This window comes from Natrix helvetica, assembly GCF_964273705.1.
Source record: "Natrix helvetica genome assembly, chromosome: W".
NCBI lineage: Eukaryota > Metazoa > Chordata > Lepidosauria > Squamata > Natricidae > Natrix > Natrix helvetica.
This window is the reverse complement of record NC_138555.1, coordinates 35,270,339-35,414,517: the sequence shown is the minus strand read 5'-3', so window position 1 is coordinate 35,414,517 and position 144,179 is coordinate 35,270,339.

Below are 144,179 nucleotides of genomic sequence, written 5' to 3'. Positions count from 1 at the left end.
TCCTTCTTCCTGGATTCAATAAGATGTTTTTAAGATTCACAGCCTGTGCACACACACTTCAGGCCCCTCTACCTCTTCCTTCTTCCTGGATTCAATAAGATGTTTTTAAGATTCACAGCCTGTGCACACACACTTCCAGCCCCTCTGCCTCTTCCTTCTTCCTGGATTCAATAAGATGTTTTTAAGATTCACAGCCTGTGCACACACACACTCTTTCATCCCCTCTGCCTCTTCCCTCTTCCTGGATTCACTCAGACGGTTTTAAAACTCACAGCCTGTGCACACACACACACTTCCAGCCCCTCTGCCTCTTCCCTATTCCTGGATTCACTCAGACGGTTTTAAGACTCACAGACGGTGCACACGCACACACTTCAACCCCCTCTGCCTCTTCCTTCTTCCTCGATTCAATAAGATGTTTTTAAGATTCACAGCCTGTGCACACACACTTCCAGCCCCTCTGCCTCTTCCTTCTTCCTGGATTCAATAAGATGTTTTTAAGATTCACAGCGTGTGCACACACACACTCTTTCATCCCCTCTGCCTCTTCCCTCTTCCTGGATTCACTCAGACGGTTTTAAAACTCACAGCCTGTGCAAACACACACACTTCCAGCCCCTCTGCCTCTTCACTCTTCCCAGATTCACTCAGACTGTTTTCAGACTTACAGCCTGTGCACACACACACACACTTCCAGCCCCTCTGCCTCTTCACTCTTCTCGTATTCACTCAGACGGTTTTAAGACTCACAGACGGTGCACACACACACACCTCCAGCCCCTCTGCCTCTTCCCTATTCCTGGATTCACTCAGACGGTTTTAAAACACACAGCCGGTGCACATGCACACACTTCCAGCCCCTCTGCCTCTTCACTCTTCCCAGATTCACTCAGACTGTTTTCAGACTTACAGCCTGTGCACACGCACACACACTTCCAGCCCCTCTGCCTCTTCCATCTTACTGGGTTCACTCAGATGTTTTTGAGACTCACAGCCTGTGCACATCCACACACTTCCAGCCCCTCTGCCTCTTCCCTATTCCTGGATTCACTTAGACGGTTTTAAGACTGACAGACGGTGCACACGCACACACTTCAACCCCCTCTGCCTCTTCCTTCTTCCTCGATTCAATAAGATGTTTTTAAGATTCACAGCCTGTGCACACACACTTCCAGCCCCTCTGCCTCTTCCTTCTTCCTGGATTCAATAAGATGTTTTTAAGATTCACAGCGTGTGCACACACACACTCTTTCATCCCCTCTGCCTCTTCCCTCTTCCTGGATTCACTCAGACGGTTTTAAAACTCACAGCCTGTGCAAACACACACACTTCCAGCCCCTCTGCCTCTTCACTCTTCCCAGATTCACTCAGACTGTTTTCAGACTTACAGCCTGTGCACACACACACACACACTTCCAGCCCCTCTGCCTCTTCACTCTTCTCGTATTCACTCAGACGGTTTTAAGACTCACAGACGGTGCACACACACACACCTCCAGCCCCTCTGCCTCTTCCCTATTCCTGGATTCACTCAGAAGGTTTTAAAACACACAGCCGGTGCACATGCACACACTTCCAGCCCCTCTGCCTCTTCACTCTTCCCAGATTCACTCAGACTGTTTTCAGACTTACAGCCTGTGCACACGCACACACACTTCCAGCCCCTCTGCCTCTTCCATCTTACTGGGTTCACTCAGATGTTTTTGAGACTCACAGCCTGTGCACATCCACACACTTCCAGCCCCTCTGCCTCTTCCCTATTCCTGGATTCACTTAGACGGTTTTAAGACTGACAGACGGTGCACACGCACACACTTCAACCCCCTCTGCCTCTTCCTTCTTCCTCGATTCAATAAGATGTTTTTAAGATTCACAGCCTGTGCATACACACTTTAACCCCCTCTGCCTCTTCCTTCTTCCTGGATTCAATAAGCTATTTTTAAGATTCACAGCCTGTGCACACACACACTCTTTCATCCCCTCTGCCTCTTCTCTCTTCCTGCATTCACTCAGACGGTTTTAAAACTCACAGCCTGTGCACACACACACACCTCCAGCCCCTCTGCCTCTTCCCTATTCCTGGATTCACTCAGACAGTTTTAAAACACACAGCCGGTGCACACGCACACACTTCCAGCCCCTCTGCCTCTTCACTCTTCGCGGATTCACTCAGACTGTTTTCAGACTTACAGCCTGTGCACACGGACACACTGCTTCAGCAGCTCTGTCTCTTCCCTCTTGCTGGATTCACTCAGACGGTTTTCAGACTCACAGCCGGTGCACATCCACACACTTCCAGCCCCTCTGCCTCTTCCATCTTACTGGGTTCACTCAGATGTTTTTGAGACTCACAGCCTGTGCACATCCACACACTTCCAGCCCCTCTGCCTCTTCCCTATTCCTGGATTCACTCAGACGGTTTTATCACAGACGGTGCACACGCACACACTTCAACCCCCTCTGCCTCTTCCTTCTTCCTCGATTCAATAAGATGTTTTTAAGATTCACAGCCTGTGCATACACACTTTAACCCCCTCTGCCTCTTCCTTCTTCTTGGATTCAATAAGCTATTTTTAAGATTCACAGCCTGTGCACACACACACTCTTTCATCCCCTCTGCCTCTTCTCTCTTCCTGCATTCACTCAGACGGTTTTAAAACTCACAGCCTGTGCACACACACACACCTCCAGCCCCTCTGCCTCTTCCCTATTCCTGGATTCACTCAGACAGTTTTAAAACACACAGCCGGTGCACACGCGCACACTTCCAGCCCCTCTGCCTCTTCACTCTTCGCGGATTCACTCAGACTGTTTTCAGACTTACAGCCTGTGCACACGGACACACTGCTTCAGCAGCTCTGTCTCTTCCCTCTTGCTGGATTCACTCAGACGGTTTTCAGACTCACAGCCGGTGCACATCCACACACTTCCAGCCCCTCTGCCTCTTCCATCTTACTGGGTTCACTCAGATATTTTTGAGACTCACAGCCTGTGCACATCCACACACTTCCAGCCCCTCTGCCTCTTCCCTATTCCTGGATTCACTCAGACGGTTTTATCACAGACGGTGCACACGCACACACTTCAACCCCCTCTGCCTCTTCCTTCTTCCTCGATTCAATAAGATGTTTTTAAGATTCACAGCCTGTGCACACACACTTCCAGCCCCTCTACCTCTTCTTTCTTCCTGGATTCAATAAGATGTTTTTAAGATTCACAGCCTGTGCACACACACTTCCAGCCCCTCTGCCTCTTCCTTCTTCCTGGATTCAATAAGATGTTTTTAAGATTCACAGCCTGTGCACACACACACTATTTCATCCCCTGTGCCTCTTCCCTCTTCCTGGATTCACTCAGACGGTTTTAAAACTCACAGCCTGTGCACACACACACACCTCCAGCCCCTCTGCCACTTTCCTATTCCCGGATTCACTCAGACTGTTTTCAGACTTACAGCCTGTGCACACGGACACACTGTTTCAGCAGCTCTGTCTCTTCCCTCTTGCTGGATTCACTCAGACGGTTTTCAGACTCACAGCCGGTGCACATCCACACACTTCCAGCCCCTCTGCCTCTTCCATCTTACTGGGTTCACTCAGATGTTTTTGAGACTCACAGCCTGTGCCCATCCACACACTTCCAGCCCCTCTGCCTCTTCCCTATTCCTGGATTCACTCAGACGGTTTTAAGACTCAGAGACGGTGCACACGCACACACTTCAACCCCCTCTGCCTCTTCCTTCTTCCTCGATTCAATAAGATGTTTTTAAGATTCACAGCCTGTGCACACACACTTCCAGCCCCTCTGCCTCTTCCTTCTTCCTGCATTCAATAAGATGTTTTTAAGATTCACAGCGTGTGCACACACACACTCTTTCATCCCCTCTGCCTCTTCCCTCTTCCTGGATTCACTCAGACGGTTTTAAAACTCACAGCCTGTGCAAACACACACACTTCCAGCCCCTCTGCCTCTTCCCTATTCCTGGATTCACTCAGATGGTTTTAAGACTCACAGACGGTGCACATGCACACACTTCCAGCCCCTCTGCCTCTTCACTCTTCCCAGATTCACTCAGACTGTTTTCAGACTTACAGCCTGTGCACACGCACACACACTTCCAGCCCCTCTGCCTCTTCACTCTTCTCGTATTCACTCAGACGGTTTTCCGACTCACAGCCTGTGCACATCCACACAATTCCAGCCCCTTTGCTTCTTTCCTATTCCTGGATTCACTCAGATGGTATCAAGACTCACAGCTGGTGCACATCTACACACTTCCAGCCCGTCTGCCTCTTCCCTCTTCCGGGATTCACTCAGACAGTTTTAAGACTTATAGCCGGTGCACATCCACACACTTAAAGCCGCTCTACCTCTTCCATCTTCCTGGGTTCACTGAGATCTTTTTAAGATTCACAGCCTGTGCACACACACTTCCAGCCCCTCTGCCTCTTCCTTCTTCCTGGATTCAATAAGATGTTTTTAAGATTCACAGCGTGTGCACACACACACTCTTTCATCCCCTCTGCCTCTTCCCTATTCCTGGATTCACTCAGACGGTTTTAAGACTGACAGACGGTGCACACGCACACACTTCAACCCCCTCTGCCTCTTCCTTCTTCCTCGATTCAATAAGATGTTTTTAAGATTCACAGCCTGTGCACACACACTTTAACCCCCTCTGCCTCTTCCTTCTTCCTGGATTCAATAAGATGTTTTTAAGATTCACAGCCTGTGCACACACACTTCCAGCCCCTCTACCTCTTCTTTCTTCCTGGATTCAATAAGATGTTTTTAAGATTCACAGCCTGTGCACACACACTTCCAGCCCCTCTGCCTCTTCCTTCTTCCTGGATTCAATAAGATGTTTTTAAGATTCACAGCCTGTGCACACACACACTATTTCATCCCCTGTGCCTCTTCCCTCTTCCTGGATTCACTCAGACGGTTTTAAAACTCACAGCCTGTGCACACACACACACCTCCAGCCCCTCTGCCACTTTCCTATTCCCGGATTCACTCAGACTGTTTTCAGACTTACAGCCTGTGCACACGGACACACTGTTTCAGCAGCTCTGTCTCTTCCCTCTTGCTGGATTCACTCAGACGGTTTTCAGACTCACAGCCGGTGCACATCCACACACTTCCAGCCCCTCTGCCTCTTCCATCTTACTGGGTTCACTCAGATGTTTTTGAGACTCACAGCCTGTGCCCATCCACACACTTCCAGCCCCTCTGCCTCTTCCCTATTCCTGGATTCACTCAGACGGTTTTAAGACTCAGAGACGGTGCACACGCACACACTTCAACCCCCTCTGCCTCTTCCTTCTTCCTCGATTCAATAAGATGTTTTTAAGATTCACAGCCTGTGCACACACACTTCCAGCCCCTCTGCCTCTTCCTTCTTCCTGCATTCAATAAGATGTTTTTAAGATTCACAGCGTGTGCACACACACACTCTTTCATCCCCTCTGCCTCTTCCCTCTTCCTGGATTCACTCAGACGGTTTTAAAACTCACAGCCTGTGCAAACACACACACTTCCAGCCCCTCTGCCTCTTCCCTATTCCTGGATTCACTCAGATGGTTTTAAGACTCACAGACGGTGCACATGCACACACTTCCAGCCCCTCTGCCTCTTCACTCTTCCCAGATTCACTCAGACTGTTTTCAGACTTACAGCCTGTGCACACGCACACACACTTCCAGCCCCTCTGCCTCTTCACTCTTCTCGTATTCACTCAGACGGTTTTCCGACTCACAGCCTGTGCACATCCACACAATTCCAGCCCCTTTGCTTCTTTCCTATTCCTGGATTCACTCAGATGGTATCAAGACTCACAGCTGGTGCACATCTACACACTTCCAGCCCGTCTGCCTCTTCCCTCTTCCGGGATTCACTCAGACAGTTTTAAGACTTATAGCCGGTGCACATCCACACACTTAAAGCCGCTCTACCTCTTCCATCTTCCTGGGTTCACTGAGATCTTTTTAAGATTCACAGCCTGTGCACACACACTTCCAGCCCCTCTGCCTCTTCCTTCTTCCTGGATTCAATAAGATGTTTTTAAGATTCACAGCGTGTGCACACACACACTCTTTCATCCCCTCTGCCTCTTCCCTATTCCTGGATTCACTCAGACGGTTTTAAGACTGACAGACGGTGCACACGCACACACTTCAACCCCCTCTGCCTCTTCCTTCTTCCTCGATTCAATAAGATGTTTTTAAGATTCACAGCCTGTGCACACACACTTTAACCCCCTCTGCCTCTTCCTTCTTCCTGGATTCAATAAGATGTTTTTAAGATTCACAGCCTGTGCACACACACACTCTTTCATCCCCTCTGCCTCTTCCCTCTTCCTGGATTCACTCAGACGGTTTTAAAACTCACAGCCTGTGCACACACACACACCTCCAACCCCTCTGCCTCTTCCCTATTCCTGGATTCACTCAGACGGTTTTAAGACTCACAGACGGTGCACATGCACACACTTCCAGCCCCTCTGCCTCTTCACTCTTCCCAGATTCACTCAGACTGTTTTCAGACTTACAGCCTGTGCACACGCACACACACTTCCAGCCCCTCTGCCTCTTCACTCTTCTCGTATTCACTCAGACGGTTTTCCGACTCACAGCCTGTGCACATCCACACAATTCCAGCCCCTTTGCTTCTTCCCTATTCCTGGATTCACTCAGATGGTATCAAGACTCACAGCTGGTGCACATCTACACACTTCCAGCCCGTCTGCCTCTTCCCTCTTCCGGGATTCACTCAGACAGTTTTAAGACTTATAGCCGGTGCACATCCACACACTTCCAGCCGCTCTACCTCTTCCATCTTCCTGGGTTCACTGAGATCTTTTTAAGATTCACAGCCTGTGCACACACACTTCCAGCCCCTCTGCCTCTTCCTTCTTCCTGGATTCAATAAGATGTTTTTAAGATTCACAGCGTGTGCACACACACACTCTTTCATCCCCTCTGCCTCTTCCCTATTCCTGGATTCACTCAGACGGTTTTAAGACTGACAGACGGTGCACACGCACACACTTCAACCCCCTCTGCCTCTTCCTTCTTCCTCGATTCAATAAGATGTTTTTAAGATTCACAACCTGTGCACACACACACTCTTTCATCCCCTCTGCCTCTTCCCTCTTCCTGCATTCACTCAGACTGTTTTAAAACTCACAGCCTGTGCACACACACACACCTCCAGCCCCTCTGCCTCTTCCCTATTCCTGGATTCACTCAGACAGTTTTAAAACACACAGCCGGTGCACACGCACACACTTCCAGCCCCTCTGCCCCTTCACTCTTCGCGGATTCACTCAGACTGTTTTCAGACTTACAGCCTGTGCACACGGACACACTGTTTCAGCAGCTCTGTCTCTTCCCTCTTGCTGGATTCACTCAGACGGTTTTAAGACTCAAAGCTGGTGCACATCCACATACTTCCAGCCCCTCTGCCTCTTCCATCTTACTGGGTTCACTCAGATGTTTTTGAGACTCACAGCCTGTGCACATCCACACACTTCCAGCCCCTCTGCCTCTTCCCTTTTCCTGGATTTACTCAGACGGTTTTAAGACTCACAGACGGTGCACACGCACACACTTCAACCCCCTCTGCCTCTTCCTTCTTCCTGGATTCAATAAGATGTTTTTAAGATTCACAGCGTGTGCACACACAAACTCTTTCACCCCCTCTGCCTCTTCCCTCTTCCTGGATTCACTCAGACGGTTTTAAAACTCACAGCCTGTGCACACACACAAACCTCCATCCCCTCTGCCTCTTCCCTATTCCTGGATTCACTCAGACGGTTTTAAAACACACAGCCGGTGCACACGCACACACTTCCAGCCCATATGCCTCTTCACTCTTCCCGGATTCACTCAGACTGTTTTCAGACTTACAGCCTGTGCACACGGACACACTGTTTCAGCAGCTCTGTCTCTTCCCTCTTGCTGGATTCACTCAGACAGTTTTCAGACTCACAGCCGGTGCACATCCACATACTTCCAGCCCCTCTGCCTCTTCCATCTTACTGGGTTCACTCAGACGGTTTTAAGACTCACAGACGGTGCACACGCACACACTTCAACCCCCTCTGCCTCTTCACTCTTCCCAGATTCACTCAGACTGTTTTCAGACTTACAGCCTGTGCACACGCACACACACTTCCAGCCCCTCTGCCTCTTCACTCTTCTCGTATTCACTCAGACGGTTTTCCGACTCACAGCCTGTGCACATCCACACAATTCCAGCCCCTTTGCTTCTTCCCTATTCCTGGATTCACTCAGATGGTATCAAGACTCACAGCTGGTGCACATCTACACACTTCCAGCCCGTCTGCCTCTTCCCTCTTCCGGGATTCACTCAGACAGTTTTAAGACTTATAGCCGGTGCACATCCACACACTTCCAGCCGCTCTACCTCTTCCATCTTCCTGGGTTCACTGAGATCTTTTTAAGATTCACAGCCTGTGCACACACACTTCCAGCCCCTCTGCCTCTTCCTTCTTCCTGGATTCAATAAGATGTTTTTAAGATTCACAGCGTGTGCACACACACACTCTTTCATCCCCTCTGCCTCTTCCCTATTCCTGGATTCACTCAGACGGTTTTAAGACTGACAGACGGTGCACACGCACAGACTTCAACCCCCTCTGCCTCTTCCTTCTTCCTCGATTCAATAAGATGTTTTTAAGATTCACAGCCTGTGCACACACACTTTAACCCCCTCTGCCTCTTCCTTCTTCCTGGATTCAATAAGATGTTTTTAAGATTCACAGCCTGTGCACACACACACTCTTTCATCCCCTCTGCCTCTTCCCTCTTCCTGGATTCACTCAGACAGTTTTAAAACACACAGCCGGTGCACACGCACACACTTCCAGCCCCTCTGCCTCTTCACTCTTCGCGGATTCACTCAGACTGTTTTCAGACTTACAGCCTGTGCACACGGACACACTGTTTCAGCAGCTCTGTCTCTTCCTTCTTGCTGGATTCACTCAGACGGTTTTCAGACTCACAGCCGGTGCACATCCACACACTTCCAGCCCCTCTGCCTCTTCCATCTTACTGGGTTCACTCAGATGTTTTTGAGACTCACAGCCTGTGCACATCCACACACTTCCAGCCCCTCTGCCTCTTCCCTTTTCCTGGATTCACTCAGACGGTTTTAAGACTCACAGACGGTGCACACGCACACACTTCAACCCCCTCTGCCTCTTCCCTCTTCCTGGATTCACTCAGACGGTTTTAAAACTCACAGCCTGTGCACACACACACACCTCCAGCCCCTCTGCCTCTTCCCTATTCCTGGATTCACTCAGACAGTTTTAAAACACACAGCCGGTGCACACGCACACACTTCCAGCCCCTCTGCCTCTTCACTCTTCGCGGATTCACTCAGACTGTTTTCAGACTTACAGCCTGTGCACACGGACACACTGTTTCAGCAGCTCTGTCTCTTCCCTCTTGCTGGATTCACTCAGACGGTTTTCAGACTCACAGCCGGTGCACATCCACACACTTCCAGCCCCTCTGCCTCTTCCATCTTACTGGGTTCACTCAGATGTTTTTGAGACTCACAGCCTGTGCACATCCACACACTTCCAGCCCCTCTGCCTCTTCCCTATTCCTGGATTCACTCAGACGGTTTTAAGACTGACAGACGGTGCACACGCACACACTTCAACCCCCTCTGCCTCTTCCTTCTTCCTCGATTCAATAAGATGTTTTTAAGATTCACAACCTGTGCACACACACACTCTTTCATCCCCTCTGCCTCTTCCCTCTTCCTGCATTCACTCAGACTGTTTTAAAACTCACAGCCTGTGCACACACACACACCTCCAGCCCCATTGCCTCTTCCCTATTCCTGGATTCACTCAGACAGTTTTAAAACACACAGCCGGTGCACACGCACACACTTCCAGCCCCTCTGCCCCTTCACTCTTCGCGGATTCACTCAGACTGTTTTCAGACTTACAGCCTGTGCACACGGACACACTGTTTCAGCAGCTCTGTCTCTTCCCTCTTGCTGGATTCACTCAGACGGTTTTCAGACTCAAAGCCGGTGCACATCCACACACTTCCAGACCCTCTGCCTCTTCCATCTTACGGGGTTCACTCAGATGTTTTTGAGACTCACAGCCTGTGCACATCCACACACTTCCAGCCCCTCTGCCTCTTCCCTTTTCCTGGATTTACTCAGACGGTTTTAAGACTCACAGACGGTGCACACGCACACACTTCAACCCCCTCTGCCTCTTCCTTCTTCCTGGATTCAATAAGATGTTTTTAAGATTCACAGCGTGTGCACACACAAACTCTTTCACCCCCTCTGCCTCTTCCCTCTTCCTGGATTCACTCAGACGGTTTTAAAACTCACAGCCTGTGCACACACACAAACCTCCAGCCCCTCTGCCTCTTCCCTATTCTTGTATTCACTCAGACGGTTTGAAGACTCACAGCCGGTGCACACGAACAAACTTCGAGCCCCTCTGCCTCTTCACCCTTCCCGGATTCACTTAGACGGTTTTCAGACACAGCCGGTGCATATCCACAAATTTCCAGCCCCTCTGCCTCTTCCATCTTACTGGATTCACTCAGACGGTTTTAAGACTCACAGACGGTGCACACACAAACAGACACACACTTCCAGCCCCTCTGCCTCTTCCTTCTTCCTGGATTCATTCAGACATTTTTAAGACTCACAGCCTGTACACAAACACACACCTCCAGCCCCTCTGCCTGTCCCCTCTTCCTGGATTCACTCAGACGTTTTTAAAACTCACAGCCTGTGCACACACACACACCTCCAGCCCCTCTGCCTCTTCCCTATTCCTGGATTCACTCAGACGGTTTTCAGACACAGCCGGTGCATATCCACAAATTTCCAGCCCCTCTGCCTCTTCCATCTTACTGGATTCACTCAGACGGTTTTAAGACTCACAGACGGTGCACACACACACAGACACACACTTCCAGCCCCTCTGCCTCTTCCTTCTTCCTGGATTCATTCAGACATTTTTAAGAGTCACAGCATGTGCACATCCACACACTTCCAACCACTCTGCCTGTCCCCTCTTCCTGGATTCACTCAGACGTTTTTAAAACTCACAGCCTGTGCACACGCACACACTTCCAGCCCCTCTGCCTCTTCACTCTTCCCGGATTCACTCAGACTGTTTTCAGACCTACAGCCTGTGCACACGGACTCACTGTTTCAGCAGCTCTGTCTCTTCCCTCTTGCTGGATTCACTCAGACGGTTTTCAGACTCACAGCCGGTGCACATCCACACACTTCCAGCCCCTCTGCCTCTTCCATCTTACTGGGTTCACTCAGATGTTTTTGAGACTCACAGCCTGTGCACATCCACACACTTCCAGCCCCTCTGCCTCTTCCCTTTTCCTGGATTCACTCAGACGGTTTTAAGACTCACAGCTGGTGCACATCTACACACTTCCAGCCCCTCTGCCTCTTCCCTCTTCCTGGATTCAATTGGACGTTTTTAAGATTCACAGCCTGTGCACACAAACACACCTCCAGCCCCTCTGCCTCTTCCCTATTCCTGTATTCACTCAGACGGTTTTAAGACTCACAGCCGGTGCACACGAACAAACTTCGAGCCCCTCTGCCTCTTCACCCTTCCCGGATTCACTTAGACGGTTTTCAGACACAGCCGGTGCATATCCAAAAATTTCCAGCCCCTCTGCCTCTTCCATCTTACTGGATTCACTCAGACGGTTTTAAGACTCACAGACGGTGCACACACACACAGACACACACTTCCAGCCCCTCTGCCTCTTCCTTCTTCCTGGATTCATTCAGACATTTTTAAGAGTCACAGCTTGTGCACATCCACACACTTCCAACCACTCTGCCTGTCCCCTCTTCCTGGATTCACTCAGATGTTTTTAAAACTCACAGCCTGTGCACACACACACACCTCCAGCCCCTCTGCCTCTTCCCTATTCCTGGATTCACTCAGACGGTTTTAAAACACACAGCCGGTGCACACGCACACACTTCCAGCCCCTCTGCCTCTTCACTCTTCCCGGATTCACTCAGACTGTTTTCAGACCTACAGCCTGTGCACACGGACTCACTGTTTCAGCAGCTCTGTCTCTTCCCTCTTGCTGGATTCACTCAGACGGTTTTCAGACTCACAGCCGGTGCACATCCACACACTTCCAGCCCCTCTGCCTCTTCCATCTTACTGGGTTCACTCAGATGTTTTTGAGACTCACAGCCTGTGCACATCCACACACTTCCAGCCCCTCTGCCTCTTCCCTTTTCCTGGATTCACTCAGACGGTTTTAAGACTCACAGACGGTGCACACGCACACACTTCAACCCCCTCTGCCTCTTCCCACTTCCTGGATTCACTCAGACGGTTTTAAAACTCACAGCCTGTGCACACACACACACCTCCAGCCCCTCTGCCTCTTCCCTATTCCAGGATTCACTCAGACAGTTTTAAAACACACAGCCGGTGCACACGCACACACTTCCAGCCCCTCTGCCTCTTCACTCTTCGCGGATTCACTCAGACTGTTTTCAAACTTACAGCCTGTGCACACGGACACACTGTTTCAGCAGCTCTGTCTCTTCCCTCTTGCTGGATTCACTCAGACGGTTTTCAGACTCACAGCCGGTGCACATCCACACACTTCCAGCCCCTCTGCCTCTTCCATCTTACTGGGTTCACTCAGATGTTTTTGAGACTCACAGACTGTGCACATCCACATACTTCCAGCCCCTCTGCCTCTTCCCTATTCCTGGATTCACTCAGACGGTTTTAAGACTGACAGACGGTGCACACGCACACACTTCAACCCCCTCTGCCTCTTCCTTCTTCCTCGATTCAATAAGATGTTTTTAAGATTCACAGCCTGTGCATACACACTTTATCCCCCTCTGCCTCTTCCTTCTTCCTGGATTCAATAAGATATTTTTAAGATTCACAGCCTGTGCACACACACACACTTCCAGCCCCTCTGCCTCTTCCCTATTCCTGGATTCAATTAGACGTTTTTAAGATTCACAGCCCGTACACAAACACACACCTCAAGCCCCTCTGCCTCTTCCCTATTCCTGGATTTAGTCAGACGGTTTTAAGACTCACAGACGGTGCACACGCACACACTTCAACCCCCTCTGCCTCTTCCTTCGACCTCGATTCAATAAGATGTTTTTAAGATTCACAGCCTGTGCACACACACTTCCAGCCCATCTGCCTCTTCCTTCTTCCTAGATTCAATAAGATGTTTTTAAGATTCACAGCCTGTGCACACACACACTCTTTCAGCCCCTCTGCCTCTTCCCTCTTCCTGGATTCACTCAGACGGTTTTAAAACGCACAGCCTGTGCACACACACACACCTCCAGCCCCTCTGCCTCTTCCCTATTCCTGGATTCACTCAGACGGTTTTAAAAAACACAGCCGGTGCACAAGCACACACTTCCAGCCCCTCTGCCTCTTCACTCTTCCCGGATTCACTCAGACTGTTTTCAGACTTACAGCCTGTGCACACGGACACACTGTTTCAGCAGCTCTGTCTCTTCCCTCTTGCTGGATTCACTCAGACGGTTTTCAGACTCATAGCCTGTGCACATCCACACAATTCCAGCCCCTTTGCTTCTTCCCTATTCCTGGATTCAGTCAGATGGTATCAAGACTCACAGCTGGTGCACATCTACACACTTCCAGCCCGTCTGCCTCTTCCCTCTTCCGGGATTCACTCAGACAGTTTTAAGACTTATAGCCGGTGCACATCCACACACTTCCAGCCGCTCTACCTCTTCCATCTTCCTGGGTTCACTGAGATCTTTTTAAGATTCACAGCCTGTGCACACACACTTCCAGCCCCTCTGCCTCTTCCTTCTTCCTGGATTCAATAAGATGTTTTTAAGATTCACAGCGTGTGCACACACACACTCTTTCATCCCCTCTGCCTCTTCCCTATTCCTGGATTCACTCAGACGGTTTTAAGACTGACAGACGGTGCACACGCACAGACTTCAACCCCCTCTGCCTCTTCCTTCTTCCTCGATTCAATAAGATGTTTTTAAGATTCACAGCCTGTGCACACACACTTTAACCCCCTCTGCCTCTTCCTTCTTCCTGGATTCAATAAGATGTTTTTAAGATTCACAGCCTGTGCACACACACACTCTTTCATCCCCTCTGCCTCTTCCCTCTTCCTGGATTCACTCAGACAGTTTTAAAACACACAGCCGGTGCACACGCACACACTTCCAGCCCCTCTGCCTCTTCACTCTTCGCGGATTCACTCAGACTGTTTTCAGACTTACAGCCTGTGCACACGGACACACTGTTTCAGCAGCTCTGTCTCTTCCTTCTTGCTGGATTCACTCAGACGGTTTTCAGACTCACAGCCGGTGCACATCCACACACTTCCAGCCCCTCTGCCTCTTCCATCTTACTGGGTTCACTCAGATGTTTTTGAGACTCACAGCCTGTGCACATCCACACACTTCCAGCCCCTCTGCCTCTTCCCTTTTCCTGGATTCACTCAGACGGTTTTAAGACTCACAGACGGTGCACACGCACACACTTCAACCCCCTCTGCCTCTTCCCTCTTCCTGGATTCACTCAGACGGTTTTAAAACTCACAGCCTGTGCACACACACACACCTCCAGCCCCTCTGCCTCTTCCCTATTCCTGGATTCACTCAGACAGTTTTAAAACACACAGCCGGTGCACACGCACACACTTCCAGCCCCTCTGCCTCTTCACTCTTCACGGATTCACTCAGACTATTTTCAGACTTACAGCCTGTGCACACGGACACACTGTTTCAGCAGCTCTGTCTCTTCCCTCTTGCTGGATTCACTCAGACGGTTTTCAGACTCACAGCCGGTGCACATCCACACACTTCCAGCCCCTCTGCCTCTTCCATCTTACTGGGTTCACTCAGATGTTTTTGAGACTCACAGCCTGTGCACATCCACACACTTCCAGCCCCTCTGCCTCTTCCCTATTCCTGGATTCACTCAGACGGTTTTAAGACTGACAGACGGTGCACACGCACACACTTCAACCCCCTCTGCCTCTTCCTTCTTCCTCGATTCAATAAGATGTTTTTAAGATTCACAACCTGTGCACACACACACTCTTTCATCCCCTCTGCCTCTTCCCTCTTCCTGCATTCACTCAGACTGTTTTAAAACTCACAGCCTGTGCACACACACACACCTCCAGCCCCATTGCCTCTTCCCTATTCCTGGATTCACTCAGACAGTTTTAAAACACACAGCCGGTGCACACGCACACACTTCCAGCCCCTCTGCCCCTTCACTCTTCGCGGATTCACTCAGACTGTTTTCAGACTTACAGCCTGTGCACACGGACACACTGTTTCAGCAGCTCTGTCTCTTCCCTCTTGCTGGATTCACTCAGACGGTTTTCAGACTCAAAGCCGGTGCACATCCACACACTTCCAGACCCTCTGCCTCTTCCATCTTACGGGGTTCACTCAGATGTTTTTGAGACTCACAGCCTGTGCACATCCACACACTTCCAGCCCCTCTGCCTCTTCCCTTTTCCTGGATTTACTCAGACGGTTTTAAGACTCACAGACGGTGCACACGCACACACTTCAACCCCCTCTGCCTCTTCCTTCTTCCTGGATTCAATAAGATGTTTTTAAGATTCACAGCGTGTGCACACACAAACTCTTTCACCCCCTCTGCCTCTTCCCTCTTCCTGGATTCACTCAGACGGTTTTAAAACTCACAGCCTGTGCACACACACAAACCTCCATCCCCTCTGCCTCTTCCCTATTCCTGGATTCACTCAGACGGTTTTAAAACACACAGCCGGTGCACACGCACACACTTCCAGCCCATATGCCTCTTCACTCTTCCCGGATTCACTCAGACTGTTTTCAGACTTACAGCCTGTGCACACGGACACACTGTTTCAGCAGCTCTGTCTCTTCCCTCTTGCTGGATTCACTCAGACAGTTTTCAGACTCACAGCCGGTGCACATCCACACACTTCCAGCCCCTCTGCCTCTTCCATCTTACTGGGTTCACTCAGACGGTTTTAAGACTCACAGACGGTGCACACGCACACACTTCAACCCCCTCTTCCTCTTCCTTCTTCCTCGATTCAATAAGATGTTTTTAAGATTCACAGCCTGTGCACACACACTTCCAGCCCCTCTGCCTCTTCCTTCTTCCTGGATTCAATAAGATGTTTTTAAGATTCACAGCCTGTGCACACACACTTCCAGCCCATCTGCCTCTTCCTTCTTCCTAGATTCAATAAGATGTTTTTAAGATTCACAGCCTGTGCACACACACACTCTTTCAGCCCCTCTGCCTCTTCCCTCTTCCTGGATTCACTCAGACGGTTTTAAAACGCACAGCCTGTGCACACACACACACCTCCAGCCCCTCTGCCTCTTCCCTATTCCTGGATTCACTCAGACGGTTTTAAAAAACACAGCCGGTGCACAAGCACACACTTCCAGCCCCTCTGCCTCTTCACTCTTCCCGGATTCACTCAGACTGTTTTCAGACTTACAGCCTGTGCACACGGACACACTGTTTCAGCAGCTCTGTCTCTTCCCTCTTGCTGGATTCACTCAGACGGTTTTCAGACTCATAGCCTGTGCACATCCACACAATTCCAGCACTTTGCCTCTTCCCTATTCCTGGGTTCACTCAGATGGTTTTCAGACTCACAGCCGGTGCACATCCACACACTTCCAGCCCCTCTGCCTCTTCCATCTTCCTGGGTTCACTCAGTTGTTTTTAAGACTCACAGCCTGTGCACATTAACACACTTCCAGCCCCTCTGCCTCTTCCCTCTTCGTGACTCACTCAGACATTTTTAAGAGTCACAGCATGTGCACATCCACACACTTCCAACCACTCTGCCTCTTCCATCTTCGTGGATTCACTCAGACGGTTTTAAAACTCACAGCCTGTGCACACACACAAACCTCAATCCCCTCTGCATCTCCCCTATTCGTGGATTCACTCAGACAGCTTTAAGACTCACAGCCGGTGCACACACACACACTTCCAACCACTCTGCCTCTTCCATCTTCCTGGGTTCACTCAGACGGTTTTAAAACCCACAGCCTGTGCACACACACACAGTTCCAGCCCCTCTGCCTCTTCCCACTTCGTGACTCACTCAGACATTTTTAAGAGTCACAGCATGTGCACATCCACACACTTCCAACCACTCTGCCTCTTCCCTCTTCCTGGATTCAATTAGGCGTTTTTAAGATTCACAGCCTGTGCACACACACACACCTCCAGCCTGTCTGCCTCTTCCCTATTCCAGGATTCACTCAGACGGTTTTAAGACTCACAGACGGTGCTCACACACACACTTCCAGCCCCTCTGCCTCTTCCTTCGTCCTCGATTCAATAAGATGTTTTTAAGATTCACAGCCTGTGCACACACACTTCCAGCCCGTCTGCCTCTTCCTTCTTCCTAGATTCAATAAGATGTTTTTAAGATTCACAGCCTGTGCACACACAGCCCCTCTGCCTCTTCCCTATTCCTGGATTCACTCAGATGGTTTTAAAAAACACATCCGGTGCACAAGCACACACTTCCAGCCCATCTGCCTCTTCACTCTTCCCGGATTCACTCAGACTGTTTTCAGACTTACAGTCTGTGCACACGGACACACTGTTTCAGCAGCTCTGTCTCTTCCCTCTTCCTGGATTCACTCAGACGGTTTTCAGACTCACAGCCGGTGCACATCCACACACTTCCAGCCCCTCTGCCTCTTCCATCTTCCTGGGTTCACTCAGTTGTTTTTAAGACTCACAGCCTGTGCACATTAACACACTTCCAGCCCCTCTGCCTCTTCCCTCTTCGTGACTCACTCAGACATTTTTAAGAGTCACAGCATGTGCACATCCACACACTTCCAACCACTCTGCCTCTTCCATCTTCGTGGATTCACTCAGACGGTTTTAAAACTCACAGCCTGTGCACACACACAAACCTCAATCCCCTCTGCATCTCCCCTATTCGTGGATTCACTCAGACAGCTTTAAGACTCACAGCCGGTGCACACACACACACTTCCAACCACTCTGCCTCTTCCATCTTCCTGGGTTCACTCAGACGGTTTTAAAACCCACAGCCTGTGCACACACACACAGTTCCAGCCCCTCTGCCTCTTCCTTTGTCCTCGATTCAATAAGATGTTTTTAAGATTCACAGCCTGTGCACACACACTTCCAGCCCATCTGCCTCTTCCTTCTTCCTAGATTCAATAAGATGTTTTTAAGATTCACAGCCTGTGCACACACACACTCTTTCAGCCCCTCTGCCTCTTCCCTCTTCCTGGATTCACCCAGACCGTTTTAAAACCCACAGCCTGTGCACACACACACACTTCCACCCTCTCTGCCTTTTCCCTCTTCCTGGATTCACTCAAACGGTTTTAAGACTCACAGGCTGTACACACGAGCAAACTCTTTCAGCACCTCTGTCTCTTCCCTCTTCCTGGATTCACTCAGACAGTTTTCAGACTCACAGCCTGTGCACGAACACACACTTCAAGCCCCTCTGCCACTACCCTATTACTGGATTCACTCAGACGGTTGTCAGACTCACAGCCGGTGCACAGACAAACACACTTCCAGCCCCTCTGCCTCTTCACCCTTCCCGGATTCACTTAGATGGTTTTCAGACACAGCCGGTGCATATCCACAAATTTCCAGCCCCTCTACCTCTTCCATCTTCCTGGGTTCCCTCTGATTTTTTTAAGACTCACAGCCTGTGCACACGCACACACTCTTTCATCCCCTCTGCCTCTTCCCTCTTCATGGATTCACTCAGACAGCTTTAAGACTCACAGCCGGTGCACAAACACACACTTCCAGCCCCTCTGCCTCTTCCTTCTTCCTGGATTCAATAAGATGTTTTTAAGATTCACAGCCTGTGCACACACACACTCTTTCAGCCCCTCTGCCACTTCCCTATTCCTGTGTTCAATCAGATATTTTTAAAACTCACAGCCTGTGCACACACACACTTCCAGCCCCTCTGCCTCTTCCCTATTACTGGATTCACTCAGACGGTTTTCAGAATTACAGCCTCTGCACACGGACACACTGTTTCAGCAGCTCTGTCTCTTCCCTCTTCCTGGATTCACTCAGACATTTTAAAACCCACAGCCTGTGCACACACACACACTTGCAGCCCCTCTGCCTTTTCCCTCTTCCTGGATTCACTCAGACATTTTAAAACTCACAGCCTGTGTACAAACATACACTTCCAGCCCCTCTGCCTTTTCCCTCTTCCTGGATTCACTCAAACGTTTTAAAACTCACAGCCTGTGCACAGACACAAACCTCTAGCCCCTCTACCTTTTCCCTCTTCCTGGATTCACTCAGACGTTTTAAAACTCACAGCCTGTGCACACACAAACACCTCCATCCCCTCTGCCACTTCCCTATTCCCGGACTAAATCAGATATTTTTAAAACTCACAGCTGGTGCATATCCACACATTTCCAGCCCCTCTTCCTCTTCCCTCTTACTGGATTCACTGAGACTTTTTTAAAACTCACACCCACTGCACAGTCACTCACTCTTTCAGCCCCTCTACCTCTTCCCACTTCCTGGATTCAATCAGATATGTTTAAAAATCACAGCCTGTGCACACGCACACACGTCCAGCCCCTCTGCCTCTCCCCTCTTCCTGGATATATTGAGACTGTTTTTAAGATTCACAGCCTGTGCACAAACACACACCTTCTGCCCCTCTGCCTGTCCCTTCTTCCTGGATATATTCAGACTGTTTTAAAACTCACAGCCTATGCACACACACACACACACCTCCAGTCCCTCTGCCTCCTCCATATTCCTGGATTCATTCAGACGGTTTTAAAACACACACCCGGTGCACACGCACACACTTCCAGCCCCTCTGCCTCTTCACTCTTCCCGGATTCACTCAGACTGTTTTCAGACTTACAGCCTGTGGACACGGACACACTGTTTCAGCAGCTCTGTCTCTTCCCTCTTCCTGGATTCACTCCGACGGTTTTCAGACTCACAGCATGTGCACACACAGACACTTCCAGCCCCTCTGCTTCTTCCCTGTTCCTAGATTCACTCAGACTGTTTTAAAACTCACAGCCTATGCACACACACGGACACACTTCCAGCCCCTCTGCCTCTTCCCTCTTCCTTGATTCACTCAGACGTTTTAAAACTCACAGCCTGTGCACACACACACACTTCCAGCCCCTCTGCCTTTTCCATCTTCCTGGATTCACTCGGACATTTTAAAACTCACTGTCAGCGTTCCAAATATCATGCAGAATTAAATCATTGTCCAAGGCAAAGTAGTCCTTAAAGCTCCAATTTAATAAGACAGGCATGTTGGCATTAAGCTGGTGAATTTCAACTCTAATGTACATCCGTTGAATTCACCCAGTTAAAAGTTGATCATCTATCCCCACACCTCATAATTCATCACATGGTCCAATCTTCATCTTCCACACTGGCATGTACATCTTCCGGCCAGGTGTCGAGGTGCGGAGACAAAAGACGACCTTGAGCTTCTAAGAAATTCATAACAATACATTCCACAATCCTACTCCTTTCTATTCCCCCCTCCCAACTACTATACCAATGAAACAGCATAATATATATATGTTTTAATTATGTGGCAGGCCAAAGATCCTAAAAGGAACAGAATTACAGGCCTGACAGGCGGCCTCTCCTCAAGAGAAAAACGTTTCCTGAAAAGAGAATAACATAAATGTTAACCATCAAAATTTAACCACCTCTTCCTCCCCCAGGGGGACCCTTTGGCTTATCAGGGAATTTCTCATGGAATTGCTTCACTAATTTATCTGCTTTCAGATCCCAACTTTTCACCCACGTAGCTTCTGACAACGGGTATCCCTTCCAATGCACTAAATATTGTAAACGACCTCTATACAGCCTGGAATCTAATATTTTTTTCACTTCATAATGTGTTTCCCCTTCTACCACTACGGGAGGAGGTGGAGTTTGGGTGGATGGTCTCGTGCTAGACTCCCTTACCGGCTTCAATAAGCTACAATGGAATACCGGGTAAATTTTCCCTAAGAGTCTGGGTAAGCTGAGTCGAACTGTAACTGGGTTAATTATCTTTTCTATTGGGAAAGGACCTAGAAATTTTGGACCTAATTTCTTACTAGGCATCTTTAATCTTATGTATTTAGTAGACAAAAAACTTTGTCCCCCACTCGAAAGGGGGGTTGTAGGGAACGATGTTTATCAGCTTGCTTCTTGTAGGCTTCTGCCGCATCTGTTAGCGCCTTTTTGGTATTCTCCCATCCCTTCTTTAGTGCCTCCAGCCATTCATTCAGGGACATGGATGAGGGAGGTTCCTTAGGTAGTTCAGGCATGGGAACGAATTCCATGCCACTGGTAATCTGGAAAGGAGTTAATCCGGTACTGCTGTGAACCGCATTATTATATGCTACTTCAGCGAAAGGTAGCAAGTCCGACCAATTGTCTTGCTGATAGTCCACATAACACCGGATATACTGTTCCACCATCGCATTGGCCCTCTCTGCTGCCCCATTTGTGCTGGGATGAAATGCTGAGCTGAGTCCCTGCGTGGACCCGATCGATTATAGGAATTCTCTCCAGAACTTGGCGGTGAATTGAACTCCGCGTTCTGAAATGATCCTTTTTGGAACTCCATGTAGGCAATAAATGTGTTTCACAAACATTTTCGCTAATTTCTTTGCGGATTGTAGGCTTGAACAAGCGATAAAGTGTGCTTGCTTGGAAAACAAATCAATAACTGTCCAGATTACTTTATTACCACTGCTATCTGGAAGTTCGACAATGAAGTCCATTGCTATCTCTTCCCATGGTCGGCTAGGGTTGGCCACTTGTTGTAGTAGTCCAGGGGGCTTTCCCGGACGGGTTTTCATTGTTGCACAAGTAGCACAGCTTCTTACATAATCTTCCACCTCCGACCTCATCTTTGGCCACCAAAATTGACGTCTAGCGAGGTGGAGAGTTTTCAGGAATCCGAAATGACCTCCTAGTTTCGCATCATGACTCCGCTGTAGCACTTGCAATCTCATTTCTGCAGGGACGTACAGTTTGGATCCCTTCCAGGCTACGCCATCATTAATCGTTAGGATGTCTTTGTTGTTGTTGAACCATGGGTCTGTCTGGAGGGCTGCTTTTGTCAGGGGAAAAAACACCTTGGAGAAAAAATGAGATCAATGGACCGGGCTGATTCCCTTCAGCATATCTTTTGAGATATTAAGAAAAATAAAATAAAAGTCTTTGAGAAGTATATTCTAATTAATAAACAAACTTTAATACGAAAATAATAAAAGTAAACAAAACAGAAGGTTAACTAAATTGTTACATTTTGATAATGAAAGCTCCGTCTGCCAAGTTCTGTTTGACAGCCGGACAAAGAACAAAGGAATGAGTTCTGGAATGTGTGAAGCATGCGCAATAAATCACTTTCAGATAACATTTTGCTTTATGACCTGCGCAATAAAGCTTTCTTAGTTTAACTCTTGAGTGTCAATTCAGTCAGCTCATGCCTAGCAAACTTTTTAACATCGTGACACCCCTTCTTTTGCTAGTCTGGGCTGACATCATCAAATCATCAATTAAGGCACATCTTCTTTCGCAGATACTCGTGTTGATTTGCGGCAAGTGGTTTGTTAAGCATGTCTGCCATCTGATCATGTGTAGAAACATATTGCAATTTAACAAAACCTTGCTTAACTAATTGCTTTGTGTTTTGATAAATAATGTCAATGTGTCTGGACCTAGAACCTGTAAAATGTGACTCAGAAATATAAACCACAGATACATTGTCTTCCATCACGGTGATTGGTCGAATCGGATATGTCCAGATATCTGTGATCAAAGCATCAAACCACGTTAGAGAATTACAAGCATCTGAAACACAAGCATATTCAGCTTCAGTAGATGAACATGAAACAAAACTCTGTTTTCTCACTTGCCAGTAAACAGGACAACCATTCAAGAACATCATGTAACCAGAAGTGCTTTTGCGTGACTTCTTGTCGCTCGCCCAGTCAGAATCAGCAAAACAAATTAACTGTGGATGATCAGTGTGTGTTGGTTCTAGCAATAATTTCATGTGTTTAGTGTGTTTCAGGTATTTCAACAACTTCTTAATGCATGACCAATGAAATTGTGTTGCCTTACCTACGTGTCGTGATAAAAGATTAACACTAAGTGCTATATCAGGTCTGGTCCAACTACTGATGTATAATAGTGAACCAATGACTGAACGATAAAGTGTTTGGTCCTCGAACTCAGAACTTGGTTCATGTGTTAAGTTGTGAAAATCTGTTTGCATGGGTGTCTTTGTTGTGCTAGCATCTTTCATGTTGCAATGATGTAGAATGTGGTCAATTTTCTCCTCTTGTGAAAGACTAAACCCCTTCTGTGTCTTTTCAATTTGAACACCTAAATAAGTGCTAATGTGTCCTAAAGATTTCAATGTGAAGTATCTCTGCAAACTTTTGGCAAAAATCTCACTCATTTTCTTATTTGGACCAATATAAACAATATCATCAACATAAACAAGAATTATCTCATATGCATTGTTAGATCTTTTTGTGAACACGCATTCATCAGTTTCGGACTTAATAAAGCCCATTGAATTTAGTTTTTCAGTAAGACATAAATACCACATTAAACCTGACTGTTTCAGACCATAAAGACTTTTGTTCAGGAACCAGGTATCCCCTTCTTGCTTTCGGAATCCTGGAGGGCTTCTTACGTAGATCTCTTCATCTAGGTCTGCATGTAGATAAGCTGTGTCCACATCAAATTGAAAAACTTCTAAACCAAGAATAGTTGCAGTGGTTAAAGCAATTTTTACACTTTCAGTTCTGACTGTTGGTGAGTAAGTGTTTGTGTAGTCCTCAGGATAACGTTGAGCGAAACCCTGAGCTACGAGTCTGGCTTTGTATAAAGACTCACCATTTGGTTTCTTCTTGATTCTGTAGACCCATCGAGTGCCAATGACTTTCTTGTTTGCTGGAGGTTTTGCAGGTGTGAATACATTAAGTTTCTTTAAACTGTCCATTTCATCCTGCATTGCATCATACCATTTGTCTTGTTCTGAATCAGGAAGCTGTTTGATTTGTGTGAATGTCTCTGGAGGAAGAGTAACGTTGCAAATCAAAGGTAATGGTGTTTTTGTCAGTTGCCATGAATAACGTTGTGGAGGGATTCCTTTTGTGGCCCTCTTGGAACGTCTAGGAGCAACAGAGCAGTCTTCTTCTTCTTCTTCATCATCATCCTCGTCCTCACGTTCGTCGCTAGCATCAGCATCCGCGGCTTGCGAAGACGGAACATCAGGTTGTGAAGAACTGGTAGAAGGAATATCTGCCTGCGAATTGTCATCAGGCTGCGTGGCATCTGGAACACCATCTCTAGGAAAATAAACTTCAGGATCATTGGAATGAATCCTGGACCAGTCAATATCTTCCTCAAAATTAGCAGATTGTGAAATGACAATCACATGTTTAGTATCAATGAATTTGTACCATTTTGAATTATCATCAATACCCATAAATCTCAGTCTCTTTGCTACTGTACCTCCCCTTCTTCTTTGACTTAAGGGAGTGTTCACCATAGCATATGAACCAAAAATTTGGAGGTTCTTGAGATCAGGCTTGTAGCCATATAGCATGTAGAAAGGAGTTTGATTGATTACGCTGCTCCAAGTACGGTTGACAATGTAATTTGCATATTTGATTGCTTCACCCCAGTATGTGTTACTGAGATTGGCATCTTCTAGAAGACAACGCATCATGGTTTGTAGAACCCCTTGTCTTCTTTCTACGACTCCGTTATGAGCCGGTGTATATGGAGCAGATGTCTGATGAAGAATTCCATTCTTACGCATCCAGTCCTGGAAACGCTGAGACATGAATTCTGCACCACGGTCACTCTGGATTCTGGCGATGCGAACTTGGTATTGTGTAGAAACAAAAGCTGCAAAGTCTTTAAAGATCTGAAAGGTCTCAGATTTCTCTCTCATAGGATATACAAATCCATATCTAGAATGATTATCTACTATTGTTAAAAAATACTTTCTGCCACCAAGTGTTGGTGGGAAAGGACCCACTATGTCAGTGTGTACCAAATCAAAAATGCGTGTTGACCGGCGTGTAGCGTGTTTTGGAACTGCAGCCGCCTTGGATTTAGCCTTTTTGCAAACCGCACAATCCAAAAACACCTTACACCCCTTTAGATCCAAACCTTTTGCGAACTCTGGCATCTTTCTAAGAACACGGAAACTGGCATGCCCCAATCTTCTGTGCCACTTGTGGATACACCTGGAATGCAAAGGTTTACCAGTTAGTGAATTCTCAACATTAACAGTTTCATGAGGAACCTCAGGCTTGCTCTGAGCAACCTGTTTCTGTTTTCTCTGTTTGTTGGCTTTAGGAGCCTTTGGCACAGTAATGTTTTCTCTCTCTGGGCCAACTCTCTCTGGGTCTACGTTGTGCCTTTTTGGAGTTTGCATACTTGCCTGTGCTTGCCCTTTAGGCTTTGGCTTTAAGTAATAAACACCACCAATCAGCATGGTTTCAGCAACAATATCTCCATCTTTAACTAAGTAACTTGCTTTTTCGAGGTGGTGAACCTGGAACTTTAAATCTCTAGACAAGTGACTTTGACTAAGCAAATTACTGGTTGCTGAAGGTATGTAATAAACATCAGGGATGTGTGTATCGAGCTCTTCAATGTAAACAGTTCCTTTTCCCATAACCTTGCAAGTGTGGTTGGTGAAGGAATACAGTTCTCGATACTCGGGCTCTGATTCGCCCATCTCTGTGAAAAGTTCCCTTCTGTGGGTAACGTGCACAGCTGCTCCACTGTCTAAAGTCCACAAAAGACGTCTGTCGAACTTTGGATCAGGTTGTGGAACGTTGGTTATGGCCAGTGTTACAAGTGGAGCTTGTGGATCACGCCTTGGACCACGACGACCTTGTCTTCCGCCTCTACCTCTGCCTCTGGAGTCTGTTCCTCTGGGCTGGTACGTGACGGGAGCTGGAACTCGTTGGGGACAATCCCGGGCGTCATGTCCCACACGGTTGCAGGTGTAGCATTTTGGCATCCTTGGAGCGTAGCCTCTTCCTCGGAAGGGACGTCTGGCTGGAGCCTTTTATGCTGGAGGTCGTTGCAGATGTGGTGTAGCTAACTTGATAGCTTCCTCTTCCACTAAAAGTCTGCAAACGTGGTTAACTGTGCGTTGAGCAATAGGCACGTAGTTAATCTTTGCAACAGCGTCTTTCCATTCATAATTCAATGAGTTAATGATGATGCTAATCATTTGGATATCATCGATTACATGGCCATTTTGTCTCAATTCACTTCTCATTCTTTTCAGTTTGGTCAAATGTCCACCAATTCATTCACCAGTTTTCAACTTCGAACCATGGAACTCAGACATGAGCAAACATGAAGATTCAATTGAAACGGGCCTGTAGCAATCTTCCAAAATAGCCCAAATTTGTTGGGCAGTTGCATCAGGCGGAAAGATACCGTGGATCTCAATTTTCATTGACATGAGCAAAGTCGTGATTGCTCTGTTTTCCAGGTCTCTCATCGCAGGTGTCCATGGCTGAGGAGGAGGGTTAAAAATCATGCAATGTGTGCCTTCTCTTCGAAGCAAGAGCGCAATTTCACTGACCCAGGCTTTATAATTCTCTCCTGACTCCTTTAATTTGGACTCACCAGTCAAGGGAGTGACTGGAAGTACCTGCTGAGGAATATGCATTGGAAAAATTTGTTGAACTGGTTGCAAAGCTGGTTGTTGAACCAGGGGATGCTGGGGTTGCATCATTGGCCTTTGGGTGGCAACATCAAATTGACTTCCTTGCATTCGCCTTTGGCTTTGCCTTTTTCCATCTAGGGAGGATTCAGCACCACCAGGGGGTGTTGAAGACTTAACCTTTGGAGGCAAAGTTTTGGCTTCTAAAGAACTCCTAGGTAAATCTTTAAAACTTTGATGAAACTGCATCATCTTTTGCTCTAATAATTTTTCTCCGCCAGCAGATGGCAGTGCAGCTTCACTTCTTGGCTGCAGCCCTCTATACATGGCCGGAAGTTCAATGGGCTCAAAGGGATCACGTGACCTCGGTGACGTGTACATATCTCTTTGTTCTAATTGACCAATGAACTATGTGGGGTGTGTCTTAGGCTGTTGTTTTGAAGACAAGATGGCGTCCTCAGACATTTTGGGAGTGGGGGAGCCTCTCCTGCTCCTCTTCATCTCCTCAAAGCACTCTCTCGCCTCCCTAGCATATTTTTCAAACAGCTCTAATCAATCAAATCAATCAATCAATCAAATTTTATTTGATTAGCCGCAACCCTCTCCCGAAGGACTCGGGGCGGCGTACAGTCAAAAAGATAAAATACACATAGGACACACATACATACGAAAAAACAAGGACAATTACATTTGTGCATGGAGGAGAGTAGACCTGCAAGTGAAAGACAATAAACACAGCTAAAAACACAGTTAAAACACAGTTTAAAATCCCCTAAATAAAATTGCTGAATTAAAAACCCCTCAGGAGCGTAACGAAGTTATGGTTGGGCCAGGCCAGATATTTGAAAAAGGTGGGTCTTGAGCTTAACACGGAAGGAGCGGAGGTCTGTAGTGGTCCTAATATCCGGGGGGAGGTCATTCCACAGGGCTGGGCCCGCCACAGAGAAGGCTCTGCTCCTAGGCGCCGCCCCATGACATTGTCTAGTGGACGGCACCTGGAGAAGTCCCTCTCTGTGCGAGCGAATAGGTCGTAGGGATGTATGGGGCAGAATACGGTCCCGGAGGTAACTAGGTCCTGAGCCATGGAGCGCTTTAAAGATCGTAATCAAAACCTTGAAACGCACTCGATAGACCACAGGAAGCCAGTGCAGCTCGCGCAGGTGTGGTGTCACATGGGAGTACCTGGTGCTCCCCATAATCACCCGCGCGGCCGCATTCTGGACCAACTGTAGTCTCCGAGTGCATTTCAAGGGAAGCCCCATGTAGAGAGCGTTACAGTAGTCCAGGCGAGACGTCACCAGCGCATGGGTGACTGTGCGTAAAGCGTCCCGGTCCAATAGGGGGCGCAATTGGCGCACCAGGCGAACCTGATGGAACGCCCCCCTGGCCACAGCTGTCACATGTTCATCCATGGACAGCTTGGCATCCAGGAGGACGCCCAAATTGCGCGCCCGCTCCACGGGGGCAAGTTGAATGCCCCCAATGGCCAGAGATGGAATTATCTGGTTGAACCGGGGAGCCGGAACCCACAGCCACTCCGTCTTGGAAGGGTTGAGCCTGAGTCGGTTGTCATCCATCCAGACCCGTACGGCTTCCACACACCAGGACATCACTTCGACGGCCTCGTTGGGGTGGTTCGGGGTGGAAATGTACAGCTGAGTATCATCAGCGTACAGGTGGTATCCCACCCCAAAACCACGGATGATCTCACCCAGCGGCTTCATGTATGTGTTGAACAGGAGTGGCGAGAGGACCGACCCCTGTGGCACCCCACAGATGAGGGGGCTTAGGGTCGACCTCTGCTCTCCTGCCAACACACGTTGCGTCCTGCCGGAGAGGTAGGAGCCGAACCACCGCAAGACGGTGCCCCGGATCCCCAACCCCTCCAGTCGGTGCAACAGGATACCATGGTCGATGGTATCAAAAGCCGCCGAGAGGTCTAATAGGACCAGGATAGAGGAACAGCCCCTATCTCTGGCCCTCCAGAGATCATCTACCAACGCGACCAAGGCCGTCTCAGTGCTGTGCCCAGGGCGAAAGCCGGACTGGCGCGGGTCTAGATAATCATTCTCCTCCAGATGTCGTGGAAACTGAGAAGCCACCACACTCTCCACAACCTTCGCCAAAAAGGGAAGGTTGGAGACAGGACGATAATTGACCAGCTCCATAGGGTCCAGGGAAGGCTTCTTGAGCAAGGGTCTCACCACCGCCTCTTTCAAGGCGGCCGGGAGAGACCCCTCACCCAACGAAGCGTTCACTAGGTCCAGGAGCCAGTCGCGTGTAACCTCCCAGGATGCCAGTACAAGCCAGGAGGGACACGGGTCCAACAAACATGTGGTAGGTCGCAGTCGCCCACGCAATCTGTCCAAATCCTCGATGACAACCAAGTCAAACTCCTCCCAAAAAGGTTTCTCAAGACTCGCCACTGGCGTCTCGACTGGGCCACTGAAGGGGACCCAATCCTTCCGGATTTGAGCGACTTTATCCTGCAGGTATTTCCCAATCGATTACGATAGCTTTGCATTTTTTCCCCCTTGCCTGGGAAGGACCCATAAACTTCGCTTTCTGCGTGGGAGTATTTTTTCTCTGCCGGCAGTTGTCGTTCAGACCTTTGCCGTTCATTAATTGTATCTTGATAAGGAGGAAGATTTACTGACCTCAGTCCGTAGATCTCGCCCTCTGTAGCTCCTTCCCCCACATCTGGCTCGGCACCTGGAGAAGTCTGTTGGTTTTGAAATAATTCTGAAGGATCTTGCTTCTCTGTGTCTGAGGAAATGAATTCTTTCAAGCGCTTTCCATGTCCGCGTTTTTTTCTTTTTTCTTTTCTCTTCGACATGGCTAATTAGCCTTAGTCGGTTATCTTAAGATAGCACGAAGGGAAAATACAGCCATAAATTGTAGCCATCTCAGCTTGTATCATCGACCAACCTCTGCATACCAAGTTGTCAGGGGAAAAAACACCCTGGAGAAAAAATGAGATCAATGGACAGGGCTGATTCCCTTCAGTATATCTTTTGAGATATTAAGAAAAATAAAATAAAAGTCTTTGAGAAGTATATTCTAATTAATAAACAAACTTTAATACGAAAATAATAAAAGTAAACAAAACAGAAAGTTAACTAAATTGTTACATTTTGATAATGAAAGCTCCGTCTGCCAAGTTCTGTTTGGCAGCCGGACAAAGAACAAAGGAATGAGTTCTGGAATGTGTGAAGCATGCGCAATAAATCACTTTCAGATAACATTTTGCTTTATGACCTGAGCAATAAAGCTTTCTTAGTTTAACTCTTGAGTGTCAATTCAGTCAGCTCATGCCTAGCAAACTTTTTAACATCGTGACAGCTTTCAGTTCGGTTCTCAGTTTATCTTGGCTTCGACTGGTGACTTGAGCTGCCTTTTGGTGAGAAGGAGATATGATGGGGTGGAAAATTTCTTCCTTCTTACTGTCAAACTGGGGTTTTCTCGACAGTGCATCTGCTAACAAGTTCTTCCCTGCGGGGATGTGTTTAATTTCAAATTTGAACCTTTGGAAATATTGGGCCCAACGGACCTGTTTGGGGGATAACTTTCGATGGGCAAGGAGAGTTTCGAGGTTTTTATGATCAGTCCATACCTCTAACGGTATATCCCCCCCTTCCAGGAGATGCCTCCAGGTGAGCATGCTCCACCTGATCGCGAATGCCTCCTTCTCCCAAATGGGCCACCTTCTTTCCGTAGGGGTGAGTTTCTTGGAGATGTAAGCGCATGGTAAGAGATGGCCTTCTTTATTCTTTTGTAGTAGCACCGCGGCTATCGCGACATCACTGGCATCCGTTTGGATTATGAAAGGTCGCTCTGGATCGGGGTGTTGCAATATGGGTTCTTGGGCAAAGAGCCGTTTTAATTTCTCAAAAGCCTTTTGACAGTCGATTGTCCATTTTAATGGTTGGTTTGCTTTTGGTTTAGTAGGAGAAGGCCCCGTTCTTAATAAGTCAGTCAATGGTAGGGCAATTTCAGCAAAGGTTGGAATAAACTGCCTATAAAAGTTTGCAAATCCAAGGAAGCTTTGTAATTGTTTGCGAGTGCTTGGAGGTTTCCAATCTAACACCGCTTTCACTTTTTCTGGGTCCATTTCTACTCCTTCATTGGAGATACGATATCCCAGATAATCCAGCGAGGTCTTGTGGAATTCACACTTTGACAATTTTGCATAAAGTTTGGCAGCTAGAAGTTTTTTCAGGACTTGCCGTACCAGTTTCACATGTTCTTCCATGGTCTCAGAGAAGATCAAGATGTCATCTAAATAAACGAGTACTCCGCGGTACAGGTGGTCGTGTAGCACTTCATTTATGTACTGCATGAATACTGCGGGTGCTCCTTGTAGTCCGAAAGGCATGACTTTATATTGGAAGCTGCCTAAGGGAGTATTAAAAGCGGTCTTCCACTCATCCCCTTTCCGGATTCGTATACGGTAATACGCCTCTCTCAAGTCCAGCTTGGTGAAAATCTTGCCCTTAGCCAAGTGGTTCAACATATCTTTCATGAGAGGGAGGGGATAGGTATTCTTTTCGCATACCGCATTCAAAGCTCGTAAGTCCACACAGAGGCGAACCCAACCATCTTTCTTTTCCCTGAAGAGCACTGGGGCCGCTACTTTTGATTTTGCTGGTTCAATAAACCCTCTTTTCAAATTGGTGTCGATGTACTTCCTCAATTCTATCATCTCTTTAGGCGTCATAGAGTACTTTTTGGGCTTTGGTAAGGTTACCCCAGGTTTCAACTCTATGGCACAATCTGTGGCGCGGTGAGGTGGAAGGTAGTTTCCGTCTTCCTCACTGAACACCTCCGCCAGATCCCAATAGATCTTTGGGACTCGTTGGATTCCCGGAAGTTTAGTGTCTGCTGCAGTTGCTGCAGGTTCTGGATGGGTTGTGCTGTTAGGTTCCAATGTTCCTGGGTGGCCTTTTGGTTCCACCGGTGGTAACGGCCCAAGTCCAATAGTCACCTTTCTAACGCCATCCTCCCACTTTATGGTAGGTTCCCACTTGTCCAACCATGCAAGCCCTAGGATAACTGACTCCTGCATTCCCGGGGCCACGATGAATCTGAGGAACTCATAGTGGCGGCCTATCACCAGTTTTACTAACTCAGTGATCTTTGTAGCCGGAGCTCCCCCAATTAGGGTTCCATCCACTTGCTCAAACGGAATGGGTTGTTTCAGGGGTCTGGTGCGTATACCTAGTTGCTCCACTATTGACATGCTGATTAAGCATCGGGTGCAGCCGGTATCTATAATCACCCCAACTTCCCCTTCTACCCCCGTTTTCGGTATTTGGAGTTTGGCTTTTATTTGGAAGGGGCGGATAGGTGCACTCACCATTGGGTCGTCTTCTGGGTTTCCTTCCTCTTCTTCCTCTGAGGTGGCCAGGGCGTTTTCAGTGGCTCCGCTCTCTGCCCCTGCTGGCTGTTGTGCCAGACGACTATTTTCTGGTGGTTTTCTGGGGGTTTTCTTGACTGTGCTGGCAGGTGGTTGGCGTGGTTGTGGAACTGGGGCTGGAGCCCAGCATGTAGATGCCCGGTGGCCAAGCTGACCACAACGGTAGCACTTTATTTTGAGGGCCCAGGAACGCGGGGTTGGCGGGAGCTTTTCAGTTTGCTGCCTCTGCGTTCGGTGGGCTAACGGTTTTTTTTCAGGGGTTCTGGTACCTGGCTTTGGATAGGTGTTAATCTCGTGGTCCAGTATGATTGCAGTGGTGTACCATTCTTGGATACGATCTGGGGTCCCCCTTACGGCACAAGCTTGTTTCAGTTTGGGATCTAAGGCCTTTTTGAACGTATAGACCAATAGTCTCTCTGGCCAGTAACGTAGTCTTCCAGCTATTCTCCGGAATTCCCAAACTAATTCTTTGACCGGCCGACCCCCCTGTCGTAATTCCTGGATCTGGTCTTCAGCATCTACCTGATGGGTCACATCGTAAAATCAGGCCCGCATCAGTTGGATGAACCCCGTTATGTCATCTAACTCAGGAGCTGCTTCTTCATGGAGTTCCGCTATCCATTGTGCTGCCTCTCCTTCATTCATCCCCTCTGCTATTTCTTGGATCAGTTCTCGATCCGTCAGGTATTGTGGGCCTACTTGGTCAACGTATGCCAACACTCGATTCATAAAGTAAGCTAGTTTGTCTCGGCTGCCATCATAGGTTGCACGGAACCTTGGGGGTGTGGGAGGAGGAGGGGGTGCTGGTGGTTGAACCGGAGCAACCTGTCGGCCTGCTGCTTGGGGTGGTAAGCTTCTTTGTGGGGCCACACCCATCGGTTGGGCAAAAGCCTGCTGAGGCATTGGTGGGGGGGCTGGGCCCTGTGGTGGTCCCAGTCCCTGGCTCTGCCTCTGAGCAGCTATTTGGGGTGGCGCCATTAGTTGGGAAGGGGCAGGCGTCCACTGGCATTGAGCCCATCCATGACCCGGGAAGAAAGCCCAACCTGAATTGGCTTGATTGATGGGTCCAGAGCCATCGCTTTGCAGAGGGGGGGGAGGTGAAAGTGTTCCAGGCCCCTTTCGGCTGGTTAAGTTTTACTTCCCAACTTTTTTTCACAACAGGAAGGGGGGGGGGTGCTGATTCGCTGATGGATGTGTGGAAAGACCCAAGGTCTCCGCTCCACTGCGCAGCAGTTTCTCTGCTGGGAAAGGATAATGTGGGCTTTGCTAGGCTCCACCTGGGTGGTTCTGGGGGCCCCAGGGGTTTTTGTTCACTCACATTTAGGCGTCGGAATTGGTCCGGAAGGCCCATCAAAGAGTGACGTCTCAGCGTTCCAAATATCATGCAGAATTAAATCATTGTCCAAGGCAAAGTAGTCCTTAAAACTCCAATTTAATAAGACAGGCATGTTGGCTGGTGAATTTCAACTCTAATGTACATCCGGTGAATTCACCCAGTTAAAAGTTCATCATTTTTCCCCACACCCCATAATTCATCACATGGTCCAATCTTCATCTTCCACGCTGGCATGTACACCCCTCTTCTTCCGGCCAGGTGTCGAGGTGCGGAGACAAAAGACGACCTTGAGCTTCTAAGAAATTCATAACAATATATTCCACAATCCTACTCCTTTCTATTCCCCCCTCCCAACTACTATACCAATGAAACAGCATAATATATATATGTTTTAATTATGTGGCAGGCCAAAGATCCTAAAAGGAACAGAATTACAGTCCTGACACTCACAGCCTGTGCACAGCACACACTTCTAGCCCCACTGCCTCGTCCCTCTTCCTGGATTAACTCAGAGGTTTTTTAAACTCACAGCCTGTGAACACATACAGACTTCCAGCCCCTCTGCCTTCTCCCTCTTCCTGGATTCAATCAGGGTTTTTAAAACTCACAGCCTCTGCACACACACACTTCCAGCCTCACTGCCTCTTCCCAATTCCTGGATTCACTCAGACGTTTTAAATCTCACAGCCTGTGCACACACACACACCTCCAGGCCCTCTGCCACTTCCCTATTCCTGGATTCAATGAGATATTTTTAAAACTCACAGCTCGTGCATATCCACACACTTCCAGCCCCTCTGCCTCTTCCCTCTTCCTGAATTCACTGAGACCTTTTTAAAACTCACACCCACTGCACAGGCACTCACTCTTTCAGCCCCTCTACCTCTTCCCTCATCCTGGGTTCAATCAGATATTTTTAAAACTCACATCCTGTGCACAGCACACACTTCCAGCCCCTCTGCTTCTTCCCTGCTCCTGGATATATTCAGACTGTTTCAAAACTCACAGCCTGTGCACACACACACACTTCCAGCCCCTCTGCCTCTCCCCTCTTCCTGGATATATTCAGACTGTTTCAAAACTCACAGCCTGTGCACACACACACACCTCCAGCCCCTCTGCCACTTCCCTATTCCTTGGTTCAATCAGATATTTTTAAAACACACAGCCTGTGCACACACACACACTTCCAGCCTCTCTGCCTTTTCCCTCTTCCTGGATTCACTCAGACATTTTGAAGCTCACAGCCTGTGCACACACACACACACTTCCAGCCCCACTGTCTCTTCCCTCTTCCTAGGTTCAATCAGACGTTTTTAAGATTCACAGCCTGTTCACATGCACACACACTTCCAGCCCCTCTGCCTCTCCCCTCTTCCTGGATATATTCAGACTGTTTTAAAACTCACAGCCTGTGCACACACACAAACCTCCAGCCCCTCTGCCACTTCCCTATTCCTGGATTCAATCAGATATTTTTAAAACTCACAGCCTATGCCCACACACGCACCTTCAGCCCCTCTGCCACTTCCCTATTCCTGGGTTCAATCAGATATTTTTAAAACTCACAGCCTGTGCACACACAGACTTCCAGCCCCTTTGCCTCTCCCCTCTTCCTGGATTCACTCAGACTGTTTTAAAACTCACAACCTGTGCACAAACACACACACACTTCCAGCCGCTCTGCCTCTTCCCTATTCCTCGATTCACACAGATCTTTTTAAGACTCACAGCCTGTACACATGCACACGCACTTTCAGCCCCTCTAGCTCTCCCCTCTTCCTGGATTCACTCAGACTGTTTGAAAACTCACAGCTTGTGCCCACACACAAACCTCAATCCCCTCTGCATCTCCCCTATTCGTGGATTCACTCAGACAGTTTTAAGACTCACAGCCTGTGCACATGCAAACACTCTTCCAGCCCCTCTGCCTCTTCCCTTCTCCTGGATTCACCCAGACTGTTTTAAAACTCACACCCTGTGCTGATGCACACACACTTCCAGCCCCTCTGCCTCTTCACTCTTCTTGGATTCACTCAGACGGTTTTCAGACTCACAGCTTGTGCACATCCACACAATTCCAGCCCCTTTGCCTCTTCAATCTTCTCGGATTCTATCAGACGGTTTTCAGACTCACAGCCTGTGCACATCCACACAATTCCAGCCCCTTTCCCTCTTCCCTATTCCTGGATTCACTCAGAGGGTTTCAAGACTCACAGCTGGTGCACAGCTACACACTTCCAGCCCCTCTGCCTCTTCCCTCTTCCTGGATTCAATAAGATGTTTTTAAGATTCACAGCCTGTGTACACACACACTCTTTCAGCCCCTCTGCCTCTTCCCAATTCCTGGATTCACTCAGACGGTTTTAAAACTCACAGCCTGTGCACACACACACACCTCCAGCCCCTCTGCCTCTTCCCTATTCCTGGATTCGCTCAGACGGTTTTAAAACACACAGCCGGTGCACAAGAACACACTTCCAGCCCCTCTGCCTCTTCACTCTTCCTTGATTCACTCAGACTGTTTTCAGACTTACAGCCTGTGCACACGCGCACACGCTTCCAGCCCCTCTGCGTCTTCACTCTTCTCGGATTCACTCAGACGGTTTTCAGACTCACAGCCGGTGCACATCCACACACCTCCAGCCCCTCTGCCTCTTCCCTATTCCTGGATTCACTCAGATGGAAGTGTGTGGATGTGCACCGGCTGTGAGTCTGAAAACCGTCTGAGTGAATCCAGGAAGAGGGAAGAGACAGAGGGGCTGGAGGTGTGTGTGTGTGTGTACAGGCTGTGAGTTTTAAAACCGTCTGAGTGAATCCAGGAATAGGGAAGAGGCAAACGGCTGGAAGTGTGTGGATGTGCACCGGCTGTGAGTCTTGAAACCGTCTGAGTGAATCCAGGAATAGGGAGAGGCAAAGGGGATGGAATTGTGTGGATGTGTACAAGCTTTGAGTCTGAAAACCGTCTGAGTGAATCCGAGAAGAGTGAAGAGGCACAGTGGCTGGAAGTGTGTGTCCGTGTGCACAGGCTGTTAAAACAGTGTGGGTGAATCCAGGAGAAGGGAAGAGGCAGAGGAGCTGGAAGAGTGTGTGCATGTGCACAGGCTGTGAGTCTTAAAAAAATCTGAGTGAACCCAGGAAGATGGAAGAGGTAGAGTGGCTGGAAATGTGTGGATGTGCACCGGCTATGAGTCTTGAAACCATCTGAGTGAATCCAGGAATAGGGAAGAGGCAAAGGGCTGGAAGTGTGTGGATGTGCACCGGCTGTGAGTCTGAATACCGTCTGAGTGAATCCAGGAAGAGGGAAGAGATAGAGCTGCTGAAACAGTGTGTCCGTGTGCACAGGCTGTAAGTCTGAAAACAGTCTGAGTGAATCCAGGAAGAGTGAAGAGGCAGAGGGGCTGGAAGTGTGTGCGTGTGCACCGTCTGTGAGTCTTAAAACCATCTGAGTGAATCCAGGAATAGGGAAGAGGCAGAGGGGCTGGAGGTGTGTGTTTGTGCACAGGCTGTGAATCTTAAAAATGTCTAATTGAATCCAGGAAGAGGGAAGAGGCAGAGGGGCTGGAGGTGTGTGTGTGTGCACAGGCTGTGAGTCTGAAAACCGTCTGAGTGAATCCGGGAAGAGTGAAGAGGCAGAGGGGCTGGAAGTGTGTGGATGTGCACCGGCTGTGAGTCTGAAAACCGTCTGAGTGAATCCAGCAAGAAGGAAGAGAGACAGCTGCTGAAACAGTGTGTCCGTGTGCACAGGCTGTAAGTCTGAAAACAGTCTGAGTGAATCCGGGAAGAGTGAAGAGGCAGAGGGGCTGGAAGTGTGTGCGTGTGCACTGGCTGTGTGTTTTAAAAATATCTGATTGAATCCAGTTATATGGAAGAGGCAGAGGGGCTGGAGGTGTATGTGTGTGCACAGGCTGTGAGTTTTAAAACAGTCTGAATATATCCAGGAAGAGGGAAGAGGCAGAGGGGCTGGACGTGTGTGCGTGTGCACAGGCTGTGAATCTTAAAAACGTCTAATTGAATCCAGGAAGAGGGAAGAGGCAGAGGGGCTGGAGGTGTGTGTGTGTGCACAGGCTGTGAGTCTGAAAACCGTCTGAGTGAATCCGGGAAGAGTGAAGAGGCAGAGGGGCTGGAAGTGTGTGGATGTGCACTGGCTGTGAGTCTGAAAACCGTCTGAGTGAATCCAGCAAGAAGGAAGAGAGACAGCTGCTGAAACAGTGTGTCCATGTGCACAGGCTGTAAGTCTGAAAACAGTCTGAGTGAATCCGGGAAGAGTGAAGAGGCAGAGGGGCTGGAAGTGTGTGCGTGTGCACTGGCTGTGTGTTTTAAAACCGTCTGAGTGAATCCAGAAATAGGGAAGAGGCAGAGGGGCTGGAGGTGTGTGTGTGTGTGCACAGGCTGTGAGTTTTAAAAATATCTGATTGAATCCAGTTATATGGAAGAGGCAGAGGGGCTGGAGGTGTGTGTGTGTGCACAGGCTGTGAGTTTTAAAACAGTCTGAATATATCCAGGAAGAGGGAAGAGGCAGAGGGGCTGGACGTGTGTGCGTGTGCACAGGCTGTGATTTTTAATCATATCTGATTGAATCCCGGAAGAGGGAAGAGGTAGAGGGGCTGAAAGAGTGATTCCCTGTGCATTGGCTATGAGTTTTAAAAAAGACTGAGTGAATCCAGTAAGAGGGAAGAGGCAGAGGGGCTGGAGGTGTGTGTGTGTGCACAGGATGTGAGTTTTAAAACAGTCTGAATATCTCCAGGAAGAGGGGAGAGGCAGAGGGGCTGGAAGTCTGTGTGCATGTGCACAGAGTGTGAATCATAAAAACGTCTGATTGAACGTAGGAAGAGGGAAAAGGCAGAGGGGCTGAAAGTGTATGTTTGTGCACAGGCTGTGAGTTTTAAAATGTCTGAGTGAATCCAGGAAGAGGGAAAAGGAAGAGGGGCTGGAAGTGTGTGTGTGTGTGTGCACAGGCTGTGTGTTTTAAAATTTCTGAGTGAATCCAGGAAGAGGGAAGAGACAAAGTTGCTGAAACAGTGTGTCCGTGTGCACAGGCTGTAATTCTGAAAACAGTCTGAGTGAATCCGGGAAGAGTGAAGAGGCAGAGGGGCTGGAAGTGTGTGCGTGTGCACCAACTGTGAGTCTTAAAACCGTCTGAGTGAATCCAGTAATAGTGAAGAGGCAGAGGGGCTGGAGGTGTGTGTGTGTGCACAGGCTGTGAGTTTTGAAACAGTCTGAATATATCCAGGGAGAGGGGAGAGGCAGAGGGGCTGGAAGTGTGTGTGTGCACAGGCTGTGAGTTTTAAAACCGTCTGAATATATCCAGGAAGAGGGGAGAGGCAGAGGGGCTGGAAGTGTGTGTGTGTGCACAGGCTGTGAGTTTTAAAACCGTCTGAGTGAATCCAGGAAGAGGGAAGAGGCAAAGGGGCTAAAAGAGTGTGTGTGTGCACAGGCTATGAATATTAAAAACATCTTATTGAATCCAGGAAGAAGGAAGAGGCAGAGGGGATGGAAGTGTGTGTGCGTGTGCACAGGCTGTGAGTTTTAAAACGGTCTGGGTGAATCCAGGAAGAGGGAAGAGGCAGAGGGGCTGGAAGTGTGTGCGTGTGCACTGGCTGTGAGTCTGAAAACCGTCTGAGTGAATCCAGGAATAGGGTAGTGGCAGAGGGGCTGGAGGTGTGTGTTTGTGTGCACAGGCTGTGAGTTTTAAAACGTCTGAGTGAATCCAGGGAGAGGGAAGAGACAGAGGGGCTGGAAGTGTATGTTTGTGCACAGGCTGTGAGTTTTAAAATGTCTGAGTGAATCCAGGAAGAGGGAAAAGGCAGAGGGGCTGGAAGTGTGTGTTTGTGCACAGGATGTGCGTTTTAAAAAGTCTGAGTGAATCCAGGAAGAGGGAAGAGGCACACGGGCTGGAAGTGTGTGCGTGTGCACCGCCTGTGAGTTTTAAAACCGTCTGAGTGAATCCAGGAATATGGAACAGGCAGAGGGGCTGGAGGTTTGTGTTTGTGCACAGACTGTGAGTTTTAAAACAGTGTGAATATATCCTGGAAGAGGGGACAGGGAGAGGGGCTGGAGGTGTGTGTTTGTGCACAGGCTGTGAGTCTTAAAAATGTCTGAATGAGTCCAGGAAGAGGGAAGAGGTAGAGGGGCTGAAAGAGTGAGTGCCTGTGCACAGGCTGTGAGTTTTAAAAAAGTCTGAGTGAGTCCAGGAAGAGGGAAGAGGCAGAGGGGCTGGAAGTGTGTGGATATGCACCATCTGTGAGTTTTAAAAATATCTGATTGAACCCAGGAATAGGGAAGTGGCAGAGGGGCTGGAGGTGTATGTGTGTGCACAGGCTGTGAGTTTTGAAACAGTCTGAATATATCCAGGGAGAGGGGAGAGGCAGAGGGGCTGGAAGTGTGTGTGTGAACAGGCTGTGAGTTTTAAAACCGTCTGAGTGAATCCAGGAAGAGGGAAGAGGCAGAGGGGCTGGAAGTCTGTGTGCATGCGCACAGTCTGTGAGTCTTTAAAAAATCTGAGGGAACCCAGGAAGATGGAAGAGGTAGAGGGGCTGGAAATTTGTGGATGTACACCGGCTGTGAGTCTGAAAACCGTCTAAGTGAATCCGGGTAGGGTGAAGAGGCAGAGGGGCTGGAAGTGTATTTGTGTGTGCACCGGCTGTGAGTCTGAAAACCGTCTGAGTGAATCCAGGAATAGAGAAGTGGCAGAGGGGCTGGAGGTTTGTGTTTGTGCACAGGCTGTGAATCATAAAAACGTCTGATTGAACCTAGGAAGAGGGAAGAGGCAGTGGGGCTGGAAGTGTGTGTGTGTGTGTGTGTGCACAGGCTGTGAGTTTTAAAACGTCTGAGTGAATCCTGGGAGAGGGAAGAGACAGAGGGGCGAGAAGTTTGTGTGTGTACACAGGCTGTGAGTTTTAAAACTTCTGAGTGAATCCAGGAAGAGGGAAAAGGCAGAGGGGCTGGAAGTGTATGTTTGTGCACAGGCTGTGAGTTTTAAAATGTCTGAGTGAATCCAGGAAGAGGGAAGAGACAGAGCTGCTGAAACAGTGTGTCCGTGTGCACAGCCTGGAATTCTGAAAACAGTCTGAGTGAATCCGGGAAGAGTGAAAAGGCAGAGGGGCTGGAGGTGTGTGTTTGTGCACAGGCTGTGAGTTTTGAAACACTCTGAATATATCCAGGAAGAGGGGAGAGGCAGAGGGGCTGGAAGTGTGTGTGTTCACTTGCTGTGAGTTTTAAAACCGTCTGAGTGAATCAGGGAAGAGGGAAGAGGCAGAGGGGCTGAAAGAGTGTGTGTGTGCACAGGCTGTGAATCTTAAAAACATCTTATTGAATCCAGGAAGAAGGAAGAGGCAGAGGGGCAGGAAGTGTGTGTGCACAGGCTGTGAATCTTAAAAACATCTTATTGAATCCAGGAAGAAGGAAGAGGCAGAGGGGCTGGAAGTGTGTGCGTGTGCACCGTCTGTGAGTCTTAAAACCGTCTGAGTGAATCCGAGAAGAGTGAAGAGGCAGAGGGGCTGGAAGTCTGTTTGCATGTGCACAGGCTGTGAGTCTTAAAAAAATCTGAGGGAACCCAGGAAGATGGAAGAGGTAGAGGGGCTGGAAATTTGTGGATGTGCACCGGATGGGAGTCTGAAAACCGTCTGAGTGAATCCAGGAATAGGGAAGAGGCAGAGGGGCTGGAAGTGTGTTTCTGTGTGCACTGGCTATGAGTCTGAAAACCGTCTGAGGTAATCCAGGAATTGGGTAGTTCGAGAGGGGCTGGAGGTGTGTGTTTGTGCACAGGATGTGAATCATAAAAACGTCTGATTGAACCTAGGAAGAGGGAAGAGGCAGTGGGGCTGGAAGTGTGTGTGTGTGTGTGTGCACAGGCTGTGAGTTTTAAAACGTCTGAGTGAATCCAGGGAGAGGGAAGAGACAAAGGGGCTGGAAGTGTATGTTTCTGCACAGGCTGTGAGCTTTAAAATGCCTGAGTGAATCCAGGAAGAGGGAAGAGGCATAGGGGCTGGAAGTGTGTGCGTGTGCACCGCCTGTGAGTTTTAAAACCGTCTGAGTGAATCCAGGAATATGGAACAGGCAGAGGGGCTGGAGGTTTGTGTTTGTGCACAGGCTGTGAGTTTTAAAACAGTCTGAATATAACCTGGAAGAGGGAACAGGCAGAGGGGCTGGAGGTGTGTGTTTGTGCACAGGCTGTGAGTCTTAAAAATGTCTAAATGACTCCAGGAAGAGGGAAGAGGTAGAGGGGCTGAAAGAGTGAGTGCCTGTGCACATGCTGTGAATTTTAAAAATATCTGATTGAATCCAGGAAGAGGTAAGAGGCAGAGGGGATGGAGGTGTGTGTGTGTGTGTGCACAGGCTGTGAGTTTTAAAACCGTCTGAGTGAATCCAGGAAGAGGGAAGAGGCAGAGGGGCTGGAAGTGTGTGGATGCGCTGAAGTTGTGGGTTTTAAAACCGTCTGAGTGAATCCAGGAATAGGGAAGAGGCAGAGGGGCTGGAGGTGTGTGTGTGTGTGCACAGGCTGTGAGTTTTCAAACAGTCTGAGTGAATCCAGGAATAGGGAAGAGGCAAAGGGGTTGAAGGAGGGTGTTTGAGCACAGGCTGTGAATCTTAAAAACGTCTAATTGAATCCAGGAAGAGGGAAGAGGCAGGGTGGCTGGAAGTGTGTGGATGTGCACCAGCTGTGAGTCTTAAAACCGTCTGAGTGAATCCAGGAAGAGGGAAGAGGCAGGGTGGCTGGAAGTGTGTGGATGTGCACCAGCTATGAGTTTTAAAACCATCTGAGTGAATTCAGGAAGACGGAAGAGACAGGGGGGCTGAAAGAGTGTGTGTGTGCACATGCTGTGAGTCTTAAAAATGTCTGAGTGAGTCACGAAGAGGGAAGAGGCAGAGGGGCTGGAAGTGTCTGTGTGTGCACATGCTGTGAGTCTTAAAAAAGTCTGAGTGAGTCACGAAGAAGGAAAAGGCAGAGGGGCTGGAAGTGTGTGTTTGTGCACAGGATGTGCATTTTAAAATGTCTGAGTGAATCCAAGAAGAGGGAAGAGGCATAGGGGCTGGAAGTGTGTGCGTGTGCACCGCCTGTGAGTTTTAAAACCGTCTGAGTGAATCCAGGAATATGGAACAGGCAGAGGGGCTGGAGGTTTGTGTTTGTGCACAGGCTGTGAGTTTTAAAACAGTCTGAATATAACCTGGAAGAGGGGACAGGCAGAGGGGCTGGAGGTGTGTGTTTGTGCACAGGCTGTGAGTCTTAAAAATGTCTAAATGACTCCAGGAAGAGGGAAGAGGTAGAGGGGCTGAAAGAGTGAGTGCCTGTGCACATGCTGTGAATTTTAAAAATATCTGATTGAATCCAGGAAGAGGGAAGAGGCAGAGGGGATGGAGGTGTGTGTGTGTGTGTGCACAGGCTGTGAGTTTTAAAACCGTCTGAGTGAATCCAGGAAGAGGGAAGAGGCAGAGGGGCTGGAAGTGTGTGGATGCGCTGAAGTTGTGGGTTTTAAAACCGTCTGAGTGAATCCAGGAATAGGGAAGAGGCAGAGGGGCTGGAGGTGTGTGTGTGTGTGCACAGGCTGTGAGTTTTCAAACAGTCTGAGTGAATCCAGGAATAGGGAAGAGGCAAAGGGGTTGAAAGAGGGTGTTTGAGCACAGGCTGTGAATCTTAAAAACGTCTAATTGAATCCAGGAAGAGGGAAGAGGCAGGGTGGATGGAAGTGTGTGGATGTGCACCAGCTGTGAGTCTTAAAACCGTCTGAGTGAATCCAGGAAGAGGGAAGAGGCAGGGTGGCTGGAAGTGTGTGGATGTGCACCAGCTGTGAGTTTTAAAACCATCTGAGTGAATTCAGGAAGACGGAAGAGACAGGGGGGCTGAAAGAGTGTGTGTGTGCACATGCTGTGAGTCTTAAAAATGTCTGAGTGAGTCACGAAGAGGGAAGAGGCAGAGGGGCTGGAAGTGTCTGTGTGTGCACATGCTGTGAGTCTTAAAAAAGTCTGAGTGAGTCACGAAGAAGGAAGAGGCAGAGGGGCTGGAAGTGTGTGGATGTGCACAGGCTGTGAGTGTTAAAAACATCTGAGTGAACCCAGGAAGATGGAAGAGGCAGAGGGGCTGGAAGTGTGTGGATGTGCACCGGTTGTGAGTCTGAAAACCGTCTGAGTGAATCCAGGAAGAGGGAATTGACAGAGCTGCTGAAACAGTGTGTCCGTGTGCACAGGGTGTAAGTCTGAAACAGTCTGAGTGAATCCGGGAAGAGTGAAGAGGCAGAGGGGCTGGAAGTGTGTGCGTGTGCACCAGCTGTGAGTCTTGAAACCGTCTGAGTGAAGCCAGGAATAGGGAAGAAGCAAAGGGGCTGGAATTGTGTGGATGTGCACAAGCTGTGAGTCTGAAAACCGTCTGAGTGAATCCGAGAAGAGTGAAGAGGCAGAGGGGCTGGAAGTGTGTGTGCGTGTGCACAGGCTGTGAGTTTTAAAACAGTCTGGGTGAATCCAGGAGAAGGGAAGAGGCAGAGGGGTTGGAAGTGTTTGGATGTGCACAGGCTGTGAGTCTGAAAACCGTCTGAGTGAATCCGGGAATATGGAACAGGCAGAGGGGCTGGAGGTTTGTGTTTGTGCACAGGCTGTGAGTTTTAAAACAGTCTGAATATAACCTGGAAGAGGGGACAGGCAGAGGGGCTGGAGGTGTGTGTTTGTGCACAGGCTGTGAGTCTTAAAAATGTCTAAATGACTCCAGGAAGAGGGAAGAGGTAGAGGGGCTGAAAGAGTGAGTGCCTGTGCACATGCTGTGAATTTTAAAAATATCTGATTGAATCCAGGAAGAGGGAAGAGGCAGAGGGGCTGGAAGTGTGTGGATGCGCTGAAGTTGTGGGTTTTAAAACCGTCTGAGTGAATCCAGGAATAGGGAAGAGGCAGAGGGGATGGAGGTGTGTGTGTGTGTGTGCACAGGCTGTGAGTTTTAAAACCGTCTGAGTGAATCCAGGAAGAGGGAAGAGGCAGAGGGGCTGGAAGTGTGTGGATGCGCTGAAGTTGTGGGTTTTAAAACCGTCTGAGTGAATCCAGGAATAGGGAAGAGGCAGAGGGGCTGGAGGTGTGTGCGTGTGCACAGGCTGTGAGTTTTAAAACAGTCTGAATATAACCTGGAAGAGGGGACAGGCAGAGGGGCTGGAGGTGTGTGTTTGTGCACAGGCTGTGAGTCTTAAAAATGTCTAAATGACTCCAGGAAGAGGGAAGAGGTAGAGGGGCTGAAAGAGTGAGTGCCTGTGCACATGCTGTGAATTTTAAAAATATCTGATTGAATCCAGGAAGAGGGAAGAGGCAGAGGGGATGGAGGTGTGTGTGTGTGTGTGCACAGGCTGTGAGTTTTAAAACCGTCTGAGTGAATCCAGGAAGAGGGAAGAGGCAGAGGGGCTGGAAGTGTGTGGATGCGCTGAAGTTGTGGGTTTTAAAACCGTCTGAGTGAATCCAGGAATAGGGAAGAGGCAGAGGGGCTGGAGGTGTGTGTGTGTGTGCACAGGCTGTGAGTTTTCAAACAGTCTGAGTGAATCCAGGAATAGGGAAGAGGCAAAGGGGTTGAAAGAGGGTGTTTGAGCACAGGCTGTGAATCTTAAAAACGTCTAATTGAATCCAGGAAGAGGGAAGAGGCAGGGTGGATGGAAGTGTGTGGATGTGCACCAGCTGTGAGTCTTAAAACCGTCTGAGTGAATCCAGGAAGAGGGAAGAGGCAGGGTGGCTGGAAGTGTGTGGATGTGCACCAGCTGTGAGTTTTAAAACCATCTGAGTGAATTCAGGAAGACGGAAGAGACAGGGGGGCTGAAAGAGTGTGTGTGTGCACATGCTGTGAGTCTTAAAAATGTCTGAGTGAGTCACGAAGAGGGAAGAGGCAGAGGGGCTGGAAGTGTCTGTGTGTGCACATGCTGTGAGTCTTAAAAAAGTCTGAGTGAGTCACGAAGAAGGAAGAGGCAGAGGGGCTGGAAGTGTGTGGATGTGCACAGGCTGTGAGTGTTAAAAACATCTGAGTGAACCCAGGAAGATGGAAGAGGCAGAGGGGCTGGAAGTGTGTGGATGTGCACCGGTTGTGAGTCTGAAAACCGTCTGAGTGAATCCAGGAAGAGGGAATTGACAGAGCTGCTGAAACAGTGTGTCCGTGTGCACAGGGTGTAAGTCTGAAACAGTCTGAGTGAATCCGGGAAGAGTGAAGAGGCAGAGGGGCTGGAAGTGTGTGCGTGTGCACCAGCTGTGAGTCTTGAAACCGTCTGAGTGAAGCCAGGAATAGGGAAGAAGCAAAGGGGCTGGAATTGTGTGGATGTGCACAAGCTGTGAGTCTGAAAACCGTCTGAGTGAATCCGAGAAGAGTGAAGAGGCAGAGGGGCTGGAAGTGTGTGTGCGTGTGCACAGGCTGTGAGTTTTAAAACAGTCTGGGTGAATCCAGGAGAAGGGAAGAGGCAGAGGGGTTGGAAGTGTTTGGATGTGCACAGGCTGTGAGTCTGAAAACCGTCTGAGTGAATCCGGGAATATGGAACAGGCAGAGGGGCTGGAGGTTTGTGTTTGTGCACAGGCTGTGAGTTTTAAAACAGTCTGAATATAACCTGGAAGAGGGGACAGGCAGAGGGGCTGGAGGTGTGTGTTTGTGCACAGGCTGTGAGTCTTAAAAATGTCTAAATGACTCCAGGAAGAGGGAAGAGGTAGAGGGGCTGAAAGAGTGAGTGCCTGTGCACATGCTGTGAATTTTAAAAATATCTGATTGAATCCAGGAAGAGGGAAGAGGCAGAGGGGCTGGAAGTGTGTGGATGCGCTGAAGTTGTGGGTTTTAAAACCGTCTGAGTGAATCCAGGAATAGGGAAGAGGCAGAGGGGCTGGAGGTGTGTGTGTGTGTGCACAGGCTGTGAGTTTTCAAACAGTCTGAGTGAATCCAGGAATAGGGAAGAGGCAAAGGGGTTGAAAGAGGGTGTTTGAGCACAGGCTGTGAATCTTAAAAACGTCTAATTGAATCCAGGAAGAGGGAAGAGGCAGGGTGGCTGGAAGTGTGTGGATGTGCACCAGCTGTGAGTCTTAAAACCGTCTGAGTGAATCCAGGAAGAGGGAAGAGGCAGGGTGGCTGGAAGTGTGTGGATGTGCACCAGCTGTGAGTTTTAAAACCATCTGAGTGAATTCAGGAAGACGGAAGAGACAGGGGGGCTGAAAGAGTGTGTGTGTGCACATGCTGTGAGTCTTAAAAATGTCTGAGTGAGTCACGAAGAGGGAAGAGGCAGAGGGGCTGGAAGTGTCTGTGTGTGCACATGCTGTGAGTCTTAAAAAAGTCTGAGTGAGTCACGAAGAAGGAAGAGGCAGAGGGGCTGGAAGTGTGTGGATGTGCACAGGCTGTGAGTGTTAAAAACATCTGAGTGAACCCAGGAAGATGGAAGAGGCAGAGGGGCTGGAAGTGTGTGGATGTGCACCGGTTGTGAGTCTGAAAACCGTCTGAGTGAATCCAGGAAGAGGGAAGAGACAGAGCTGCTGAAACAGTGTGTCCGTGTGCACAGGGTGTAAGTCTGAAACAGTCTGAGTGAATCCGGGAAGAGTGAAGAGGCAGAGGGGCTGGAAGTGTGTGCGTGTGCACCAGCTGTGAGTCTTGAAACCGTCTGAGTGAATCCAGGAATAGGGAAGAAGCAAAGGGGCTGGAATTGTGTGGATGTGCACAAGCTGTGAGTCTGAAAACCGTCTGAGTGAATCCGAGAAGAGTGAAGAGGCAGAGGGGCTGGAAGTGTGTGTGCGTGTGCACAGGCTGTGAGTTTTAAAACAGTCTGGGTGAATCCAGGAGAAGGGAAGAGGCAGAGGGGCTGGAAGAGTGTGTGCATGTGCACAGGCTGTGAGTCTTAAAAAAATCTGAGTGAACCCAGGAAGATGGAAGAGGTAGAGCGGCTGGAAGTGTGTGGATGTGCACCGGCTATGAGTCTGAAAACCGTCTGAGTGAATCCAGGAAGAGGGAAGAGACAGAGCTGCTGAAACAGTGTGTCCGTGTGCACAGGGTGTAAGTCTGAAACAGTCTGAGTGAATCCGGGAAGAGGGAAGAGGCAAAGGGCTGGAATTGTGTGGATGTGCACAAGCTGTGAGTCTGAAAACCTTCTGAGTGAATCCAGGAATAGGGAAGAAGCAGAGGGGATGGAGGTGTGTGTGTGTGTGTGCACAGGCTGTGAGTTTTAAAACCGTCTGAGTGAATCCAGGAAGAGGGAAGAGGCAGAGGGGATGAAAGAGTGTGTGTGTGCACAGGCTGTGAAACTTAAAAACATCTTATTGAATCCAGGAAGAAGGAAGAGGCAGAGGGGCTGGAAGTGTGTGTGCACAGGCTGTGAATCTTAAAAACATCTTATTGAATCGAGGAAGAAGGAAGAGGCAGAGGGGCTGGAAGTGTGTGGATGTGCACAGGCTGTGAGTCTTAAAAAAATCTGAGTGAACCCAGGAAGATGGAAGAGGTAGAGGGGCTGGAAGTGTGTGGATGTGCACCGGCTGTGAGTCTGAAAACCGTCTGAGTGAATCCAGGAAGAGGGAAGAGACAGAGCTGCTGAAACAGTGTGTCCGTGTGCACAGGGTTTAAGTCTGAAACAGTCTGAGTGAATCCGGGAAGAGTGAAGAGGCAGAGGGGCTGGAAGTGTTAGCGTGTGCACCGTCTGTGAGTCTTAAAACCGTCTGAGTGAATCTAGGAATAGGGAAGAGGCAGAGGGGCTGGAAGTGTGTAGATGTACACCAGCTGTGAGTCTTGAAACCGTCTGAGTGAATCCAGGAAGAGGGAAGAGGCAGGGTGGCTGGAAGTGTGTGGATGTGCACCAGCTGTGAGTCTTAAAACCGTCTGAGTGAATCCAGGAATAGGGAAGAGGCAAAGGGGTTGAAAGAGGGTGTTTGTGCACAGGCTGTGAATCTTAAAAACGTCTAATTGAATCCAGGAAGACGGAAGAGACAGGGGGGCTGAAAGAGTGTGTGTGTGCACATGCTGTGAGTCTTAAAAATGTCTGAGTGAGTCACGAAGAGGGAAGAGGCAGAGGGGCTGGAAGTGTCTGTGTGTGCACATGCTGTGAGTCTTAAAAATGTCTGAGTAAGTCACGAAGAGGGAAGAGGCAGAGGGGCTGGAAGTGTGTAGATGTACACCAGCTGTGAGTCTTGAAACCGTCTGAGTGAATCCAGGATTAGGGAAGAGGCAAAGGGGCTGGAATTGTGTGGATGTGCACAAGCTGTGAGTCTGAAAACCGTCTGAGTGAATCCGAGAAGAGTGAAGAGGCAGAGGGGCTGGAAGTGTGTGTGCGTGTGCACAGGCTGTGAGTTTTAAAACAGTCTGGGTGAATCCAGGAGAAGGGAAGAGGCAGAGGGGCTGGAAGAGTGTGTGCATGTGCACAGGCTGTGAGTCTTAAAAAAATCTGAGTGAACCCAGGAAGATGGAAGAGGTAGAGCGGCTGGAAGTGTGTGGATGTGCACCGGCTATGAGTCTTAAAACTGTCTGAGTGAATCCCGGAAGAGGGAAGAGGCAAAGGGCTGGAATTGTGTGGATGTGCACAGGCTGTGAGTCTGAAAACCGTCTGAGTGAATCCGAGAAGAGTGAAGAGGCAGAGGGGCTGGAAGTGTGTGTGTGCACAGGCTGTGAGTTTTAAAACAGTCTGAATATAACCTGGAAGAGGGGACAGGCAGAGGGGCTGGAGGTGTGTGTTTGTGCACAGGCTGTGAGTCTTAAAAATGTCTAAATGACTCCAGGAAGAGGGAAGAGGTAGAGGGGCTGAAAGAGTGAGTACCTGTGCACATGCTGTGAATTTTAAAAATATCTGATTGAATCCAGGAAGAGGGAAGAGGCAGAGGGGCTGGAAGTGTGTGGATGCGCTGAAGTTGTGGGTTTTAAAACCGTCTGAGTGAATCCAGGAATAGGGAAGAGGCAGAGGGGCTGGAGGTGTGTGTGTGTGTGCACAGGCTGTGAGTTTTCAAACAGTCTGAGTGAATCCAGGAATAGGGAAGAGGCAAAGGGGTTGAAAGAGGGTGTTTGAGCACAGGCTGTGAATCTTAAAAACGTCTAATTGAATCCAGGAAGATGGAAGAGGCAGAGGGGCTGGAAGTGTGTGGATGTGCACCGGCTGTGAGTCTGAAAACCGTCTGAGTGAATCCAGGAAGAGGGAAGAGACAGAGCTGCTGAAACAGTGTGTCCGTGTGCACAGGGTGTAAGTCTGAAACAGTCTGAGTGAATCCGGGAAGAGTGAAGAGGCAGAGGGGCTGGAAGTGTGTGCGTGTGCACCAGCTGTGAGTCTTGAAACCGTCTGAGTGAATCCAGGAATAGGGAAGAAGCAAAGGGGCTGGAATTGTGTGGATGTGCACAAGCTGTGAGTCTGAAAACCGTCTGAGTGAATCCGAGAAGAGTGATGAGGCAGAGGGGCTGGAAGTGTGTGTGCGTGTGCACAGGCTGTGAGTTTTAAAACTGTCTGGGTGAATCCAGGAGAAGGGAAGAGGTAGAGCGGCTGGAAGTGTGTGGATGTGCACCGGCTATGAGTCTTAAAACCGTCTGAGTGAATCCAGGAAGAGGGAAGAGACAGAGCTGCTGAAACAGTGTGTCCGTGTGCACAGGGTGTAAGTCTGAAACAGTCTGAGTGAATCCGGGAAGAGGGAAGAGGCAAAGGGCTGGAATTGTGTGGATGTGCACAAGCTGTGAGTCTGAAAACCTTCTGAGTGAATCCAGGAATAGGGAAGAAGCAGAGGGGATGGAGGTGTGTGCGTGTGTGTGCACAGGCTGTGAGTTTTAAAACCGTCTGAGTGAATCCAGGAAGAGGGAAGAGGCAGAGGGGATGAAAGAGTGTGTGTGTGCACAGGCTGTGAAACTTAAAAACATCTTATTGAATCCAGGAAGAAGGAAGAGGCAGAGGAGCTGGAAGTGTGTGTGCACAGGCTGTGAATCTTATTATTATTATTATTATTATTATTATTATTATTATTATTATTATTATTATTATTATTATTATTCACACTTATAGACCGCCCCCTCTCCCGGAAAGGACTCGGGGCGGTGTACAGTCACTAAAATACATTCTAAAATACATACATAAACAATTAAATTAATACTGGTGAAGGAGGTTATGAGACTGTAATCGAATAATAAATATAATACGTTAAAAGCCTATAAACCCTTAAAACCCGATTAAAATAAATAAATCCCGGGAGGTAAAACTAAGACGGTGCCAGGCCAGCTGATTGAAATAGGTGAGTCTTTAACTTTTGCCGGAAGGAGCGGAGGTCGGTGGTGGTTCGAATGTCTGGGGGGAGGTCGTTCCAGAGGGTTGGGCCCATCACAGAGAAGGATCTACTCCTAGGTGTCGCCCGCTGGCATTGCCTGGCAGACGGCACCAGGAGGAGCCCCTCCCTGTGTGAGCGGATAGGTCGCAGGGACGTGTGTGGTAGGATGCGATCCTGCAGATAACTAGGTCCTCTGCCATGGAGCGCTTTAAAGATGGTAATCAATACCTTGAAACGCACCCGAAAGGCTACAGGTAGCCAGTGCAGCTCGCGCAGGAGAGGTGTTACGTGGGAGTAACGAGTGCTTCCCATAATAACCCGCGCGGCTGCGTTCTGAACCAGCTGCAGTCTCCGGATGCGTCCCAAGGGAAGCCCCATGTAGAGAGCATTGCAGTAGTCCAGGCGAGATGTCACCAGTGCATGAGTGACCGTGCGCAGGGCACTCCGGTCCAGTAGGGGGCGCAATTGGCGCACCAGGCGAACCTGGTGGAATGCCCCCCTTGCCACGGCTGTCACATGGTCCTCCATTGACAGCCGGGCATCAAGGAGGACACCCAAATTGCGCGCCCGCTCCACAGGGGACAACTGTTCGCCCCCTATGGCCAGCGATGGAGTCAGCTGGCTGAACCGAGGTGCCGGCAACCACAGCCACTCGGTCTTGGAGGGGTTGAGTTTGAGTCTGTTGTCCCCCATCCAGACCCCGACGGCCTCCAAACACCGGGACATCACTTCGACAGCCTCGTTGGGGTGGTTTGGGGTTGAAATATACAGCTGGGTATCATCAGCGTAGAGGTGGTATTCAACCCCAAAACCACGGATGATCTCACCCAGCGGCTTCACATATGCGTTGAACAGGAGAGGCGAGAGGACCGACCCCTGTGGCACCCCACAAGTGAGTGGCCTCAGGGACGACCTCTGTCCCCCTGTCAACACACATTGCTTCCGGTCAGAGAGGTAGGAGCCGAACCACCGCAAAACGGTGCCTCCGACTCCCATCCCCTCCAACCGGCGCAATAGGATACCATGGTCGATGGTATCAAAAGCCGCCGAGAGGTCTAATAGGACCAGGATAGAGGAGCAACCCCTATCTCTGGCCCTCCAGAGATCATCGACCAACGCGACCAAGGCTGTCTCGGTGCTGTGCCCGGGTCGGAAGCCGGACTGGCGTGGGTCTAGATAATCGGATTCGTCTAGGTGTCGCGGGAGCTGCTGCGCCACCACATTCTCAACAACCTTCGCCACGAAGGGAAGGTTGGAGACTGGACGATAGTTAGCTAGCTCCATTGGGTCGAGTGAAGGCCTCTTGAGCAAGGGTCTCACCACCGCCTCTTTCAAGGCGGTTGGTAAGTAACCCTCACCCAATGATGCGCTCACCAGGCCCAGGAGCCAGCCTCGTGTCACCTCCCAGGCTGCCAGTACCAGCCAGGAGGGGCACGGGTCCGTTAAACAAGTGGTGGGTCGCAGCCGTCCACGCAACCTGTCCAAATCCTCGGGGGCAACAGAGTCAAACTCCTCCCAGAGTGGTCTCTCAAGACTCGCTGTTGGCGGCTCGTCTGGTCCACTGACGGAGGTCCACCCGCTCCGGATCTGATCGATTTTGTCCTGAAGATATTCCCCAAACTCCTCTGCTCTACCCTGTAAGGGTGTCTCCCGCACCCTCTGCGATAGAAGGGAGCGAGTCACCCTAAACAGGGCGGCAGGGCGGTTATCCGCGGACGCAATAAGAGCAGCACAATGTCTACGTTTGGCTGCTCTTATTGCCACAAGGTAAGTCCGCAAATAGGCTCTTACCTGTGTTCGGTCAGATTCGGAGCGTGAGGACCTCCACCTGCTCTCTAGACGTCTCCTGTGGCGCTTCATCACCCTAAGCTCCTCAGTGAACCAAGGAGCCCGGGTGGGTCGATGCCGCAGGAGAGGTCGCAAAGGCGCAACCCGGTCCAAGGCCCCAGTCGTCGCCCTATTCCAGGCAATCACTAGGTCCTCGGAGCGGGAGCGGGACAAGGCTACAGGAATTGGCCCAAGCTCCGTCTGGAATCTATCAGATTCCATCAGGTGCCTGGGGCGGTACCAGTTTATAGAGTCTGGTTCCGCCTCCTCGCGGTGGGGGATAGCGCCAGGGAAGTCCAGCCGGAGGGATGAGTGGTCTGACCATGACAGGGGCGTGATAACTAAATCCCCTATTCCCAGATCACTCGTCCACTGTTCAGATACAAAAATGAGGTCCAGTGTATGGCCCCCTTCGTGAGTGGGGCCCTGCACTAATTGGGTCAGGTCCATGGCCGTCATGGAAGCCATGAACTCCCGGGCCACCTCGGAAGCCGCTCCCATCGACGGCAAGTTAAAGTCCCCCATGACCAAAAGTCTGGGAGTCTCAACTGCCGTCGCTGAGATTAGCTCGAGGAGCTCGGGCAGGGCTGCTGATGCATAGCGAGGAGCCAAGTATACAATCAGCAAGCCCCACTGCCTCCCTGGGCCCCAGTTCACACCAAGGGACTCACACCCGGGTATCTGAGGAACAGTGAACTCCCTCGGCTCTAAACATTCCCGCATAACCACCGCCACCCCTCCACCCTTACCCAGGGCCCGAGGCTGATGAAATGCACGGAAACCCGGTGGGCACATTTCCACGAGGGGTAAACCACCCTCGTGGCCCAGCCAGGTCTCCGTTATCCCTGCAAGGTCTAGCTCCCCCTCTGAGATCAACTCATTAATGAGGGGGGCCTTGTTGGTGACAGACCTTGCGTTACAAAGCATCAGCCGCAGGCCCTGGCTCTGTATGACCTGTCCACCTAGACTGCAGGGGTTGGTACAAGCGACCGGGCGTAACCAACAGCCACGGTCTCCCAACCGACCTTGAGATCTTATCCTGTCCTCGCATCCCCTCCTCCCCGCGACCGTTGTAATAGGGCAACCCTCTGCTTTAGTGACCTTTATATTCCCCCCCTCCACCGCATCCCCGTCCTTCCTGGACTCACCTATATGTCCGGCACTGGCTCTCCTCCCGGTCTGAATAGCCCTCCCCCCCACCCTGGAACCCCCTAAAAAAGATAAAAAACATTTTACTAAAAATCCCCTTAGCTTCCGGTTCCTGCACCTCTCGGGGTCCACGAACCCGTCCTCGAGGCGGGCCCTTGAAAGAGCCAAGGGCCAAACCTGCGAGAGAGGGGCCTCCCGCAGGCGGAGCAAATCTAGCCTCGAGTAAGTTATTATCAAAGTTCCAATAGGGGTTAAGGTGCTGTAGGTGGTAAGAATAAGTCAGTATGGGGGGAAGGTTGAAGGCATTAGTCCCATAAATCAATGTGGGAGGTGAGAGGCATTGTCCTAGATGATTCTTCAGTAAAGAGTGGGGGGGAGCAAATGTCCAAATAATGGGATTAGACGGGTGCGACGATAATGGTAAAAATGATAGAAAAATGGGTGATAGCCCTGACTATAAGGTTAGTAAAAACCCTCCGTAGTCTTAGATGGTCCTGGGTGGGGATAAGCTCAGGAACAGAGGTTCAGGGTCCTTGGTGGGTGGGGGGGCAGTCTTGGCCCAGGTATCCAGATAGCCATACTCCCAGGCAGCCTTCCAGCCTCTCCATGGTCATAGGCCCGGTCCAGGGCTCTTGACCAGATCTCCCAGAGGCCTCAGATGATCCAAGCCCCACAACCACCATAACCACCATCTTCTCCCATTCTGTCCTGGCTCCCACCTGAAGGGTCCAATAGTCCAGGCTCACCCAGTGCTCACCCAGCGTTCCTAAATTCCGTGCGTTGGTCTTCCTGCGTCTTCCCAACAGTGCCGGCCTCCAGGAGTCACCAGGGGCCGACAGAGGATGATACGGCATTTTACAAGTAAAAATACAAGCAGGTCTTCTTTCAGCCTTTCCAAATCGGCTGTCTCGCCTCTCTACCGGCCGCTCTGTCGTCTCCACTTGTCTCCTCTGCCTCCTCTGTCTCATCTGCCAGCACGCACGCCCAGACGCCGAACGCTGCAGCGCCGCCGCCATTCCTCCCTTCTCGCACTCCCCGACCTCTTCCTGCCTCTTCCTGCCTTACGCCGATCTTCTGTGGCCTCCCCTCGACCACTGCGACCACCCTGGCGGACCAAAATACCTCCAAAACCAGCCTGGGTGGTCTACAAGTCCGACTCTCGGCCCTCCGATGGAACGAGGGCCGGAAACAGCACCCATTGCCCCGCTGGAGCTCCGCGGCGTCTCCCGGAGCTCAGGAGGCGATCGCCATTACCGGAAGCTCCTCCCCTCTTAAAAACATCTTATTGAATCGAGGAAGAAGGAAGAGGCAGAGGGGCTGGAAGTGTGTGGATGTGCACAGGCTGTGAGTCTTAAAAAAATCTGAGTGAACCCAGGAAGATGTAAGAGGTAGAGGGGCTGGAAGTGTGTGGATGTGCACCGGCTGTGAGTCTCAAAACCGTCTGAGTGAATCCAGGAAGAGGGAAGAGACAGAGCTGCTGAAACAGTGTGTCCGTGTGCACAGGGTTTAAGTCTGAAACAGTCTGAGTGAATCCGGGAAGAGTGAAGAGGCAGAGGGGCTGGAAGTGTTAGCGTGTGCACCGTCTGTGAGTCTTAAAACCGTCTGAGTGAATCTAGGAATAGGGAAGAGGCAGAGGGGCTGGAAGTGTGTAGATGTACACCAGCTGTGAGTCTTGAAACCGTCTGAGTGAATCCAGGAAGAGGGAAGAGGCAGGGTGGCTGGAAGTGTGTGGATGTGCACCAGCTGGGAGTCTTAAAACCGTCTGAGTGAATCCAGGAATAGGGAAGAGGCAGAGGGGCTGGAAGTGTGTGCGTGTGCACCGCCTGTGAGTTTTAAAACCGTCTGAGTGAATCCAGGAATATGGAACAGGCAGAGGGGCTGGAGGTTTGTGTTTGTGCACAGGCTGTGAGTTTTAAAACAGTCTGAATATAACCTGGAAGAGGGGACAGGCAGAGGGGCTGGAGGTGTGTGTTTGTGCACAGGCTGTGAGTCTTAAAAATGTCTAAATGACTCCAGGAAGAGGGAAGAGGTAGAGGGGCTGAAAGAGTGAGTGCCTGTGCACATGCTGTGAATTTTAAAAATATCTGATTGAATCCAGGAAGAGGGAAGAGGCAGAGGGGATGGAGGTGTGTGTGTGTGTGTGCACAGGCTGTGAGTTTTAAAACCGTCTGAGTGAATCCAGGAAGAGGGAAGAGGCAGAGGGGCTGGAAGTGTGTGGATGCGCTGAAGTTGTGGGTTTTAAAACCGTCTGAGTGAATCCAGGAATAGGGAAGAGGCAGAGGGGCTGGAGGTGTGTGTGTGTGTGCACAGGCTGTGAGTTTTCAAACAGTCTGAGTGAATCCAGGAATAGGGAAGAGGCAAAGGGGTTGAAAGAGGGTGTTTGAGCACAGGCTGTGAATCTTAAAAACGTCTAATTGAATCCAGGAAGAGGGAAGAGGCAGGGTGGCTGGAAGTGTGTGGATGTGCACCAGCTGTGAGTCTTAAAACCGTCTGAGTGAATCCAGGAAGAGGGAAGAGGCAGGGTGGCTGGAAGTGTGTGGATGTGCACCAGCTGTGAGTTTTAAAACCATCTGAGTGAATTCAGGAAGACGGAAGAGACAGGGGGGCTGAAAGAGTGTGTGTGTGCACATGCTGTGAGTCTTAAAAATGTCTGAGTGAGTCACGAAGAGGGAAGAGGCAGAGGGGCTGGAAGTGTCTGTGTGTGCACATGCTGTGAGTCTTAAAAAAGTGTGAGTGAGTCACGAAGAAGGAAAAGGCAGAGGGGCTGGAAGTGTGTGTTTGTGCACAGGATGTGCATTTTAAAATGTCTGAGTGAATCCAGGAAGAGGGAAGAGGCATAGGGGCTGGAAGTGTGTGCGTGTGCACCGCCTGTGAGTTTTAAAACCGTCTGAGTGAATCCAGGAATATGGAACAGGCAGAGGGGCTGGAGGTTTGTGTTTGTGCACAGGCTGTGAGTTTTAAAACAGTCTGAATATAACCTGGAAGAGGGGACAGGCAGAGGGGCTGGAGGTGTGTGTTTGTGCACAGGCTGTGAGTCTTAAAAATGTCTAAATGACTCCAGGAAGAGGGAAGAGGTAGAGGGGCTGAAAGAGTGAGTGCCTGTGCACATGCTGTGAATTTTAAAAATATCTGATTGAATCCAGGAAGAGGGAAGAGGCAGAGGGGATGGAGGTGTGTGTGTGTGTGTGCACAGGCTGTGAGTTTTAAAACCGTCTGAGTGAATCCAGGAAGAGGGAAGAGGCAGAGGGGCTGGAAGTGTGTGGATGCGCTGAAGTTGTGGGTTTTAAAACCGTCTGAGTGAATCCAGGAATAGGGAAGAGGCAGAGGGGCTGGAGGTGTGTGTGTGTGTGCACAGGCTGTGAGTTTTCAAACAGTCTGAGTGAATCCAGGAATAGGGAAGAGGCAAAGGGGTTGAAAGAGGGTGTTTGAGCACAGGCTGTGAATCTTAAAAACGTCTAATTGAATCCAGGAAGAGGGAAGAGGCAGGGTGGATGGAAGTGTGTGGATGTGCACCAGCTGTGAGTCTTAAAACCGTCTGAGTGAATCCAGGAAGAGGGAAGAGGCAGGGTGGCTGGAAGTGTGTGGATGTGCACCAGCTGTGAGTTTTAAAACCATCTGAGTGAATTCAGGAAGACGGAAGAGACAGGGGGGCTGAAAGAGTGTGTGTGTGCACATGCTGTGAGTCTTAAAAATGTCTGAGTGAGTCACAAAGAGGGAAGAGGCAGAGGGGCTGGAAGTGTCTGTGTGTGCACATGCTGTGAGTCTTAAAAAAGTCTGAGTGAGTCACGAAGAAGGAAGAGGCAGAGGGGCTGGAAGTGTGTGGATGTGCACAGGCTGTGAGTGTTAAAAACATCTGAGTGAACCCAGGAAGATGGAAGAGGCAGAGGGGCTGGAAGTGTGTGGATGTGCACCGGTTGTGAGTCTGAAAACCGTCTGAGTGAATCCAGGAAGAGGGAAGAGACAGAGCTGCTGAAACAGTGTGTCCGTGTGCATAGGGTGTAAGTCTGAAACAGTCTGAGTGAATCCGGGAAGAGTGAAGAGGCAGAGGGGCTGGAAGTGTGTGAGTGTGCACCAGATGTGCGTCTTGAAACCGTCTGAGTGAATCCAGGAATAGGGAAGAAGCAAAGGGGCTGGAATTGTGTGGATGTGCACAAGCTGTGAGTCTGAAAACCGTCTGAGTGAATCCGAGAAGAGTGAAGAGGCAGAGGGGCTGGAAGTGTGTGTGCGTGTGCACAGGCTGTGAGTTTTAAAACAGTCTGGGTGAATCCAGGAGAAGGGAAGAGGCAGAGGGGCTGGAAGAGTGTGTGCATGTGCACAGGCTGTGAGTCTTAAAAAAATCTGAGTGAACCCAGGAAGATGGAAGAGGTAGAGCGGCTGGAAGTGTGTGGATGTGCACCGGCTATGAGTCTGAAAACCATCTGAGTGAATCCAGGAAGAGGGAAGAGACAGAGCTGCTGAAACAGTGTGTCCGTGTGCACAGGGTGTAAGTCTGAAACAGTCTGAGTGAATCCGGGAAGAGGGAAGAGGCAAAGGGCTGGAATTGTGTGGATGTGCACAAGCTGTGAGTCTGAAAACCTTCTGAGTGAATCCAGGAATAGGGAAGAAGCAGAGGGGATGGAGGTGTGTGTGTGTGTGTGCACAGGCTGTGAGTTTTAAAACCGTCTGAGTGAATCCAGGAAGAGGGAAGAGGCAGAGGGGATGAAAGAGTGTGTGTGTGCACAGGCTGTGAAACTTAAAAACATCTTATTGAATCCAGGAAGAAGGAAGAGGCAGAGGGGCTGGAAGTGTGTGTGCACAGGCTGTGAATCTTAAAAACATCTTATTGAATCGAGGAAGAAGGAAGAGGCAGAGGGGCTGGAAGTGTGTGGATGTGCACAGGCTGTGAGTCTTAAAAAAATCTGAGTGAACCCAGGAAGATGGAAGAGGTAGAGGGGCTGGAAGTGTGTGGATGTGCACCGGCTGTGAGTCTGAAAACCGTCTGAGTGAATCCAGGAAGAGGGAAGAGACAGAGCTGCTGAAACAGTGTGTCCGTGTGCACAGGGTTTAAGTCTGAAACAGTCTGAGTGAATCCGGGAAGAGTGAAGAGGCAGAGGTGCTGGAAGTGTTAGCGTGTGCACCGTCTGTGAGTCTTAAAACCGTCTGAGTGAATCTAGGAATAGGGAAGAGGCAGAGGGGCTGGAAGTGTGTAGATGTACACCAGCTGTGAGTCTTGAAACCGTCTGAGTGAATCCAGGAAGAGGGAAGAGGCAGGGTGGCTGGAAGTGTGTGGATGTGCACCAGCTGTGAGTCTTAAAACCGTCTGAGTGAATCCAGGAATAGGGAAGAGGCAAAGGGGTTGAAAGAGGGTGTTTGTGCACAGGCTGTGAATCTTAAAAACGTCTAATTGAATCCAGGAAGACGGAAGAGACAGGGGGGCTGAAAGAGTGTGTGTGTGCACATGCTGTGAGTCTTAAAAATGTCTGAGTGAGTCACGAAGAGGGAAGAGGCAGAGGGGCTGGAAGTGTCTGTGTGTGCACATGCTGTGAGTCTTAAAAATGTCTGAGTAAGTCACGAAGAGGGAAGAGGCAGAGGGGCTGGAAGTGTGTAGATGTACACCAGCTGTGAGTCTTGAAACCGTCTGAGTGAATCCAGGATTAGGGAAGAGGCAAAGGGGCTGGAATTGTGTGGATGTGCACAAGCTGTGAGTCTGAAAACCGTCTGAGTGAATCCGAGAAGAGTGAAGAGGCAGAGGGGCTGGAAGTGTGTGTGCGTGTGCACAGGCTGTGAGTTTTAAAACAGTCTGGGTGAATCCAGGAGAAGGGAAGAGGCAGAGGGGCTGGAAGAGTGTGTGCATGTGCACAGGCTGTGAGTCTTAAAAAAATCTGAGTGAACCCAGGAAGATGGAAGAGGTAGAGCGGCTGGAAGTGTGTGGATGTGCACCGGCTATGAGTCTTAAAACTGTCTGAGTGAATCCCGGAAGAGGGAAGAGGCAAAGGGCTGGAATTGTGTGGATGTGCACAGGCTGTGAGTCTGAAAACCGTCTGAGTGAATCCGAGAAGAGTGAAGAGGCAGAGGGGCTGGAAGTGTGTGTGTGCACAGGCTGTGAGTTTTAAAACAGTCTGAATATAACCTGGAAGAGGGGACAGGCAGAGGGGCTGGAGGTGTGTGTTTGTGCACAGGCTGTGAGTCTTAAAAATGTCTAAATGACTCCAGGAAGAGGGAAGAGGTAGAGGGGCTGAAAGAGTGAGTGCCTGTGCACATGCTGTGAATTTTAAAAATATCTGATTGAATCCAGGAAGAGGGAAGAGGCAGAGGGGCTGGAAGTGTGTGGATGCACTGAAGTTGTGGGTTTTAAAACCGTCTGAGTGAATCCAGGAATAGGGAAGAGGCAGAGGGGCTGGAGGTGTGTGTGTGTGTGCACAGGCTGTGAGTTTTCAAACAGTCTGAGTGAATCCAGGAATAGGGAAGAGGCAAAGGGGTTGAAAGAGGGTGTTTGAGCACAGGCTGTGAATCTTAAAAACGTCTGAGTGAATCCGAGAAGAGTGATGAGGCAGAGGGGCTGGAAGTGTGTGGATGTGCACCGGCTGTGATTCTGAAAACCGTCTGAGTGAATCCAGGAAGAGGGAAGAGACAGAGCTGCTGAAACAGTGTGTCCGTGTGCACAGGGTGTAAGTCTGAAACAGTCTGAGTGAATCCGAGAAGAGTGATGAGGCAGAGGGGCTGGAAGTGTGTGTGCGTGTGCACAGGCTGTGAGTTTTAAAACTGTCTGGGTGAATCCAGGAGAAGGGAAGAGGTAGAGCGGCTGGAAGTGTGTGGATGTGCACCGGCTATGAGTCTTAAAACCGTCTGAGTGAATCCAGGAAGAGGGAAGAGACAGAGCTGCTGAAACAGTGTGTCCGTGTGCACAGGGTGTAAGTCTGAAACAGTCTGAGTGAATCCGGGAAGAGGGAAGAGGCAAAGGGCTGGAATTGTGTGGATGTGCACAAGCTGTGAGTCTGAAAACCTTCTGAGTGAATCCAGGAATAGGGAAGAAGCAGAGGGGATGGAGGTGTGTGTGTGTGTGTGCACAGGCTGTGAGTTTTAAAACCGTCTGAGTGAATCCAGGAAGAGGGAAGAGGCAGAGGGGATGAAAGAGTGTGTGTGTGCACAGGCTGTGAAACTTAAAAACATCTTATTGAATCCAGGAAGAAGGAAGAGGCAGAGGAGCTGGAAGTGTGTGTGCACAGGCTGTGAATCTTAAAAACATCTTATTGAATCGAGGAAGAAGGAAGAGGCAGAGGCGCTGGAAGTGTGTGGATGTGCACAGGCTGTGAGTCTTAAAAAAATCTGAGTGAACCCAGGAAGATGTAAGAGGTAGAGGGGCTGGAAGTGTGTGGATGTGCACCGGCTGTGAGTCTGAAAACCGTCTGAGTGAATCCAGGAAGAGGGAAGAGACAGAGCTGCTGAAACAGTGTGTCCGTGTGCACAGGGTTTAAGTCTGAAACAGTCTTAGTGAATCCGGGAAGAGTGAAGAGGCAGAGGGGCTGGAAGTGTTAGCGTGTGCACCGTCTGTGAGTCTTAAAACCGTCTGAGTGAATCTAGGAATAGGGAAGAGGCAGAGGGGCTAGAAGTGTGTAGATGTACACCAGCTGTGAGTCTTGAAACCGTCTGAGTGAATCTAGGAAGAGGGAAGAGGCAGGGTGGCTGGAAGTGTGTGGATGTGCACCAGCTGTGAGTCTTAAAACCGTCTGAGTGAATCCAGGAATAGGGAAGAGGCAAAGGGGTTGAAAGAGGGTGTTTGTGCACAGGCTGTGAATCTTAAAAACGTCTAATTGAATCCAGGAAGAGGGAAGAGGCAGGGTGGCTGGAAGTGTGTGGATGTGCACCAGCTGTGAGTCTTAAAACCGTCTGAGTGAATCCAGGAAGAGGGAAGAGGCAGGGTGGCTGGAAGTGTGTGGATGTGCACCAGCTGGGAGTCTTAAAACCGTCTGAGTGAATCCAGGAATAGGGAAGAGGCAAAGGGGCTGGAAGTGTGTGGATGTGCACCAGCTGTGAGTTTTAAAACCATCTGAGTGAATTCAGGAAGACGGAAGAGACAGGGGGGCTGAAAGAGTGTGTGTGTGCACATGCTGTGAGTCTTAAAAATGTCTGAGTGAGTCACGAAGAGGGAAGAGGCAGAGGGGCTGGAAGTGTCTGTGTGTGCACATGCTGTGAGTCTTAAAAATGTCTGAGTAACTCACGAAGAGGGAAGAGGCAGAAGGGCTGGAAGTGTCTGTGTGTGCACATGCTGTGAGTCTTAAAAATGTCTGAGTAAGTCACGAAGAGGGAAGAGGCAGAGGGGCTGGAAGTGTGTAGATGTACACCAGCTGTGAGTCTTGAAACCGTCTGAGTGAATCCAGGAATAGGGAAGAGGCAAAGGGGCTGGAATTGTGTGGATGTGCACAAGCTGTGAGTCTGAAAACCGTCTGAGTGAATCCGAGAAGAGTGAAGAGGCAGAGGGGCTGGAAGTGTGTGTGCGTGTGCACAGGCTGTGAGTTTTAAAACAGTCTGGGTGAATCCAGGAGAAGGGAAGAGGCAGAGGGGCTGGAAGAGTGTGTGCATGTGCACAGGCTGTGAGTCTTAAAAAAATCTGAGTGAACCCAGGAAGATGGAAGAGGTAGAGCGGCTGGAAGTGTGTGGATGTGCACCGGCTATGAGTCTTAAAACTATCTGAGTGAATCCCGGAAGAGGGAAGAGGCAAAGGGCTGGAATTGTGTGGATGTGCACAGGCTGTGAGTCTGAAAACCGTCTGAGTGAATCCGAGAAGAGTGAAGAGGCAGAGGGGCTGGAAGTGTGTGTGTGCACAGGCTGTGAGTTTTAAAACCGTCTGAATATAAACAGGAAGAGGGGAGAGGCAGAGGGGCTGGAAGTGTGTGTGTGCACAGGCTGTGAGTTTTAAAACCGTCTGAGTGAATCCAGGAAGAGGGAAGAGGCAAAGGGGCTAAAAGAGTGTGTGTGTGCACAGGCTGTGAATATTAAAAACATCTTATTGAATCCAGGAAGAAGGAAGAGGCAGAGGGGATGGAAGTGTGTGTGCGTGTGCACAGGCTGTGAGTTTTAAAACGGTCTGGGTGAATCCAGGAAGAGGGAAGAGGCAGAGGGGCTGGAAGTCTGTGTGCATGTGCACAGGCTGTGAGTCTTAAAAAAATCTGAGGGAACCCAGGAAGATGGAAGAGGTAGAGGGGCTGGAAATTTGTGGATGTGCACCGGCTGTGAGTCTGAAAACCGTCTAAGTGAATCCGGATAGGGTGAAGAGGCAGAGGGGCTGGAAGTGTGTTTGTGTGTGCACCGGCTGTGAGACTGAAAACCGTCTGAGTGAATCCAGGAATAGGGTAGTGGCAGAGGGGCTGGAGGTGTGTGTTTGTGTGCACAGGCTGTGAGTTTTAAAACGTCTGAGTGAATCCAGGGAGAGGGAAGAGACAGAGGGGCTGGAAGTGTATGTTTGTGCACAGGCTGTGAGTTTTAAAATGTCTGAGTGAATCCAGGAAGAGGGAAAAGGCAGAGGTGCTGGAAGTGTGTGTTTGTGCACAGGATGTGCGTTTTAAAATGTCTGAGTGAATCCAGGAAGAGGGAAGAGGCACACGGGCTGGAAGTGTGTGCGTGTGCACCGCCTGTGAGTTTTAAAACCGTCTGAGTGAATCCAGGAATATGGAACAGGCAGAGGGGCTGGAGGTTTGTGTTTGTGCACAGGCTGTGAGTTTAAAAACAGCGTGAATATATCCTGGAAGAGGGGACAGGCAGAGGGGCTGGAGGTGTGTGTTTGTGCACAGGCTGTGAGTCTTAAAATGTCTGAATGAGTCCAGGAAGAGTGAAGAGGTAGAGGGGCTGAAAGAGTGAGTGCCTGTGCACAGGCTGTGAGTTTTAAAAAAGTCTGAGTGAGTCCAGGAAGAGGGAAGAGGCAGAGGGGCTGGAAGTGTGTGGATATGCACCATCTGTGAGTTTTAAAAATATCTGATTGAACCCAGGAATAGGGAAGTGGCAGAGGGGCTGGAGGTGTGTGTGTGTGCACAGGCTGTGAGTCTTGAAACCGTCTAAGTGAATCCGGATAGGGTGAAGAGGCAGAGGGGCTGGAAGTGTGTTTGTGTGTGCACCGGCTGTGAGACTGAAAACCGTCTGAGTGAATCCAGGAATAGGGTAGTGGCAGAGGGGCTGGAGGTGTGTGTTTGTGTGCACAGGCTGTGAGTTTTAAAACATCTGAGTGAATCCAGGGAGAGGGAAGAGACAGAGGGGCTGGAAGTGTATGTTTGTGCACAGGCTGTGAGTTTTAAAATGTCTGAGTGAATCCAGGAAGAGGGAAAAGGCAGAGGGGCTGGAAGTGTGTGTTTGTGCACAGGATGTGCGTTTTAAAATGTCTGAGTGAACCCAGGAAGATGTAAGAGGTAGAGGGGCTGGAAGTGTGTGGATGTGCACCGGCTGTGAGTCTGAAAACCGTCTGAGTGAATCCAGGAAGAGGGAAGAGACAGAGCTGCTGAAACAGTGTGTCCGTGTGCACAGGGTGTAAGTCTGAAACAGTCTGAGTGAATCCAGGAAGAGTGAAGAGGCAGAGGGGCTGGAAGTGTGTGGATATGCACCATCTGTGAGTTTTAAAAATATCTGATTGAACCCAGGAATAGGGAAGTGGCAGAGGGGCTGGAGGTGTGTGTGTGTGCACAGGCTGTGAGTTTTGAAACAGTCTGAATATATCCAGGGAGAGGGGAGAGGCAGAGGGGCTGGAAGTGTGTGTGTGCACAGGCTGTGAGTTTTAAAACCGTCTGAGTGAATCCAGGAAGAGGGAAGAGGCAGAGGGGCTGGAAGTCTGTGTGCATGTGCACAGGCTGTGAGTCTTTAAAAAATCTGAGGGAACCAAGGAAGATGGAAGAGGTAGAGGGGCTGGAAATTTGTGGATGTGCACCGGCTGTGAGTCTGAAAACCGTCTAAGTGAATCCAGATAGGGTGAAGAGGCAGAGGGGCTGGAAGTGTGTGTGTGTGTGCACCGGCTGTGAGTCTGAAAACCGTCTGAGTGAATCCAGGAATAGGGTAGTGACAGAGGGGCTGGAGGTGTGTGTTTGTGCACAGGCTGTGAATCATAAAAACGTCTGATTGAACCTAGGAAGAGGGAAGAGGCAGTGGGGCTGGAAGTGTGTGTGTGTGTGCACAGGCTGTGAGTTTTAAAACGTCTGAGTGAATCCAGGGAGAGGGAAGAGACAGAGGGGCGAGAAGTTTGTGTGTGTACACAGGCTGTGAGTTTTAAAACTTCTGAGTGAATCCAGGAAGAGGGAAAAAGCAGAGGGGCTGGAAGTGTATGTTTGTGCACAGACTGTGAGTTTTAAAATGTCTGAGTGAATCCAGGAAGAGGGAAAAGGCAGAGGGGCTGGAAGTGTGTGTTTGTGCACAGGATGTGCGTTTTAAAATGTCTGAGTGAATCCAGGAAGAGGGAAGAGGCACACGGGCTGGAAGTGTGTGCGTGTGCACCGCCTGTGAGTTTTAAAACCGTCTGAGTGAATCCAGGAATATGGAACAGGCAGAGGGGCTGGAGGTTTGTGTTTGTGCACAGGCTGTGAGTTTAAAAACAGCGTGAATATATCCTGGAAGAGGGGACAGGCAGAGGGGCTGGAGGTGTGTGTTTGTGCACAGGCTGTGAGTCTTAAAATGTCTGAATGAGTCCAGGAAGAGTGAAGAGGTAGAGGGGCTGAAAGAGTGAGTGCCTGTGCACAGGCTGTGAGTTTTAAAAAAGTCTGAGTGAGTCCAGGAAGAGGGAAGAGGCAGAGGGGCTGGAAGTGTGTGGATATGCACCATCTGTGAGTTTTAAAAATATCTGATTGAACCCAGGAATAGGGAAGTGGCAGAGGGGCTGGAGGTGTGTGTGTGTGCACAGGCTGTGAGTCTTGAAACCGTCTGAGTGAATCCAGGAATAGGGAAGAAGCAAAGGGGCTGGAATTGTGTGGATGTGCACAAGCTGTGAGTCTGAAAACCGTCTGAGTGAATCCGAGAAGAGTGAAGAGGCAGAGGGGCTGGAAGTGTGTGTGCGTGTGCACAGGCTGTGAGTTTTAAAACAGTCTGGGTGAATCCAGGAGAAGGGAAGAGGCAGAGGGGCTGGAAGAGTGTGTGCATGTGCACAGGCTGTGAGTCTTAAAAAAATCTGAGTGAACCCAGGAAGATGGAAGAGGTAGAGCGGCTGGAAGTGTGTGGATGTGCACCGGCTATGAGTCTTAAAACCGTCTGAGTGAATCCAGGAAGAGGGAAGAGACAGAGCTGCTGAAACAGTGTGTCCGTGTGCACAGGGTGTAAGTCTGAAACAGTCTGAGTGAATCCGGGAAGAGGGAAGAGGCAAAGGGCTGGAATTGTGTGGATGTGCACAAGCTGTGAGTCTGAAAACCTTCTGAGTGAATCCAGGAATAGGGAAGAAGCAGAGGGGATGGAGGTGTGTGTGTGTGTGTGCACAGGCTGTGAGTTTTAAAACCGTCTGAGTGAATCCAGGAAGAGGGAAGAGGCAGAGGGGCTGGAAGTGTGTGGATGCGCTGAAGTTGTGGGTTTTAAAACCGTCTGAGTGAATCCAGGAATAGGGAAGAGGCAGAGGGGCTGGAGGTGTGTGTGTGTGTGCACAGGCTGTGAGTTTTCAAACAGTCTGAGTGAATCCAGGAATAGGGAAGAGGCAAAGGGGTTGAAAGAGGGTGTTTGAGCACAAGCTGTGAAACTTAAAAACATCTTATTGAATCCAGGAAGAAGGAAGAGGCAGAGGGGCTGGAAGTGTGTGTGCACAGGCTGTGAATCTTAAAAACATCTTATTGAATCGAGGAAGAAGGAAGAGGCAGAGGGGCTGGAAGTGTGTGGATGTGCACAGGCTGTGAGTCTTAAAAAAATCTGAGTGAACCCAGGAAGATGGAAGAGGTAGAGGGGCTGGAAGTGTGTGGATGTGCAACGGCTGTGAGTCTGAAAACCGTCTGAGTGAATCCAGGAAGAGGGAAGAGACAGAGCTGCTGAAACAGTGTGTCCGTGTGCACAGGGTTTAAGTCTGAAACAGTCTGAGTGAATCCGGGAAGAGTGAAGAGGCAGAGGGGCTGGAAGTGTGTGCGTGTCCACCGTCTGTGAGTCTTAAAACCGTCTGAGTGAATCCAGGAATAGGGAAGAGGCAGAGGGGCTGGAAGTGTGTAGATGTACACCAGCTGTGAGTCTTGAAACCGTCTGAGTGAATCCAGGAAGAGGGAAGAGGCAGGGTGGCTGGAAGTGTGTGGATGTGCACCAGCTGTGAGTCTTAAAACCGTCTGAGTGAATCCAGGAATAGGGAAGAGGCAAAGGGGTTGAAAGAGGGTGTTTGTGCACAGGCTGTGAATCTTAAAAACGTCTAATTGAATCCAGGAAGAGGGAAGAGGCAGGGTGGCTGGAAGTGTGTGGATGTGCACCAGCTGTGAGTCTTAAAACCGTCTGAGTGAATCCAGGAAGAGGGAAGAGGCAGGGTGGCTGGAAGTGTGTGGATGTGCACCAGCTGTGAGTCTTAAAACCGTCTGAGTGAATCCAGGAATAGGGAAGAGGCAAAGGGGCTGGAAGTGTGTGGATGTGCACCAGCTGTGAGTTTTAAAACCATCTGAGTGAATTCAGGAAGACGGAAGAGACAGGGGGGCTGAAAGAGTGTGTGTGTGCACATGCTGTGAGTCTTAAAAATGTCTGAGTGAGTCACGAAGAGGGAAGAGGCAGAGGGGCTGGAAGTGTCTGTGTGTGCACATGCTGTGAGTCTTAAAAATGTCTGAGTAAGTCACGAAGAGGGAAGAGGCAGAGGGGCTGGAAGTGTCTGTGTGTGCACATGCTGTGAGTCTTAAAAAAGTCTGAGTGAGTCACGAAGAAGGAAGAGGTAGAGGGGCTGGAAGTGTGTGGATGTGCACCGGCTGTGAGTCTGAAAACCGTCTGAGTGAATCCAGGAAGAGGGAAGAGACAGAGCTGCTGAAACAGTGTGTCCGTGTGCACAGGGTGTAAGTCTGAAACAGTCTGAGTGAATCCAGGAAGAGTGAAGAGGCAGAGGGGCTGGAAGTGTGTGCGTGTGCACCGTCTGTGAGTCTTAAAACCGTCTGAGTGAATCCAGGAATAGGGAAGAGGCAGAGGGGCTGGAAGTGTGTAGATGTACACCAGCTGTGAGTCTTGAAACCGTCTGAGTGAATCCAGGAAGAGGGAAGAGGCAGGGTGGCTGGAAGTGTGTGGATGTGCACCAGCTGTGAGTCTTAAAACCGTCTGAGTGAATCCAGGAATAGGGAAGAGGCAAAGGGGTTGAAAGAGTGTGTTTGTGCACAGGCTGTGAATCTTAAAAACGTCTAATTGAATCCAGGAAGAGGGAAGAGGCAGGGTGGCTGGAAGTGTGTGGATGTGCACCAGCTGTGAGTCTTAAAACCGTCTGAGTGAATCCAGGAAGAGGGAAGAGGCAGGGTGGCTGGAAGTGTGTGGATGTGCACCAGCTGTGAGTCTTAAAACCGTCTGAGTGAATCCAGGAATAGGGAAGAGGCAAAGGGGCTGGAAGTGTGTGGATGTGCACCAGCTGTGAGTTTTAAAACCATCTGAGTGAATTCAGGAAGACGGAAGAGACAGGGGGGCTGAAAGAGTGTGTGTGTGCACATGCTGTGAGTCTTAAAAATGTCTGAGTGAGTCACGAAGAGGGAAGAGGCAGAGGGGCTGGAAGTGTCTGTGTGTGCACATGCTGTGAGTCTTAAAAATGTCTGAGTAAGTCACGAAGAGGGAAGAGGCAGAGGGGCTGGAAGTGTCTGTGTGTGCACATGCTGTGAGTCTTAAAAAAGTCTGAGTGAGTCACGAAGAAGGAAGAGGCAGAGGGGCTGGAAGTGTGTGGATGTGCACAGGCTGTGAGTGTTAAAAACATCTGAGTGAACCCAGGAAGATGGAAGAGACAGAGCTGCTGAAACAGTGTGTCCGTGTGCACAGGTTGTAAGTCTGAAACAGTCTGAGTGAATCCGGGAAGAGGGAAGAGGCAAAGGGCTGGAAGTGTGTGCGTGTGCACCAGCTGTGAGTCTGAAAACCGTCTGAGTGAATCCGAGAAGAGTGAAGAGGCAGAGGGGCTGGAATTGTGTGGATGTGCACAAGCTGTGAGTCTGAAAACCGTCTGAGTGAATCCGAGAAGAGTGAAGAGGCAGAGGGGCTGGAAGTGTGTGTGCTTATGCACAGGCTGTGAGTTTTAAAACAGTCTGGGTGAATCCAGGAGAAGGGAAGAGGCAGGAGAAGGGAAGAGACCCTAACCCTAACCCTAACCCTAACCCTAACCCTAACCCTAACCCTAACCCTAACCTTAACCCTAACCCTAACCCTAACCCTAACCCTAACCCTAACCCTAACCCTAACCCTAACCCTAACCCTATTCCTGGATTCACTCAGACGGTTTCAAGACTCACAGCTGGTGCACATCTACACACTTCCAGCCCCTCTGCCTCTTCCCTCTTCCTGGATTCACTCAGACAGTTTTAAGACTCATAGCCGGTGCACATCCACACACTTCCAGCCACTCTACCTCTTCCATCTTCCTGGGTTCACTCAGATTTTTTTAAGACTCACAGCCTGTGCACATGCACATACACTTCCAGCACCTCTGCCTCTTCCCTATTCCTGGATTCACTCAGACGGTTTTAAGACTCACAGACGGTGCACACGCACACACTTCCAGCCCCTCTGCCTCTTCCTTCGTCCTCGATTCAATAAAATGTTTTTAAGATTCACAGCCTGTGCACACGAACTTCCAGCCCCTCTTCCTCTTCCTTCTTCCTGGATTCATTAAGATGTTTTTAAGATTCACAGCCTGTGCACACACACTCTCTCAGCCCTTTGCCTCTTCCCTATTCCTGGATTCACTCAGACGGTTTCAAGACTCACAGCTGGTGTACATCTACACACTTCCAGCCCCTCTGCCTCTTCCCCCTTCCGGGATTCACTCAGATAGTTTTAAGACTCATAGCCGGTGCACATCCACACACTTCCAGCCACTCTACCTCTTCCATCTTCCTGGGTTCACTCAGATTTTTTTAAGACTCACAGCCTGTGCACATGCACATACACTTCCAGCACCTCTGCCTCTTCCCTATTCCTGGATTCACTCAGACGGTTTTAAGACTCACAGACGGTGCACACGCACACACTTCCAGCCCCTCTGCCTTTTCCTTCGTCCTCGATTCAATAAAGTGTTTTTAAGATTCACAGCCTGTGCACACACACACTCTTCCAGCCCTTTGCCTCTTCCCTATTCCTGGATTCACTCAGACGGTTTCAAGACTCACAGCTGGTGCACATCTACACACTTCCAGCCCCTCTGCCTCTTCCCTCTTCCGGGATTCACTCAGACTGTTTTAAGACTCATAGCCGGTGCACATCCACACACTTCCAGCCACTCTACCTCTACCATCTTCCTGGGTTCACTCAGATTTTTTAAAGACTCACAGCCTGTGCACATGAACACACACTTCCAGCCCCTCTGCCTCTTCACCCTTCTCGGATTCACTCAGACGGTTTTCAGACTCACAGCTTGTGCACATCCACACAATTCCAGCCCCTTTGCCTCTTCCCTATTACTGGATTCAATTAGACGGTTTTAAGATTCACAGCCTGTGCACACACACACACACCTCCAGCCCCTCTGCCTCTTCCCTATTCCTGGATACACTCAGACGGTTTTAAGACTCACAGACGGTGCACACGCACACACTTCCAGCCCCTCTGCCTCTTCCTTCTTCCTGGGTTCACTCAGATTTTTTTATGACTCACAGCCTGTGCACACACACACTCTTTCAGCCCCTATAACTCTTCCCTCTTCCTGGATTCACTCAGACGGGTTTAAAACTCACAGCCTGTGCACACACACAGACCTCCATCCCCTCTGCCTCTTCCCTATTCTGGATTCACTCAGACCTTTTTAAAACACACAGCCGGTGCACATGCACACACCTCCAGCCCCTCTGTCTCTTCCCTCTTGCTGGATTCACTCAGACGGTTTTCAGACTCACACCCAGTGCACATCCACACACTTCCAGCCCCTCTGCCTCTTCCATCTTCCTAGGTTCACTCAGATGTTTTTAAGACTCACAGCCTGTGCACATCCACACACTTCCAGCCCCTCTGCCTCTTCCCTATTACTGGATTCACTCAGACGGTTTCAAGACTCACAGCTGGTGCACATCTACACACTTCCAGCCCCTCTGCCTCTTCCCTCTTCCTGGATTCAATTAAACGTTTTTAAGATTCACAGCCTGTGCACACACACACACCTCCAGCCCCTCTGCCTCTTCCCTATTCCTGGATTCACTCAGACGGTTTTAATACTCACAGACGGTGCACACGCACACACTTCCAGCCCCTCTGCCTCTTCCTTCTTCCTGGGTTCACTCAGATTTTTTTAAGACTCACAGCCTGTGCACACACACACTCTTTCAGCCCCTCTAACTCTTCCCTCTTCCTGGATTCACTCAGACGGTTTTAAAACTCACAGCCTGTGCACACAAACAGACCTCCATCCCCTCTGACTCTTCCCTATTCTGGATTCACTCAGACGTTTTTAAAACACACAGCCGGTGCACATCTACACACTTCCAGCCCCTCTGCCTCTTCCCTATTACTGGATTCACTCAGACGGTTTCAAGACTCACAGCTGGTGCACATCTACACACTTCCAGCCCCTCTGCCTCTTCCCTCTTCCTGGATTCAATTAGACGTTTTTAAGATTCACAGCCTGTGCACACACACACACCTCCAGCCCCTCTGCCTCTTCCCTATTCCTGGATTCACTCAGACGGTTTTAAGACTCACAGATGGTGCACATGAACACACACTTCCAGCCCCTCTGCCTCTTCACCCTTCTCGGATTCACTCAGACGGTTTTCAGACTCACAGCTTGTGCACATCCACACAATTCCAGCCCCTTTGCCTCTTCCCTATTACTGGATTCAATTAGACGGTTTTAAGATTCACAGCCTGTGCACACACACACACACCTCCAGCCCCTCTGCCTCTTCCCTATTCCTGGATACACTCAGACGGTTTTAAGACTCACAGACGGTGCACACGCACACACTTCCAGCCCCTCTGCCTCTTCCTTCTTCCTGGGTTCACTCAGATTTTTTTAAGACTCACAGCCTGTGCACACACACACTCTTTCAGCCCCTCTAACTCTTCCCTCTTCCTGGATTCACTCAGACGGGTTTAAAACTCACAGCCTGTGCACACACACAGACCTCCATCCCCTCTGACTCTTCCCTATTCTGGATTCACTCAGACCTTTTTAAAACACACAGCCGGTGCACACGCACACACTTCCAGCCCCTCTGTCTCTTCCCTCTTGCTGGATTCAATTAGACGTTTTTAAGATTCACAGCCTGTGCACACACACACACCTCCAGCCCCTCTGCCTCTTCCCTATTCCTGGATTCAATTAGACGTTTTTAAGATTCACAGCCTGTGCACACACACACACCTCCAGCCCCTCTGCCTCTTCCCTATTCCTGGATTCACTCAGACGGTTTTAAGACTCACAGACGGTGCACATCTACACACTTCCAGCCCCTCTGCCTCTTCCTTATTACTGGATTCACTCAGACGGTTTCAAGACTCACAGCTGGTGCACATCTACACACTTCCAGCCCCTCTGCCTGTTCCCTCTTCCTGGATTCAATTAGACGTTTTTAAGATTCACAGCCTGTGCACACACACACACCTCCAGCCCCTCTGCCTCTTCCCTATTCCTGGATTCACTCAGACGGTTTTAAGACTCACAGACGGTGCACACGCACACACTTCCAGCCTCTCTGCCTCTTCCTTCGTCCTCGATTCAATAAAATGTTTTTAAGATTCACAGCCTGTGCACACAAACTTCCAGCCCCTCTTCCTCTTCCTTCTTCCTGGATTCATTAAGATGTTTTTAAGATTCACAGCCTGTGCACACACACACTCTTCCAGCCCTTTGCCTCTTCCCTATTCCTGGATTCACTCAGACGGTTTCAAGACTCACAGCTGGTGCACATCTACACACTTCCAGCCCCTCTGCCTCTTCCCTCTTCCGTGATTCACTCAGACAGTTTTAAGACTCATAGCCGGTGCACATCCACACACTTCCAGCCACTCTACCTCTTCCATCTTCCTGGGTTCACTCAGATTTTTTTAAGACTCACAGCCTGTGCACATGAACACACACTTCCAGCCCCTCTGCCTCTTCACCCTTCTCGGATTCACTCAGACGGTTTTCAGACTCACAGCTTGTGCACATCCACACAATTCCAGCCCCTTTGCCTCTTCCCTATTACTGGATTCAATTAGACGTTTTTAAGATTCACAGCCTGTGCACACACACACTCTTCCAGCCCCTCTGCCTCTTCCCTATTCCTGGATTCACTCAGAAATTTTTTAAGACTCACAGACGGTGCACACGCACACACTTCCAGCCCCTCTGCCTCTTCCTTCTTCCTGGGTTCACTCAGACTGTTTTCAGACTTACATCCTGTGCACACGGACACACTGTTTCAGCAGATCTGTCTCTTCCCTCTTGCTGGATTCAGTCAGATGGTTTTCAGACTCACAGTCGGTGCACATCCACACACTTCCAGCCCCTCTGCCTCTTCCATCTTCCTAGGTTCACTCAGATGTTTTTAAGACTCACAGCCTGTGCACATCCACACACTTCCAGCCCCTCTGCCTCTTCCCTATTCCTGGATTCACTCAGACAGTTTTAAGACTCACAGACGGTGCACACGCACACACTTCCAGCCCCTCTGCCTCTTCCCTCTTCCGGGATTCACTCAGACAGCTTTAAGACTCATAGCCGGTGCACATCCACACACTTCCAGCCACTCTACCTCTTCCATCTTCCTGGGTTCACTCAGATTTTTTAAAGACTCACAGCCTGTGCACATGAACACACACTTCCAGCCCCTCTGCCTCTTCACCCTTCTCGGATTCACTCAGACGGTTTTCAGACTCACAGCTTGTGCACATCCACACACTTCCAGCCCGTGTGCCTCTTCCCTCTTCCTGGATTCAATAAGATGTTTTTAAGATTCACAGTCTGTGCACACACACACTCTTTCATCCCCTCTGCTTCTTCCCTATTCCTGGATTCACTCAGACGGTTTTAAAACACACAGCCGGTGCACACGCACACACTTCTAGCCCCTCTGCCTCTTCACTCTTCCCAGATTCACTCAGACTGTTTTCAGACTTACAGCCTGTGTACACACACACACACTTCCAGCCCCTCTGCCTCTTAACCCTTCTCGGATTCACTCAGACGGTTTTAAGACTCACAGACGGTGCACACGCACACACTTCCAGCCCCTCTGCCTCTTCCTTCTTCCTCGATTCAATAAGATGTTTTAAAGATTCACAGCCTGTGCACACACACTTCCAGCCCCTCTGCCTCTTCCTTCTTCCTGGATTCACTCAGACGGAAGTGTGTGGATGTGCACCGGCTGTGAGTCTGAAAACCGTCTGAGTGAATCCAGGAAGAAGGAAGAGACAGAGCTGCTGAAACAGTGTGTCCGTGTGCACAGGTTGTAAGTCTGAAAACAGTCTGAGTGAATCCGGGAGGAGTGAAGAGGCAGAGGGGCTGGAAGTGTGTGCGTGTGCACCCTCTGTGAGTCTTAAAACCGTCTGAGTGAATCCAGGAATAGGGAAGAGGCAGAGGGTCTGGAGGTGTGCGTCTGTGCACAGGCTGTGAGTCTGAAAACCGTCTGAGTGAATCCGAGAAGAGTGAAAAGGCAGAGGGGCTGGAAGTGTGTAGATGTGCACCAGCTGTGAGTCTTGAAACCGTCTGAGTGAATCCCGGAAGAGGGAAGAGGCAGAGGCGCTGGAAGTGTGTAGATGTGCACCAGCTGTGAGTCTTGAAACTGTCTGAGTGAATCCAGGAATAGGGACGAGGCAAAGGGCTGGAATTGTGTTGATGTGCACAGGCTGTGAGTCTGAAAACCGTCTGAGTGAATCCGAGAAGAGTGAAGAGGCAGAGGGGCTGGAGGTGTGTGTGTGTGTGCACAGGCTGTGAGTTTTAAAACCGTCTGAGTGAATCCAGGAATAGGGAAGAGGCAAAGGGCTGGAAGTGTGTGGATGTGCACCGGCTGTGAGTCTTGAAACCGTCTGAGGGAATCCAGGAATAGGGAGAGGCAAAGGGGATGGAATTGTGTGGATGTGTACAAACTGTGAGTCTGAAAACCGTCTGAGTGAATCCGAGAAGAGTGAAGAGGCAGAGTGGCTGGAAGTGTGTTAGGGTTCTAAATACCATGCAGAAATAAATCATTGTCCAAGGCAAAACATCCTTAATGGTGCTATTTATTCCACAGGCATGTTAGTACAGCTATGGAAATTTCAACTCTGAATTACATCCTGTAAGTTCACCCAGTTTAAAGTTCATGATCTCTCCCCCACACCCACAAATCCATCACATGTTCCAATCATCATCTTCCACGCTGGCATGTACACCCATCTTCTTCCGGCCAGGTGTTGAGGTGCTGAGACAAAAGATGACCTTGGCTTCTACAAAAGAATGTCAACAATCCATTCTACAATCCTACTCCTTTCTATTCCCCCCTCCCAACTACTACACTATTGAAACAGCATAGAAAATTATAAGAAAGCGTGGCAGGCCAAAGATCCTAAAAAGAACATAACTACAGGCCTGACAGGCGGCCTCTCCTCAAAAGAAAAACGTTTCCTGCAAAGAGAATAACATAAAAGTTAATATAACAAAATTAACCACCTCTTCTCCACCCAGGGGAACCCCTTGACTTTTCGGGAAACTTCCCATTGAATTGCTTTACTAACTTCTCCACTTTCAGGTTCCCACTGTTCACCCAATTAGCTTCAGACCAAGGGTAACCCTTCCAATGCACTAAGTACTGTAAGCAACCCCTATTCAGCCTGAAATCTACAATTTTTTCCACCTCAGATTGTGTTTCTCCTTCCTTCACTAAAGGAGGAGATTGAGCTTGGGTGGATGCTCTTCTGTTAGACCCAATTACTGGTTTCAACAAGCTACAATGAAATTCTGGGTCAATTTCCCCTAGACTTCTGGGTAGACTGAGTTGAACTGTAACTGAGTTAACTATCTTCACTATTGGGAATGGACCTAGAAATTTTGGACCCAATTCCTTGCTAAGCATTTCTAATCTTATGTATTTGGTAGATACAAAAACATTGTCCCCCACACGGTAGGGGTTTAGGAGTGAGCGACGTTGATCATCTTGCTTCTGGTAGGCTTCTGCCGCAACTGCTAGAGCCTTCTTCGTATTCTCCCATCCTTTCTTTAGCATGTCCATCCATTCACTCAAAGACATGAAAGAAGGAGGTTCTCTAGGCAACTCAGGCATGGCAACAACTTCCATGCCACTGGTAATCTGGAAACCCGCTAATCCTCTGCTGCTGTGGACCGCATCATTGTACGCCACTTCGGCGAAGGGTAGCAAGTCCGACCAGTTGTCTCGCTGATAATCCACAAAACACCGGATGTATTGTTCCACCACCGCATTGGCTCCCTCTGCTGCGCCGTTCATGCTGGGATGAACCTCTGAGCTCAGTTCTTGTGTGGACCCAATGGATCTCAGGACCTCTCTCCAGAACTTGGTTGTGAACTGGACTCCGCGGTCTGAAATGATCCTCTTGGGTACTCCATGCAGGCGATAAATGTGTTTCACAAACATTTTCGCTAATTCGTTTGCGGATGGCAATCCTGAGCAAGCAATGAAGTGTGCCTGCTTAGAAACCAAATCAATAACAGTCCAAATTACTTTATGCCCACTGCTGTCTGGGAGTTCCATGATGAAGTCCATTGCGACCTCTTCCCAAGGCCGTTTCGGGCTCTCTGCTGCAGGTGCTGTAGGTTCTGGGCTCTTGGATCCAATCATCCACGGCTGGCCTTGTTCCTCCTCCGAGGCCTCCCCCTTGGTAGGACTCTTCGTCACCTGAAGTTGGGGGTTCTCTTCCAGAGGTTGGTTGGACATTTCCCCCTCCGAGGCCTCCCCCTTAGTTGGACTCTTTGTCACCTTCAGTTGGGGATCCTCCTCCGGAGATTGTTTGCCCTTTTCCTCTTCCAAGGCCTCCCTCTTGGTAGGACACTTCGTCACTTTAAGTTGGGGATCCTCTTCCAGAGGTTGTTGGCCCAGATGACTTTTCTGTGCAGGCATCTGGGGCCCTCTCTTAACCACCGTGCCAATTGGTACACACGTTTGTTCTTCGGCAATTCCCTCCTCCGAGGCCTCCCCCTTGGTAGGACTCTTCGCCACCTGAAGTTGGGGATCCTCTTCCAGAGGTCGTTTAGGCTTTTCCCCCTCCGAGGCCTCCCCCTTAGTTGGACTCTTTGTCACCTTAAGTTGGGGATCCTCCTCCGGAGATTGTCTGCCCTTTTCCTCTTCCGAGGCCTCCCCCTTGGTAGGACACTTCCTCACCTTAAGTTGGGGATCCTCTTCCAGAGGTTGTTGGCCCAGATGACTCTTCTGTGGTGGCATCTGGGACCCTCTCTTTACCGCCGTGGTGGTTGGTGCACACGTTTGTGGCATTGGGGCTGGAGCCAAACACTCTGACGCTCTGTGGCCAAGTTGACAACAATGGTGGCATTTAATTGGCCCCCACGAGGAATGGAACCTAGTTACATCTCTAAACTTAGGAACCGTTTCATCACACTGCCTTGCTCTCCAACTTGCAGCTGCCCCCTTGGTAAACCCTTCTTCCATGGTGGAGATTGCTTCTCTGTAGGAAGGTGGAGTAAGAACCTTTTGGGGCATTGCAGATGCACCTTGTTCCACTTCCCATCTTGCAGGCCTGGCTTTGGTAATCCCTTCTTCCATGTTGGTGATTGCTACTCTGTAGGAAGGTGGGGTAAGAACCACTTGGGGCCTTACAGGCGCACAATTTCCCGCCATCCATCCCGCAGGCCTCCCTTTGATAATACCTTCTTCCATGGAGATTTCTTCTCTGTAGGAAGGTCTGGTAAGAACCTTTTGGCGCCTTGCAGGGGAGACTGGAACCGGTGGGGAGGTCAATCCCTCGGTTGGCCACTGCCCAGCTTTCTGCCATGGTGCCATCTGCTGAGGGAGGGCAGGTGCCCACTGGCATCCCTCCCATCCATGACCTGGGGTTAAGACCCATCCCGGGGTTGCCTGCTTCACAGGTTGCAGCTCAACCAATGATGGCTGGCTAGTGGGTTTTACGTGCCAAGGACCCTCCTGCTGGCTTGGAGGAGTTATGGGCCAAGTAGGTGCCCTCTGCTGGCTTGGAGCATTTCCCCATGCTGATGGCAAAGGAGTTTGTAAGTAGCATCTTTTCCATCCAAGTCCTGGGAGGAAAGCCCAATTTACTGCCCAATTTGCTTCATTTACTGGTTGCAGCCCCATTTGTGGTGGCTTGCAAGTGACAGATGCTGGAAAAATTCCTTCTTCCTGCCTCCTTTGAAATTCCCATTTTGAAAGGGAATCTCTCTCCCATCTAGTTGCAGGATGATATGCCATTTCATTTATTGCCGTCTGGAAGGAGCCCAAACCTCCGTTCTAAGGGTGGTTTTTTTTTTCCAATCTTGCTTCTAAGCTGGGGGGAAGGAGGGGGAGCATGCACTCACAATTTGCTGAAGAAATATTTCTGCGACCTTCCTTCGTCTTGTCGTGTCTCCTCCTGCATTCCTCCTGATGCAATTAAACTGGAAGCAGCATTCCATTGCCTTTGAAGTTCCGCACTCACCTTCTTATCACCAAAAGCTTCTCATTTATTCTTCGCTGATATTTACGCTGTCCCGGTCAGCATTGGGAATGCCGAGACCCCATCACCAGATCTTCCATCACCAGCCCTTCCCCCTTGATAGGGGGAGGGAGCTAGTGAATTATTTTAAAGTAGAGAGTTGAAATAATGTTAGGGTTCTAAATACCATGCAGAAATAAATCATTGTCCAAGGCAAAACATCCTTAATGGTGCAATTTATTCCACAGGCATGTTAGTACAGCTATGGAAATTTCAACTCTGAATTACATCCTGTAAGTTCGCCCAGTTTAAAGTTCATGATCTCTCCCCCACACCCACAAATCCATCACATGTTCCAATCATCATCTTCCACGCTGGCATGTACACCCATCTTCTTCCGGCCAGGTGTTGAGGTGCTGAGACAAAAGATGACCTTGGCTTCTACAAAAGAATGTCAACAATCCATTCTACAATCCTACTCCTTTCTATTCCCCCCTCCCAACTACTACACTATTGAAACAGCATAGAAAATTATAAGAAAGTGTGGCAGGCCAAAGATCCTAAAAAGAACATAACTACAGGCCTGACAAAGTGTGTGTCCGTGTGCACAGGCTGTGAGTTTTAAAACAGTCTGGGTGAATCCAGGAGAAGGGAAGAGGCAGAGGGGCTGGAAGAGTGTGTGCATGTGCACAGGCTGTGAGTCTTAAAAAAATCTGAGTGAACCCAGGAAGATGGAAGAGGTAGAGTGGCTGGAAATGTGTGGATGTGCACCGGCTATGAGTCTTAAAACTGTCTGAGTGAATCCCGGAAGAGGGAAGAGGCAGAGGGGCTGGAAGTGTGTAGATGTGCACCAGCTGTGAGTCTTGAAACCATCTGAGTGAATCCAGGAATAGGGAAGAGGCAAAGGGCTGGAAGTGTGTGGATGTGCACCGGCTGTGAGTCTGAAAACCGTCTGAGTGAATCCAGGAAGAGGGAAGAGATAGAGCTGCTGAAACAGTGTGTCCGTGTGCACAGGCTGTAAGTCTGAAAACAGTTTGAGTGAATCCGGGAAGAGTGAAGAGGCAGAGGGGCTGGAAGTGTGTGCGTGTGCACCGGCTGTGTGTTTTAAAACCGTCTGAGTGAATCCAGGAATAGGGAAGAGGCAGAGGGGCTGGAGGTGTGTGTGTGTGCACAGGCTGTGAGTTTTAAAAATATCTGATTGAATCCAGGAATATGGAAGAGGCAGAGGGGCTGGAGATGTGTGTGTGTGCACAGGCTGTGAGTTTTAAAACAGTCTGAATATATCCAGGAAGAGGGAAGAGGCAGAGGGGCTGGACGTGTGTGCGTGTGCACAGGCTGTAATTTTTAATCATATCTGATTGAATCCAGGAAGAGGGAAGAGGTAGAGGGGCTGAAAGAGTGATTCCCTGTGCATTGGCTGTGAGTTTTAAAAAAGTCTGAGTGAATCCAGTAAGAGGGAAGAGGCAGAGGGGCTGGAGGTGTGTGTGTGTGCACAGGATGTGAGTTTTAAAACAGTCTGAATATCTCCAGGAAGAGGGGAGAGGCAGCGGGGCTGGAAGTCTGTGTGCATGTGCACAGAGTGTGAATCATAAAAACGTCTGTTTGAACGTAGGAAGAGGGAAAAGGCAGAGGGGCTGGAAGTGTATGTTTGTGCACAGGCTGTGAGTTTTAAAATGTCTGAGTGAATCCAGGAAGAGGGAAAAGGGAGAGGGGCTGGAAGTGTGTGTGTGTGTGTGCACAGGCTGTGTGTTTTAAAATGTCTGAGTGAATCCAGGAAGAGGGAAGAGACAAAGTTGCTGAAACAGTGTGTCCGTGTGCACAGGCTGTAATTCTGAAAACAGTCTGAGTGAATCCGGGAAGAGTGAAGAGGCAGAGGGGCTGGAAAACCGTCTGAGTGAATCCAGGAATAGGGAAGAGGCAGAGGGGCTGGAGGTGTGTGTGTGTGCACAGGCTGTGAGTTTTAAAAATATCTGATTGAATCCAGGAATATGGAAGAGGCAGAGGGGCTGGAGATGTGTGTGTGTGCACAGGCTGTGAGTTTTAAAACAGTCTGAATATATCCAGGAAGAGGGAAGAGGCAGAGGGGCTGGACGTGTGTGCGTGTGCACAGGCTGTAATTTTTAATCATATCTGATTGAATCCAGGAAGAGGGAAGAGGCAGAGGGGCTGGAAGTGTGTAGATGTGCACCGGCTGTGTGTTTTAAAAACGTCTGAGTGAATCCGAGAAGAGTGAAGAGGCAGAGGGGCTGGAATTGTGTGGATGTGCACAGGCTGTGAGTCTGAAAACCGTCTGAGTGAATCCGAGAAGAGTGAAGAGGCAGAGGGGCTGGAAGTGTGTAGATGTGCACCAGCTGTGAGTCTTGAAACCGTCTGAGTGAATCCCGGAAGAGGGAAGAGGCAGAGGGGCTGGAAGTGTGTAGATGTGCACCAGCTGTGAGTCTTGAAACTGTCTGAGTGAATCCAGGAATAGGGAAGAGGCAAAGGGCTGGAATTGTGTGGATGTGCACAGGCTGTGAGTCTGAAAACCGTCTGAGTGAATCCGAGAAGAGTGAAGAGGCAGAGGGGCTGGAAGTGTGTAGATGTGCACCAGCTGTGAGTCTTGAAACCGTCTGAGTGAATCCCGGAAGAGGGAAGAGGCAGAGGGGCTGGAAGTGTGTGCGTGTGCACCAACTATGAGTCTTAAAACCGTCTGAGTGAATCCAGTAATAGTGAAGAGGCAGAGGGGCTTGAGGTCTGTTTGTCTGCACAGGCTGTGAGTTTTGAAGCAGTCTGAATATATCCAGGAAGAGGGGAGAGGCAGAGGGGCTGGAAGTGTGTGTGTGCACAGGCTGTGAGTTTTAAAAATATCTGATTGAACCCAGGAATAGGGAAGTGGCAGAGGGGCTGGAGGTGTGTTTGTGTGCACAGGCTGTGAGTTTTGAAACAGTCTGAATATATCCAGGAAGAGGGGAGAGGCAGAAGGGCTGGAAGTGTGTGTGTGCACAGGCTGTGAGTTTTAAAAACGTCTGAGTGAATCCAGGAAGAGGGAAGAGGCAGAGGGGCTGGAAGTGTGTGTGCACAGGCTCTGAATCTTAAAAACATCTTATTGAATCCAGGAAGAAGGAAGAGGCAGAGGGGATGGAAGTGTGTTTGCGTGCACAGGCTGTGAGTTTTAAAACAGTCTGGGTGAATCCAGGAAGAGGGAAGAGGCAGAGGGGCTGGAAGAGTGTGTGCATGTGCACAGGCTGTGAGTCTTTAAAAAATCTGAGTGAACCCAGGAAAATGGAAGAGGTAGAGTGGCTGGAAGTGTGTGGATGTGCACCGGCTATGAGTCTTAAAACTGTCTGAGTGAATCCCGGAAGAGGGAAGAGGCAGAGGGGCTGGAAGTGTGTAGATGTGCACCGGCTGTGTGTTTTAAAAACGTCTGAGTGAATCCGAGAAGAGTGAAGAGGCAGAGGGGCTGGAATTGTGTGGATGTGCACAGGCTGTGAGTCTGAAAACCGTCTGAGTGAATCCGAGAAGAGTGAAGAGGCAGAGGGGCTGGAAGTGTGTAGATGTGCACCAGCTGTGAGTCTTGAAACCGTCTGAGTGAATCCCGGAAGAGGGAAGAGGCAGAGGGGCTGGAAGTGTGTAGATGTGCACCAGCTGTGAGTCTTGAAACTGTCTGAGTGAATCCAGGAATAGGGAAGAGGCAAAGGGCTGGAATTGTGTGGATGTGCACAGGCTGTGAGTCTGAAAACCGTCTGAGTGAATCCGAGAAGAGTGAAGAGGCAGAGGGGCTGGAAGTGTGTAGATGTGCACCAGCTGTGAGTCTTGAAACCGTCTGAGTGAATCCCGGAAGAGGGAAGAGGCAGAGGGGCTGGAAGTGTGTAGATGTGCACCAGCTGTGAGTCTTGAAACCGTCTGAGTGAATCCAGGAATAGGGAAGAGGCAAAGGGCTGGAATTGTGTGGATGTGCACAGGCTGTGAGTCTGAAAACCGTCTGAGTGAATCCGAGAAGAGTGAAGAGGCAGAGGGGCTGGAAGTGTGTGCGTGTGCACCGGCTGTGTGTTTTAAAACCGTCTGAGTGAATCCAGGAATAGGGAAGAAGCAGAGGGGATGGAGGTGTGTGTGTGTGCACAGGCTGTGAGTTTTAAAACCGTCTGAGTGAATCCAGGAAGAGGGAAGAGGCAGAGGGGATGAAAGAGTGTCTGTGTGCTCAGGCTGTGAATCTTAAAAACATCTTATTGAATCCAGGAAGAAGGAAGAGGCAGAGGGGCTGGAAGTGTGTGTGCACAGGCTGTGAATCTTTAAAACATCTTATTGAATCGAGGAAGAAGGAAGAGGCAGAGGGGCTGGAAGTGTGTGCGTGTGCACCGTCTGTGAGTCTTAAAACCCTCTGAGTGAATCCAGGAATAGGGAAGAGGCAGAGGTGCTGGAAGTGTGTGTGCGTGTGCACAGGCTGTAAGTCTGAAAACAGTCTGAGTGAATCTGGGAAGAGTGAAGAGGCATAGGGGCTGGAAGTGTGTGCGTGTGCACCGGCTGTGTGTTTTAAAACCGTCTGAGTGAATCCAGGAATAGGGAAGAAGCAGAGGGGATGAAAGAGTGTGTGTGTGCACAGACTGTGAATCTTAAAAACATCTTATTGAATCCAGGAAGAAGGAAGAGGCAGAGGGGCTGGAAGTGTGTGTGCACAGGCTGTGAATCTTAAAAACATCTTATTGAATCGAGGAAGAAGGAAGAGGCAGAGGGGCTGGAAGTGTGTGCGTGTGCACCGTCTGTGAGTCTTAAAACCGTCTGAGTGAATCCAGGAATAGGGAAGAGGCAGAGGGGCTGGAAGTGTGTGGATGTGCACAGGCTGTGAGTCTTAAAAACATCTGAGTGAACCTAGGAAGATGGAAGAGGCAAAGGGGCTGGAAGTGCACCGGCTGTGAGTCTGAAAACCGTCTGACTGAATCCAGCAAGAGGGAAGAGACAGAGCTGCTGAAACAGTGTGTCCGTGTGCACAGGCTGTAAGTCTGAAAACAGTCTGAGTGAATCCGGGAAGAGTGAAGAGGCAGAGGGGCTGGAAGTGTGTAGATGTGCACCAGCTGTGAATCTTGAAACCGTCTGAGTGAATCCAGGAATAGGGAAGAGGCAAAGGGGCTGGAATTGTGTGGATGTGCACAAGCTGTGAGTCTGAAAACCGTCTGAGTGAATCCGAGAAGAGTGAAGAGGCAGAGGGGCTGGAAGTGTGTGTGCGTGTGCACAGGCTGTGAGTTTTAAAACAGTCTGGGTGAATCCAGGAGAAGGGAAGAGGCAGAGGGGCTGGAAGAGTGTGTGCATGTGCACAGGCTGTGAGTCTTAAAACAGTCTGAGTGAATCCGGGAAGAGTGAAGAGGCAGAGGGGCTGGAAGTGTGTGGATGTGTGCACAGGCTGTGAGTTTTAAAACAGTCTGAGTGAATCCAGCAAGAAGGAAGAGACAGAGCTGCTGAAACAGTGTGTCCAGCACTTCCAGCCCCTGTGCCTCTTCACTCTTCTCGGATTCACTCAGACGGTTTTCAGACTCACAGCTTGTGCACATCCACACAATTCCAGCCCCTCTGCCTCTTCCCTCTTCCTGGATTCAATTAGACGTTTTTAAGATTCACAGCAAGTGCACACACACACTTCCAGCCCCTCTGCCTCTCCCCTCTTCCTGGATATATTCAGACTGTTTCAAAACTCACAGCCTGTTTACACACATACCTCCAGCCCCTCTGCCTCTTCCCTCTTCCTGGATTCACCCAGACAGTTTTAAAACTCACAGCCTGTGCACACGCACACACACTTCCATCCCCTCTGCCTCTTCCTTCTTCCTGGATTCAATAAGATGTTTTTAAGATTCACAGCCTGTGCACACACACACTCTTTCAGCCTCTCTGCCTCTTCCCTCTTCCCTGATTCACTCAGACGGTTTTAAAACTCACAGCAAGTGCACACACACACTTCCAGCCCCTCTGCATCTCCCCTCTTCCTGGATATATTCAGACTGTTTCAAAACTCACAGCCTGTTTACACACACACACCTCCAGCCCCTCTGCCTCTTCCCTATTCCTGGATTCACTCAGACGGTTTTAAGACTCACAGTCGGTGCACACGCACACACTTCCAGCCCCTCTGCTTTTTCACTCTTCCCGGATTCACTCAGACTGTTTTCAGAATTACAGCCTGTGCACATGGACACACTGTTTCAGCAGCTCTGTCTCTTCCCTCTTCCTGGATTCACTCAGACATTTTAAAACGCACAGCCTGTGCACACACACACACTTCCAGCCCCTCAGCCTTTTCCCTCTTCCTGGATTCACTCAGACATTTTAAAACTCACAGCCTGTGCACACACACACACTTCCAGCCCCTCTGCCTTTTCCCTCTTCCTGGATTCACTCAGACATTTTAAAACTCACAGCCTGTGCACAAACATACACTTCCAGCCCCTCTGTCTCTTCCCTCTCACTGCATTCACTCAGACGTTTTAAAACTCACAGCCTGTGCACACACACACAGACTTCCAGCCCCTCTGCCTCTTCCCTCTTCCTGGATTCACCCAGACTGTTTTAAAACTCACAGCCTGTGCACACGCAAACACACTTCCATCCCCTCTGCCTCTTCCTTCTTCCTGGATTCAATAAGATGTTTTTAAGATTCACAGCCTGTGCACACACACTTCCAGCCCCTCTGCCTCTTCCCTCTTCCTGGATTCACTCAGACGGTTTTAAAACTCACAGCCTGTGCACACACACACTTCCAGCCCTTCTGCCTCTCCCCTCTTCCTGGATATATTCAGACTGTTTCAAAACTCACAGCCTGTGCACACACACACACCTCCAGCCCCTCTGCCACTTCCCTATTCCTGGGTTCAATCAGATATTTTTAAAACTCACAGCCTGTGCACACACACACTTCCAGCCCCTCTGCCTCTCCCCTCTTCCTGGATATATTCAGACTGCTTCAAAACTCACAGCCTGTGCAGACAAACAGACCTCAAGCCCCTCTGCCTCTTCACTATTACTTGATTCACTCAGACGGTTTTAAGACTCACAGTTGGTGCACACGCACACACTTCCAGCCCCTCTGCCTCTTCACTCTTCCCGGATTCACTCAGACTGTTTTCAGAATTACAGCCTGTGCACACGGACACACTGTTTCAGCAACTTTGTCTCTTCCCTCTTCCTGGATTCACTCAGACATTTTAAAACACACAGCCTGTGCACACACACACACACACTTCCAGCCCCTCTGCCTTTTCCCTCTTCCTGGATTCACTCAGACATTTTAAAACTCACAGCCTGTGCACAAACATACACTTCCAGCCCCTCTGCCTTTTCCCTCTTCCTACGTTCAATCAGACGTTTTTATGATTCACACTCTGTGCACACACACACACCTCCAGCCCCTCTGCCTCTCCCCTCTTCCTGGAGATATTCAGACTGTTTTAAAACTCACATCCTGTGCACACACACACAACTCCAGCCCCTCTGCCTCTTCCCTCTTACTGGATTCACTCAGACTTTTTTAAAACTCACAGCCAATGCACAGGGAATCACTCTTTCAGCCCCTCTACCTCTTCCCTCTTCCTGGATATATTCAGACTGTTTTAAAACTCACAGCCTGTGCACACGCACACACACTTCCATCCCCTCTGCCTCTTCCTTCTTCCTGGATTCAATAAGATGTTTTTAAGATTCACAGCCTGTGCACACACACACTCTTTCAGCCCCTCTGCCTCTTCCCTCTTCCTGGATTCAATTAGACGTTTTTAAGATTCACAGCCTGTGCACACACACACACACTTCCAGCCCCTCTTCTTCTTCCTTCTTCCTGGATTCATTAAGATGTTTTTAAGATTCACAGCCTGTGCAGACACACACTCTTTCAGCCCCTCTGCCTCTTCCCTCTTCCTGGATTCACTCAGACGGTTTTAAAACTCACAGCCTGTGCACACACACACACCTCCAGCCCCTCTGCCTCTTCACTCTTCTCGGATTCACTCAGACTGTTTTCAGACTCACAGCTTGTGCACACGCACACACTTCCAGCCCCTCTGCCTCTTCACTCTTCCCGGATTCACTCAGACTGTTTTCAGACTTACAACCTGTGCACACGCACACACACTTCCAGCCCCTATGCCTCTTCACTCTTCTCGGATTCACTCAGACGGTTTTCAGACTCACAGCCTGTGCACATCCAAACACTTCCAGCCCCTCTGCCTCTTCCCTCTTCCTGGATTCACTCAGACGGTTTTAAAACTCACAGCCTGTGTACAAACACACACCTCCAGCCCCTCTGCCTCTTCCCTATTCCTGGATTAACTCAGACGGTTTTAAAACACACAGCCGGTGCACACGCACACACACTTCCAGCCCTTCTGCCTCTTCACTCTTCTCGGATTCACTCAGACGGTTTTCAGACTCACAGCCTGTGCACAGCCACACAATTCCAGCCCTTTGCCTCTTCCCTATTCCTGTATTCACTCAGACAGTTTCAAGACTCACAGCTGGTGCACATCTACACACTTCCAGCCCCTCTGCCTCTTCTCTCTTCGGGGATTCACTCAGACAGTTTTGAGACTCATAGCCGGTGCACATCCACACACTTCCAGCCGCTCTACCTCTTCCATCTTCCTGGGTTCACTCAGATTTTTTTAAGACTCACAGCCTGTGCACATGCACACACTCTTCCAGCCCCTCTGCCTCTTCCCTTCTCCTGGATTCACCCAGACTGTTTTAAAACTCACAGCCTGTGCACATGGACACACACTTCCAGCCCCTCTGCCTCTTCACTCTTCTCGGATTCACTCAGACTGTTTTCAGACTCACAGCTTGTGCACACGCACAAACTTCCAGCCCCTCTGCCTCTTCACTCTTCCTGGATTCAATCAGACGGTTTTCAGACTCACAGCCTGTGCACAGCCACACAATTCCAGCCCTTTGCCTCTTCCCTATTCCTGTATTCACTCAGACAGTTTCAAGACTCACAGCTGGTGCACATCTACACACTTCCAGCCCCTCTGCCTCTTCCCTCTTCCGGGATTCACTCAGACAGTTTTGAGACTCATAGCCGGTGCACATCCACACACTTCCAGCCGCTCTACCTCTTCCATCTTCCTGGGTTCACTCAGATTTTTTTAAGACTCACAGCCTGTGCACATTCACACACTCTTCCAGCCCCTCTGCCTCTTCCCTTCTCCTGGATTCACCCAGACTGTTTTAAAACTCACAGCCTGTGCACACGGACACACACTTCCAGCCCCTCTGCCTCTTCACTCTTCTCGGATTCACTCAGACTGTTTTCAGACTCACAGCTTGTGCACACGCACACACTTCCAGCCCCTCTGCCTCTTCACTCTTCCCGGATTCACTCAGACTGTTTTCAGACTTACAGCCTGTGCACACGCACACACACTTCCAGCCCCTATGCCTCTTCACTCTTCTCGGATTCACTCAGACGGTTTTCAGACTCACAGCCTGTGCACATCCAAACACTTCCAGCCCCTCTGCCTCTTCCCTCTTCCTGGATTCACTCAGACGCTTTTAAAACTCACAGCCTGTGCACACACACACACCTCCAGCCCCTCTGCCTCTTCCCTATTCCTGGATTCACTCAAACGGTTTTAAAACACACAGCCGGTGCACACGCACACACTTCCAGCCCCTCTGCCTCTTCACTCTTCCTGGATTCACTCAGACAGTTTTCAGACTCACAGCCGGTGCACATCCACACACTTCCAGCCCCTCTGCTTCTTCCTTCTTCCTGGATTCAATAAGATGTTTTTAAGATTCACAGCCTGTGCACACACACACACTCTTTCAGCCCCTCTGCCTCTTCCCAATTCCTGGATTCAATAAGATATTTTTAAGATTCACAGCCTGTGCACACACACACTCTTTCATCCCCTCTGCCTCTTCCCTCTTCCTGGATTCACTCAGACGGTTTTAAAACACACAGCCGGTGCACACGCACACACTTCCAGCCCCTCTGCCTCTTCACTCTTCCCGGATTCACTCAAACTGTATTCAGACTTACAGCCTGTGCACACGGACACACTGTTTCAGCAGCTCTGTCTCTTCCCTCTTCCTGGATTCACTCAGACAGTTTTCAGACTCACAGCCGGTGCACATCCACACACTTCCAGCCCCTCTGCCTCTTCCATCTTACTGGGTTCACTCAGACTGTTTTCAGACTTACAGCTTGTGCACACGGACACACTGTTTCAGCAGCTCTGTCTCTTCCCTCTTCCTGGATTCACTCAAACTGTTTTCAGACTTACAGCCTGTGCATACGCACACACACTTCCAGCCCCTCTTCCTCTTCACTCTTCTCGGATTCACTCATACGGTTTTCAGACTCACAGCCTGTGCACATCCACAAAATTCCAGCCCTTTGCCTCTTCCCTATTCCTGGATTCACTCAGACGGTTTCAAGACTCATAGCTGGTGCACATCTACACACTTCCAGCCCCTCTGCCTCTTCCCTATTCCTGGATTGAATTAGATGTTTTTAAGATTCACAGCCTGTGCACACACACACACCTCCAGCCCGTCTGCCTCTTCCCTATTCCTGGATTCACTCAGACGGTTTTTAGACTCACAGACGGTGCACACGGACACACTTCCAGCCCCTCTGCCTCTTCCTTCGTCCTCGATTCAATAAGATGTTTTTAAGATTCACAGCCTGTGCACACACACTTCCAGCCCATCTGCCTCTTCCTTCTTCCTAGATTCAATAAGATGTTTTTAAGATTCACAGCCTGTGCACATCCACACACTTCCAGCCACTCTGCCTCTTCCCTCTTCCTGGATTCACTCAGATGGTTTTAAAACTCACAGCCTGTGCACACACATACACCTCCAGCCCCTCTGCCTCTTCCCTATTCCTGGATTCACTCAGACGGTTTTAAAAAACACAGCCGGTGCACACACACACACACACTTTCAGCCCCTCTGCCTCTTCACTCTTCCTGGATTCACTCAGACATTTTAAAACTCACAGTAGTGCATATCCACACACTTCCAGCCCCTCTGCCTCTTCCCTCTTCCTGGATTCACTCAGACTTTTTTAAAACTCACAGCCACTGCACAGGCACTCACTCTTTCAGCCCCTCTGCCTCTTCCCTCTTCCTGGATTCACTCAGACTTTTTTAAAACTCACAGCCACTGCACAGGCACTCACACTTCCAGCCCCTCTGCCTCTTCCCTCTTCCTGGATTCACTCAGACTTTTTTAAAACTCACAGCCACTGCACAGGCACTCACTCTTTCAGCCCCTCTACCTCTCCCCTCTTCCTGGACTCATTCAGACATTTTTAAGACTCACAGCCTGTACACAAACACACACCTCCAGCCCCTCTGCCTGTCCCCTCTTCCTGGATTCACTCAGACGGTTTTAAAACTCACAGTCTGTGCACACACACACACCTCCAGCCCCTCTGCCTCTTCCCAATTCCTGGATTCACTCAGACGGTTTGAAAACTCACAGCCTGTGCACACACACACACACCTCCAGCCCCTATGCCTCTTCCCTATTCCTGGATTCACTCACACGGTTTTAAAACTCACACCTTCAGCGCATCCACACACTTCCAGCCCCTCTGCCTCTTCCCATTTCCTGGATTCAATCAGATATTTTTTAAATTCACAGCATGTGTACACGCACAAAATTCAAGCCCCTCTGCCTCTTCCCTATTCCTGGATTCACTGAGATGTTTCTAAGACTCACAGAATATTTGCATGCACACACACTTCCAGCCTCTCTGCCTCTTCCATCTTCCTGGGTTCACTCAGATGTTTTTAAGACTCACAGCCTGTGCACATCCACACACTTCCAGCCCCTCTGCCTCTTCCCTCTTCGTGACTCACTCAGACATTTTTAAGACTCACAGCATGTGCACACACAGACACTTCCAGCCCCTCTGCCTCTTCCCTCTTCGTGACTCACTCAGACATTTTTAAGACTCACAGCATGTGCACACGCACACACACTTCCATCCCCTCTGCCTCTTCCTTCTTCCTGGATTCAATAAGATGTTTTTAAGATTCACAGCCTGTGCACACACACTCTCTTTCAACCCCTTTGCCTCTTCCCTATTCCTGGATTCACTCAGACTGTTTGAAAACTCACAGCCTGTGCACACACACACACACCTCCAGCCCCTCTGCCTCTTCCCTATTCCTGTATTCACTCAGACGGTTTTAAAACTCACAACTTCAGCGCATCCACAAACCTCCAGCCCCTCTGAATCTTCCATATTCCTGGATTCAATCAGATATTTTTAAAACTCACAGCCTATGCCCACACACACACCTTCAGCCCCTCTGCCACTTCCCCATTCCTGGGTTCAATCAGATATTTTTAAAACTCACAGCCTGTGCACACACAGACTTCCATCCCCTTTGCCTCTCCCCTCTTCCTGGATTCACTCAGACTGTTTTAAAACTCACAGCCTGTGCACACACACACACACTTCCAGCCGCTCTGCCTCTTCCCTATTCCTCGATTCACTCAGATCTTTTTAAGACTCACAGCCTGTGCACATGCAAACGCACTTTCAGCCCCTCTACCTGTCCCCTCTTCCTGGATTCACTCAGACGGTTTGAAAACTCACAGCTTGTGCACACACACAAACCTCGATCCCCTCTGCATCTCCCCTATTCGTGGATTCACTCAGCCGGTTTTAAGACTCACAGCCGGTGCACACGGACACACTGTTTCAGCAGCTCTGTCTCTTCCCTATTCCTGGATTCACTCAGACGGTTTTCAGACTCACAGCTGGTGCACATCCACACACTTCCAGCCACTCTGCCTCTTCCCTCTTCCTGGATTCAATTAGACGTTTTTAAGATTCACAGCCTGTGCACACACACTCTCTTTCAACCCCTTTGCCTCTTCCCTATTCCTGGATTCAATTAGACGTTTTTAAGATTCACAGCCTGTGCACACACACACACCTCCAGCCCCTCTGCCTCTTCCCTATTCCTGGATTCACTCAGACGGTTTTAAGACTCACAGACGGTGCACACGCACAAACTTCCAACCCCTCTGCCTCTTCCTTCGTCCTTGATTCAATAAGATGTTTTTAAGATTCACAGCCTGTGCACACACACTTCCAGCCCCTCTGCCTCTTCCTTCTTCCTGGATTAAATAAGATGTTTTTAAGATTCAGAGCCTGTGCACACACACACTCTTTCAGCCCCTCTGCCTCTTCCCTCTTCCTGGATTCACTCAGACGCTTTTAAAACTCACAGCCTGTGCACACACACACACCTCCAGCCCCTCTGCCTCTTCACTCTTCCCAGATTCACTCAGACTGTTCTCAGACTTACAGCCTGTGCACAGGGACACACTGTTTCAGCAGCTCTGTCTCTTCCCTCTTCCTGGATTCACTCAGATGTTTTTAAGACTCACAGCTGATGCACACACACACAGACACACACTTCCAGCCACTCTGCCTCTTCCCTCTTCCTGGACTCATTCAGACAATTTTAAGACTAACAGCCTGTACACAAACACACACCTCCAGCCCCTCTGCCTGTCCCCTCTTCCTGGATTCACTCAGACGGTTTTAAAACTCACAGCCTGTGCACACACACACACCTCCAGCCCCTCTGCGTCATCCCTATTCCTGGATTTACTCAGACGTTTTTAAAACTCACAGCCTGTGCACACACACACACCTCCAGCCCCTCTGCCTCTTCACTCTTCCAGGATTCACTCAGACTGTTTCCAGACTTACAGCCTGTGCACACGCACACACACTTCCAGCCCCTCTGCCTCTTCACTCTTCTCGGATTCACTCAGACGGTTTTCAGACTCACAGCCTGTGCACACACACACACCTCCAGCCCCTCTGCCTCTTCCCTATTCCTGGATTCACTCAGACGGTTTTAAAACACACAGCCGGTGCACACGCACACACTTCCAGCCCCTCTGCCTCTTTCATCTTGCCGGGTTCACTCAGATGTTTTTAAGACTCACAGCCTGTGCACATCCACACACTTCCAGCCCCTCTGCCTCTTCCCTATTCCTGGATTAACTCAGACGGTTTTAAGACTCACAGATGGTGCACACGGACACACTTCAACCCCCTCTGCCTCTTCCTTCTTCCTCGATTCAATAAGATGTTTTTAGGATTCACAGCCTGTGCACACACACTTCCAGCCCCTCTGCCTCTTCCTTCTTCCTGGATTCAATAAGATGTTTTTAAGATTCACAGCCTGTGCACACAAACACTCTTTCATCCCCTCTGCCTCTTCCCTCTTCCTGGATTCACTCAGACGGTTTTAAAACACACAGCCGGTGCACACGCACACACTTCCAGCCCCTCTGCCTCTTCACTCTTCCCGGATTCACTTAGACTGTTTTCAGACTTACAGCCTGTGCATACGCAAACACACTTCCAGCCCATCTTCCTCTTCACTCTTCTAGGATTCACACATACGGTTTTCAGACTCACAGCCTGTGCACATCCACAAAATTCCAGCCCTTTGTCTCTTCCCTATTCCTGGATTCACTCAGACGGTTTTAAGACTCACAGACGGTGCACACGCACACACTTCCATCCCCTCTGCCTCTTCCTTCGTCCTCGATTCAATAAGATGTTTTTAAGATTCACAGCCTGTGCACACACACTTCCAGCCCATCTGCCTCTTCCTTATTCCTAGATTCAATAAGATGTTTTTAAGATTCACAGCCTGTGCACACACACACTCTTTCAGCCCCTCTGCCTCTTCCCTCTTCCTGGATTCACTCAGACGGTTTTAAAACTCACAGCCTGTGCACACACACACACCTCCAGCCCCTCTGCCTCTTCCCTATTCCTGGATTTACTCAGACGGTTTTAAAAAACACAGCTGGTGCACACGCACATCCTTCCAGCCCCTCTGCCTCTTCACTCTTCCCGGATTCACTCAGACTGTTTCCAGACTTACAGCCTGTGCACACGGACACACTGTTTCAGCAGCTCTGTCTCTTCCCTATTCCTGGATTCACTCAGACGGTTTTCAGACTCACAGCTGGTGCACATCCACACACTTCCAGCCACTCTGCCTCTTCCCTCTTCCTGTATTCAATTAGACGTTTTTAAGATTCACAGCCTGTGCACACACACTCTCTTTCAACCCCTTTGTCTCTTCCCTATTCCTGGATTCACTCAGACTGTTTGAAAACTCACAGCCTGTGCACACACACACACACCTCCAGCCCCTCTCCCTCTTCCCTATTCCTGGATTCACTCAGACGGTTTTAAAACTCACAACTTCAGCGCATCCACACACTTCCAGCCCCTCTGCCTCTTCCCTCTTCCTGGATTCACTGAGATGTTTCTAAGACTCACAGAATATTTGCATGCACACACACTTCCAGCCCCTCTGCCTCTCTCCTCTTCCTGGATATATTCAGACAGTTTTAAAACTCACAGCCTGTGCACACACACACACACACTTCCAGCCCCTCTGCCTCTTCCATCTTCCTGGGTTCACTCAGATGTTTTTAAGACTCACAGCCTGTGCACATCCACACACTTCCAGCCCCTCTGCATCTTCCCTCTTCGTGACTCACTCAGACATTTTTAATACTCACAGCATGTGCACACACAGACACTTCCAGCCCCTCTGCCTCTTCCCTCTTCGTGACTCATTTAGACATTTTTAAGACTCACAGCATGTGCACACGCACACACACTTCCATCCCCTCTGCCTCTTCCTTCTTCCTGGATTCAATAAGATGTTTTTAAGATTCACAGCCTGTGCACACACACTTCCAGCCACTCTGCCTCTTCCCTCTTCCTGGATTCAATTAGACGTTTTAAAGATTCACAGCCTGTGCACACACACTCTCTTTCAACCCCTTTGCCTCTTCCCTATTCCTGGATTCACTCAGACTGTTTGAAAACTCACCGCCTGGGCACACACACACACACCTCCAGCCCCTCTGCCTCTTCCCTATTCCTGGATTCACTCAGACGGTTTTAAGACTCACAGACGGTGCACACGCACAAACTTCCAACCCCTCTGCCTCTTCCTTCGTCCTTGATTCAATAAGATGTTTTTAAGATTCACAGCCTGTGCACACACACTTCCAGCCCCTCTGCCTCTTCCTTCTTCCTGGATTAAATAAGATGTTTTTAAGATTCAGAGCCTGTGCACACACACACTCTTTCAGCCCCTCTGCCTCTTCCCTCTTCCTGGATTCACTCAGACGCTTTTAAAACTCACAGCCTGTGCACACACACACACCTCCAGCCCCTCTGCCTCTTCACTCTTCCCAGATTCACTCAGACTGTTCTCAGACTTACAGCCTGTGCACAGGGACACACTGTTTCAGCAGCTCTGTCTCTTCCCTCTTCCTGGATTCACTCAGATGTTTTTAAGACTCACAGCTGATGCACACACACACAGACACACACTTCCAGCCACTCTGCCTCTTCCCTCTTCCTGGACTCATTCAGACAATTTTAAGACTAACAGCCTGTACACAAACACACACCTCCAGCCCCTCTGCCTGTCCCCTCTTCCTGGATTCACTCAGACGGTTTTAAAACTCACAGCCTGTGCACACACACACACCTCCAGCCCCTCTGCGTCATCCCTATTCCTGGATTTACTCAGACGTTTTTAAAACTCACAGCCTGTGCACACACACACACCTCCAGCCCCTCTGCCTCTTCACTCTTCCAGGATTCACTCAGACTGTTTCCAGACTTACAGCCTGTGCACACGCACACACACTTCCAGCCCCTCTGCCTCTTCACTCTTCTCGGATTCACTCAGACGGTTTTCAGACTCACAGCCTGTGCACACACACACACCTCCAGCCCCTCTGCCTCTTCCCTATTCCTGGATTCACTCAGACGGTTTTAAAACACACAGCCGGTGCACACGCACACACTTCCAGCCCCTCTGCCTCTTTCATCTTGCCGGGTTCACTCAGATGTTTTTAAGACTCACAGCCTGTGCACATCCACACACTTCCAGCCCCTCTGCCTCTTCCCTATTCCTGGATTAACTCAGACGGTTTTAAGACTCACAGATGGTGCACACGGACACACTTCAACCCCCTCTGCCTCTTCCTTCTTCCTCGATTCAATAAGATGTTTTTAGGATTCACAGCCTGTGCACACACACTTCCAGCCCCTCTGCCTCTTCCTTCTTCCTGGATTCAATAAGATGTTTTTAAGATTCACAGCCTGTGCACACAAACACTCTTTCATCCCCTCTGCCTCTTCCCTCTTCCTGGATTCACTCAGACGGTTTTAAAACACACAGCCGGTGCACACGCACACACTTCCAGCCCCTCTGCCTCTTCACTCTTCCCGGATTCACTTAGACTGTTTTCAGACTTACAGCCTGTGCATACGCAAACACACTTCCAGCCCCTCTTCCTCTTCACTCTTCTAGGATTCACACATACGGTTTTCAGACTCACAGCCTGTGCACATCCACAAAATTCCAGCCCTTTGTCTCTTCCCTATTCCTGGATTCACTCAGACGGTTTTAAGACTCACAGACGGTGCACACGCACACACTTCCATCCCCTCTGCCTCTTCCTTCGTCCTCGATTCAATAAGATGTTTTTAAGATTCACAGCCTGTGCACACACACTTCCAGCCCATCTGCCTCTTCCTTATTCCTAGATTCAATAAGATGTTTTTAAGATTCACAGCCTGTGCACACACACACTCTTTCAGCCCCTCTGCCTCTTCCCTCTTCCTGGATTCACTCAGACGGTTTTAAAACTCACAGCCTGTGCACACACACACACCTCCAGCCCCTCTGCCTCTTCCCTATTCCTGGATTTACTCAGACGGTTTTAAAAAACACAGCTGGTGCACACGCACATCCTTCCAGCCCCTCTGCCTCTTCACTCTTCCCGGATTCACTCAGACTGTTTCCAGACTTACAGCCTGTGCACACGGACACACTGTTTCAGCAGCTCTGTCTCTTCCCTATTCCTGGATTCACTCAGACGGTTTTCAGACTCACAGCTGGTGCACATCCACACACTTCCAGCCACTCTGCCTCTTCCCTCTTCCTGTATTCAATTAGACGTTTTTAAGATTCACAGCCTGTGCACACACACTCTCTTTCAACCCCTTTGTCTCTTCCCTATTCCTGGATTCACTCAGACTGTTTGAAAACTCACAGCCTGTGCACACACACACACACCTCCAGCCCCTCTCCCTCTTCCCTATTCCTGGATTCACTCAGACGGTTTTAAAACTCACAACTTCAGCGCATCCACACACTTCCAGCCCCTCTGCCTCTTCCCTCTTCCTGGATTCACTGAGATGTTTCTAAGACTCACAGCATATTTGCATGCACACACACTTCCAGCCCCTCTGCCTCTCTCCTCTTCCTGGATATATTCAGACAGTTTTAAAACTCACAGCCTGTGCACACACACACACACACTTCCAGCCCCTCTGCCTCTTCCATCTTCCTGGGTTCACTCAGATGTTTTTAAGACTCACAGCCTGTGCACATCCACACACTTCCAGCCCCTCTGCATCTTCCCTCTTCGTGACTCACTCAGACATTTTTAATACTCACAGCATGTGCACACACAGACACTTCCAGCCCCTCTGCCTCTTCCCTCTTCGTGACTCATTTAGACATTTTTAAGACTCACAGCATGTGCACACGCACACACACTTCCATCCCCTCTGCCTCTTCCTTCTTCCTGGATTCAATAAGATGTTTTTAAGATTCACAGCCTGTGCACACACACTTCCAGCCACTCTGCCTCTTCCCTCTTCCTGGATTCAATTAGACGTTTTAAAGATTCACAGCCTGTGCACACACACTCTCTTTCAACCCCTTTGCCTCTTCCCTATTCCTGGATTCACTCAGACTGTTTGAAAACTCACCGCCTGTGCACACACACACACACCTCCAGCCCCTCTGCCTCTTCCCTATTCCTGGATTCAATAAGATATTTTTAAAACTCACAGCCTATGCCCACACACACACCTTCAGCCCCTCTGCCACTTCCCTATTCCTGGGTTCAATCAGATATTTTTAAAACTCACAGCCTGTGCACACACAGACTTCCAGCCCCTTTGCCTCTCCCCTCTTCCTGGATTCACTCAGACTGTTTTAAAACTCACAACCTGTGCACACACACACACACACTTCCAGCCGCTCTGCCTCTTCCCTATTCCTCGATTCACTCAGATCTTTTTAAGAGTCACAGCCTGTGCACATGCACACGCACTTTCAGCCCCTCTACCTCTCCCCTCTTCCTGGATTCACTCAGACGGTTTGAAAACTCACAGCTTGTGCACACACACAAACTCGATCCCCTCTGCATCTCCCCTATTCGTGTTTTCACTCAGACGGTTTTAAGACTCACAGCCGGTGCACACACACACACTTCCAGCCCCTCTGCCTCTTCACTCTTCCCAGATTCACTGAGACGGTTTTCAGACTCACAGCCTGTACACACGAACACACTCTTTCAGCACCTCTGTCTCTTCCCTCTTCCTGGATTCACTCAGACGGTTTTCAGACTCACAGCCTGTGCACATCCACACAATTCCAGCCCTTTGCCTCTTCCCTATTCCTGGATTCACTCAGACAGTTTCAAGACTCACAGCTGGTGTACATCTACACAGTTCCAGCCCCTCTGCCTCTTCCCTCTTCCGGGATTCACTCAGACGGTTTTCAGACTCACAGCCTGTGCACATCCACACAATTCCAGCCCTTTGCCTCTTCCCTATTCCTGGATTCACTCTGACAGTTTCAAGAGTCACAGCTGGTGCACATCTACACACTTCCAGCCCCTCTGCCTCTTCCCTCTTCCGGGATTCACTCAGACAGTTTTGAGACTCATAGCCGGTGCACATCCACACACTTCCAGCCGCTCTACCTCTTCCATCTTCCTGGGTTCACTCAGATCTTTTTAAGACTTACAGCCTGTGCACATGCAAACGCACTTCCAGCCGCTCTACCTTTTCCATCTTTCTGGGTTCACTCAGATTTTTTTAGGACTCAGAGCCTGTGCACATGCAAACACTCTTCCAGCCCCTCTGCCTCTTCCCTTCTCCTGGATTCACCCAGACTGTTTTAAAACTCACATCCTGTGCACACGCACACACACACTTCCAGCCACTCTGCCTCTTCACTCTTCTCGGATTCACTCAGACGGTTTTCAGACTCACAGCCTGTGCACATCCACACAATTCCAGCCCCTTTGCCTCTTCCCTATTCCTGGATTCACTCAGACGGTTTCAAGACTCACAGCTGGTGCACATCTACACATCTCCAGCCCCTCTGCCTCTTCCCGGATTCAATTAGACGTTTTTAAGATTCACAGCCTGTGCACACACACACACCTCCAGCCCCTCTGCCTCTTCCCTATTCCTGGATTCACTCAGACGGTTTTAAGACTCACAGATGGTGCACACGCACACACTTCCAGCCCCTGTGCCTCTTCCTTCTTCCTGGATTAAATAAGATGTTTTTAAGATTCACAGCCTGTGCACACACACACTCTTTCAGCCCTTCTGCCTCTTCCCTCTTCCTGGATTCTCTCAGACGGTTTTAAAACTCACAGCCTGTGCACACACACACACCTCCAGCCCCTCTGCCTCTTCCCTATTCCTGGATTCACTCAGACGGTTTTAAAACACACAGCCGTTGCACACGCACACACTTCCAGCTTCTCTGCCTCTTCACTCTTCCCGGATTCACTCACACTGTTTTCAGACTTACAGCCTGTGCACACGGACACACTGTTTCAGCAGCTCTGTCTCTTCTCTCTTCCTGGATTCACTCAGACGGTTTTCAGACTCACAGCCGGTGCACATCCACACACTTCCAGCCCCTCTGCCTCTTCCATCTTCCTGGGTTCACTCAGATGTTTTTAAGACTCACAGCCTGTACACATCCACACACTTTCAGCCCCTCTGCCTCTTCCCTCTTCGTGACTCACTCAGACATTTTTAAGACTCACAGCATGTGCACACACAGACACTTCCAGCCCCTCTGCCTCTTTCCTCTTCGTGACTCACTCAGACATTTTTAAGACTCACAGCATGTGCACACACACACACCTCCAGCCCCTCTGCCACTTCCCTCTTCCTGGATATATTCAGACTGTTTCAAAACTCACAGCCTGTGCACACACACACTTCCAGCCCCTCTGCCTTTTCCCTCTTCATGGATTCACTCAGACATTTTAAAACTCACAGCCTGTGCACACACACAAACTTCCAGCCACTCCGCCTTTTCCCTATTCCTGGATTCAATCAGATATTTTTAAAACTCACAGCTGGTGCATATCCATACAATTCCAGCCCCTCTGCCTCTTCCCTCTTCCTGGATTCACTCAGACTTTTTTAAAACTCACAGACACTGCACAGGCACTCACTCTTTCATCCCCTCTACCTCTTCCCTCTTCCTGGATTCAATCAGATATTTTTAAAAATCACATCCTGTGCACACACACAGAGACACACACTTCCAGCCACTCTGCCTCTTCCCTCTTCCTGGACTCATTCAGACATTTTTAAGACTCACAGCCTGTACACAAACACACACCTCCAGCCCCTCTGCCTGTCCCCTCTTCCAGGATATATTCAGACTGTTTTAAAACTCACAGCCTGTGCACACACACAAACCTCCAGCCCCTCTGCATCTTCCATATTCCTGGATTCAATCAGATATTTTTAAAACTTACAGCCTGTGCACACACACACTTCCAGCCCCTTTGCCTCTCCCCTCTTCCTGGATGCACTCAGACTGTTTTAAAACTCACAGCCTGTGCACACACACACACACACTTCCAGCCCCTCTGCCTCTTCCTTCTTCCTGGATTCACTCAGACGGTTTTAAGACTCAAAGCAGGTGCACACACACACACTTCCAACCCCTCTGCCTCTTCACTCTTCCCGGATTCACACAGACTGTTTTCAGAATTACAGCCTGTGCACACGGACACACTGTTTCAGCAGCTCTGTCTCTTCCCTCTTACTGATTTCACTCAGACATTTTAAAACTCACAGCCTGTGCACACACACACACTTCCACCCTATCTGCCGTTTCCCTCTTCCTGGATTCACTCAGACGGTTTTTAGACTCACAGCTGGTGCACATCTACACACTTCCAGCCCCTCTGCCTCTTCCCTCTTCCTGGATTCAATTGGACGTTTTTAAGATTCACAGCCTGTGTACACACACACACCTCCAGACCCTCTGCCTCTTCCCTATTCCTGGATTCACTCAGACGGTTTTAAGACTCACAGCCGGTGCACACGAACAAACTTCCAGCCCCTCTGCCTCTTCATTCTTCCTCGATTCAATAAGATGTTTTTAAGATTCACAGCCTGTGCACACACACTTCCAGCCCCTCTGCCTCTTCCTTCTTCCTGGATTCAATAAGAAGTTTTTAAGATCCACAGCCTGTGAAACACACACACTCTTTCAGCCCCTCTGCCTCTTCCCTCTTCCTGGATTCACTCAGACTGTTTTCAGACTTACAGCCTGTGCACACGAACACACTGTTTCAGCAGCTCTGTCTCGTCCCTCTTCCTGGATTCACTCAGACGGTTTTCAGACTCACAGCCGGTGCACATCCACACACTTCCAGCCCCTCTGCCTCTTCCATCTTCCTGGGTTCACTCAGATGTTTTTAAGACTCACAGCCTGTACACATCCACACACTTCCAGCCCCTCTGCCTCTTCCCTCTTCGTGACTAACTAAGACATTTTAAAGACTCACAGCATGTGCACACACACACACCTCCAGCCACTCTGCCAATTCCTTCTTCCTGGATTCAATAAGATGTTTTTAAGATTCACAGCCTGTGCACACACACACTCTTTCATCCCCTCTGCCTCTTCCCTCTTCCTGGATTCACTCAGACGGTTTTAAAACTCACAGCCTGTGCACACACACACACCTCCAGCCCCTCTGCCTCTTCCCTCTTCCTGGATTCACTCAGACGGTTTTAAAACTCACAGCCTGTGCACACACACAAACCTCCAGCCCCTCTGCCTCTTCCCTATTCCTGGATTCACTCAGACGGTTTTAAAAAACACAGCCGGTGCACACGCACACACTTCCAGCCCCTCTGCCTCTTCACTCTTCCCGGATTCACTCAGACTGTTTTCAGACTCACAGCCTGTGCACACGGACACACTGTTTCAGCAGCTCTGTCTCTTCCCTATTCCTGGATTCACTCAGATGGTTTTCAGACTCACAGCTGGTGCACATCCACACACTTCCAGCCACTCTGCCTCTTCCCTCTTCCTGGATTCAATTAGACGTTTTTAAGATTCACAGCCTGTGCACACACACTCTCTTTCAACCCCTTTGCCTCTTCCCTATTCTTGGATTCACTCAGACTGTTTGAAAACTCACAGCCTGTGCACACACACACACACCTCCAGCCCCTCTGCCTCTTCCCTATTCCTGGATTCACTCAGATGTTTTTAAAACCCACAACTTCCGCGCATCCACAAACCTCCAGCCCCTCTGCATCTTCCATATTCCTGGACTCAATCAGATATTTTTAAAACTCACAGCCTATGCCCACACACACACCTTTAGCCGCTCTGCCACTTCCCTATTTCTGGGTTCAATCAGACATTTTTAAAACTCACAGCCTGTGCACAAACACACACCTCCAGCCCCTCTGCCTTTTTACTCTTCCCGGATTCACTCAGACTGTTTTCAGAAGTACAGGCTGTGCACACGGACGCACTGTTTCAGCAGCTCTGTCTCTTCCCTCTTCCTGGATTCACTCAGACATTTTAAAATGCACAGCCTGTGCACACACAAACACTTCCAACCCCTCTGCCTTTTCCCTCTTCCTGGATTCACTCAGACATTTTAAAACTCACAGCCTGTGCACAAACATACACTTCCAGCCCCTCTGCCTTTTCCCTCTTCCTGGATTCACTCAGAAGTTTTAAAACTCACAGCCTGTGCACACACACACACACACTTCCAGCCCCACTGCCTCTTCCCTCTTCCGGGATTCACTCAGACAGTTTTAAGACTCATAGCCGGTGAACATCCACACACTTCCAGCTGCTCTACCTCTTCCATCTTCCTGGGTTCACTCAGATCTTTTTAAAACTTACAGCCTGTGCACATGCAAACGCACTTCCAGCCGCTCTACCTTTTCCATCTTCCTGGGTTCACTCAGATTTTTTTAAGACTCACATCCTGTGCACATGCACACACTCTTCCAGCCCCTCTGCCTCTTCCCTTCTCCTGGATTCACCCAGACTGTTTTAAAACTCACAGCCTGTGCAGACGCACACACACTTCCAGCCCCTCTGCCTCTTCACTCTTCTCGGATTCACTCAGATGGTTTTCAGACTCACAGCCTGTGCACATCCACACAATTCCAGCCCCTTTGCCTCTTCCTTCTTCCTGGATTCACTCAGACGGTTTCAAGACTCACAGCTGGTGCACATCTACACACTTCCAGCCCCTCTGCCTCTTCCCTATTCCTGTATTCAATTAGACGTTTTTAAGATTCACAGCCTGTGCACACACACACACTTCCAGCCCCTCTGCCTCTTCCTTCGTCTTCGATTCAATAAGATGTTTTTAAGATTCACAGCCTGTGCACACACACTTCCAGCCCCTCTGCCTCTTCCTTCTTCCTGGATTCAATAAGATGTTTTTAAGATTCACAGCCTGTGCACACACTCTTTCAGCCCCTCTGCCTCTTCCCTCTTCCTGGATTCACTCAGACGCTTTTAAAACTCACAGCCTGTACACACACACACACTTCCAGCCCCTCTGCCTCTTCCCTCTTCGTGACTCACTCAGACATTTTTAAGACTCACAGCATGTGCACACACACACACCTCCAGCCCCTCTGCCACTTCCCTATTCCTGGGTTCAATCAGATATTGTTAAAACTCACAGCCTGTGCACACACACACTTCCAGCCCCTGTGCCTCTCCCCTCTTCCTGGATATATTCAGACTGTTTCAAAACTCAGAGCCTGTGCACAAACACACACCTCCAGCCCCTCTGCCACTTCCCTATTCCTTGGCTCAATCAGATATTTTTAAAACACACAGCCTGTGCACACAAAGAAACTTCAAGCCCCTCTGCCTTCTCACTCTTCCTGGATTCACTCAGACATTTTAAAACTCACAGCCTGTGCACACACAGAAACTTCCAGCCCCTCTGCCTTTTCCCTATTCCTGGATTCAATCAGATATTTTTTTAAAATCACATCCTGTGCACACACACACAGAGACAGTTCCAACCCCTCTGCCTCTCCCCTCTTCCTGGATTCACTCAGATGTTTTTAAGACTCACAGCTGATGCACACACACACAGACACTCACTTCCAGCCACTCTGCCTCTTCCCTCTTCCTGGACTCATTCAGACATTTTTAAGACTCACAGCCTGTACACACACACTCTCTTTCAACCCCTTTGTCTCTTCCCTATTCCTGGATTCACTCAGACTGTTTGAAAACTCACAGCCTGTGCACACACACACACACCTCCAGCCCCTCTGCCTCTTCCCTATTCCTGGATTCACTCAGACGGTTTTAAAACTCACAACTTCTGCGCATCCACACACTTCCAGCCCCTCTGCCTCTTCCCTCTTCCTGGATTCACTGAGATGTTTCTAAGACTCACAGAATATTTGCATCCACACACACTTCCAGCCCCTCTGCCTCTCTCCTCTTCCTGGATATATTCAGACAGTTTTAAAACTCACAGCCTGTGCACACACACACACACACTTCCAGCCCCTCTGCCTCTTCACTCTTCCTGGATTCACTCAGACAGTTTTAAGACTCATAGCCGGTGAACATCCACACACTTCCAGCCGCTCTACCTCTTCCATCTTCCTGGGTTCACTCAGATCTTTTTAAGACTTACAGCCTGTGCACATGCAAACGCACTTCCAGCCGCTCTACCTTTTCCATCTTCCTGGGTTCACTCAGATTTTTTTAAGACTCACATCCTGTGCACATGCACACACTCTTCCAGCCCCTCTGCCTCTTCCCTTCTCCTGGATTCACCCAGACTGTTTTAAAACTCACAGCCTGTGCAGACGCACACACACTTCCAGCCCCTCTGCCTCTTCACTCTTCTCGGATTCACTCAGATGGTTTTCAGACTCACAGCCTGTGCACATCCACACAATTCCAGCCCCTTTGCCTCTTCCCTATTCCTGGATTCACTCAGACGGTTTCAAGACTCACAGCTGGTGCACATCTACACACTTCCAGCCCCTCTGCCTCTTCCCTATTCCTGTATTCAATTAGACGTTTTTAAGATTCACAGCCTGTGCACACACACACACTTCCAGCCCCTCTGCCTCTTCCTTCGTCTTCGATTCAATAAGATGTTTTTAAGATTCACAGCCTGTGCACACACACTTCCAGCCCCTCTGCCTCTTCCTTCTTCCTGGATTCAATAAGATGTTTTTAAGATTCACAGCCTGTGCACACACTCTTTCAGCCCCTCTGCCTCTTCCCTCTTCCTGGATTCACTCAGACGCTTTTAAAACTCACAGCCTGTACACACACACACATTTCCAGCCCCTCTGCCTCTTCCCTCTTCGTGACTCACTCAGACATTTTTAAGACTCACAGCATGTGCACACACACACACCTCCAGCCCCTCTGCCACTTCCCTATTCCTGGGTTCAATCAGATATTGTTAAAACTCACAGCCTGTGCACACACACACTTCCAGCCCCTGTGCCTCTCCCCTCTTCCTGGATATATTCAGACTGTTTCAAAACTCAGAGCCTGTGCACAAACACACACCTCCAGCCCCTCTGCCACTTCCCTATTCCTTGGCTCAATCAGATATTTTTAAAACACACAGCCTGTGCACACAAAGAAACTTCATGCCCCTCTGCCTTCTCACTCTTCCTGGATTCACTCAGACATTTTAAAACTCACAGCCTGTGCACACACAGAAACTTCCAGCCCCTCTGCCTTTTCCCTATTCCTGGATTCAATCAGATATTTTTTTAAAATCACATCCTGTGCACACACACACAGAGACAGTTCCAACCCCTCTGCCTCTCCCCTCTTCCTGGATTCACTCAGATGTTTTTAAGACTCACAGCTGATGCACACACACACAGACACTCACTTCCAGCCACTCTGCCTCTTCCCTCTTCCTGGACTCATTCAGACATTTTTAAGACTCACAGCCTGTACACAAACACACACCTCCAGCCCCTCTGCCTGTCCCCTCTTCCAGGATATATTCAGACTGTTTTAAAACTCACAGCCTGTGCACACACACAAACCTCCAGCCCCTCTGCATCTTCCATATTCCTGGATTCAATCAGATATTTTTAAAACTCACAGCCTATGCACACACACACTTCCAGCCCCTTTGCCTCTCCCCTCTTCCTGGATTCACTCAGACTGTTTTAAAACTCACAGCCTGTGCACACACACACACACACTTCCAGCCCCTCTGCCTCTTCCTTCTTCCTAGATTCACTCAGACGGTTTTAAGACTCAAAGCCAGTGCACACGCACACACTTCCAGCCCCTCTGCCTCTTCACTCTTCCCGGATTCACTCAGACTGTTTTCAGAATTACAGCCTGTGCACACGGACACACTGTTTCAGCAGCTCTGTCTCTTCCCTCTTCCTGGAATCACTCAGACATTTTAAAACTCACAGCCTGTGCACAAACATACACTTCCAGCCCCTCTGCCTTTTCCCTCTTCCTGGATTCACTCAGACGTTTTAAAACTCACAGCCTGTGAAACACACACAAACTTCTAGCCCCTCTGCCTTTTCCCTCTTCCTGGATTCACTCAGACTTTTTAAATCTCACAGCCTGTGCACACACACACACTTCAACCCTCTCTGCCGTTTCCCTCTTCCTGGATTCACTCAGACGGTTTTAAGACTCACAGCCTGTACACACGAGCACACTCTTTCAGCACCTCTGTCTCTTCCCTCTTCCTGGATTCACTCAGACGGTTTTCAGACTCACAGCCGGTGCACACACAAACACACTTCCAGCCCCTCTGCCTCTTCACCCTTCCCGGATTCACTTAGACGGTTTTCAGACACAGCCGGTGCACATCCACAAATTTCCAGCCCCTCTACCTCTTCCATCGTCCTGGGTTCCCTCTGATTTTTTTTAAGACTCACAGCCTGTGCACACGCACACACACTTCCATCATCTCTGCCTCTTCCTTCTTCCTGGATTCAATAAGATGTTTTTAAGATTCACAGCCTGTGCACAAACACACACACTTCCAGCAACTCTGCGTCTTCCTTCTTCCTGGATTCAATAAGATGTTTTTAAGATTCACAGCCTGTGCACACAAACTTCCAGCCCCTCTGCCTTTTCCCTCTTCCTGGATTCACTCAGACGTTTTAAAGCGCACAGCCTGTGCACACACACACACCTCCAGCCCCTCTGCCTCTTCCCTATTCCTGGATTCACTCAGACGGTTTTAAAAAACACAGCCGGTGCACAAGCACACACCTCCAGCCCCTCTGCCTCTTCCCTATTCCTGGATTCACTCAGACGGTTTTAAAACACACAGCCGGTGCACACGCACACACTTCCAGCCCCTCTGCCTCTTTCATCTTGCCGGGTTCACTCAGATGTTTTTAAGACTCACAGCCTGTGCACATCCACACACTTCCAGCCCCTCTGCCTCTTCCCTATTCCTGGATTAACTCAGACGGTTTTAAGACTCACAGATGGTGCACACGGACACACTTCAACCCCCTCTGCCTCTTCCTTCTTCCTCGATTCAATAAGATGTTTTTAGGATTCACAGCCTGTGCACACACACTTCCAGCCCCTCTGCCTCTTCCTTCTTCCTGGATTCAATAAGATGTTTTTAAGATTCACAGCCTGTGCACACAAACACTCTTTCATCCCCTCTGCCTCTTCCCTATTCCTGGATTCACTCAGACGGTTTTAAAACACACAGCCGGTGCACACGCACACACTTCCAGCCCCTCTGCCTCTTCACTCTTCCTGGATTCACTCAGACAGTTTTCAGACTCACAGCCGTTGCACATCCACACACTTCCAGCCCCTCTGCCTCTTCCCTATTCCTGGATTCACTCAGACGGTTTTCAGACTCACAGCTGGTGCACATCCACACACTTCCAGCCACTCTGCCTCTTCCCTCTTCCTGGATTCAATTAGACGTTTTTAAGATTCACAGCCTGTGCACACACACTCTCTTTCAACCCCTTTGTCTCTTCCCTATTCCTGGATTCACTCAGACTGTTTGAAAACTCACAGCCTGTGCACACACACACACACCTCCAGCCCCTCTGCCTCTTCCCTATTCCTGGATTCACTCAGACGGTTTTAAAACTCACAACTTCAGCGCATCCACACACTTCCAGCCCCTCTGCCTCTTCCCTCTTCCTGGATTCACTGAGATGTTTCTAAGACTCACAGAATATTTGCATGCACACACACTTCCAGCCCCTCTGCCTCTCTCCTCTTCCTGGATATATTCAGACAGTTTTAAAACTCACAGCCTGTGCACACACACACACACACTTCCAGCCCCTCTGCCTCTTCACTCTTCCTGGATTCACTCAGAGAGTTTTCAGACTCACAGCCGTTGCACATCCACACACTTCCAGCCCCTCTGCCTCTTCCCTATTCCTGGATTCACTCAGACGGTTTTCAGACTCACAGCTGGTGCACATCCACACACTTCCAGCCACTCTGCCTCTTCCCTCTTCCTGGATTCAATTAGACGTTTTTAAGATTCACAGCCTGTGCACACACACTCTCTTTCAACCCCTTTGTCTCTTCCCTATTCCTGGATTCACTCAGACTGTTTGAAAACTCACAGCCTGTGCACACACACACACACCTCCAGCCCCTCTGCCTCTTCCCTATTCCTGGATTCACTCAGACGGTTTTAAAACTCACAACTTCAGGGCATCCACACACTTCCAGCCCCTCTGCCTCTTCCCTCTTCCTGGATTCACTGAGATGTTTCTAAGACTCACAGAATATTTGCATGCACACACACTTCCAGCCCCTCTGCCTCTCTCCTCTTCCTGGATATATTCAGACAGTTTTAAAACTCACAGCCTGTGCACACACACACACACACTTCCAGCCCGTCTGCCTCTTCCATCTTACTGGGTTCACTCAGATGTTTTTAAGACTCACAGCCTGTGCACATCCACACACTTCCAGCCCCTCTGCCTCTTCCCTCTTCGTGACTCACTCAGACATTTTTAATACTCACAGCAGGTGCACACACAGACACTTCCAGCCCCTCTGCCTCTTCCCTCTTCGTGACTCATTTAGACATTTTTAAGACTCACAGCATGTGCACACGCACACACACTTCCATCCCCTCTGCCTCTTCCTTCTTCCTGGATTCAATAAGATGTTTTTAAGATTCACAGCCTGTGCACACACACTTCCAGCCACTCTGCCTCTTCCCTCTTCCTGGATTCAATTAGACGTTTTAAAGATTCACAGCCTGTGCACACACACTCTCTTTCAACCCCTTTGCCTCTTCCCTATTCCTGGATTCACTCAGACGTTTTAAAACTCACAGCCTGCACACACACGCACACACTTGCAGCCCCTCTGCCTCTTCCCTCTTCCTGGATTCACTCCGACGTTTTAAGACTCACAGCCTGTTCACATACACACACTTCCAGCCCCTCTGCCTCTTCCCTGTTCCTGGATTCACTCAGACATTTTAAAACTCACAGCCGTTAAACACACACACCTCCAGCCACTCTGCCAATTCCTTCTTCCTGGATTCAATAAGATGTTTTTAAGATTCACAGCCTGTGCACACACACACTTCCAGCCCCTCTGCTTTTCCCTCTTCCTGGATTCATGGTAAGTTTTAAAACTCACAGCCTGTGCACATACACACACTTCCAGCCCCTCTGTTTTTTCCCTGTTCCAGGATTCACTCAAATGTTTTAAAACTCACAGCCTGTACACACACATACATTTCCAGCCCCTCTGCTTTTCCCTCTTCCTGGATTCATGGCAAGTTTTAAAACTGACAGCCTGTGCACATAAACACACTTCCAGCCCCTCTGCCTTTTCCCTGTTCCAGGATTCACTCAAATGTTTTAAAACTCACAGCCTGTGCACAGCATACACTTCCAGCCTCCCTGCTTCTTCCCTGTTCCTGGATTCACTGAGAGGTTTTTAAAACTCACAGGTTGTGCACACACAAACACTTCCAGCATAACTGCCTCGTCCCTCTTCCTGGATTCACTAAGAGGTTTTTAAAACTCACACCCTGTGCACACACACACACACTTACAGACCCTCTGCGTCTTCCCTCTTCCTGGATTCACTCAGAGGTTTTTAAAACTCACAGCCTATGCTCACACACACACACTCTTTCAGCCCCCCTGTCTCTTCCCTCTTCCTGGATTCACTCAGGCGTTTTAAAACTCACAGATTGTGCACAAACAAAAACTTCCAGCCCCTCTGCTTTTTTCCCTGTTCCTGGATTCACTCAGACATTTTAAAACTCACAGTCTGTGCACAGCATACACTTCCAGCCTCCCTGCTTCTTCCCTGTTCCTGGATTCACTGAGAGGTTTTTAAAACTCACAGGTTGTGCACACACAAATACTTCCAGCATAACTGCCTCGTCCCTCTTCCTGGATTCACTAAGAGGTTTCTAAAACTCACAGCCTGTGAACACACACACAGATTTCCAGCCCCTCTACCTCGACCCTCTTCCTGGATTTACTCAGAGGTTTTTAAAACTCACAGCCTGTGCGCGCGCACACACACACACACACACACACACACACACACACACACACTTCCAGCCCCTCTGCCTCTTCCCTCTTCCTGGATTCACTCAGGCGTTTTAAAACTCACAGATTGTGCACAAACAAAAACTTCCAGCCCCTCTGCTTTTTTCCCTGGTCCTGGATTCACTCAGGCGTTTTAAAACTCACAGATTATGCACAAACACAAACTTCCAGCCCCTCTGCTTTTTTCCCTGTTCCTGGATTCACTGAGAGGTTTTTAAAACTCACAGGCTGTGCACAAACACACACTTCCAGCATAACTGCCTCGTCCCTCTTCCTGGATTCACTCAGAGGTTTTCAAAACTCACAGCCTGTGAACACACACACAGACTTCCAGCCCCTCTACCTCGTCCCTCTTCCTGGATTTACGCAGAGGTTTTTAAAACTCACAGCCTGTGCACACACACACACACACACGCACACACACTTACAGTCCCTCTGCCTCTTCCCTCTTCCTGGATTCACTCAGACATTTTAAAACTCACAGCCTGTGCACAAACACAAACTTCCAGCCCCTCTGCTTTTTCCCTCTTCCTGGATTGACTCAAATGTTTTAAAACTCACAGCCTGTGCACACACACACACAGAGAGACACACACTTACAGACCCTCTGCCTCTTCCCTCTTCCTGGATTCACTCAGACATTTAAAAACTCACAGCATGTGCACACACACAAACCTCCAGCCCCTCTGCTTTTTTCCCTCTTCCTGGATTCACTCAGACGTTTTTAAACTCACAGCCTGTGCACACACGCACACTTCCAGCCCCTCTACATTTTCCCTCTTTCTGGATTCACTCAGACGTTTTAAAACTCCCAGCCTGTGCACACACACACACTTCCAGCCCCTCTGCCTCTTCCCTGTTCCTGGATTCACTCATACATTTTTAAACTCACAGCCGTTAAACACACACACTTCAAGCCCCTCTGCCTCTTCCCTCTTCCTTGATTCAATCAGATATTTTAAAACTCACAGCCTGTACACACACATACATTTCCAGCCCCTCTGCTTTTCCCTCTTCCTGGATTCATGGTAAGTTTTAAAACTCACAGCCTAATCAGCATAACTGCCTCGTCCCTCTTCCTGGATTCACTAAGAGGTTTTTAAAACTCACAGCCTGTGAACACAGACACACACCTCAAGCCCCTCTGCCTCTTCCCTCTTCCTGGATTCACTCAGGCGTTTCAAAACTCACAGATTGTGCACAAACACAAACTTGCAGCCCCTCTGCTTTTTCCCTGTTCCTGGATTCACTCAGACATTTTAAAACTCACAGCCTGTGCACAGCAGACACTTCCAGCCCCCCTGCTTCTTCCCTGTTCCTGGATTCACTGTGAGGTTTTTAAAACTCACAGGCGGTGCACACACACAAACTTCCAGCATAACTGCCTCGTCCCTCTTCCTGGATTCACTCAGAGGTTTTCAAAACTCACAGCCTGTGAACACACACACACACACACACGCACACACACACACTTACAGCCCCTCTGCCTCTTCCCTCTTCCTGGATTCACTCAGACATTTTAAAACTCACAGCCTGTGCACACACACAAACTTCCAGCCCCTCTGCTTTTTCCCTCTTCCTGGATTGACTCAAATGTTTTAAAACTCACATCCTGTGCACACACTCACAGAGAGAGACACACACTTACAGACCCTCTACCTCTTCCCTCTTCCTGGATTCACTCAGACATTTAAAAACTCACAGCATGTGAACACACAGACAGACTTACAGCCCCTCTGCGTCTTCCCTCTTCCTGGATTCACTCAGAGGTTTTTTAAACTCACAGCCTATGCTCACACACACACACAGCTCAAGCCCCTCTGCCTCTTCCCTCTTCCTGGATTCACTCAGGCGTTTCAAAACTCACAGATTGTGCACAAACAAAAACTTCCAGCCCCTCTACTTTTTTCCCTGTTCCTGGATTCACTCAGACATTTTAAAACTCACAGCCTGTGCACAGCACACACTTCCAGCCTCCCTGCTTCTTCCCTGTTCCTGCATTCACTGAGAGGTTTTTAAAACTCACAGGCTGTGCACACACACACACTTCCAGCATAACTGCCTCGTCCCTCTTCCTAGATTTTCTCAGAGGTTTTTAAAACTCACAGCCTGGGCGCACACACACACTTCAAGCCCCTCTGCCTTTTCCCTCTTCCTGGATCCACTCAAACGTTTTAAAACTCACAGCCTGTGCGCACACACACACACTTCAAGCCCCTCTGCTTCTTCCCTGTTCCTGGATTCACTCAGAGGTTTTAAAAACTCACAGCCTATGCTCACAAACACACACACCTCAAGCCCCTCTGCCTCTTCCCCTTCCTGGATTCATAAAGACGTTTTAAAACTCACAGATTGTGCACAAACACACACTTCCAGCCCCTCTGCTTTTTCCCTCTTCCTGGATTCAATCAGACATTTTAAAACTCACAGCCTGTGCACAGCAGACACTTCCAGCCCCCCTGCTTCTTCCCTGTTCCTGGATTCACTGAGAGGTTTTTAAAACTCACAGGCTGTGCACACACACACACACACTTCCAGCATAACTGCCTCGTCCCTCTTCCTGGATTCACTCAGAGGTTTTTAAAACTAAACAGCCTGTGCACACACACACACAAAAACACACTCTTACAGCCCCTCTGCCTCTTCCCTCTTCCTGGATTCACTCAGACATTTTAAAACTCACAGCCTGTGCACACACACAAACTTCCAGCCCCTCTGCTTTTTTCCCTCTTCCTGGATTCACTCAGATGTTTTAAAACTCACAGCCTGTGCACACACAGACACTTCAAGCCCCTCTGCCTCGTCCCTCTTCATGTATTTACTCAGACGTTTTAAAACTCACAACCTGTGCACAAACACACACTTCCAGCCCCTCTGCCTCGTCCCTCTTCCTGGATTCACTCAGACATTTTAAAACTCACAGCCTGTACACACACACACACACTTCCAGCCCCTCTGCCTTTTCCCTCTTCCTGGATTCATTCAGACATTTTAAAACTCAAAGCCTGTGCACAGCACACACTTTCAGCCCCTCTGCTTCTTCCCTGTTCCTGGATTCACTCAGAGGTTTTTAAAACTCACAGCCTATGCTCACACACACACACACCTCAAGCCCCTCTGCCTCTTCCCTCTTCCTGGATTCACTGAGACATTTTAAAACTCACAGCCTGTGCACAGCAGACACTTCCAGCCCCCCTGCTTCTTCCCTGTTCCTGGATTCACTGTGAGGTTTTTAAAACTCACAGGCTGTGCACACACACAAACTTCCAGCATAACTGCCTAGTCCCTCTTCCTAGATTCACTCAGAGGTTTTCAAAACTCACAGCCTGTGAACACACACACACACACACACGCACACACACACACTTACAGCCCCTCTGCCTCTTCCCTCTTCCTGGATTCACTCAGACATTTTAAAACTCACAGGCTGTGCACACACACAAACTTCCAGCCCCTCTGCTTTTTCCCTCTTCCTGGATTGACTCAAATGTTTTAAAACTCACAGCCTGTGCACACACACACACACAGAGACACACACTTACAGACCCTCTGCCTCTTCCCTCTTCCTGGATTCACTCAGACATTTAAAAACTCACAGCATGTGCACACACACAAACTTCCAGCCCCTCTGCTTTTTTCCCTCTTCCTGGATTCACTCAGACGTTTTTAAACTCACAGCCTGTGCACACACACAAACTTCCAGCCCCTCTGCTTTTTTCCCTCTTCCTGGATTCACTCAGACGTTTTAAAACTCCCAGCCTGTGCACACACACACACTTTCAGCCCCTCTGCCTCTTCCCTGTTCCTGGATTCACTCAGACATTTTAAAACTCACAGCCGTTAAACACACACACTTCAAGCCCCTCTGCCTCTTCCCTCTTCCTTGATTCAATCAGATATTTCAAAACTCACAGCCTGTACACACACATACACTTCCAGCCCCTCTGCTTTTCCCTCTTCCTGGATTCATGGTAAGTTTAAAAACTCACAGCCTGTGCACATACACACACTTCCAGCCCCTCTGTTTTTTCCCTGTTCCAGGATTCACTCAAACATTTTAAAACTCACAGCCTGTGCACACACACAAACTTCCAGCCCCTCTGCTTTTTCCCTCTTCCTGGATTGACTCAAATGTTTTAAAACTCACATCCTGTGCACACACTCACAGAGAGAGACACACACTTACAGACCCTCTACCTCTTCCCTCTTCCTGGATTCACTCAGACATTTAAAAACTCACAGCATGTGAACACACAGACAGACTTACAGCCCCTCTGCGTCTTCCCTCTTCCTGGATTCACTCAGAGGTTTTTTAAACTCACAGCCTATGCTCACACACACACACAGCTCAAGCCCCTCTGCCTCTTCCCTCTTCCTGGATTCACTCAGAGGTTTTTTAAACTCACAGCCTGTGCACACACACACACTTCAACCCTCTCTGCCGTTTCCCTCTTCCTGGATTCACTCAGACGGTTTTAAGACTCACAGCCTGTACACACGAGCACACTCTTTCAGCACCTCTGTCTCTTCCCTCTTCCTGGATTCACTCAGACGGTTTTCAGACTCACAGCCTGTGCACGAACACACACTTCAAGCCCCTCTGCCACTACCCTATTCCTGGATTCACTCAGACGGTTTTCAGACTCACAGCCGGTGCACACACAAACACACTTCCAGCCCCTCTGCCTCTTCACCCTTCCCGGATTCACTTAGACGGTTTTCAGACACATCCGGTGCAGATCCACAAATTTCCAGCCCCTCTACCTCTTCCATCTTCCTGGGTTCCCTCTGATTTTTTTTAAGACTCACAGCCTGTGCACACGCACACACACTTCCATCCCCTCTGCGTCTTCCTTCTTCCTGGATTCAATAAGATGTTTTTAAGATTCACAGCCTGTGCACAAACACACACACTTCCATCCCCTCTGCCTCTTCCTTCTTCCTGGATTCAATAAGATGTTTTTAAGATTCACAGCCTGTGCACACAAACTTCCAGCCCCTCTGCCTTTTCCCTCTTCCTGGATTCACTCAGACGTTTTAAAACTGACAGCCTGTGCACACACACAAACTACTAGCCCCTCTGCCTTTTCCCTCTTCCTGGATTCACTCAGACGTTTTAAAACTCACAGCCTGTGCACACACACACACTTCCACCCTCTCTGCCGTTTCCCTCTTCCTTGATTCACTCAGACGTTTTAAAACTCACAGCCTGCACACACACGCACACACTTGCAGCCCCTCTGCCTCTTCCCTCTTCCTGGATTCACTCCGACGTTTTAAAACTCACAGCCTGTGCACACACACACACTTCCAGCCCCTCTGCCTCTTCCCTGTTCCTGGATTCACTCAGACATTTTAAAACTCACAGCCGTTAAACACAAACACCTCAAGCCCCTCTGCCTCTTCCCTCTTCCTTGATTCAATCAGATATTTTAAAACTCACAGCCTGTGCACATACACACACTTCAAGCCCCTCTGCCTTTTCCCTGTTCCAGGATTCACTCAGAGGTTTTTAAAACTCACAGCCTGTGCACACACACACACACTTACAGACCCTCTGCGTCTTCCCTCTTCCTGGATTCACTGAGAGGTTTTTAAAACTCACAGGCTGTGCACACACAGACACTTCCAGCATAACTGCCTCGTCCCTCTTCCTGGATTTTCTCAGAGGTTTTTAAAACTCACAGCCTGGGCGCACACACACACTTCAAGCCCCTCTGCCTTTTACCTCTTCGTGGATCCACTCAGACGTTTAAAAACTCACAGCCTGTGAACACACACAAACTTCCAGCCCCTCTGCCTTTTCCCTGTTCCAGGATTCACTCAAACGTTTTAAAACTCACAGCCTGTGCGCACAAACACACACACCTCAAGCCCCTCTGCCTCTTCCCCTTCCTGGATTCATAAAGACGTTTTAAAACTCACAGATTGTGCACAAACACACACTTCCAGCCCCTCTGCTTTTTCCCTCTTCCTGGATTCAATCAGACATTTTAAAACTCACAGCCTGTGCACAGCAGACACTTCCAGCCTCCCTGCTTCTTCCCTGTTCCTGGATTCACTGAGAGGTTTTTAAAACTCACAGGCTGTGCACACACACACACTTCCAGCATAACTGCCTCGTCCCTCTTCCTGGATTCACTCAGAGGTTTTTAAAACTAAACAGCCTGTGCACACAAACACACACAAACACACTCTTACAGCCCCTCTGCCTCTTCCCTCTTCCTGGATTCACTCAGACATTTTAAAACTCACAGCCTGTGCACACACACAAACTTCCAGCCCCTCTGCTTTTTTCCCTCTTCCTGGATTCACTCAGATGTTTTAAAACTCACAGCCTGTGCACACACAGACACTTCAAGCCCCTCTGCCTCGTCCCTCTTCATGTATTTACTCAGACGTTTTAAAACTCACAACCTGTGCACAAACACACACTTCCAGCCCCTCTGCCTCGTCCCTCTTCCTGGATTCATTCAGACATTTTAAAACTCAAAGCCTGTGCACAGCACACACTTTCAGCCCCTCTGCTTCTTCCCTGTTCCTGGATTCACTCAGAGGTTTTTAAAACTCACAGCCTATGCTCACACACACACACACCTCAAGCCCCTCTGCCTCTTCCCTCTTCCTGGATTCACTGAGACATTTTAAAACTCACAGCCTGTGCACAGCAGACACTTCCAGCCCCCCGGCTTCTTCCCTGTTCCTGGATTCACTGAGAGGTTTTTAAAACTCACAGGCTGTGCACACACACACACTTCCAGCATAACTGCCTCGTCCCTCTTCCTGGATTCACTCAGAGGTTTTCAAAACTCACAGCCTGTGAACACACACAGAGACTTCCAGCCCCTCTACCTCGTCCCTCTTCCTGGATTTACGCAGAGGTTTTTAAAACTCACAGCCTGTACACACACACACACACACACACACACACACACACACACTTACAGCCCCTCTGCCTCTTCCCTCTTCCTGGATTCACTCAGACATTTTAAAACTCACAGCCTGTGCACAGCAGACACTTCCAGCCCCCCTGCTTCTTCCCTGTTCCTGGATTCACTGAGAGGTTTTTAAAACTCACAGGCTGTGCACACAAACACACTACCAGCAGAACTGCCTCGTCCCTCTTCCTGGATTCACTCAGAGGTTTTTAAAACTCACAGCCTGTGCACACAGACACACACACACACACACACACACTCACACACACACACACACTTACAGCCCCTCTGCATTTTCCCTCTTTCTGGATTCACTCAGACGTTTTAAAACTCCCAGGCTGTGCACACACACACACACTTCCAGCCCCTCTGCGTCTTCCCTTTTCCTGGATTCACTGAGAGGTTTTTAAAACTCACAGGCTGTACACACACAAACACTTCCAGCATAACTGCCTCGTCCCTGTTCCTGGATTTTCTCAGAGGTTTTTAAAACTCACAGCCTGGGCGCACACACACACTTCAAGCCCCTCTGCCTCTTCACCCTTCCCGGTTTCACTTAGACGGTTTTCAGACACATCCGGTGCACACACACAAACTTCTAGCCCCTCTGCCTTTTCCCTCTTTCTGGATTCACTCAGACGTTTTAAAACTCACAGCCTGTGCACACACACACACTTCAACCCTCTCTGCCGTTTCCCTCTTCCTGGATTCACTCAGACGGTTTTAAGACTCACAGCCTGTACACACGAGCACACTCTTTCAGCACCTCTGTCTCTTCCCTCTTCCTGGATTCACTCAGACGGTTTTCAGACTCACAGCCTGTGCACGAACACACACTTCAAGCCCCTCTGCCACTACCCTATTCCTGGATTCACTCAGACGGTTTTCAGACTCACAGCCGGTGCACACACAAACACACTTCCAGCCCCTCTGCCTCTTCACCCTTCCCGGATTCACTTAGACGGTTTTCAGACACATCCGGTGCACATCCACAAATTTCCAGCCCCTCTACCTCTTCCATCTTCCTGGGTTCCCTCTGATTTTTTTTAAGACTCACAGCCTGTGCACACGCACACACACTTCCATCCCCTCTGCGTCTTCCTTCTTCCTGGATTCAATAAGATGTTTTTAAGATTCACAGCCTGTGCACAAACACACACACTTCCATCCCCTCTGCCTCTTCCTTCTTCCTGGATTCAATAAGATGTTTTTAAGATTCACAGCCTGTGCACACAAACTTCCAGCCCCTCTGCCTTTTCCCTCTTCCTGGATTCACTCAGACGTTTTAAAACTGACATCCGGTGCACACACACAAACTACTAGCCCCTCTGCCTTTTCCCTCTTCCTGGATTCACTCAGACGTTTTAAAACTCACAGCCTGTGCACACACACACACTTCCACCCTCTCTGCCGTTTCCCTCTTCCTTGATTCACTCAGACGTTTTAAAACTCACAGCCTGCACACACACGCACACACTTGCAGCCCCTCTGCCTCTTCCCTCTTCCTGGATTCACTCCGACGTTTTAAAACTCACAGCCTGTGCACACACACACACTTCCAGCCCCTCTGCCTCTTCCCTGTTCCTGGATTCACTCAGACATTTTAAAACTCACAGCCGTTAAACACAAACACCTCAAGCCCCTCTGCCTCTTCCCTCTTCCTTGATTCAATCAGATATTTTAAAACTCACAGCCTGTGCACATACACACACTTCCAGCCCCTCTGCCTTTTCCCTGTTCCAGGATTCACTCAAATGTTTTAAAACTCACAGCCTGTGCGCGGACACACACTTCAAGCCCCTCTGCCTTTTCCCTGTTCCAGGATTCACTCAGAGGTTTTTAAAACTCACAGCCTATGTTCACACACACACACACCTCAAGCCCCTCTGCCTCTTCCCTCTTCCTGGATTCACTCAGGTGTTTTAAAACTCACAGCCTGTGCACAGCATACACTTCCAGCCTCCCTGCTTCTTCCCTGTTCCTAGATTCACTGAGAGGTTTTTAAAACTCACAGGTTGTGCACACACAAACACTTCCAGCATAACTGCCTCGTCCCTCTTCCTGGATTCACTAAGAGGTTTTTAAAACTCACAGCCTGTGAACACACAGACAGACTTACAGCCCCTCTACGTCTTCCCTCTTCCTGGATTCACTCAGAGGTTTTTAAAACTCACAGCCTATGTTCACACACACACACACCTCAAGCCCCTCTGCCTCTTCCCTCTTCCTGGATTCACTGAGACATTTTAAAACTCACAGCCTGTGCACAGCAGACACTTCCAGCCCCCCTGCTTCTTCCCTGCTCCTGGATTCACTGAGAGGTTTTTAAAACTCACAGGCTGTGCACACACACACACTTCCAGCATAACTGCCTCGTCCCTGTTCCTGGATTCACTCAGACATTTTAAAACTCACAGCCGTTAAACACAAACACCTCAAGCCCCTCTGCCTCTTCCCTCTTCCTTGATTCAATCAGATATTTTAAAACTCACAGCCTGTGCACATACACACACTTCCAGCCCCTCTGCCTTTTCCCTGTTCCAGGATTCACTCAAATGTTTTAAAACTCACAGCCTGTGCGCGGACACACACTTCAAGCCCCTCTGCCTTTTCCCTGTTCCAGGATTCACTCAGAGGTTTTTAAAACTCACAGCCTGTGCACACACACACACACTTACAGACCCTCTGCGTCTTCCCTCTTCCTGGATTCACTCAGAGGTTTTTAAAACTCACAGCCTATGTTCACACACACACACACCTCAAGCCCCTCTGCCTCTTCCTGGATTCACTCAGGCGTTTTAAAACTCACAGCCTGTGCACAGCATACACTTCCAGCCTCCCTGCTTCTTCCCTGTTCCTAGATTCACTGAGAGGTTTTTAAAACTCACAGGTTGTGCACACACAAACACTTCCAGCATAACTGCCTCTTCCCTCTTCCTGGATTCACTAAGAGGTTTTTAAAACTCACAGCCTGTGAACACACAGACAGACTTACAGCCCCTCTACGTCTTCCCTCTTCCTGGATTCACTCAGAGGTTTTTAAAACTCACAGCCTATGTTCACACACACACACACCTCAAGCCCCTCTGCCTCTTCCCTCTTCCTGGATTCACTGAGACATTTTAAAACTCACAGCCTGTGCACAGCAGACACTTCCAGCCCCCCTGCTTCTTCCCTGCTCCTGGATTCACTGAGAGGTTTTTAAAACTCACAGGCTGTGCACACACACACACTTCCAGCATAACTGCCTCGTCCCTCTTCCTGGATTTACGCAGAGGTTTTTAAAACTCACAGCCTGTGCACACAGACACACACACACACACAAACACACACACTTACAGCCCCTCTGCCTCTTCCCTCTTCCTGGATTCACTCAGACATTTTAAAACTCACAGCCTGTGCACACACAAAAACTTCCAGCCCCTCTGCTTTTTCCCTCTTCCTGGATTGAGTCAGATGTTTTAAAACTCACAGCCTGTGCACACACGGACACTTCCAGACCCTCTGCATTTTCCCTCTTCCTGGATTCACTCAGAGGTTTTTAAAACTCACAGCCTATGCTCACACACACACACACCTCAAGGCCCTCTGCCTCTTCCCTCTTCCTGGATTAAAACAGACATTTTAAAACTCACAGCCTGTGCACAGCAGACACTTCCAGCCCCCCTGCTTCTTCCCTGTTCCTGGATTCACTGAGAGGTTTTTAAAACTCACAGGCTGTTCACAGACACACACTTGCAGCATAACTGCCTCGTCCCTCTTCCTGGATTCACTCAGAGGTTTTCAAAACTCACAGCCTGTGAACACACACACAGACTTCCAGCCCCTCTACCTCGTCCCTCTTCCTGGATTTACGCAGAGGTTTTTAAAACTCACAGCCTGTGCACACAGACACACACACACACACACAAACACACACACACACACACACACTTACAGCCCCTCTGCCTCTTCCCTCTTCCTGGATTCACTCAGACATTTTAAAACTCACAGCCTGTGCACAGCAGACACTTCCAGCCCCCCTGCTTCTTCCCTTTTCCTGGATTCACTGAGAGGTTTTTAAAACTCACAGGCTGTGCACACACACACACTTCCGGCAGAACTGCCTCGTCCCTCTTCCTGGATTCACTCAGAGGTTTTCAAAACTCACAGCCTGTGAACACACACACAGACTTCCAGCCCCTCTACCTCGTCCCTCTTCCTGGATTTACACAGAGGTTTTTAAAACTCACAGCCTGTGCACACAGACACACACACACACACACACACACACACACACACACACACACACTTACAGCCCCTCTGCCTCTTCCCTCTTCCTGGATTAAAACAGACATTTTAAAACTCACAGCCTGTGCACAGCAGACACTTCCAGCCCCCCTGCTTCTTCCCTCTTCCTGGATTCACCCAGACATTTTAAAACTCACAGCCTGTGCACAGCAGACACTTCCAGCCCCCCTGCTTCTTCCCTGCTCCTGGATTCACTGAGAGGTTTTTAAAACTCACAGGCTGTGCACACACACACACTTCCAGCATAACTGCCTCGTCCCTCTTCCTGGATTTACGCAGAGGTTTTTAAAACTCACAGCCTGTGCACACAGACACACACACACACACAAACACACACACTTACAGCCACTCTGCCTCTTCCCTCTTCCTGGATTCACTCAGACATTTTAAAACTCACAGCCTGTGCACACACAAAAACTTCCAGCCCCTCTGCTTTTTCCCTCTTCCTGGATTGAGTCAGATGTTTTAAAACTCACAGCCTGTGCACACACGGACACTTCCAGCCCCTCTGCATTTTCCCTCTTCCTGGATTCACTCAGAGGTTTTTAAAACTCACAGCCTATGCTCACACACACACACACCTCAAGCCCCCCTGCCTCTTCCCTCTTCCTGGATTAAAACAGACATTTTAAAACTCACAGCCTGTGCACAGCAGACACTTCCAGCCCCCCTGCTTCTTCCCTGTTCCTGGATTCACTGAGAGGTTTTTAAAACTCACAGGCTGTGCACAGACACACACTTCCAGCATAACTGCCTCGTCCCTCTTCCTGGATTCACTCAGAGGTTTTCAAAACTCACAGCCTGTGAACACACACACAGACTTCCAGCCCCTCTACCTCGTCCCTCTTCCTGGATTTACGCAGAGGTTTTTAAAACTCACAGCCTGTGCACACAGACACACACACACAGACACACACACACACACAAACACACTTACAGCCCCTCTGCCTCTTCCCTCTTCCTGGATTCACTCAGAAATTTTAAAACTCACAGCCTGTGCACAGCAGACACTTCCAGCCTCCCTGCTTCTTCCCTGTTCCTGGATTCACTGAGAGGTTTTTAAAACTCACAGGCTGTGCACACACACACACTTCCAGCAGAACTGCCTCGTCCCTCTTCCTGGATTCACTCAGAGGTTTTCAAAACTCACAGCCTGTGAACACACACACAGACTTCCAGCCCCTCTACCTCGTCCCTCTTCCTGGATTTACACAGAGGTTTTTAAAATTCACAGCCTGTGCACACAGACACACACACACACACACACACACACACACACACACACACACACTTACAGCCCCTCTGCCTCTTCCCTCTTCCTGGATTCACTCAGACATTTTAAAACTCACAGCATGTGCACACACGTACACTTCCAGCCCCTCTGCATTTTCCCTCTTTCTGGATTCACTCAGACGTTTTAAAACTCCCAGGCTGTGCACACACACACACACTTCCAGCCCCTCTGCCTCTTCCCTGTTCCCTGATTCACTCAGACATTTTAAAACTCACAGCGGGTAAACACACACACTTCAATCCCTCTGCCTCTTTCCTCTTCCTTGATTCAATCAGATATTTTAAAACTCACAGCCTGTGTGCACACACACACACTTCCAGCCCCTCTGCCTTTTCCCTGTTCCAGGATTCACTCAAACGTTTTAAAACTCACAGCCTGTGCACAGCACACACTTTCAGCCCCTCTTCTTCTTCCCTGTTCCTGGATTCACTCAGAGGTTTTTAAAACTCACAGCCTGTGCACACACACACACACACACACAGAGACACACACTTACAGACCCTCTGACTCTTCCGTCTTCCTGGATTCACTCAGACATTTAAAAACTCACAGCATGTGCACAAACACAAACTTCCAGCCCCTCTGCTTTTTTCCCTGTTCCAGGATTCACTCAAACGTTTTAAAACTCACAGCCTGTGCACAGCACACACTTTCAGCCCCTCTTCTTCTTCCCTGTTCCTGGATTCACTCAGAGGTTTTTAAAACTCACAGCCTGTGCACACACACACACACAGAGAGACACACACTTACAGACCCTCTGCCTCTTCCCTCTTCCTGGATTCACTCAGATGTTTTAAAACTCACAGCCTGTGCACAGCACACACTTTCAGCCCCTCTTCTTCTTCCCTGTTCCTGGATTCACTCAGAGGTTTTTAAAACTCACAGCCTGTGCACACACACACACACACAGAGACGCACACTTCCAGCCCCTGTAAATTTTCCCTCTTTCTGGATTCACTCAGACGTTTTAAAACTCCCAGCCTATGCACACACACACACTTCAAGCCCCTCTGCCTCTTCCCTCTTCCTTGATTCAATCAGATATTTTAAAACTCACAGCCTGTGCACACAGACAAACTTCCAGCCCCCCTGCTTTTTTCCCTCTTCCTGGATTCACTCAGACGTTTTAAAATTCACAGTCTGTGCACGTATGCACACTTCCAGCCCCTCTGCATTTTCCCTGTTCCAGGATTCACTCAAATGTTTTAAAACTCACAGCCTGTGCGCACACACACACTTCAAGCCCCTCTGCCTTTTCCCTGTTCCAGGATTCACTCAAACTTTTTAAAACTCACAGCCTGTGCGCACACACACACACACTTCAAGCCCCTCTGCTTCTTCCCTGTTCCTGGATTCAATCAGAGGTTTTTAAAACTCACAGCCTGTGCACACACACACACACTTCCAGCCCCTCTGCGTCTTCCCTCTTCCTGGATTCACTCAGAGGTTTTTAAAACTCACAGCCTATGCTCACACACACACACACCTCAAGCCCCTCTGCCTCTTCCCTCTTCCTGGATTCACTCAGACATTTTAAAACTCACAGCATGTGCACAGCACACACCTCCAGCCTCCCTGCTTCTTCCCTGTTCCTGGATTCACTGAGAGGTTTTTAAAACTCACAGGCTGTGCACACACAAACACTTCCAGCCCTTCTACCTCGTCCCTGTTCCTGGATTTTCTCAGAGGTTTTTAAAACTCACAGCCTGGGCGCACACACACACACTTCAAGCCCCTCTGCCTTTTCCCTCTTCCTGGATCCACTCAGACATTTAAAAACTCACAGCCTGTGCACACAGACAAACTTCCAGCCCCTCTGCCTTTTCCCTGTTCCAGGATTCACTCAAAAGTTTTAAAACTCACAGCCTGTGCGCACACACACACACACAGACACACACTTACAGCCCCTCTGCCTCTTCCCTCTTCCTGGATTCACTCAGAAATTTTAAAACTCACAGCCTGTGCACACAGACACACACAGACACACACAGACACACACTTCAAGCCCCTCTGCTTGTTCCCTGTTCCTGGATTCACTCAGAAATTTTAAAACTCACAGCCTGTGCACACAGACAAACTTCCAGCCCCTCTGCTTTTTTCCCTCTTCCTAGATTCACTCAGACGTTTTAAAATTCAGAGTCTGTGCACGTATGCACACTTCCAGCCCCTCTGCATTTTCCCTCTTTCTGGATTCACTCAGATGTTTTAAAACTCCCAGCCTGTGCACACACACATACTTCCAGCCCCTCTGCCTCTTCCCTGTTACTGGATTCACTCAGACATTTTAAAACTCACAGCCTGTGCACACACGCAACACTTCCAGCCCCTCTTCCTTTTCCCTCTTCCTGGATCCACTCAGACGTTTTAAAACTCACAGCCTGTGCACATACATACACTTCCAGCCCCTCTGCTTTTCCCTCTTCCTGGATTCATGGTAAGTTTTAAAACTCACAGCCTGTGCACACACACATACACTTCCAGCCGCTCTGCATTTCCCTCTTCCTGGATTCATGGTAAGTTTTAAAACTTCCCTCTTCCTGGATTCACTCAGACGTTTTAAAATTCAGAGTCTGTGCACGTATGCATACTTCCAGCCCCTCTGCCTCGTCCCTCTTCCTGGATTCAATCAGACATTTTAAAACTCACAGCCTGTGCACAGCACACACTTCAAGCCCCCCTGCTTCTTCCCTGTTCCTGGATTCACTGAGAGGTTTTTAAAACTCACAGGCTGTGCACACAAACACACACTTCCAGCATAACTGCCTCGTCCCTCTTCCTGGATTCACTCAGACATTTTAAAACTCACAGCCTGTGCACACACACAAACTTCAAGCCCCTCTGCTTTTTTCCCTCTTCCTGGATTCACTCAGACGTTTTAAAACTCACAGATTGTGCACAGCACACACTTCCAGCCCCTCTGCTTTTTTTCCCTGTTCCAGGATTCACTCAAACATTTTAAAACTCACAGCCTGTGCACAGCACACACTTTCAGCCCCTCTGCTTCTTCCCTGTTCCTGGATTCACTCAGAGGTTTTTAAAACTCACAGCCTGTGCACACAGACAAACTTCCAGCCCCTCTGCTTTTTTCCCTCTTCCTGGATTCACTCAGACGTTTTAAAACTCACAGATTGTGCACAGCACACACTTCCAGCCCCTCTGCTTTTCCCTCTTCCTGGATCCACTCAGACGTTTTAAAACTCACAGCCTGTGCACAGACACAAACTTCCAGCCCCTCTGGCTAATACCTGTTCCATGATTCACTCAGACATTTTAAAACTGACAGCCGGTAAACACACACAAACTTCCAGTCCCTCTGCATTTTCTTTGTTCCAGGATTCACTCAAAAGTTTTAAAACTCACAGCCTGTGCGCACACACACACTTCAAGTCCCTCTGCCTCGTCCCTCTTCCTGTATTTACTGAGAGGTTTTTGAAACTCACAGCCTGTGCACACAGAAACACACACTTCCAGCCCCACTGCTTCGTCCTTCTTCCTGGATTCACTCAGAGGTTTTTAGAACTCACACCCTGTGAACACACACACAGACTTCAGCCCCTCTACCTCGTCCCTCTTCCTGGATTTACTCAGAGGTTTTTAAAACTCACAGCCTGTGCACACACACACACACAGAGACACACACTTACAGACCCTCTGCCTCTTCCCTCTTCCTGGATTCACTCAGACATTTAAAAACTCACAGCATGTGCACACAAACAAACCTCCAGCCCCTCTGCTTTTTCCCCTCTTCCTGGATTCACTCAGACGTTTTAAAACTCCCAGCCTGTGCACACACGCAATCTTCCATCCCCTCTGCCTCTTCCCTGTTCCTGGATTCACTCATACATTTTTAAACTCACAGCCGTTAAACACACACACTTCAAGCCCCTCTGCTTCTTCCCTCTTCCTTGATTCAATCAGATATTTTAAAACTCACAGCCTGTACACAAACATACATTTCCAGCCCCTCTGCTTTTCCCTCTTCCTGGATTCATGGTAAGTTTTAAAACTCACAGCCTAACCAGCATAACTTCCTCGTCCCTCTTCCTGGATTCACTAAGAGGTTTTTAAAACTCACAGCCTGTGAACACACAGACAGACTTACAGCCCCTCTGCGTCTTCCCTCTTCCTGGATTCACTCAGAGGTTTTTAAAACTCACAGCCTATGCTCACACACACAGACAGCTGAAGCCCCTCTGCCTCTTCCCTCTTCCTGGATTCACTCAGGCGTTTTAAAACTCATAGATTGTGCACAGCAGACACTTCCAGCCCCCCTGCTTCTTCCCTGTTCCTGGATTCACTGTGAGGTTTTTAAAACTCACAGGCTGTCCACACACACACACACTTCCAGCATAACTGCCTCGTCCCTCTTCCTGGATTCACTCAGAGGTTTTCAAAACTCACAGCCTGTGAACACACACACACACACACACACAAACTTCCAGCCCCTCTGCTTTTTTCCCTCTTCCTGGATTCACTCACACGTTTTTAAACTCACAGCCTGTGCACACACGCACACTTCCAGCCCCTCTACATTTTCCCTCTTTCTGGATTCACTCAGACGTTTTAAAACTCCCAGCCTGTGCACACACACACACACTTCCAGCCCCTCTGCCTCTTCCCTGTTCCTGGATTCACTCAGACATTTTAAAACTCACAGCCGTTAAATACACACACTTCAAGCCCCTCTGCTTCTTCCCTCTTCCTTGATTCAATCAGATATTTTAAAACTCACAGCCTGTACACACACACACACTTACAGACCCTCTGCGTCTTCCCTCTTCCTGGATTCACTCAGAGGTTTTTAAAACTCACAGCCTATGTTCACACACACACACACCTCAAGCCCCTCTGCCTCTTCCCTCTTCCTGGATTCACCCAGAGATTTTAAAACTCACAGCCTGTGCACAGCAGACACTTCCAGCCCCCCTGCTTCTTCCCTGCTCCTGGATTCACTGAGAGGTTTTTAAAACTCACAGGCTGTGCACACACACACACTTCCAGCATAACTGCCTCGTCCCTCTTCCTGGATTTACGCAGAGGTTTTTAAAACTCACAGCCTGTGCACACAGACACACACACACACACAAACACACACACTTACAGCCACTCTGCCTCTTCCCTCTTCCTGGATTCACTCAGACATTTTAAAACTCACAGCCTGTGCACACACAAAAACTTCCAGCCCCTCTGCTTTTTCCCTCTTCCTGGATTGAGTCAGATGTTTTAAAACTCACAGCCTGTGCACACACGGACACTTCCAGCCCCTCTGCATTTTCCCTCTTCCTGGATTCACTCAGAGGTTTTTAAAACTCACAGCCTATGCTCACACACACACACACCTCAAGCCCCCCTGCCTCTTCCCTCTTCCTGGATTAAAACAGACATTTTAAAACTCACAGCCTGTGCACAGCAGACACTTCCAGCCCCCCTGCTTCTTCCCTGTTCCTGGATTCACTGAGAGGTTTTTAAAACTCACAGGCTGTGCACAGACACACACTTCCAGCATAACTGCCTCGTCCCTCTTCCTGGATTCACTCAGAGGTTTTCAAAACTCACAGCCTGTGAACACACACACAGACTTCCAGCCCCTCTACCTCGTCCCTCTTCCTGGATTTACGCAGAGGTTTTTAAAACTCACAGCCTGTGCACACAGACACAGACACACACACACACACACACACACACTTACAGCCCCTCTGCCTCTTCCCTCTTCCTGGATTCACTCAGACATTTTAAAACTCACAGCCTGTGCACAGCAGACACTTCCAGCCTCCCTGCTTCTTCCCTGTTCCTGGATTCACTGAGAGGTTTTTAAAACTCACAGGCTGTGCACACACACACACTTCCAGCAGAACTGCCTCGTCCCTCTTCCTGGATTCACTCAGAGGTTTTCAAAACTCACAGCCTGTGAACACACACACAGACTTCCAGCCCCTCTACCTCGTCCCTCTTCCTGGATTTACACAGAGGTTTTTAAAACTCACAGCCTGTGCACACAGACACACACACACACACACACACACACACACACACACACACACACTTACAGCCCCTCTGCCTCTTCCCTCTTCCTGGATTCACTCAGACATTTTAAAACTCACAGCCTGTGCACACACGTACACTTCCAGCCCCTCTGCATTTTCCCTCTTTCTGGATTCACTCAGACGTTTTAAAACTCCCAGGCTGTGCACACACACACACACTTCCAGCCCCTCTGCCTCTTCCCTGTTCCCTGATTCACTCAGACATTTTAAAACTCACAGCGGGTAAACACACACACTTCAATCCCTCTGCCTCTTTCCTCTTCCTTGATTCAATCAGATATTTTAAAACTCACAGCCTGTGTGCACACACACACACTTCCAGCCCCTCTGCATCTTCCCTCTTCCTGGATTCACTCAGATGTTTTAAAACTCACAGCCTGTGCACAGCACACACTTTCAGCCCCTCTTCTTCTTCCCTGTTCCTGGATTCACTCAGAGGTTTTTAAAACTCACAGCCTGTGCACACACACACACACACAGAGATGCACACTTCCAGCCCCTGTAAATTTTCCCTCTTTCTGGATTCACTCAGACGTTTTAAAACTCCCAGCCTATGCACACACACACACTTCAAGCCCCTCTGCCTCTTCCCTCTTCCTTGATTCAATCAGATATTTTAAAACTCACAGCCTGTGCACACAGACAAACTTCCAGCCCCTCTGCTTTTTTCCCTCTTCCTGGATTCACTCAGACGTTTTAAAATTCACAGTCTGTGCACGTATGCACACTTCCAGTCCCTCTGCATTTTCCCTGTTCCAGGATTCACTCAAATGTTTTAAAACTCACAGCCTGTGTGCACACACACACTTCAAGCCCCTCTGCCTTTTCCCTGTTCCAGGATTCACTCAAACTTTTTAAAACTCACAGCCTGTGCGCACACACACACACACTTCAAGCCCCTCTGCTTCTTCCCTGTTCCTGGATTCAATCAGAGGTTTTTAAAACTCACAGCCTGTGCACACACACACACACTTCAAGCCCCTCTGCGTCTTCCCTCTTCCTGGATTCACTCAGAGGTTTTTAAAACTCACAGCCTATGCTCACACACACACACACCTCAAGCCCCTCTGCCTCTTCCCTCTTCCTGGATTCACTCAGGCGTTTTAAAACTCAGAGATTGTGCACAAGCACAAACTTCCAGCCCCTCTGCTTTTTTCCCTGTTCCTGGATTCACTCAGACATTTTAAAACTCACAGCATGTGCACAGCACACACCTCCAGCCTCCCTGCTTCTTCCCTGTTCCTGGATTCACTGAGAGGTTTTTAAAACTCACAGGCTGTGCACACACAAACACTTCCAGCCCTTCTACCTCGTCCCTGTTCCTGGATTTTCTCAGAGGTTTTTAAAACTCACAGCCTGGGCGCACACACACACACTTCAAGCCCCTCTGCCTTTTCCCTCTTCCTGGATCCACTCAGACATTTAAAAACTCACAGCCTGTGCACACAGACAAACTTCCAGCCCCTCTGCCTTTTCCCTGTTCCAGGATTCACTCAAAAGTTTTAAAACTCACAGCCTGTGCGCCCACACACACACACAGACACACACTTACAGCCCCTCTGCCTCTTCCCTCTTCCTGGATTCACTCAGAAATTTTAAAACTCACAGCCTGTGCACACAGACACACACAGACACACACAGACACACACTTACAGACCCTCTGCCTCTTCCGTCTTCCTGGATTCACTCAGACATTTAAAAACTCACAGCATGTGCACACACACAAACTTCCAGCCCCTCTGCTTTTTTCCCTGTTCCAGGATTCACTCAAACGTTTTAAAACTCACAGCCTGTGCACAGAACACACTTTCAGCCCCTCTTCTTCTTCCCTGTTCCTGGATTCACTCAGAGGTTTTTAAAACTCACAGCCTGTGCACACACACACACACACAGAGACACACACTTACAGACCCTCTGCCTCTTCCCTCTTCCTGGATTCACTCAGATGTTTTAAAACTCACAGCCTGTGCACAGCACACACTTTCAGCCCCTCTTCTTCTTCCCTGTTCCTGGATTCACTCAGAGGTTTTTAAAACTCACAGCCTGTGCACACACAAACACACAGAGACGCACACTTCCAGCCCCTGTAAATTTTCCCTCTTTCTGGATTCACTCAGACGTTTTAAAACTCCCAGCCTATGCACACACACACACTTCAAGCCCCTCTGCCTCTTCCCTCTTCCTTGATTCAATCAGATATTTTAAAACTCACAGCCTGTGCACACAGACAAACTTCCAGCCCCTCTGCTTTTTTCCCTCTTCCTGGATTCACTCAGACCTTTTAAAATTCACAGTCTGTGCACGTATGCACACTTCCAGCCCCTCTGCATTTTCCCTGTTCCAGGATTCACTCAAATGTTTTAAAACTCACAGCCTGTGCGCACACACACACTTCAAGCCCCTCTGCTTTTTCCCTGTTCCAGGATTCACTCAAACTTTTTAAAACTCACAGCCTGTGCGCACACACACACACACTTCAAGCCCCTCTGCTTCTTCCCTGTTCCTGGATTCAATCAGAGGTTTTTAAAACTCACAGCCTGTGCACACACACACACACTTCCAGCCCCTCTGCATCTTCCCTCTTCCTGGATTCACTCAGAGGTTTTTAAAACTCACAGCCTATGCTCACACACACACACACCTCAAGCCCCTCTGCCTCTTCCCTCTTCCTGGATTCACTCAGGCGTTTTAAAACTCAGAGATTGTGCACAAGCACAAACTTCCAGCCCCTCTGCTTTTTTCCCTGTTCCTGGATTCACTCAGACATTTTAAAACTCACAGCATGTGCACAGCACACACCTCCAGCCTCCCTGCTTCTTCCCTGTTCCTGGATTCAGTGAGAGGTTTTTAAAACTCACAGGCTGTGCACACACAAACACTTCCAGCATAACTGCCTCGTCCCTCTTCCTGGATTCACTCAGAGGTTTTTAAAACTCACAGCCTGTGAACACACAAACAGACTTCCAGCCCCTCTACCTCGTCCCTGTTCCTGGATTTTCTCAGAGGTTTTTAAAACTCACAGCCTGGGCGCACACACACACACTTCAAGCCCCTCTGCCTTTTCCCTCTTCCTGGATCCACTCAGACATTTAAAAACTCACAGCCTGTGCACACAGACAAACTTCCAGCCCCTCTGCCTTTTCCCTGTTCCAGGATTCACTCAAAAGTTTTAAAACTCACAGCCTGTGCGCACACACACACACAGACACACACTTACAGCCCCTCTGCCTCTTCCCTCTTCCTGGATTCACTCAGAAATTTTAAAACTCACAGTCTGTGCACACAGACACACACAGACACACACTTCAAGCCCCTCTGCTTGTTCCCTGTTCCTGGATTCACTCAGACATTTTAAAACTCCCAGCCTGTGCACACACACACACTTCCAGCCTCTCTGCCTCTTCCCTGTTCCTGGATTCACTCAGACATTTTAAAACTCACAGCCTGTGCACACACACACACACACAGACACACACTTACAGCGCCTCTGCCTCTTCCCTGTTCCTGGATTCACTCAGAAATTTTAAAACTCACAGCCTGTGCACACACAAACACACACAGACACACACTTACAGTCCCTCTGCCTCTTCCCTCTTCCTGGATTCACTCAGAAATTTTAAAACTCACAGCCTGTGCACACAGACAAACTTCCAGCCCCTCTGCTTTTTTCCCTCTTCCTAGATTCACTCAGACGTTTTAAAATTCAGAGTCTGTGCACGTATGCACACTTACAGTCCCTCTGCCTCTTCCCTCTTCCTGGATTCACTCAGAAATTTTAAAACTCACAGCCTGTGCACACAGACAAACTTCCAGCCCCTCTGCCTCTTCCCTGTTACTGGATTCACTCAGACATTTTTAAACTCACAGCCTGTGCACACACGCAACACTTCCAGCCCCTCTTCCTTTTCCCTCTTCCTGGATCCACTCAGACGTTTTAAAACTCACAGCCTGTGCACATACATACACTTCCAGCCCCTCTGCTTTTCCCTCTTCCTGGATTCATGGTAAGTTTTAAAACTCACAGCCTGTGCACACACACATACACTTCCAGCCGCTCTGCATTTCCCTCTTCCTGGATTCATGGTAAGTTTTAAAACTTCCCTCTTCCTGGATTCACTCAGACGTTTTAAGATTCAGAGTCTGTGCACGTATGCACACTTCCAGCCCCTCTGCCTCGTCCCTCTTCCTGGATTCAATCAGACATTTTAAAACTCACAGCCTGTGCACAGCACACACTTCAAGCCCCCCTGCTTCTTCCCTGTTCCTGGATTCACTGAGAGGTTTTTAAAACTCACAGGCTGTGCACACACACACACTTCCAGCATAACTGCCTCGTCCCTCTTCCTGGATTCACTCAGACGTTTTAAAACTCACAGCCTGTGCACAGACACAAACTTCCAGCCCCTCTGGCTAATACCTGTTCCATGATTCACTCAGACATTTTAAAACTGACAGCCGGTAAACACACACAAACTTCCAGTCCCTCTGCATTTTCTTTGTTCCAGGATTCACTCAAAAGTTTTAAAACTCACAGCCTGTGCGCACACACACACTTCAAGTCCCTCTGCCTCGTCCCTCTTCCTGTATTTACTGAGAGGTTTTTGAAACTCACAGCCTGTGCACACAGAAACACACACTTCCAGCCCCACTGCTTCGTCCTTCTTCCTGGATTCACTCAGAGGTTTTTAGAACTCACACCTTGTGAACACACACACAGACTTCAGCCCCTCTAACTCGTCCCTCTTCCTGGATTTACTCAGAGGTTTTTAAAACTCACAGCCTGTGCACACACACAAACTTCCAGCCCCTCTGCCTTTTCCCTCTTCCTGGATTCAATCAGACATTTTAAAACTCACAGCCTGTGCACAGCACACACTTCCAGCCCCTCTGCTTCTTCCCTGTTCCTGGATTCACTCAGAGGTTTTTAAAACTCACAGCTGGTGCACAGCACACACTCCTCTGCCTCTGCCTCTTCCCTCTTCCTGGATTCACTCAGACGTTTTAAAACTCACAGATTGTGCACATCACACACTTCCAGCCCCTCTGCCTTTTCTCTCTTCCTGGATTCAATCAGACATTTTAAAACTCACAGCCTGTGCACAGCACACACTTCCAGCCCCTCTGCTTCTTCCCTGTTCCTGGAGTCACTCAGACATTTTAAAACTCACAGCTGGTGCACAGCACACACTTCCAGCCCCTCTGCGTCTTCCCTCTTCCTTGATTCACTCAGACGTTTTAAAACTCACAGCCTGTGCACAGCACACACTCCTCTGCCTCTTCCCTCTTCCTGGATTCACTCAGACTTTTTAAAACTCACAGATTGTGCACCTCACACACTTCCAGTCCCTCTGCCTTTTCTCTCTTCCTGGATTCACTCAGAGGTTTTTAAAACTCACATGCTGTGCACAAACACAGACTTCCAGTCCCTCTACTTCGTCCCTCTTCCTGGATTTACTCAGAGGTTTTTATTACTCACAGCCTGTGCACATACACACACTTCCAGCCCCTCTGTTTTTTCCCTGTTCCAGGATTCACTCAAACGTTTTAAAACTCACAGCCTGTTCACAGCACACACTTCCAGCCCCTCTGCTTCCTTCCTATTCCTGGATTCACTCAGAGGTTTTTAAAACTCACATGCTGTGCACAAACACACACTTCCAGCCCCTCTACCTTGTCCCACTTCTTGGATTCACTCAGAGGTTTTTAAAACTCACAGCCTGTGAACACAAACAAACACTTCCAGCCCCACTGCTTCGTCCCTCTTCCTGGATTCACTCAGAGGTTTTTAGAACTCACAGCCTGTGAACAGAAACACAGACTTCAGCCCCTCTACCTCGTCCCTCTTCCTGGATTTACTCAGAGGTTTTTAAAACTCACATGCTGTGCACACACACACACTTCGAACCCCACTGCCTCGTCCCTCTTCCTAGATTCACTCAGAGGTTTTTAAAACTCACAGCCTGTGAACACAAACACAGACTTCCAGTCCCTCTACCTCGTCCCTCTTCCTGGATTTACTCAGACATTTTAAAACTCACAGCCTGTGCACAGCACACACTTCCAGCCCCTCTGCTTCTTCCCTGTTCCTGGATTCACTCAGAGGTTTTTAAAACTCACAGCTGGTGCACAGCACACACTCCTCTGCCTCTGCCTCTTCCCTCTTCCTGGATTCACTCAGACGTTTTAAAACACACAGATTGTGCACATCACACACTTCCAGCCCCTCTGCCTTTTCTCTCTTCCTGGATTCACTCAGACATTTTAAAACTCACAGCCTGTGCACAGCACACACTTCCAGCCCCTCTGCTTCTTCCCTGTTCCTGGATTCACTCAGACATTTTAAAACTCACAGCTGGTGCACACGCACACACTTCCATCCCCTCTACCTCGTCCCTCTTCCTGCATTTAATCAGAGGTTTTAAAACTCAAAGCCATTGCACAGCACACACTTCCAGCCCCTCTTCTTCTTCCCTGTTCCTGGATTCACTCAGAGGTTTTTAAAACTCACATGCTGTGCACAAAGACACACTTCCAGCCCCTCTACCTCGTCCCTCTTCCTGGATTTACTCAGAGGTTTTTAAAACACACAGCCGGTGCACACACACAAACTTCCAGCCCCTCTGCTTTTTTCCCTCTTCCTGGATTCACTCAGACGTTTTCAAACTCACAGATTGTGTACAGCACACACTTCCAGCCCCTCTGCCTTTTCCCTCTTCCTGGATTCAATCAGACATTTTAAAACCCTCAGCCTGTGCACAGCTCACACTTCCAGCCCCTCTGCTTCTTCCCTGTTCCTAGATTCACTCAGAGGTTTTTAAAACTCACATGCTGTGCACACACACACACTTCCAGCCCCACTGCCTCGTCCCTCTTCCTGGATTTACTCAGAGGTTTTTAAAACTCACAGCCTGTGCACACACACAAACTTCCATCCCCTCTGCCTTTTCCCTCTTCCTGGATTCAATCAGACATTTTAAAACTCACAGCCTGTGCACAGCACACACTTCCAGCCCCTCTGCTTCTTCCCTGTTCCTGGATTCACTGAGAGGTTTTTAAAACTCACATGCTGTGCACACACACACACTTCCAGCCCCACTGCCTCGTCCCTCTTCCTGGATTTACTCAGAGGTTTTCAAAACTCACTGCCTGTGCACACACACAAACTTCCAACCCCTCTGCTTTTTTCCCTGTTCCTGAATTCACTCAGACATTTTAAATCTCACAGATTGTGCACAGCACACACTTCCAGCCGCTCTGCCTCTTCCCTCTTCCTGGATTCACTCAGACGTTTTAAAACTAAACAGTGCCGGCGGGCGGTGCCTAGGAGTAGGGCCTTCTCTGTGATGGGCCCAACCCTCTGGAACGACCTCCCCCCCGATATTAGAACCACCTCTGATCTCCGCTCCTTCCGCAAGAAACTCAAGACCCACCTGTTTCGAGTAGCAGGTCTGGCTTAATTACAACCATAATTGTAACTGCATTTAACATCTATTCAAACCTTCCTGGATGGCTTTTTAAATTTTATATTGGGGTTTTAATGGGTTTTAAAATTGTTCTTAATATTTAATTGGTTTTGGGATTTTATAACAGACCGTGTGTGTGAGTTGTTTATGTTGCATGTCTTATGTCTTATGTCATTTTATTGTTTTGATTACGAATGGTCTGTACACCGCCCCGAGTCCCTACGGGGAGAGGGGGCGGTCTATAAATTAAATAAACTATAAACTATAAACTATAAAACTCACAGATTGTGCACATCACACACTTCCAGCCCCTCTGCCTTTTCTCTATTCCTGGATTCAATCAGACATTTTAAAACTCACAGCCTGTGCACACGCACACACTTCCAGCCCCTCTACCTCGTCCCTCTTCCTGGATTTACTCAGAGGTTTTTAAAACTCACAGCCTGTGCACACACACACACTTCAAGCCCCTCTGCGTCTTCCCCCTTCCTGGATTCACTCAGAGGTTTTTAAAACTCACAGCTGGTGCACAGCACACACTCCCAACCCCTCTGCCTTTTCTCTCTTCCTGGATTCAATCAGACATTTTAAAACTCACAGCCTGTGCACACGCACACACTTCCAGCCCCTCTACCTTGTCCCTCTTCCTGGATTTACTCAGAGGTTTTTAAAACTCACAGCCTGTGAACAAACACACACTTCAAGCCCCTCTGCGTCTTCCCTCTTCCTGGATGCACTCTGAGGTTTTTAAAACTCACAGCTGGTGCACAGCACACACTCCCAACCCCTTTGACTTTTCTCTCTTCCTGGATTCAATCATACTTTTTAAAACTCACAGCCTGTGCACACGCACACACTTCCATCCCCTCTACCTCGTCCCTCTTCCTGCATTTACTCAGAGGTTTTTAAAACTCACAGCCTGTGCACATACACACACTTCCAGCCCCTCTGTTTTTTCCCTGTTCCAGGATTCACTCAAACGTTTTAAAACTCACAGCCTGTGCGCACACACAAACTTCCAGCCCCTCTGCATTTTCTTTGTTCCAGGATTCACTCAAAAGTTTTAAAACTCACAGCCTGTGCACACACACACACTTCAAGTCCCTCTGCCTTTTCCCTCTTCCTGGATCCACTCAGACATTTTAAAACTCACAACCTGTGCACACACACAAACTTCCAGCCCCTCTGCATTTTCTTTGTTCCAGGATTCACTCAAAAGTTTTAAAACTCACAGCCTGTGCACAGCACACACTTTCAGCCCCTCTGCTTCTTCCCTGTTCCTGGATTCACTCAGACATTTTAAAACTCACAGCTGGTGCACAGCACACACTTCCAGCCCCTCTGCGTCTTCCCTCTTCCTGTATTTACTCAGAGGTTTTTGAAACTCACAGCCTGTGCACACACAAACACACACTTCCAGCCCCACTGCTTCGTCCCTCTTCCTGGATTCACTCAGAGGTTTTTAGAACTCACAGCCTGTGAACACACACACAGACTTCAGCCCCTCTGCTTTTTCCCCTCTTCCTGGATTCACTGAGACGTTTTAAAACTCACAGATTATGCACAGCACACACTTCCAGCCCCTCTGCCTTTTCCCTCTTCCTGGATTCAATCAGACATTTTAAAACTCACAGCCTGTGCACAGCACACACTTCCAGCCCCTCTGCTTCTTCCCTGTTCCTGGATTCTCTCAGAGGTTTTTAAAAATCACATGCTGTGCACACAAACACACTTCCAGCCCCACTGCTTCGTCCCTCTTCCTGGATTCACTCAGGGGTTTTTAGAACTCACAGCCTGTGAACACACACAAACTTCCAGCCCCTCTCCTTTTTCCCTCTTCCTGGATTAACTCAGACGTTTTAAATCACACAGATTGTGCACAGCACACACTTCCAGCCGCTCTGCCTTTTCCCTCTTCCTGGATTCAATCAGACATTTTTAAACTCACAGCCTGTGCACAGCACACACTTCCAGCCCCAGTGCCTCGTCCCTCTTCCTGGATTCACTCAGAGGTTTTTAGAACTCACAGGCTGTGAACACACGCACAGACTTCAGCCCCTCTGCTTTTTCTCCTCTTCCTGGATTCACTCAGACGCTTTAAAACTCACAGCCTGTGCACACACACAAACTTCCAGCCCCTCTGCTTTTTTCCCTCTTCCTGGATTCACTCAGACGTTTTAAAACTCACAGATTGTGCACAGCACACACTTCCAGCCCCTCTGCCTTTTCCCTCTTCCTGGATTCAATCAGACATTTTAAAACTAACAGCCTGTGCACAGCACACACTTCCAGCCCCTCTACTTCCTCCCTGTTCCTGGATTCACTCAGAGGTTTTTAAAACTCACATGCTGTTCACAAACACACACTTCCAGCCCCTCTACCTCGTCCCTCTTCCTGGATTCACTCAGAGGTTTTTAAAACTCACAGCCAGTGAACACAAACAAACACTTCCAGCCCCACTGCTTCGTCCCTCTTCCTGGATTCACTCAGAGGTTTTTAGAACTCACAGCCTGTGAACACACACACAGACTTCAGCCCCTCTACCTCGTCCCTCTTCCTGGATTTACTCAGAGGTTTTTAAAACTCACAGCCTGTACACACACACAAACTTCCAGCCCCTCTGCTTTTTTCCCTCTTCCTGGATTCACTCAGACGTTTTAAATCTCACAGATTGTGCACAGCACACACTTCCAGCCGCTCTGCTTCTTCCCTGTTCCTGGATTCACTCAGAGGTTTTTAAAACTCACATGCTGTGCACACACACACACTTCGAACCCCACTGCCTCGTCCCTCTTCCTAGATTCACTCAGAGGTTTTTAAAACTCACAGCCTGTGAACACAAACACAGACTTCCAGCCCCACTGCTTCGTCCCTCTTCCTGGATTCACTCAGACGTTTTAAAACTCACAGATTGTGCACACCACACACTTCCAGCCCCTCTGCTTCTTCCCTCTTCCTGGATTCACTGAGAGGTTTTTAAAACTCACATGCTGTGCACACACACACACTTCCAGCCCCAGTGCCTCGTCCCTCTTCCTGGATTCACTCAGAGGTTTTTAAAACTCACAACCTGTGCACAAACAAACACACACTTCCAGCGCCACTGCTTCGTCCCTCTTCCTGGATTCACTCAGAGGTTTTTTGAACTCACAGCCTGTGAACACACACACAGACTTCAGCCCCTCTACCTCGTCCCTCTTCCTGGATTTACTCCGAGGTTTTTAAAACTCACAGCCTGTGCACACACACAAACTTCCAGCCCCTCTGCTTTTTTCCCTCTTCCTGGATTCTCTCAGAGGTTTTTAAAACTCACATGCTGTGCACACACACACACTTCCAGCCCCACTGCTTCGTCCCTCTTCCTGGATTCACTCAGAGGTTTTTAGAACTCACAGCCTGTGAACACACACACAGACTTCAGCCCCTCTACCTCGTCTCTCTTCCTGGATTTACTCAGAGGTTTTTAAAACTCACAGCCTGTGCACACACACAAACTTCCAGCCCCTCTGCTTTTTTCCCTCTTCCTGGATTCACTCAGACGTTTTAAAACTCACAGATTGTGCACAGCACACACTTCCAGCCGCTCTGCCTTTTCCCTCTTCCTGGATTCAATCAGACATTTTAAAACTCACAGCCTGTGCACAGCACACACTTCCAGCCCCTCTGCTTCTTCCTTGTTCCTGGATTCTCTCAGAGGTTTTTAAAACTCACATGCTGTTCACACACACACACTTCCAGCCCCACTGCTTCGTCCCTCTTCCTGGATTCACTCAGAGGTTTTTAGAACTCACAGCCTGTGAACACACACACAGACTTCAGCCCCTCTGCCTCGTCCCTCTTCCTGGATTTACTCAGAGGTTTTTAAAACTCACAGCCTGTGCACACACACAAACTTCCAGCCCCTCTGCTTTTTTCCCTCTTCCTGGATTCACTCAGACGTTTTAAATCTCACAGATTGTGCACAGCACACACTTCCAGCCGCTCTGCTTCTTCCCTGTTCCTGGATTCACTCAGAGGTTTTTAAAACTCACATGCTGTGCACACACACACACTTCCAACCACACTGCCTCGTCCCTCTTCCTGGATTCACTCAGAGGTTTTTAAAACTCACAGGCTGTGAACACAAACACAGACTTCCAGTCCCTCTACCTCGTCCCTCTTCCTGGATTTACTCAGAGGTTTTTAAAACTCACAGCCTGTGCACACATTAACACAAACTTCCAGCCCCACTGCTTCGTCCGTCTTCCTGGATTCACTCAGACGTTTTAAAACTCACAGATTGTGCACAGCACACACTTCCAGCGCCTCTGCTTCTTCCCTCTTCCTGGATTCACTCAGAGGTTTTTAAAACTCACATGCTGTGCACACACACACACTTCCAGCCCCAGTGCCTCGTCCCTCTTCCTGGATTCACTCAGAGGTTTTTAAAACTCACAACCTGTGCACACACAAACACACACTTCCAGCGCCACTGCTTCGTCCCTCTTCCTGGATTCACTCAGAGGTTTTTTGAACTCACAGCCTGTGAACACACACACAGACTTCAGCCCCTCTACCTCGTCCCTCTTCCTGGATTTACTCCGAGGTTTTTAAAACTCACAGCCTGTACACACACAAACTTCCAGACCCTCTGCTTTTTTCCCTCTTCCTGGATTCTCTCAGAGGTTTTTAAAACTCACATGCTGTGCACACACACACACTTCCAGCCCCACTGCTTCGTCCCTCTTCCTGGATTCACTCAGAGGTTTTTAGAACTCACAGCCTGTGAACACACACACAGACTTCAGCCCCTCTGCTTTTTTCCCTGTTCCTGGATTCTCTCAGAGGTTTTTAAAACTCACATGCTGTGCACACACACAAACTTCCAGCCCCTCTGCTTTTTTCCCTCTTCCTGGATTCACTCAGACGTTTTAAATCTCACAGATTGTGCACAGCACACACTTCCAGCCGCTCTGCTTCTTCCCTGTTCCTGGATTCACTCAGAGGTTTTTAAAACTCACATGCTGTGCACACACACACACTTCCAACCACACTGCCTCGTCCCTCTTCCTGGATTCACTCAGAGGTTTTTAAAACTCACAGCCTGTGAACACAAACACAGACTTCCAGTCCCTCTACCTCGTCCCTCTTCCTGGATTTACTCAGAGGTTTTTAAAACTCACAGCCTGTGCACACATTAACACAAACTTCCAGCCCCACTGCTTCGTCCCTCTTCCTGGATTCACTCAGACGTTTTAAAACTCACAGATTGTGCACAGCACACACTTCCAGCGCCTCTGCTTCTTCCCTCTTCCTGGATTCACTCAGAGGTTTTTAAAACTCACATGCTGTGCACACACACACACTTCCAACCACACTGCCTCGTCCCTCTTCCTGGATTCACTCAGAGGTTTTTAAAACTCACAGCCTGTGAACACAAACACAGACTTCCAGTCCCTCTACCTCGTCCCTCTTCCTGGATTTACTCAGAGGTTTTTAAAACTCACAGCCTGTGCACACATTAACACAAACTTCCAGCCCCACTGCTTCGTCCGTCTTCCTGGATTCACTCAGACGTTTTAAAACTCACAGATTGTGCACAGCACACACTTCCAGCGCCTCTGCTTCTTCCCTCTTCCTGGATTCACTCAGAGGTTTTTAAAACTCACATGCTGTGCACACACACACACTTCCAGCCCCAGTGCCTCGTCCCTCTTCCTGGATTCACTCAGAGGTTTTTAAAACTCACAACCTGTGCACACACAAACACACACTTCCAGCGCCACTGCTTCGTCCCTCTTCCTGGATTCACTCAGAGGTTTTTTGAACTCACAGCCTGTGAACACACACACAGACTTCAGCCCCTCTACCTCGTCCCTCTTCCTGGATTTACTCCGAGGTTTTTAAAACTCACAGCCTGTACACACACAAACTTCCAGACCCTCTGCTTTTTTCCCTCTTCCTGGATTCTCTCAGAGGTTTTTAAAACTCACATGCTGTGCACACACACACACTTCCAGCCCCACTGCTTCGTCCCTCTTCCTGGATTCACTCAGAGGTTTTTAGAACTCACAGCCTGTGAACACACACACAGACTTCAGCCCCTCTGCTTTTTTCCCTGTTCCTGGATTCTCTCAGAGGTTTTTAAAACTCACATGCTGTGCACACACACAAACTTCCAGCCCCTCTGCTTTTTTCCCTCTTCCTGGATTCACTCAGACGTTTTAAATCTCACAGATTGTGCACAGCACACACTTCCAGCCGCTCTGCTTCTTCCCTGTTCCTGGATTCACTCAGAGGTTTTTAAAACTCACATTCTGTGCACACACACACACTTCCAACCACACTGCCTCGTCCCTCTTCCTGGATTCACTCAGAGGTTTTTAAAACTCACAGCCTGTGAACACAAACACAGACTTCCAGTCCCTCTACCTCGTCCCTCTTCCTGGATTTACTCAGAGGTTTTTAAAACTCACAGCCTGTGCACACATTAACACAAACTTCCAGCCCCACTGCTTCGTCCCTCTTCCTGGATTCACTCAGACGTTTTAAAACTCACAGATTGTGCACAGCACACACTTCCAGCGCCTCTGCTTCTTCCCTCTTCCTGGATTCACTCAGAGGTTTTTAAAACTCACATGCTGTGCACACACACACACTTCCAACCACACTGCCTCGTCCCTCTTCCTGGATTCACTCAGAGGTTTTTAAAACTCACAGCCTGTGAACACAAACACAGACTTCCAGTCCCTCTACCTCGTCCCTCTTCCTGGATTTACTCAGAGGTTTTTAAAACTCACAGCCTGTGCACACATTAACACAAACTTCCAGCCCCACTGCTTCGTCCCTCTTCCTGGATTCACTCAGACGTTTTAAAACTCACAGATTGTGCACAGCACACACTTCCAGCGCCTCTGCTTCTTCCCTCTTCCTGGATTCACTCAGAGGTTTTTAAAACTCACATGCTGTGCACACACACACACTTCCAGCCCCAGTGCCTCGTCCCTCTTCCTGGATTCACTCAGAGGTTTTTAAAACTCACAACCTGTGCACACACAAACACACACTTCCAGCGCCACTGCTTCGTCCCTCTTCCTGGATTCACTCAGAGGTTTTTTGAACTCACAGCCTGTGAACACACACACAGACTTCAGCCCCTCTACCTCGTCCCTCTTCCTGGATTTACTCAGAGGTTTTTAAAACTCACAGCCTGTGCACACATTAACACAAACTTCCAGCCCCACTGCTTCGTCCCTCTTCCTGGATTCACTCAGACGTTTTAAAACTCACAGATTGTGCACAGCACACACTTCCAGCCGCTCTGCCTTTTCCCTCTTCCTGGATTCAATCAGACATTTTAAAACTCACAGCCTGTGCACAGCACACACTTCCAGCCCCTCTGCTTCTTCCTTGTTCCTGGATTCTCTCAGAGGTTTTTAAAACTCACATGCTGTTCACACACACACACTTCCAGCCCCACTGCTTCGTCCCTCTTCCTGGATTCACTCAGAGGTTTTTAGAACTCACAGCCTGTGAACACACACACAGACTTCAGCCCCTCTGCCTCGTCCCTCTTCCTGGATTTACTCAGAGGTTTTTAAAACTCACAGCCTGTGCACACACACAAACTTCCAGCCCCTCTGCTTTTTTCCCTCTTCCTGGATTCACTCAGACGTTTTAAATCTCACAGATTGTGCACAGCACACACTTCCAGCCGCTCTGCTTCTTCCCTGTTCCTGGATTCACTCAGAGGTTTTTAAAACTCACATGCTGTGCACACACACACACTTCCAACCACACTGCCTCGTCCCTCTTCCTGGATTCACTCAGAGGTTTTTAAAACTCACAGGCTGTGAACACAAACACAGACTTCCAGTCCCTCTACCTCGTCCCTCTTCCTGGATTTACTCAGAGGTTTTTAAAACTCACAGCCTGTGCACACATTAACACAAACTTCCAGCCCCACTGCTTCGTCCGTCTTCCTGGATTCACTCAGACGTTTTAAAACTCACAGATTGTGCACAGCACACACTTCCAGC